The sequence below is a fragment of the Microtus oregoni genome, unplaced genomic scaffold (genome assembly GCF_018167655.1).
Source record: "Microtus oregoni isolate MIOR12 unplaced genomic scaffold, Mior012 000005F_ref0000423, whole genome shotgun sequence".
NCBI lineage: Eukaryota > Metazoa > Chordata > Mammalia > Rodentia > Cricetidae > Microtus > Microtus oregoni.
The window spans coordinates 35,924,882-36,042,269 of NW_024543064.1; the positions used below are offsets into that span (position 1 = coordinate 35,924,882).

The 117,388-nt window shown below is 42.5% G+C and overlaps 3 protein-coding genes and 1 pseudogene across 6 annotated transcripts; 1 reads left to right on the forward strand and 3 right to left on the reverse strand.

Annotated features, from left to right (window-relative positions):
* The first annotated feature begins 19,926 nt into the window (after nucleotides 1–19,926).
* Nucleotides 19,927–39,224, forward strand: LOC121448340 (cytochrome P450 4B1). The gene is made up of 12 exons (XM_041652282.1): nucleotides 19,927–20,162; nucleotides 26,654–26,795; nucleotides 26,980–27,024; nucleotides 28,163–28,290; nucleotides 31,669–31,793; nucleotides 32,028–32,179; nucleotides 32,314–32,420; nucleotides 33,628–33,818; nucleotides 35,491–35,624; nucleotides 36,748–36,812; nucleotides 36,911–36,993; nucleotides 37,351–39,224. The coding sequence occupies exons 1-12, from the start codon at nucleotides 19,983–19,985 to the stop codon at nucleotides 37,526–37,528; spliced, it is 1,530 nt and encodes a 509-aa protein (XP_041508216.1). The 5' UTR covers nucleotides 19,927–19,982; the 3' UTR covers nucleotides 37,529–39,224.
* A 15,125-nt stretch (nucleotides 39,225–54,349) lies between these two features.
* Nucleotides 54,350–57,180, reverse strand: LOC121447861 (annotated as a pseudogene).
* A 4,526-nt stretch (nucleotides 57,181–61,706) lies between these two features.
* On the reverse strand, nucleotides 61,707–76,257 carry LOC121448117 (cytochrome P450 4A10). Of its 4 annotated transcripts, XM_041651845.1 has the most exons (14): nucleotides 76,025–76,257; nucleotides 74,729–74,873; nucleotides 74,205–74,249; nucleotides 73,711–73,838; nucleotides 72,306–72,430; nucleotides 71,780–71,934; nucleotides 71,280–71,386; nucleotides 71,005–71,195; nucleotides 70,776–70,909; nucleotides 68,952–69,016; nucleotides 68,729–68,805; nucleotides 65,680–65,853; nucleotides 62,427–62,469; nucleotides 61,707–61,915 (listed from the first exon to the last, which is right to left on the reverse strand). In XM_041651845.1, the coding sequence occupies exons 1-12, from the start codon at nucleotides 76,211–76,213 to the stop codon at nucleotides 65,685–65,687; spliced, it is 1,530 nt and encodes a 509-aa protein (XP_041507779.1). In that variant the 5' UTR covers nucleotides 76,214–76,257; the 3' UTR covers nucleotides 61,707–61,915; nucleotides 62,427–62,469; nucleotides 65,680–65,684. The 4 variants fall into 4 exon arrangements, with proteins under 4 accessions (XP_041507779.1, XP_041507778.1, XP_041507780.1 ...); XM_041651844.1 differs by lacking the exon at nucleotides 62,427–62,469 and having other exon boundaries at nucleotides 61,708–61,915; XM_041651846.1 differs by lacking the exons at nucleotides 61,707–61,915; nucleotides 62,427–62,469 and adding an exon at nucleotides 64,345–64,382.
* Nucleotides 76,258–95,284: 19,027 nt separating this feature from the next.
* LOC121448279 (cytochrome P450 4A10-like) lies at nucleotides 95,285–105,605 on the reverse strand. Its single transcript, XM_041652166.1, has 12 exons — nucleotides 105,331–105,605; nucleotides 104,073–104,217; nucleotides 103,365–103,409; nucleotides 102,757–102,884; nucleotides 101,703–101,827; nucleotides 101,182–101,336; nucleotides 100,670–100,776; nucleotides 100,395–100,585; nucleotides 100,166–100,299; nucleotides 98,198–98,262; nucleotides 97,980–98,056; nucleotides 95,285–95,667 (listed from the first exon to the last, which is right to left on the reverse strand). Exons 1-12 carry the CDS (start codon nucleotides 105,517–105,519, stop codon nucleotides 95,499–95,501), a joined length of 1,530 nt encoding a protein of 509 aa, XP_041508100.1. The 5' UTR covers nucleotides 105,520–105,605; the 3' UTR covers nucleotides 95,285–95,498.
* Nucleotides 105,606–117,388: the final 11,783 nt, after the last annotated feature.

Here is a 117,388-nt window from a genome sequence, read left to right on the forward strand (position 1 = left end):
GTAACTAAGGCAAGTTCTCAGGTCTGTTATTGGGATACTTCTGAGGATGACAAAGGTCCATTGAGAGAATGGAAGGTAGATGATTTTTATTCTCAGTGGAATTCAGAAGAACTCCATGATAGCAAGCTATGAACTAAAGATAGGGTGTCTTTCAAAATTTGGGTGTTTCAAATATGTTGGTATTCAAAAACATTAGGAGTTGGAGGTAGGATAGGGAATGATGCTGATGTAATTTATGAGTCTGTTTCACTACCTACTGTGTTAGTGAGGCACATATTTTTCTTTCTTTTTTTCTAATAATTTTTTATTACTTTATTATAAATAATACCATTCAAAATTTCCACTTCCTCCCCTCCTCCCATTTCTCTTCCACTCCCCCACCTACCCTCCCCCACTCCCTCCAGTCCTAAGAGAGGGCAGGGTACCCTGCCCTGTGGGAAGTCCGAAGTCTTCCCTACTCCATCCAGGCTTAGGAAGGTATGCATCCAAATAGAATAGGATCCCCAAAAGCCAGTACATGCAGTAGAGACAAGTCCCAGTGCCATTATCATTGGCTTCTCAGTCTGCGTCAATTTTAAGTCACATTCAGAGTTTAATCCCATACTCGTTCAGTCCCAGTTCAGCTGGATTTGGTGAGCTCCCATTAGCTCAGGCACACTGTCCCAGTGGGTGGACCGACTTCTTATGGTCCTGACTTCCTTGCTCATATTCTCCCTCCTTCTGCTCTTCCACTGGACCTTGGGAGCTCAGTTCAGTGCTCTGATGTGGGTTTCTGTTTCTATCTCCATCTGTCACCAGATGAAGGTTCTATCGTGATATTCAAGATAGTCATCAGTCTGACTATGGGGCAAGGTCAGTTCAGGCATCCTATCCTCCACTGCCAAAGGACCTAGCTGGGGACATCCCCGTGGACACCTGGGAACCCCTCTAGAGTCAAGCCTCTTGACAACCCCAAAATGACTCCCTTAATTAAGATATCTTCTTCCCTACTCCCATATCCGTCTTTCCTCCATCTCAACCATCCCACTCCCCCAAGCTCTTCCCAACCCTCCCCTTCTCCCTTCTCTCTCCCCGCCTCCCCTTCTCTCCACCCCCAACCCCATGCTCCCAACTTTTGCCTGACTATCTTGTCTGCTGCCAATTTCCAGGAGGATCTATGTATGTTTTTCTTTGAGTTCATCTTATTACTTAGCTTCTTTAGGATTACGAACTATGGGCTCAATGTCCTTTGTTTATGGCTAGAATCCACTAATGAGTAAGTATAGACCATATTTACATTTTTGCTGGTAAGGATGTGGAGTAGGCGGAACACTCATTTTTTGCTTGTGGGAATGCAAACTTGTACAGTCACTGTGGAAATTAGCATGGCAGTGCCTCATAAAGATCGGAATCTGTCAACAGCAAAATCCAGCTATACCTCTTGATCAACATGATATTCTCAACCCAAGCTCCATGCAGTTTGGGTGGGTGGTGTTCCTATTGAGGAGATAACTAGAAAGAGCAAGAAGGAGGAGCTGCAGGAGCTTCTGGAAGGGTCCACGGGGCTTGGATCCCCTACCACATGAATATTTAGTTTCCAAGATACCTAGAGCAGAAGCTCACAGGAGTCTATATGGGAGTAAGCAAATGAACACAAGTAGAGACGCCGTTGCTGCTGTCACTGAGCCAGGTTGCAGGCTCAGAGTTGAGGCAAGCTGTAGAGGTGAGGTGTGGAGGAGGCTGAAGGTGTGAAAGGCAGGTGAACAAATAACACTCTCTCAAACATATCTTTCGTAAGTGTGACTAACTTGATTTCTAAAGCTTAGATAGAAGGAAGTTAACTTGATCTTATAGGAACAATACAACCTGAAAATTTAAATTATATGTTATAGAAAATTAGCCATAAACTGGCAATGAATGACAAGGGAACTAATGACAACTCTACTCCTTTTTAGATTTCTGCTTTTTGTTTTTGTCTCAAAATCTCTATCTTTTTGCCTAATTTCTGGTGTAAGTTGTTGATTTTCTTGTCACAACTTTCACATGTTTATTTGGATACACATTGATGTTATCAATTATTTTAACATAGGCCTTTTACTTCCCTGTCTAGAATTCCAATCATTTTAATGTCTCTATATTTAGCTAGTAGAGAGTTATGAACTTTTGGAGGATCTATGTCTCCTTGCTTTTTTACATTTCTTACAATTTTTTAAAGTTTTTTTGAGATATAGTTTTACAATATAGCTAAGGCTGGCTCCAAACTTGTGATTTGCCTACCTTAGCCTCCTTAATGCTGGGATTACAGGCAAATGCTACCAGTCCAGGCTTTTTCTTATTTCTATGTTGCAATTTGCACACCTATTGGAATGTAAATCTATTCTATTTTATACAGCTTATTTCTAGTTTTCAGCCTACCCTTCAGAGCTCAATACCCAATACTTCTTAAAAAGTAGAAAACTAAGCCGCATGATGGTGGCATATACCTTTAATCCCAGCAGCACTGGGGAGGCGGAAGCAGGTGGATCTCTGTGAGTTTGAGATTAGCCTGGTCTACATATTGAGTTCCAAGACAGGTTCCATAGCTACACACAGAAATTTCGTCTCAAAAAACCAAAAAGAGAGAAAACTACCATAACAGCAACAACATAAAAAAATTACCTATAGAAACACAGTTAAAATTAATTAAAGACAACTTCCATACTACTAATAACAATGAAAAAAGTGATTATAACATAAACCATGAAGTTAAAAATTAACAATGGTAAAAGTAGCAGTAAAAAGTGAAGTAAACTGTGAGTTGGAGAAAAGAAGAAATATGGCTAAATAAAAGAAACAAGAAAAGGAAAACAATATGAGGAAGAAGTATAACAAGAGATAAAAATCTGAGTATGAAATAAAAATATATAAAATTAGATGAAGGTAAGAATAGAAATGAAAAGTCTAGGTGTAAAATATATTAAAATGTCTATAAAACAACAATAAAAATGAAGTAAAGATAAATAAATTAAAAAACCTACCCCAAAGCTTTCTTCTTTGTGCTCCTGCTAAATGATGTGATCTTTCAGCTCAGCTTCTGCCACCGTACATGACACTTGCTGTCATGTCTCCTGCCATGGTGAACTCTTATTCCTCTGGAACTGTAAGACCAAACAAATGACTTCTATACGTTGTTTTGGACAGGGTGTCTTATCATGGGAATAAAAATAAAAAAACAAAAATGAAACAAAACCAATGCAAAAGTTAGTAACAGAATGTGGTCCCTTGCTGTGAAGAAACTGACTATGTCATTCCTTTGTGGAATTTGGGGATCTTTGGAACTCTGGACTAGAAAAATAGATGAATACTGTATGCAGAACTCAAGAGGCTGTTCCAGTAGACTTTGGGTCTCACTAAATTTGCTGCACAATGTTTTCTCTTTGCAAGGCCTTTACAGCAAAGTTTTAATTATTAAAAAACAGTACTAAAATGCTAAAGACTAGGGGCCTAGTTCATCTAAATTCATTTTGCATTATGACATGGCCATGAGCCTCTGTGATGGTTTGAACAAGAAATGGTCAGGATCTCTGGGGTTGCCCGTGGCTCATGTAACGGAACACAGTGGATTGGTTCTGCCCTTGGTTGAGTGTGAAATAATAAGCACAGCCAGGCAATGAAAGAATGGAGAAAAGTTCATTACCTGCCGCAGATAACGCCATCATCTCCCAGACCATGTGTTCCTTGATGAAAGAGATACAGGAATTTTACACAGAGAACCAAAACGTGTTTACCCAGAAAAGAACTTGGGGTGGGTCCATTCTCAAACATACTCATTTTGCCCAGCATTCTCAGGTTACAATCACAGCTCGAAGGAAGGATGATGAACACAGTCCTGTGTATCTGTAGCTCAAGGTCCTGGTGCATATGTTTGAAAGGTGAAGATGGTGAACAGGGACACTTTTGAACATGCTTAGATTGTATCATGAAAACTGCAGAAAGAAGTATTTTGGGGAACACTTAGCTTGTTTTGAAAAGATAGCTGTCAGGGAAATATCTGGGCTTGTTCAGCTTCTTTAGCCAAAGAAGTTTTAGATGAAATCAAAGGAATTAAAGAAAATGTGCATTAATATAAGAGTTTGCCTCAAAGGGTGCTTGCCTCATTTAACTGCTGACGTTGGGACTCCTAGTCTGTTTCCCTCAGGACTGCGGCCCTGTTCGGTTCACCTTGTGGTTGTAGCTTCAGGAGTTGCTGACCCCAAGGAAACTGCAGTGGGGGCTGCAGTTGTAGCTTTGGGTTGCTGACCCTGAGGAAACCGCAGTAGGGGCTGCAGACTGTCTCCTCCGTTCCTCCTCACTGTGTTCTGTTTCTTTGTAGAGGTCCTGTCATTTCTTTCTGACTCCTGATGTCCTTCTCTTTCTTTCCTCAGACTATGAACTCTCCTTGTCAATCCTGACTTCTCATTCAGGGAGCCGCATGCAGGAACCTTCTAATCAGCCACCTCACCCCAGGGTGATGGGTAGACTTTCTTAAGTGATGCGAATACTGCTAATATTGAAAGTTTTGGTGAAACTATAAATGATGATGATATTATGTCCGGTCATTACAAGTTTCAAACTTTTATTCTTTGGCAAATCATGTGTGTATACAGTGTATCTCGATTATATATATTTCCTTCCCCAGACCTCCCAATGTCTCCCTTTCATTTTCATATTCTCTTCTTTCTTATAACCCATGGGTACAATTAGTGATACCCACATGCACATGGGTGTGGGACCATTGGATGGAGCATGGACTACCTATCAGTAGCCACATCCCTGAAGAAAATTGACTTCCTCCAGCAGCCTGTCAGGAGCTCCTCACCCAAGGGTGGGACCTCATAAGCTCCTATATCATCTATTTTGAAATCTTGACTGCTTGCACTGTGATGGTATAGCATGGTTAACAAAGCTGTTGTGAGTTTGTGAGTATAAGGGCTGGACCATGTCCAGAAAGCAGCATTTTGTCTTGTCACAGGCCTGCAAGCTTTGGTGCTCTGCCTTCTGAGGAGAAGGAAAAAAGAGGTCTCTGCTTTCTCCCTCTCCAAGGACCTCTTCCCTGGAGGACAGGGACAGGATGTGGAGCACTCGTGCGTGCATGTAACATTTTTGCTCTGTGAATTGTTTTCCTGTGTCTGTGGCTGATGGCCATGTGGTGAGGGAGAGTAGCACTAGCTTTAACTCCCTCCGGAGCACAGGATTCCTTCTTGTCTCCATCACCACTACTGTTTTGTCAGAGTCGGAGAGACTTCTGAAAGGGAGGGGAACAGAGTGGCTTGGCGTGGCTAGGCCTTCGTGTCCCTGGATAAAATGGAAGCTCCTGGCACTTCCCTTAAAACACATGGGTCCATAGGCAATTGCTTTTCTGTGTGGAATCACTATACGATGCTGGAATAGTAAGTCAGGATTAACAATTTGAAAAGTTGTTTTATATTTACTTAGTTATATTTTATGTGTGTGTGTAAGTGAGTGTGTTTGTGTGTGTGTGTGTATGTGTGTGCGCGCGTGTGCGCATCACATGTTTGAAGGAGTCTGTAGAGGTCAGAGACTGGCAGATCTCCTGTATTTGAAGTTATAGGTGGTTGTTGCCATGTGGGTTTTGGAAACCCAACCTGGCTCCTCTACAAGGACAGTAAGTGCTCTTAACTGCTGAGCCATCTCTCCAGACTCAGAATTAACTAATTTTTAGCAAGTTGTTAACTAAGGGACTCAAATGCCTGCCAACACAGAGGACCACAGATCTATCTGATCCCATTCCCACTGTGTTCAGGTGGAACAAATGTCATGAAGGGCCTTCTCCTTCCTAGTTCCTTCTTGTGCTCCTGAAGCAACACTTGTTGAAGTCACCTTCCCATCGGTCACAGCTTGTCAACACCCAGATGTTCATGTTCTGGTAGGAATCTGCGCTTCCCTATGACTTGGTCCTGTGTTGCCTTGAATTTGTGTGAGCCTCTCAGGGCTAACCATTTCCTTGGTGTTAGCTCCCTTGGTGTCTGGTTAGTATAGGAAGCACATGACTGGGAAAACTGTAAGTCCCTTAGAGCCCAGTAGACAGAGCATATAAAATAGTGCCTTAAAACCAAAAGAGCTCGTTATGGAGGTCCAATATATCTCCTTAACCAAATATAGGAAATGCATCGAGCACATGGCAATAGAGATATTCAGAAAATATTGAACAAGGGTAGCCTTTCATTTTGGATAAAGGGCATTGAGTTAGGTTAGCATGGGTCTAGCAAGATACATCAGTACACATGAAGAGAAGACGAAGTGACCTAAGATATGTAGGTCTGAAATAGAAAATAAGAAGAAGGAATACCTTGGTCTCAACTCAAGGAGAGTGGAGTCCATATGTCTCCCCACCAATTGTAACAGAACATACAAAAAGATATCATTCAAATATCCTTTTGATATTTCTTCAATTCCTAGGTACAAACTATCAGTGGGAAAAGAGGCCCATGGAAGACAGAATAAGTGAAGAAGTGTTCTCATGGCCATAGGTAGACACTGAGGTGGATAAAAAATCTTGTTACAGGATTTCTAAGAGAGATAATTAATATCTTACATTAGAAAATGGTACATTATTAAAATATACTTTTGTTAAATTCTCAGAAAAATTATAGACATTTTTTTCTATTAGGCTAACTTAAAACACAAAAATAAAGATTTTAATTTTAGGATTAGCCTGTGTGTAGAGATATTGATACATGATTTCTGGACTTTTCTTCTCCTGGAATTTTGTATATACATGTACATATATATGTATGTAATTAATGTTGAGATTTTATAATTATGCTAGTGAGAAAATAAAATTGTCACTGAACATGAATTTATTCCTAATAGATAATGGATCATGTTATAAATGATATTATATAACTGGATGTTTTAATATCTACTTTGGTGCCTATGTACATTATAAAATTATCAAGATCAGCCATCTGGTGCCATGAGGTCCAGGCGTATGGAGGACAGCTATAGCTCTACTCCAGGACACTTGGCCTGGCCTGGCAGAAAACAACCACAAGTCACCTGCTGCTTTTAGGCCTGGGTGGGCATGAAGAGAACAGCTTCAGCTCCATCTCAGTTCACTTGGCCTGGGCTGGCAGAAAATAACCACGAGCCTGTCTGCTGTGGCACTGGTTAGTCGGTACTATTATGGTAAACAAGTATAGGGTGGGAATATGGGAGAGAGTGAGAGCCAGAACGGTTCATGTACTGGGGAGAGGGCGGATCTGAAGAGTTGAGGGCAGTGAGGAACTAACTGGCTGACGTGTGTAGTCTGTTTGCCTCCTAGAGCCTGGGTGAAGTCTGGGCCTGGGCTTCTGCCAAGGCTCATGTCTGGGTCCATGGCCCTGCTACAGCTGGGCTTTGTGTTGATGTCAGTAGTTCCTGTTGCCACTGAGGGCCTTGCCTGTAGTCTGGGCCAACACCTCAGGCCACGGGTGTTCAAGGGTCATGCTGCTTCCAGGGTCACACAGATCTGTATGGTTTGGACTGCTGTCTGGAGCCATGGTGATGTCCATACATAAACTATGGCTGAGGGCCATGTCTGGGTTTGTGGCCCTACACAGCTAGGGTTTGCATTGATGTCCATAGCTCCTGCTACCATCGAAGGCTGATCAGATGCCCAGGGGCTGGGCTGCCACTTGGGGCTATGTTGGTACTCAAATGCTATGCTGCCACTGGGGCCATGTCATTCTAGGTGACCTGTGATGCCAGCTAGGGCCATGATGACATTCAGGCCTGGGATGCTGCTAGGGACCATGTCTGGGTTTGTGGTACTACTGCAGCCTGGGTCTATGTTGATGTCCATGGCTCATGTTGCCACTAAAGGCCACACAGGATGCCCAGAATCTGGACCACCACCTATGGCAAGATTGGTATCTGAGGGCTGTGTACTGCCAGAGCCATACAGATCTGAGCAGCCTGCACTGCCACCCAAGGCCATGGTGTCATTTGAGCCAGGGCTGCTGCCAAGGGCCATGTTTGGGTCCATGGCCCTGCCTCTGTTTGTGTTGATGTCTGTGGTTCCTGTTACCACGGAAGACAGTGAGGATAGGGCTGCACAGAGTTGACCCTGCCCCTCACTGGCTGCAGTACTGGGGAGAACTGGTCCTGTCCCCCAACAGCTGTGGTACTTGGGAGAGTGGGTCCTGCACTTTGCCTGGGCAGCACAATAGAGCGGATCCTATTGGTGGAGGTGAGCCAGCCCTGAACACATGGGAGTGGGAGAGCCAGCCCCACTATCTGTCATGTGGTGACTTGGGTGAAGGAGAGATGCCAACTATTGCAGGCAGGAAAGCTGGTCCTGGTGTCATAAGAGTGGGAGAATTGACCTTGTCCCTCACCAGCTGCAGCACTTTGTGCTGTAGGAATTTCTATAGTCAGTAGCCTTTACCTGCCCACTTGGCCTCTTCTACTATTTATGCCCATGTAAAGCACGCATCTGGCCTCTTTTCCGGCTGCGGGATTCAGTTGCTGTTCTCTGTTCCGGGAGAGGATTGTGACTTGCGAGTCTACCCTAAATAAATAACCCTCTGTTATTCTCAATTCTGAGCTAGTGTGGGATTTCTTTTAAGCATCCTTCTTCATCTGGTGCCCCACGTGGATTCAGACGCCACACCTACCGGGTGGATGGCCTGAGGACCTAACCAGTCCACAGCCCAGAGAGTCTCTCAACCCTGCCTTCTTGGCTTGCTTTTACCTAAGCGGTTTTTTTGTAGAACCCCCACCACAGCAGCAACTTGGAAATTTCCCAAGCACATGCATGCCCCTGCCTCCACTGCTGCATTTTCTGGTTCCCTGTTGCTTGGTTACTTGTGCAGCTTCCGGTTTGAGCTCCGTGCCGTGAGTTCTGGGCTTCTTGCTCCGTGTATGGAATTGATTTAATTGCTTTTAATTTGTCTAGCAAAGCATATTTCTCAGTATTTAACCAGCACCAAGGCGGGAAAGTAAAGTGGCTCAGGACTGTTCATGTTGCCTCGCTGCTAGTCGTGACTCTGCAACCTCGACACCTGCTAGACATTAAAGATTATTATACCTAAAACAATTTACCTCAGATCTCAAAACAGGTAATTAATAAATCAATATGGCAGACTATATTAACATTGAAACTTTTAGTAACTTTTTTTGCTAATACTATGGATTGTATTCTGTTGGCCTTGGGGGCATGAGAGTGGGAGAGCTGGACCTCACCAACTGCAGCACTCAGGAGAGTGGGCCGGCCCTGAATTCACCTGTGTGAAACAGTAGAGCTGACCCTGGTGTTACAGCTGCAGGTGAGCTGGCCCTTCTCCTTGCTGCCCGTTGCAGTGGATAAGTTAGCTGGGGCAATGCCTGAGAGCTCACCCTGGTGATGTTGATGAGAGAAAGCTGGCAGGCTGACCAACCCAACTACCACCCAGACCCAGAACCGGGGCTATGAAATGGCTCACCCCAATATCCACCCCATCTGCTGGGCATGTGAAGGGGCCAGACCTGTCGATCCAAAGCTTCAGGATCTCTATGACACAAGACAACAACAGGATATCCAATAGGAGCCCCAGTAAGGGCCCAGTTTTGACAGGATAGCAGAAGCCAGAGGCCTCAAATCAGACCAAGGACTCATTGCAATGAACATTTACAAGTAAAGATTTATGGACTAAATGGTTTATTGTGCGTCTCACCGGGTCATACTACAGAGTCCATGCCAAGAATTTTCTGTTCTTTGTTTTTGTTCTTCATTTGTTTGTGTTGTTGGAGGCTGGTGGTTCATTTCCCAGCTGCTCTGACCAGAAATAATCACTCATAAACTTTATTAATTAAGTCACTGTTTGGCCAATCACTTAAGCATATTGCTAGCTAGCTCTTATATGTTAAATTAACCCATTCCTATTATTTTATATTTTACCACGAGGCTCGTGGCCTACTGGCAAGGTTCCAGCTGGCAGCTCGTATCTTTCTCCTCTGGAAGCTCCATTGTTTTGGTCTGACTCTGCCTACTTTCTCTATATGTCTTTTCCAGCCTGGCTATATTCTGTTAAGGCACTGGCTGAAAGAAGCTTCTCTATTAACCAATGGTAATGAAACATATTCACAACATACAGAGGGAAATCCCACATCATGTTTGTTTTTGTTTTTCTGGCTTTTCTTTTACATTTTATTTTATTTTTGTGGGGGGAGAGGTTGCAAGGGTAGAGGATGAATTTGAAGGGACAGGGAGAAGAATGGGATCAGGGTACATGGTGTAAAACCAACAGAGAATCAGAAAAGGAAAAAAAAGTCTAAAGAACTATCAAGATTTTATGTCTTACTAAGATAATTGCTTATGTTTAGGTGCTTTTGACTACTTATGACCCTATCTTAACAATGTCAAAGTTCATTTCAGTTTATGTTAAATTCTTTTAAATGACAACTTTATAAGAAACCATTTAAAGCTATTTTAGCACATTTAATACCCTTTGTACCCATACAGAAAGATGTATGGTTGTGTGTCTGAACTTTGTGTAGTATGCAAAAGCTTGCAGTTAAAGACACATAATTCTGATACATGTAAAATGGACAACATATGCTGTTTTATTGATTGTATCTTGACTCTTTACATCTATCTAAAATGGCTGTTGAATTTTTTTTGGCCTTTCTTCTATTTTAATCTGTACCACTCAGTCAAAAACAAACAAACAAACAAACAAACAAGCAAATAAACAGACAGACAAAAATAAATAAAGGAAATAAATAACCATCTGTCACTTATGTGGCCTGTGTAAATAGAGACTGTTTGTTTGTTTCCTAGCTGCCCAGCCCAAATAATCACACAGAAACTATATTAATTATAATACTGTTTGGCCTATTAGCTCAGGCTTCTTTTTTGTTTGTTTGTTTGTTTTCTTGAGATGGTTTCGCTGTAGCTTTGGAGTCTGTTGTGGAAACTAGTTCTTGTAGATCAGGCTGGCGTCAAACTCACAGAGATCCGCCTGCTTCTGCCTCCCAAGTACTAGGAAGAAAGCTGTGAACCACCATCACCTGGTGTAGCTCAGGATTCTTATTAGCTAACTCTTACATCTTAAATTAACCCATTTCAATTAATCTGTATATCTCCACGAGGCTGTGGCCTATCATTAATGTTCCAGCGAGTCCTTCTCTGTTGGCAGCTACATGGTGTCTCTCTGACTTTGCCTATTCTCTCTCTCTATATCTCTTCCAGCCTAGCTATATTCTGCACTGCCATAGGTCAAAGCAGCTTTATTCATTAACCAATAAAAGCAACACATAGACAGAAAAACATCCCACATCAGCCCTGCTATCTAAAACTGTCATCTATATAATTTTTCCTTGAGAAAATTAATATTTTGTTATTGTATATATGAGATACACTTGTATATCAGAAAATAAGTCAGTTTGTGGTTTCTTGTATTGTTGTAGGGAGGCTGTTTGTCTGTTTCCTGGCTGCCCAGACTCCTGAAATAACCCCACAGAAAATGTATTAATTAAATCACTGCTTGGCCAATTACTTAAGAATATTGTTATCTAACCCTTATATCTAGAATTAACCCATCTCCATTATTCGTATTTTACTATGAGGTTTGTGGCCTACCAGCAAGGTTTCATTGTACCTGTCTCTGGCGGTGGCTCCATGGCTTCACCCTGACTCTGCCTCCTTCCTCCTAGCATTCAGTTTAGTTTTCCCTGCCTAGCTCTACTCTTTTGCCCTATCATAGGCCCAGACAGTTCTTTATTAACCAACGGTATTCACAGCATACAGAGGGTAATCCTAAATCATTGTACTATTCCTTGTAAGAAGTCCAAACTCATGATTGTGTTAGTGTGTAGATATGTAATAGCAACCCATTCTGCCCATCACACGTACAAACCAGAAGTTGAAACTTTAAGTGGTATTTTACCCAGATAGCCAGGAATCTGAGAAGATAGTGGGTTATGGTCTGAAAGATCTGTCTCCCATGTCAACTTTAGCCAGCAAATTTTAGAGGAAGGGGAAGCAGAAGCAGTTAATTAATCATTCCAGAGTTTGGCCACCTCTGTGGTCAGGTGCTTAGTCTTATTTCTGAGATCTGTGTTGATGTTTTTCCTTAACATCTCCCCAGAGCAAAGGTTCACAAAGGTTCACAAGGCTATTGACACTTGAATTCTTCTCACGTCAGTCATTTGGATGTCATCTAGATTAAAGGTTAAGGTAGAGCAAACAAACCACTGACTGTGTGTCCACATAGATCTCTTTTTATTGAATAAAGTACAAACATGTTCTTGTGTAATTTGCTGTGCCCTTATCATTGTGTTCCCATCAGAGCTGTTATCCTATTGAAATGAAAGTAGAAGCTGAGGATTGGAGAGATGGCTTGGTTGTTAAGTGTGCTTGCTGCTCTTCCAGAGTACCTGGTTTTGGTTCCCAGCACCTACTTTGGACAGCTTACAGATGTTTGTGACTCTAGCTACAGAGAATCTAGTGTCCGTTTTTGGCCTCCATGGGCACCTTCACACATATAGCCTGTACACACACACACACACACGCACGTGCACACGTACACACATACACATACATACACGTATATACACAATCTTTAAGAAGTAGAAGCTGAGTTTATTGTTGTTATATTTGTGTGTACGTGTGTGTATGTGTGCACAGATGTGTCAGGGTACATGTGGATAGTCTGTGGAGTTGGTCCTCTCCTGCCACCCTTACCTGGGTTCTGGGGATAGAACCTAGGTCAACAGGCTTGTGCAGCAAATCCCTTTACTTGTTACTTAGTAGGCTTCTGTGCTGTTCTGTCCAATGATGCTCATTATTGCCTTTTAAAATTTGTGTTCATTCCTTTTGTACATAAGCCCCCTAAGATGCAAAGTTTGCTAGAAGACTTTACCAAGCTGGTGTTAGTGGTGCTAACCCTCCAGGCCCTGAGCTCTGAAGACAACTCCTGTAATAGTAACTTGAGATCTCCAAAGATTTCCTCTCCCATCCCCTCCTCTCCTCCTTTTCCTCTTCCTTCATCCTTTCCACTTCTTGACACTTATTTCTTTGAAGTTCTGGAGGTCAGAATCTGAAATCAAGGTACAGGCAGGACTGAGTCCTTCTAGAAATTTGGAGGAGACAATGGGCTCCATACCCCTCTCTCAGCTTCTAGCAGCCCCAGGAATTCCCTAGCTTGGACTGTATCTCTGCATTTGTTGTGGGTTGACCCTTTTTAAACAAATTGTATGAAAATGACTAAATAATAACAACAACATCTATGATGGGATTATCAGAATTTGTCAAACCCCATAACCAAAGGAACCTCACCAGAAGTGGAGCTACAAGACTGGAAATTTTAGTAAAGCTACATTTGATATAAAGACATTTCTTTAAAAAATTTACTTTAAAAATGGGGCATGTAAAGATAATAATATTTCAGAAAGAGAAAAAAGAAGAGTGAAAATCACTTATAAAAAGAAAATTATGCTTTATAAAAATGGAATAAACAAATAAAAAGTAAAATTAAAAATAAAATAAAAAAGTAAACTTTTTAGGATTTTCTCTCAACTCAAAGATAAAATGTAGCCCACACTAAAATATATTTTAAAATATTTTTATTATTTTAATTATACATGTTTGTGCCTGCCACCAAAATAGTAACATGTGCTAGGTTCTTACATATTACCAAGCTCTGTTGCTGCTCGAAATGCAGCCTTGCTCCCTTCTGGATCACAGCTTCTGTGTGCTGACTCTGAGAAAACACCCCCAGAAGACTCCGCTGTATCTAAGCGGGCTCATGGGTTAGTTGCCCAGAAGGAAGGAGTGAGAGCAGCTGTGACTCCTGAGCCTTTGGCGTTCTGGTACCATGTGTCACCTGCTGGTAAAGGACTGAACAAGCTCTCCAACCTCTCACGTGCTTTTCCCCTGTACTGTGCAAATTCATGTAATCGTCTCTCTGGGAATTTTAAGATATCTTGAGAGACTTGTTCGGAATGTCCTGAAATGTGATTTCATGTGTACATAAGAACGTGCAGTATGACATACTCAGTCTTATCCCTGCTGTGAGGAGGAATACACCACGGTAATCAGAGGTCCAATCCGTTAAGCTTTCAAGGGGCTAAGCACCCTCCAGCCCCTCCTGTGGGGACACTCACCTGCCCAACTGGATACGAACATGTGTCTTCTCCAGTGGTGTCTCACCTACGTGGTGATGGACTTTGCTGCAGGGACGTGACAAAAATCAAGAGCAGTTGGTGATTTTTAGTTCTGTGTTTGTCTTGGTATAAAGGACACTGACTGGGAGAAAAACACACCCCAATTTTCTGCAGTGATACAGGAAAGGAGAGTAAAGGTGATTGCAGTCCCTGTAATATTCTGCAGATTTGTGTAGAAAATATTTAAATTTATGATACTTAAAAATGACAAATTTATAACATCAATTCAGCTACCTTATACAGCCTAATGCAGCTGCTTTATACAGCCTAAACCCACCTGTTTAGTTGGGACACCCACCCACCCCCCCCCCCCCACACACACAGAGAGAGAGAGAGAGAGAGAGAGAGAGAGAGAGGGAGAGAGACTTATGGAATAATAGGTTTTTCTATAAGAATCTTTATTTTTGTTTATTTTATATTTATTTTATTTTTATGGTTTGAATGTTTGACTGCATGTATGTGTGTGCCTGGTTCGCATGGAGGTCAGAGAAGGTATCAGATCTCTAAAAATGGAGTTATAGATGGTTGTGAGCCAACACATGGGTGCTGAGAATCAAACCTGGGTCCTCTGGAAGAGCAACAAGTACTCTTAATTGCTGAGTCATGTTTCCAGACCTGAGCCTATATATATTTCTGGCCCCACCGAGTGCATTTATGCTCTGCATAAAACAAGGGAAAGGCAGGCTTGGTCTCTGGAATGCAGCAGGTTGGAAAGATTTGGAGGCTATAACGCACACTCAAATGGCTGCCAGGGAAAAAGTGCACGCATTTAAAAGGCGCATAGATTAAGGTTTGAGTTGGTGTTTTTGGAGAGAAAGGTGCTGGCGTGAGGCTTCCTGGGAGAGAAAAGCTCCTGGATAAAGGCAGCACCATTCTCTCTCATCTTCTCTTCCACGTGAAAGACCCTCACCCACTGGGTGCAGGCCCAAGAGGGAGAAGCCCCGCGACTCAGTTAACCAGTCCAGCAGATGCAAGAAGCAAGAGGGTTTATTAACGATCACGTGACCGGGTGTCTCTAGTCTCCAAAGAGGCAGAACAAACCCCGAAAAGCAATTCCAGCAGGTTTTTATAGGCAAAACCCACAACATTAGCATAATGGGTATGAGATACAGAATGATTGGATATAATATTTTACATTATATTTTAGCATATTGGGTCAGTTCTAGGCCATAGCTGTTTGTTCTTCTATTTCCCAGAAATACCATAAAAATCCCAAACCCTGTCCTGGAAAGTCCCCAAGCCTTATCATGGGCGCTAGGTGTTTCCTTGCAGGCTGGTGGTGCAGGGTACTGTGGTCAGGGTGCAAGTGGCATTCAGGGCTGTTTTGCAAGTTTTGTACTTTTCCATTGCTGATTATCATCCACCTAGGACATATGCTTAAAGCAATTGCAAGCAGGCTTTTTGAGTTGGGGTCTTTTTTTTTTTTTTTTTGTTTTTTCCAGGCAGGGTTTCTCTGTAGCTTTGGTGCCTGTCCGGGAACTAGCTCTTGTAGACCAGGCTGGCCTCGAACTCCCAGAGATCAGCCTGCCTCTGAGTTGGGGTCTTACACACGTCTATAGCCCTGGTTTTCCTCTGACAACTAACAAGTCTAGATTTTCAAATATTCTTTTTGAGGCTCTAAGAAAGGAGCCTTCCAATCTTGCTACAGTCTTGCGTCATGTGGCCTCTCAGCCAAGTGGCATGGAAGAAGGAATTTAAGCCTGGGATTTGGGCCAATGGCATATTGGAAAATGTTTAACAGCTGGCTTCCCAGGAGAGAAAATCTTGGTAAGTTTCACATTTCGGTGGTGTTAAGGCTCCTGCAATGGTCAACTTCAAGCTGCCTGTGTGATGTGGCTGAACCTAAAGTTGAGAAGAGATGCAAATCTGCTTCTGACCCTAGTTTCAGTCTGTTATAGAACACTCCTGGATTGTGACTTATCTCCAAACCTCTTTTCACACATGTTCTCTATGGTGGCCTTGAGAGGTCGGCCAAGGTCAGTGAATGGGCACTTTAGAAAATTATATATGGCTTCCAAGGATCACTATTCATGTGGTAAAGCGTAGGTGCCTTTCAGGGGAAAACTAGGAATTAACTGTTATTCAGCCTTTGGCTCTGGTCATGTGGCCACTTGTCTTTTGCCTGAGAAGTATGGGTGGTTGTTAGACTTTAGCCAGGGAGTGGTGTAGGTGTTACAGCTCTGTTCGAGTGGGGGACAGTTTTCCCAGAAAAGTGTTATAGTCCTTGCTCTGGGTAAAGTTTTCCTAATGCAAGTGTAACAACTCTGCTCCAGCAGGAGGGAGTTTCCCCAGTGAGTTTGTCACAACTCTGAGCTCTGGTCAGGAGAAACGTTACATCTCTGCTCAGCTTCCACAGAGTGTAACTACACTTTGCTACAGCAAGGGAGGTTTCCCCAGCCAAAGTGTTACAGCTCTGCTCTGCTCCTGCTCCTCTCTGCTCCCAGGAGAGCCATTACAGCTCCACTCTCCTAAGTGACTTTTTCCCCACAGAAAGTAGTGGTTCTACTTCTGCTCAGGTGAAAGTCATTACATTCTCTGTGTCCCCTCTGCTCCAGAGAAAGAAACTCGTTACCACAAACCTTACACAAGAAATTTATTGGGAGGGAGGAATCCAAGAGAGTGACTTGCCTCCTCCAGGGTGGAAAAACGGCAACCCCAAACTGAACAGATACAGGGCTTATTTAGGATTTCTTAGGGGCAGTGCTTTCCATGATGGAGATTTTTCAGGGTGGTGATTGGTAGGATCTCAATTCCTGAGCTTGGGACAAGCTCAGAGATTGGCTGGTTTTCATGCTCAGGGATTGGTTGGATTTCAGTTCCCGAAATGGGAAGGGACAGGGTATATTTCTTTGGCTCTAGTCTCAGGGCCAGGGGTTTCTTTCACTGGCCCTTTTTACCCTACGGTGGGGAATAGGGTTTGTGTGATAGATTCATCATGAGTCATGGACCTTGTTTCTAGCATGAAAAGATAAGTAGAATCTCTGAGGCTACCAGAGATGTCCTCTTTCTATCTTCATCTCCTAGAATGCCAGCCTTAGCTGAACCTCAGGCTCCTCCCAGGAGACCAGTCCAGAATCATGCTTTCTTCTACCTCACTACCCAGACTTGTCATCTCCTAAAAGAAACAGTGCATTGACCATTAATCTCCCCTCTAAGTGTTTAGCAGGCTCTACTTCCTACCTTCCAGAGTCAACACACACACACACACACACACACACACACACACACACTCACAAAGAGAGAGAGAGACAGACAGAGAGAGAGAGAGAGAGAGAGAGAGAGAGAGAGGTGATTTTCCTGGAACCTCCCTCTGACCACCCTTTATTCTGTGCTTTCCTTATGAGAGCTTTCCCTGGGTCAATCTCACAGTCCTCTGTGACCTTCCCTTCAGTGCTGCTCAAAAGAATTTATGTTAATCCCACATGCTCCTTCTTTTTTAAAATTCATTTTACATAACAACCACAGTTCCCTCTCCCTCCTCACTTTCCCCCAACACCCTCATCTACTCCTCAGAAAGTTTAAGGCCTCCCATGGGGAGTCAGTAAGGCCTGGCACATTCAGCAGAGGCAGGACCAAGGCCTCCCCCACATCAAGGCTGAGCAATACTTTCTACCATACAGAATGGGCTTCAAAAAGCCAGATCATGCACCAGGGATAGATCCTGGTCCCACTGCCAGGGGTTCCACAAACAGACCAGGCTACAAATCTGTAACTCACATGCAGAGGGCCTAGTTTGGTCTCATGCAGGCTCCCCAGCTGTCAATCTAGAGTCCATGAGCTCCCACAAGTTCAGATTAACTATCTCTGTGAGCTTTCTGATCATAATCTTGACCCCCTCCTTGTTCATATAATTCCTTCTCTACAAAGAAGCCAAAAATGTACAATGGGGGAAAAAAAGCATCTTCTACAAATGGTGCTGGCATAACTGAATGTCAACATGTAGAAGAATTCAAAATGATCCATATCTATTGTCTTGCACAAAACTCAAGTCCAAGTGAATCAAAGACCTCAACATAAATCCAGGTACACTGAACCTGATAGAAGAAAAAGTGTGAGGTAGCATTGGACACACTGGCACAGGAGACCAGTTTCTTCCTATGATACCAGCAGCACGTCACTTCCTAGGTTAATTTCCTTCCCTGTGCCTCAGGCTAACGCTCTAAATAAGTTTTAGCCCCATTTAACAAGAAAGACCTCTGTCAACTTCCTGAGTTTTCTCAGATATGTTATGTATGATTCCCAAGGTTATAAACAATAGAAAACCTAACCTGAGTTCAAGCAATAAAATAATTTATTGGTTTATATAAGTAAATGGCTAATTCTGTGACCGGGTAAACTGTATTTTCATTGGGATAAAGTGAAACCTGGATATGAATTTTCAGAAGTGAGATAGACCAATAGAGAAGGAACTATTGGGGTTCCTTTCATCTTATTATCTCATGATTCCCCACCTGTGGATAGGTCTGGCTCCCCTATCTCCTTAACAGAGAGGAGACTTGGTGTCCTCTGCCAGAAAGGACAAGAGGCCACACTGCCTACTCACTGTGACTTTCTGAGTCAGAACCTACTGTTGGAGTTCCAAGTCCACCTATGCCCTGGTTTGACCCTGTCACCTCTGCACCACATCTGGTCCTTGTTTTTCTGTCCCTATGGAAGATCTGACTTCTACAGATTGAACCTCCTTTATGCCCTTGCTGTCTCCTGATTTGGTTGACTTTGAGGGGACATTAGTAGGAGGTCGGAAAGTGGAAAAAGAAAGGGTTCGGGGCATAGTTCCCTGTGTCAGCACTATTCCTAGCAAAAGCAGCTCCAGTTGATTTTTGGAGACACCATTCTTGCTCCTTCATGCAAGAGTGTTGATGGGATCGTGTTGCTAATTTGCAGGTGCCATGTCATATCTTGTCTGGGGCTTTACAACCCTATCCACCCCCTGACAGGACCCTAACAGCAATATTGGTGGTGAATTCTGTGTTCTGTGGTTGCCCATAATAATACAGCTCTACACTGGAGGGAAACCAGCAGGCACTCCCTGTCAAGGCAAGGGCTGCAGTTAAGATTGTTGTTCAGCGGAACTCTTGGCTGTGGCATTCAGAGTAGCCATGATCTTTTTTCTGGGAAACTGGGCATTTCTCTACTCATCACCGGGCCTGAGTGGCTGCATCTATTCATGAAGGATTTGATGTTTTATCCTCATCATCTTGAAAGTATGTTCTATATTCCTGTCCAATTGGCACTATGGTTTTGGGAGTAGTAGTTTATAATCCTATGATCCTTCTGGGGCTGTGACATTGTCCCTAATGTGATCTCACAAAGAGGAACTAAAGACGTTATGAAACAGGCAAAAGGATGAATTCCATCATGGCTTCTTGTGAAGGGGACAGTGGAAGCTGCCTAATGAGAAAGCACAGAAGATCTTATCTGGGAAAGAGACACAAAGAACGAGTTCCTATGACCTCTTTGGGTGGGTTAAGTGAGATAGTGTGTATAAAATCTCTTAAACATACAAGGTACTTATAAATAAAAAGCCAGTTGCAATGATCACACAAAGAACTGCCCTCTGTTCTCTTCTTCAAGAAACCAAGGTGGGATGTTCACGGTCTGGTCTCTATTAAGTTGTGTTTTGGTCGCAGTCAGTCAAGTTCGCTCTGTTGCCTGTGAGCTCTGAGGCAGTTATCTCCACCCTATGGCACTCAGCCCAGTTTGGGCTGTTGCGGGCTATTGCTGGCTGTCGGGTAGGGCAAGGGGGTGGGAACTGTCAGGGTGCCGGTGTCCAGAGTATAAGGCAACCCAAAGGCAGCTGGAGGCAGTTGGGGAGCCTGGGCCCTGTGAGTTTAGCCATGGTGCTCAACCTCCTCTCCCCAAACTTGTCCCGCCTGGGCCTGTGGGCTTCAGTAGTGATCCTGATAGTAAGTGTCCTCAAGCTCTTCAGCCTGCTGGTGCGGAGGCAGAAGCTGGCCAGGGCTCTGGACAGCTTCCCAGGGCCCCCTACACACTGGCTCTTTGGTCATGCCCTTGAGGTATGTGGGGATGGGGATGTGGGAGAATCAGGACTAATCCTCTGGAGGCTGGGAAGGGAGGCCATCAATTTGGGCAGGGGGGTAATGCTTGGAACCAACACTCCTAGTCAGCTTTGCTATTCCTGCCTCTCAAGCCGAGTTCAGAAGCAACACAGCTCTTCAGAGTAAGAGCTTAAGAAGGCCTCAGGTGCTTTCCCATTATTCTGAGGCCCACAGTGTAAGTCGGTGTGGAGGCTTGTTGATGGCTCACACAGCGGAGAGACTAAACCCTCAAAGTGCCACCCAACAACTAGGCAGTCATGTTTAGATTTTCTTAAGTGTCCTGCTCTGTGCAGTGTAAAGATTTCCAGGACCAATGAAAAAATTGAAGTAAAGACAGAGAAAAGCTCTGCCTCCCGAGACCTCCCAACATGTCTGAGAGAATGATACCGCAGAGCCAGGAGGTGCCTTCTGTGTCCTCTGCGTGTGGCTGAGCAACGACAGCATTTTTCTAGGCTCAGATCCTGGTTGGTTCTCCTGTGAAAGCAGCCCAGTTGGGATCACCTCAGCATCCAGTATCAGGAACTCCTCCAGTTGTGGGGATCCAGACCTTCTGGGGGGTTTGGAGTCAAGTTGGAGAAGCAGATGCCCCCTCCCATCCCCAGCTCCTGGAGATTCTAATATGTCAGGTTGGAACTAGGAACCTGAGATTAAAAGTCTTTTTTTTTTTTTTTTTTTTTTTAAAGCTGGTTGGTGGTGGCGCATGCCTTTAATTACAGCAATTGGGAGGCAGAGGCAGGTGGATCTTTGTGAGTTCGAGGCCAGCCTGGTCTTCAAGAGCTAGTTCCAGGACAGGTTCCAAAGCTACAGAGAAACCCTGCCTTGAAACCGCCCCCCCCCCCCCCAAAAAAAACCTTCCTGAATGTCTTGAGCTCCAGTTAGGGAGTCCAGGCATGGATACCAGGGATAAAGTCAGAAAAAGGGGTATAATTCTTTCTCCATTCCTATTCCTCTATCTCTCTTTTGGAATTGACACTGTAAATGAACTTGATCTCTATTCTTATTCTTGCCCCATATGGATAACCTGTTGCGGATAGCCTATGAACGTCCCTGTACCACTGAGCATCCAGGTTTAAAAAGGATGGTTTGGGTGAAAGAAAGCAGACATTAGAGCCATCTCTGCTCCCAGGAGTGTGGAGGTGCCTCCCCAGGGCCTCCCTTCTTTTCATCTTAGCATCTTTTATCTTTCCTGCTAGCCTGAGACTTCTGGAGAATGGAGATCTGGTCTGATTTATTTCTGTGTCCTCAAGGCACAGCATGAAACTTGACACAGACCAGACATGGCTGAATGAAAGACTGCAAAAGGCTAGATTATCGGGAGAGTGCCCGCAGAGGACAGAGAGTGGTGGGGAAGGGAAGTGGGGGGTCAGGAGGTTGAGGTCACACTCTGAGGTGATGGAGGAAGGTCGCACCGCTCCTCACTACACTGAGGGACTTTGGGAAGGTCTTCAGCCCTTTCCCTCTGTGCCTATCATTTTGTGCTTACCTGCTTTTTTTCAGAGTTGGGGAGGAGCCCTCAATCAGTGGACTTCCATAGCATATGATCCTTCCTCTCTCAGAACTCCATACCAGAGCTGGCTGCCCCCTTCTTCCCAGGTGTTCCACTCCAGCGAGCCTGGAACATAGCCTAACTTCAGCTTCTTGACGCCAGTACCAGTATCTACCAGTATCTGGAGGGCTTTGGCTTGACACCAGGATGGGCATGCCAAGACTGGAGTGGGGACTGATCTTGAGTACTATACAAGTTCCCTGGGAACCATCGCAGGCACACCACCATGGCATTTCTCCCAGGCCTTGACCTCTGCTGTGGGCTGTATTCACACCTACCTAAACCTGAGAAGCATGAAGGACAGGGTGTGGATTTGTTTCCCTAGTTTAAATCAAGATGAGGAAGTTGAGATTCAAAGGGGACAAGGTGTTCACTTAAGGACATATAATAGTTCAGGATTCAAATCAAGGCTGGAACAGGGATCTCTTGCCTTTTAATCCAGAACACAGTGAACCAAAAGAAGCAAACAAAAATCTAACCAAATAGCCCAGCAAAAAAAAAAAAAAAAAGCAAAGTAACTGAAAATTGATTCTAAGGATGGGTGTGGGAATGAGAGGAAGAGAGCGTATGGGCAAAGGGCCTGGCTGCGCTGTTCCTGCCAGGGTTAGTTTCCCCCTTCTTGACTGCCAGCTACAATCTGCAGATATTGTTACCATCTTCCTCTCATCCTTTTCAGATCTCAGAATGTGTCCTTTTGAGGCGGGAGGTGCCTTTTGAGGCGGGAGGTGTCCTTTTCCTGAGGAGCACAGGGAATGCTTTGTATATAACAGATATTCCCTGTGGGCTTAAGTTTGAGGAGTTACTGGGAGCTGACATATCTAACCTGTGTGCAGTGGTGTGTGTGTGTGTGTGTGTGTGTGTGTGTGTGTAGGGGGAGTTTCCAGCTCAAGGAAAAGCAATCAATCCTCTGTGGCATCAGAGTCCCCATCTCTGACTCTGTTTATTACATTGCACTGAGTACAGAGAACTCTGGTTCACTCTATTCAGTCAACACTGATCATGGACCTTTGCTCTGCCCTATTTGATAAGTCATCTCTCGTCTCTGTGCTTTGCTGTTGATAAAGTGGGGTAGTCATCTTCAGACTGCTGAGTCAGATGAGTATCCATAGGGCAAACTATAAGGACGTAGCAAACAGCTGGGCAGTTAAATGTCAGATGTGGAATTTCTGTAGAGGGTGCTTGATGCAAAATACTTTGCTTCCTTTTTCTTCTTCCCTTCCAAATGCATCTGGTCATTGGTTTCCTTCAGTCCTCCTAACAAAGATGCCTGAACAACTCTCTGCAAGAGGAGACAGAGGGACAGGGATGAGGTGCAGGGCAAGCAGGAGGGAGGCCAGGGTTACTCTAGAGCTGGTGCTTCTTATTTCGGTTGGTTCTTCCTGGAAGGTGCTCCTACTCTCCTGCTTTATTTAAAATCTTTAAAAAATTAAATATTTTTAGTTGGAATGGAATTATACCACTATACCTTTCTATTTTTCCAGCGACTCCCGGTTACCTTCCCCCAAACCTCTCCTGTGTCCCCCTTCAAATTGATAGCCTCTTTTTCTTTATTATTGTTCCATATGAGTGTGTTCACATAGGTGTACACATGTGCATGTGTGCGTGCGCGCGCGCACACACACACACACACACACACTTCCCCTCAGTCTGTTTTTATTGTTGATATGGTTTCAAGACTGATCATTTTGCATTGGAAAAGTCATAAGGGGTTCACCCTCAGAGAGGCTTACTCTCAGCCTCCCAACAGTCTTTAGTTGCTTGTAGCATTTGTTTAGGGGTGAGGCCCTGTGAAAATTTCCCCCTTCATTGTTAACATGCCCCTTGACATTGCCATTGTCCTGGTCTTGTTTACATAGCTATTTCTAGAAGAGATTGTTTCACAGCTGACCTCCTGGTATTCTGTCTCTTATTTAAAATGCCCACAGTGACTTGGAGTCATGCATACTGGGCCCTAATAATCTTATATATGGTAGGAAGAGAACCTAAAGGGTCAAGATTATTGACACTGGACACCCAGGACACCAAGGAATAGCCATCTAGGAGGAGAGCAACTAGGCCGATCCCTACAAGGCTTCTCTGAGTGGCCTCAGAGAGTACAGCAGAGACTCATGGGAAGGGTGTTGGCAGTTGGCATTTAATTCAGGGACTGAGAGAGCCTGTTAAGATCTGGGCAGTCCAATGATGGCTGTTGAGTTAAATTTTTATTCTGGAGATACCTGAGCATTGGGGACCTAGCATGTTGGGGAAGAGGTGTCTCTGACTTCTATCCTCAATTGTTTGTTTTTCTAGACATTCACCTCTGTTTTGCAAGCAGATGAATGTGTGTGTATGTGTGTATGTGTTATGTGTTATGTATGTATGTTCACCTGTGTGTGTGAAGAGCAGAGGCTGATGTTTGGTGTCTCCTTTGGCTCTCCACCTTATTCACTCATTTTTTTTTTGAGAAGATTAAAAAATCTTGCTTCAGTTTATTTTATGTATGTGAGTATTTTGTCTGCATGTATATCTGTGTATCACATGTGTGCCTGGTACTCTTAGAGGTCAGAAGAAGGTGTCAGAGCCCCTGGAACTGTAGTTACAGATGGCTGTGAGCTACCATGTGGATACTGGAAACTGAACCCAGGTTATCTGGAAGAGAAGCCAGTATTCTTAACTGCTGAGCCATTTCTCCATCTCTTTTGAATTTTATTTTTAAGAATTAAAAATTACATAAGTGCATGCCTGCATGTGCGTGTGTGTGTGTGTGTGTGTGTGTGTGTGTGTGTGAGTGTGTGTTTGTGTGCATAGTGTGGGAATGTGTACATGGAAGTGCAGGCGCTGATAGAGTCCGGAAGAGGGTGTCAAATTCCTAGGAGCCGGATTTACAGGAGTTTATGGGCAGTTCCATGTAGGTGCTGGGAACTGAACTTGGATCTTTTTCAAGAGCAGTGAGTCATATCTATTGCCCCATCCATATCAATTTTGAGACAAGATCTCTTATTAAACCTGAACCTCTCCCTATTTTGGAAAGACTGGCAGGTCAGCAAGTCCCTCCCCAGATCTCTGTATCTCACCCTGAGATTACAGATGTCAGCCACCATGTCTGGCTTTTAATTTAGACCCAGGTCTTCATGCATGCGAAGCAAGTGCTTGCCTTACCGAACCATCTCCTCAAACAGATTACTATAGTCCTCAGGCAGTCCCCAAGAGAGCTGTGGCTGCAGCAGGCTGGTGAAGCAGTGTTCCTTGGACACTAAAAAACTGGCCTTTAGGTTCATTAATGAATGGCCTGAGCAGATATATGACAGGAAGAACAGCAGGACAAGCTCAGTCATGATCCCTGGTCTGTTGTGCCATGTGAGACAGTTCTGTTGGCCTTAGAATGCACCGTTCCTATCTGTAAAAAGGTCGTGGTTCAATTAAGCTTCATTAGTGTCCCTTTCTGACTTAATTCTTGGAGTCTAACTTACTCATACTCTTGGAGGGCAAGACCTTCCTATTGTTCGCTGCTTCCGGGGTCAACACCGGTGCAAATGAATGGATAAGGCAGGTTGCTGGAGAGCTGGGTGTAGTGACTTATGTCCATGTCCTGTTTTTCCCCTGCTTCCTTCCTTTGGGAGAAAACAAGCTGTCCTAGATCTGAGGGTGAGTGCCCAGGTTTAGGGCATCTGAGGATAAATCTGAGACATTTGTTGTGCAACTCAGAGACATTTCTCAGCAGCCACATGTCCCCTAGAGGAACAATGTCTCAGCAGCCATTTTGAAGGATTGCAGCTGCAAAAGCAGGAACAGACACTGTAAACTGTTCTCACCGTCACTGGGTTCCTGGGGACAATCAGGGCCCTTAAGAGAAGGCTGTCTCTAGGAGGGTCATGATAATTCATGACTGAGGCGAGGCCTCCTGTCTGTGGTTGGGATGCTACAGAAGGGAGCAGGCATAGCTCCCTGGAGGTGGGGACTACAGGGAACAGGATGTAAGGGAACCCCATGTGGGGGAATTAGTCCACTCAAGAATGATACAGACAACTAATTAAGCCAATCAAGAATATCAGAGTCTTTTCATTCTGGCCAGCAACCAAGAGTGCACTAAGGCCTCAGAGCATCTGGGTGCCGAAGCTTAGGGGTATAGCATTTTTAAAGACAAAAACCACAATAACATCAATGCTAGTTGAGGGTCAGAGGAACCTTGTAACATTTGTTTCAGCAGAACCTAGTAGTTATTTAGACATAACTTAGCAATTATTTTTTTACTTACAAAGTAATGTATTATTTGGGTAATTCATCTGGACCATGGTCCAAATCACAGAAATCCTGAATGTGTTGCCAAGACAGACATGGCTAGTGGGAGGGGAGAGGCTTGAGAATTCTCTAAGTGGACATAACATGGACTCAGGCCAAGGTGGTGTTGCCTTAGTTACGTCAAGGGCAGGCGGGAAAGATGAGAGGCCCAGCAGGATGGAGAAGTCCAGGGATTCACAGCTAGAAAGGGAGGGGCGTCATGAACGTCCCTATACCTACAGGTAAAGATGATCTTTATCACTTCCACTCCTGACACCACACACATTGGGCAACCTTTTGGGTTGCATGCAGTGTTCAGAAAGATGACTCTATAGGGAGATTACACCAGGTTCTGCAATGGAATGGAATTGAGAACTGCAGAGAAGGCACAGATGGTGGTTGGAAATGAAAGGAGGATAATCTCCAGGGTCTTCGAAGAGAGTGGCTTGGTGTGACAAGCCTTCCTGGACTTAGAGCAGCAGCTCTGGGCTGGAGAGGTGAAGTGTGCAGAAGACAGGGATACAGGAGGAGGGGAGGAGCCTCCAGGATCTGCCTGGGCAGCATCCTTTTTTCTTTTTCCAGAAATCTGGGGTCTGCTGGCCACACTGGATTCCTGAGTGGTCCTTGTCTTCTGTTATTGTTTCAGATACAGAAGTTGGGGAGCCTTGACAAGGTGGTGTCCTGGTCCCAAGAGTTCCCCTATGCCCATCCACTCTGGCTTGGACAATTCATTGGTTTTCTGAACATCTATGAGCCTGACTATGCCAAAGCTGTGTACAGCCGTGGAGGTGAGGTGTCTTAGAGAGAAGGTGGGGTTTCCTGGGAATGATGGGCTCAGGGACCAAGTTGGGGAAGGTCAGGGCTTGTGTCTAAAGTCTTGGATGAGAAAGACCAAATCTCTACCTCTTTCATCACTATGCCTCATCTGGGAATATTGTGTTTCTCCTTGACTGACATCCATTTGTTCTGCAGACCCAAAGGCTCCAGATGTTTATGACTTCTTGCTTCAGTGGATCGGTAAGTGAGCATCTATCTTTCTGTACCTTCCTTTTGCTCCATTGTGCTAAGTGACCAGAAGTCTGCCCTGCCATACTCAGCTGGTTATTCCTCCAGTGTACTGCTTGGCTCCTGAATGCCTGTCCTAAGCTTAGCATTTCTGTGGGGAAGCAGGAGAGCCCATTGCAGGAGCTAGACTTGGCCTTGCTGGGTATTCTTCCTCCCTTCCAAGCAGAGGCAAGGCAATGTGTATTTGAAGAAAAGCTTCCTAGAGGAGGCAGGCCTAGAGTTGATCCTGTAGGATACTATAGTGATGTGTTTCCTGGAAGAAGGGTCTGAGAAAAGGTATAATCGTCATAGGATCATGGGGGCTGCAAGCTGTCTGAGTGATTGAAAGGCAGACTTCAATTAGTAGATGAGGCTTGTCAGGGAAGATGGACCAGTGTTGGCTGTCAGTATGTAGACTGATGTTGAAAGTGAAGGGAGCCGCTGGGTCATCTACTTCTTTTAATTAATTAGTTGATTAATGAATTTATTTTGAGAGAGGGTCTCACTATGTTGCCTTAGCAATTCTCTATCAGGTTGGCTTTGAACTCATAGAGATCCACCTGCCTATAACTTCCGAGTGAGTGCTGGGATTAATAGTGTACACTACCATACCTGGCCTTATTCTTATTTTTACTTTTATTTGATCTCTGTGTGTCTTTGTAGATATATGCCACTTGTGTACAGGTACCTATGTTGGATCCCCTAGAAATGGACTTATCTGTGGTTGTGAGCTGTCATGTGTGCTCTGGAAATTGGCCCCAGGTCTTCTGTAAGAGCAGTAAAGGGCCCTTGATCACTGACCCATCTCTCTAGCCTCCACTGACGCTTCTTGATCCAGGGCCACATTCTTCTCCAAAGTTCCTATTATTTATTTATTTACCCTGGAAGCTAAGAAAGGAATGGTTAGTAGGGAGGTAACTACCAAGAGTCTAGACTATTGACTTAGAGGTCCTGAGTATTGGGGGCCAGAGGTCTATACTGGTTCTTGTAAGTGTCTCTCCACAGGCTTTTCCAGGTTTGGGGAGTGGTAACTGCTGTGGTTGATCCCAGCTCTCATGGATAGATCAGGATTGCCTAGACTCCACAGCCTCCATTTCTGTTCCCTTCTCAGGGAAAGGCTTACTGGTTCTCCATGGGCCCAAATGGTTCCAGCACCGCAAGTTGCTCACACCTGGCTTCCACTATGATGTGCTGAAGCCCTACGTGGCCATATTTGCCGAGTCCACACATCTCATGCTGGTGAGTCCCCTCCCTGTGGCAGGCTCCTGGAATTGTGGGCTGCCGAGCTAGGCTTCTCTACCCATCCCATTTTCCTTGGTTGAAGGTGAGTCGTGCTCTCTTCTGGAGACAGGGTCTCTGTCCTCATTGTGCCTGCAACGATTGTGCCAAAGAATTTTAAAGTATATCCTCATGAGTCTACTGATTTCTGTTGTTATGCCCCCTTCATCTCTAATTTTATTAATTTGGATATCTTCTCTCTGCCTTTAGTTAATTTGGATAAGGCAGTGGTTCTCAACCTGTGGGTCATGACCCCTTTGGGAGTCGAATGGCCCTTTCACAGGGGTCACATATCAGATATCCTGCATATCAGATATTTACATTATGATCCATAACAGTAGCAAAATTATATTTATAGAGTAGCAATAAAATAATTTCATGGTTGTGGATCACCAAAACATGAAGAACTGTATTAAATGTCACAGCATTAGGAAGACTGGGAATCAGTGGGATAAGGGTAAGTCAACCTTAATGATTTTTTTCAAAGAAGCAGCTCTTTGCTTCATTGACTTCTTTTATTTTTTTGTTTATTTCTATTTTATTCATTTCAGCCCCAAGTTTGATTATTTCTTGCCTTCTATGCTTTTGGGTGTGATTTCTTCATTTTGTCCTAGAGTTTTCATGTGTGCTGTTCAGTTACTAGTATGAAATCTCCATGACCTCGTGGTGATGCACAGATTAATGGAGATGGGTTCAACTAAAATGTAAGAGTTAGCAAATAAGAAGCTAGAGCTAATGGGCCAACCAGTGATTTAAATAATAATATTAAAAAGAAATCTCTCCATTTTCTTATGTAAGCATTTAGTGCTATGAACTTGCCTTTTACATTATGTGTCCTGTAAGCCTTCATTGTGTCCTGTAAGTGTGGGTATATTCTTTTTAAATTTCTGTCTTGGCTCATTTTTTATTCAGTAATGTGTTGTTCAGTTTCTATGAGTTTGTAAGCTATGAGTTCGTAAGCTTCGTGTTGTTTCTGTTGTTGATATCCAGGTTTAGTCTGTGCTGGTTTGACAGGATGCTGGGTGCTATTTCAGTTTTTCTGTATTTGTTGAGACTTGCTTTGTGTCTGAGTATGTGTTATTTTAGAGAATGTTCTATGAGGTACTGAGAATAAGGACTATTCTTTTGTGATTGGTGAAATGGTCTGTAAATGTGTTGGGTCCATTTGGTTTATAATTTGGTTCATAGATGCTAAGAATTGAAAGGCCCCGTTGTGTATTTTGTCTTTGATGAGCATAGATTGTCCTTCCCTGTCTCTTCTGATTAGTTTTGCTTTGAAGTTTATTTTGTCAGATATTAAAATTGCTACATCAATTTGCTTCTTAGATCCGTTGGCTTGAGATATTTTTTTTCAACCCTTTACCCTGAGGTAATGTCCATCCTCCTTGATGTTGAGGTGTGTTTCTTGGGTGCAGCAGAAGGGCCCTGTTTCCACATCCATTCTGCTAGTGTGTGTGTTTTTCCTGGGAAGTTGAGACCATGAATGTTGGACGATATTGATGAGCATTGCTTTTTGATTCCTGTTATTTTGTTGTTGTTGTTGTTGGTGTGTGTGTGTGTGTGTGTGTGTGTGTGTGTATTTTCTCTCTCTTTAGATTTGCTGGCCTGGGATTATTTATTCCTTGTGTTTTTTTCCAGGTGTGATAAACCACTTTAGATTGAAGTTTTCCTTGTGTACCTACTGTGGGGCTGGATTTATAAATAAATACTGCTTAAATTTGGTTTTATCACACAATGTCTTGTTTTTTTCTATCTAGTGTGATTGAAAGTTTTGTTGGGTGTAGTATTTAGAGGTGGTATCTGTCGTCTCTTAGAGTTTGTAAAACATCTACCCAGGCTTTTCTGACTTTTAGAGTCTTCACTGAGAAGTCAGATGTACTTCTCATAGGTCTACTTTTATATGTTACTTGACCTTTCCCCCTTGCAGCTTCTAACATTCTTTCTTTGTTCTATATATTTAGTGTTTTTATTATTATTATGTGCTTTGATTTTTGGTCCAATCTATTTGGTGTTCTGTATGCTTGTTGTATCTTCATAGGCATCTCCTTCTTAATAGCAGGGAAATTTTCTTCTCTGATTTTGTTGAGAATATTTTCTGTGCCTTTGAGTTGGGATTCTTATTCTTCTTTTATTCCTGTTATTGTTGAGTTTGGTCTTTTCATAGTGTCCCAGATTTCCTGTATGCTTTGTGCCAGGAGTTTTTTTTTTAATATCTTATATTTTATTTGCCTGAGGTATTCCTTTCTTCTATCTTGTCTCAAATGGCTGAGACTCCCTCTTCTGTCTCTTGTGCTCTGTTAGTAAGTCTTGCCTCTGAGGTTCCTTTTCATCTCCAGATTGCCCGTAGTTTAGATTTCCTTTATTTATTCTATTTCCATTTTCAGGACTTGAATGATTTTGTTCATTTCCTTCCACTGTTTATTTTTTGCCTTCATAGATTTCTTTAAGCGGTTTGTTAATTTCCTCTTTAAGGACATCTATCATATTGATAAATGCTATTTTTATGGCTTTTATCTTGTGCTTCAGCTATGGGCCTGCTGTGATAGGATTGCTGGGCTCTAGTGGAGACAAATTGTCCTGGTTGTTATTGTGTTTTCATGCTGGCTTCTAACCATGTGGGTTTGGGAAGACTGCAATTCTAAGTGCTCTTGTCTTTGTTGTGTGGGTGTTTTGTTCCTTAGTTTCTGTTGCCCTTTCTGGTTCTTATGAGGGTGTGGTGGCTGTGTATTGCCTGGTAGAGAATTCTTCTCAGATTCTGACAGGTGTTGCCATGGAGAGGGATCCTGGTAAAATGTGTTTCTATGTATTGGGAGCTTAGGAATGGAGAAGGCGTGGGAGGAATGAGGGAGTCTATAGGAAATCAGGGCGTAACACCAGGATGTGCTTTAGTCCCTTGGGAATAGGGCCAAGAGTGAGGAGAGGCACCTCCTCTGCTGGAAACCTGGGGTTGATGGAGTCTTGGACTTGGAGGAGGTGTGAGAGTGGAGATCCGAAACTCACCTACCTTCTTTGGCTTATGTACTTCTCTGGCAGGCTTGCCTGGCAGGTTCCCAGGAAGTGCCTGATGGAGCTGGGCACTGGAATAAAGCCAAGAGTTGGGGGAAGGGTATTTGGAGGAGACTTATGTGATCAACTGAAGATGCAGGCAAGGGGAGTGGGGGAGGCCACAGCAAGTGGTCTGCTACAGAGCCAGGGATGAGAGTGGGGGAATGTATTTGGAGGAGTTGAGGCAGAAATGAAGATTTGTAGTTAGCCTACCTGCTTCCCTGGCCAGACAGCCCAGTTCTTACACATTTCTTTCTCTCTCTCTCTCTCTCTCTCTCTCTCTCTGAATTCCAGGACAAGTGGGAGAAAAAGGCTAGTGAAAACAAGAGCTTTGACATCTTCTGTGATGTAGGTCACATGGCGCTGGACACCCTCATGAAGTGCACCTTTGGCAAAGGAGACAGCGGCCTAGGACACAGGTCAGAGGCACCTCTACCCAAGGCACTCAGATAAGGAAGGTGTAAGGGCACTTGCTCTCTGGTTGCAGAGGTCCTGCCTTGATTTACCCAGGCCCTATCTGTGGTGGAAGATACGTTGGGTATTAAGTGAGGAGGCTTAAGGAGGCAAGAAGAGGAGCGGGAAGTATTTTAGAGGGGATTCCTAAAAGAAATCTGCTCAGGCCTCTTGTTCTCCCTCTGCCCTCTTTTGTACAGAGACAACAACTACTATACGGCAGTCAGTGAGCTCACACTGCTGGTGCAGCAGCGTATTGAATCCTTCCAGTACCACAATGACTTCATTTACTGGCGCACTCCACATGGCCGCCGCTTCCTGAAAGCCTGCCAGATAGCCCATGACCATACAGGTGGGCCTTTCCTTCAACCTCCTCTCCCCTTGCTGCCTATGCCAACTAGGAAACCTTGGTTCTTCCTCTGGGATCCTTTGCACCCTTCCGGACACATAGCCAATCAGGCAGTGACACCTATGTTCTTCGTTTAGATCAGGTCATCAAGGAGCGGAAGGCAGCCCTGCAGGATGAGAAGGAGCAGAAGAAGATCCAGCAGCGGAGACATCTGGACTTCCTGGACATTCTCCTGGGTGTTCGGGTGAGTGCATGGTGTCCACCCTACCTGACATCTGATCCCAGGGAGGTTTTTAGACTCTCCTTCTAAGGCAGGCTCCTTGCTCAACAAATATAACCTCCTGCTCGCCATGGCCCAAATCAACGAAGGTAAAATGGGCAGCGTAAGTGTGACTGGGCTGTGACAGCAGGGAGCTGACAGCCTGGGTCACATGGTGGCAGCTTGCAGACATTTCTAGACTTCCATGATCCCTAAAAATCTTGGCATTGCAGAACGTTAAGGTTTATATTTTATTTCATTTCCTTCCTTCCTTCCTTCCTTCCTTCCTTCCTTCTTTCCCTCCCCTCCATCCTTTCCTCTGTCCATCTTTTCTTCCCCCTTCTCCTACCCTTCCTTCCTCTATTCCACAAAACTCAGTGCCTATCCTGAATCAATTTCTGTACTAGGATGCAGAGGTAAGAAAGAACTGGCATGGCCATCCATCTGCATATAGTATAGTGACCGGGTGAGGGGAGGCAGTGGGTGGATGTTGACAAAGATGTTTTTCCTGCCAACTAGAAGTGGTGTCCCTGATGAGCAATATTGGGGCTAAGTAAAGTTAAAGGTTATGTGTCCAGAGAGTTCAGGAAGGGTTTCATGAATGGGAGACATCTAGGTTAGGATTGGAAGGGACAGAGAAAACTGGAGGAAGACTCCAAGTCTACCAACAAGCGTTTATATGCTTCTTCAGATCTATATCTGTAATATGAAGGGGCCGGCTTGTTTGTTTGCTGGAGTTTCTGTCCTGCCCAGTACCCCACAACTGTTTAGCCCCAAAGAAAATCACATATGGGTCTCCATAAATTATAAGCTGATTGGCCCATTAGCTCTAGCCTCTTACTGGCTAACTCTCACATCTTGATTAACCCATTTTTCTGATCAATTTTAGCCATGTGGCTTAGTACCTTTTTTTCAGTGGGGCAGATCACATCCTGTTGCTTCAGTGATCTGGGCAGGAGTGGGAGGAATCAACTTTCTCCTTCCCAGAATTTTCTTGTTCTCATTACATCATTTCTACTTCCTGTCTGGTTTTCCCGCCTATATTTCCTGCCTGGTCAATCAGCGTTTATTTATAACATGATTGACAGAATACAGACAATTCTCCCGCACCATATATCTGACAGCTACTCTTGGGCATTCTTTTTAACCCTTATTCAAAGGCCTTGAGCTGTCCCATTGTGCCTTCTCTCAGAATGAAAGTGGGCTCGAGATGTCAGATGCCGATCTCAGGGCCGAAGTGGATACATTCATGTTTGAAGGCCACGATACCACCACTAGCGGTATCTCTTGGTTTCTCTACTGCATGGCCCTTTATCCTGAGCACCAGCAGCGATGTAGGGAGGAGGTCCGTGAGATCCTAGGAGACAAGGACTCTTTCCAGTGGTGAGTAGACCTGAAAGTGAGTTCAGCTCCTCTTGCTCAGTCTAGGGAGGGGTTGTGCCTATCCTGCTAGTGCCTGCCAGAGACAACCCATACCTGTTCTGGAAACGAGGTGAAGTGGGCAGCAATTGTTCCCTTTCTTTGGTTCAGTAGCTTTCTTGGTGGGGAGGTGAACAATAGAGCACCACCCCTCAGACCAATCTCCCCAAATGGAGGCTTTTCAGCGTCACATAAAGTTGTCAACAAAGGCTGAATTTCATAATGACAGAATATGAATCTCTACTGGGCTTCTGGATAGAGTAGAGGGGCCTGAGAAAGAGGAGGAAGTGGGAGATGACAGAGAAAGAACAGCTGGGAAAAAGTCATTGCCTTGTCACTTGCCACCTGCCCTCAGATGGCAGCACATAGGCCCCAGACTCCACATCTTCCATCACAGCGAAGGAGGCAGATCCTCAACGCCACCACTTAAAAACTTCTGTGTCCATCCTCGTTTCTCAGCTCAAGTCTGAAATCCTGAATGTGACACCAGCTGAACCAATTTCTCTTTCAGAGTGGTCTCTGAGAGTCCCACCCAGATCTCTTCTGTTGCTTCCTCCTCTGAGGCCTTTGTAGCCTACCCCATCCTACTGAGTTCCTAGTCTGCCTCCTGCATGGAGCAGGGCACACAGCAGGGTTAGAGGAAATGGCCCATCAGTGTCTGCAGTCCTCTTCTCCTAAGGGGGAACTGATCACTAATTCCAGTGTCAGAGATGGGAAGGATGGAGTCTCCATAGCTAATGTGTACTTGGTGGATGTTGGAAACCTTCCAATGGGTCCAGCCATGGGCTCGGTGCTCCCTGGAGTGCGTTGTAAGCGTGAAGAGGAGAGGAGGAGACAATTCGCTGCTCCTGGGGAGTTTTCAGAAAGTCAGACTCACATGACTGAAATCCAAAGAAGGCTGCAGGATGGAGTAACACTGAGTGATGAGGATGTTGAGGGCAGAGGGTGAGGAGGGAAGGACGCGAATGGACTTTATAAAGAAGGTTAAAACTCAGGAGAAGAGAGCTGAGCTCTCTAGTTAGATCTTCATGGACATGTCTGAGGCAGGGAATTAAATACTTAGTTATTTTCACTTAGTTTTATCCAGAATTTGAAGCGACTTAGAGGATCCTTATTTAATAAAAAGTAGATGAAACGAAAAATCATATTAGGGGGAGAGTGACTTGGAGTTTGGGGGTCTGTAAGAAGGTATTATATAGTTCTGATGATTGAACCTCACATTTGGGCCTGAGCTTCCCAGTGGCCAAAGACGGTATTTATGCGAGTTTATTAGTATTCAGCCATGAACATTGGTTCACTCACCTAACACTATCAGACCACCTTTTCCATTCCAGCCCCATAAAGAATGCCACTTGTGGGACTTTTGGTAAGGCCCCAAATGACACAAAAGTGGCCTTGTCTTTGGGGGTTGGTTGCCCATATGTCTCTTGGATCCCGTGCCTTCTCTTCCCAGATAGCTAGGTTTCTATGGCCACCCAGTGTTATGTGATACTTAGACACTTGAAACCCTCTTGACTCCTCTGTTGGAAGTGTGGTGGGGGCAGAGAGTGAAAATTATGGGGAAGTAGGAAATGCGGCCTACCTTCTCCTGGGATACCACTGTTCCCAGTTCCCAAGTGTCCCGTGTTGCTGGCAGGGATGATCTGGCCAAGATGACCTACCTGACTATGTGTATGAAGGAGTGCTTCCGCCTTTACCCACCTGTGCCCCAGGTATACCGCCAGCTCAACAAGCCAGTCACCTTTGTGGATGGCCGCTCTCTGCCTGCAGGTGGGTTGGGGAAACCGTTGGGATGGAATGAAAGTCCTCTCTATTCTCTGATATTGCCAGCGCCATTGGACAATCTTGACATTAGGCTTTGTGTGTGGAGTCCTGGGCCCAAGCACCAGCCTCACTGAGAAAACTTGTCTCTGCCCCAAACCTCCATTTCCTCTTCTGTAAAATATGACTGAGGGTATAAATATAAATGTTCCTTTTCCCCTAGGTTTCAGGGTTGTTATGTGGATCCATCTTTCTGTAGATTGATGTAGCAAGAACTATTTTTTTTTGTCTTCCAAAAGATTCTGACATGAATTATTTCTTTGAGGCAGTAACTGTGGAGGTTGGTTTTTGACATTGCTGCAGTAGGACCCAGGCATGGCTAATCACTGGGTACAGTTGCTGCATTGTTCTCGGGAGGAGAGGAGTTCTCCTAACCTGAAATTTTTCTCTTTTTCTTCTGTTTAAAACTATATAAAATCACTCTACTATGGTGCTACTGAACAAGAAGATTGTAATGATATAAATAAAATAAAACAAAAATTAAAATAGAGGGTAGGAGGGTAGGCTAGAATATGTTTTTCATAGTTGACTGAATTAAAAAGAGAGAATGATCATCAGGGTTTTCATACATCCTGTGCCTACTCTGACTGCACCCTGGACAACTCCAGGAGATGATTCACGTAGACTATGATGCAGCGCATTACAGCGTGTCCACTCTGTGTTGTGGCTTCATAAAAATGTTCAGACCTGAGCCTGACATGTAGTAGGCATCAAGTGAAGGTTATCTCATTATTACTCATAGCATAATAAATTCCTGAGAGCTAGTCAATTAACAGTCAAAAGGCTACAATAAGTAGCTGCTGCCTAGCTGCTTCGTGGTGGCCTGGGTTCACTGTTCTTGTTTCCGTTCCACAGATGTCTGGGTCAAACATTGTTCTCAGTACCTGGCTACTGGAGCTGTTGATTATGGTGATTAAAATACTTTGAATGTGATCAAGAGCTCAGTATCACTGTCAGTACACAGACAGAGGCTAGTGTCCCAGATAGGGGACATCAGGGGATTCAGGCCTAATGTGGAGGTGAGCGTGGCTGTCTCATGACCCCTTGTCATCAGCCTCTTTTCTGCTTACAGGCAGCCTGATCTCTCTGCACATCTATGCCCTCCACAGGAACAGTGCTGTGTGGCCTGACCCAGAGGTACTGCCTCTCTGGGCTTGGAGGGCAGAAAGGGTGTGGGCTGTGGGGTTACCTCTGCCAGGATTTGGTGAGTATTTAAGAAATATCCTATCTCGCAGGTCTTTGACCCATTGCGCTTTTCTCCTGAGAATGTGTCAGGACGCCACCCCTTTGCCTACATGCCTTTTTCTGCAGGACCCAGGTAGGAAGAGGAACAGCATTCTCAGGCCCTCAAGACTGGGAGTGAAAAACTAAAGGCCATCATTGGGGAGGCATCATTATGGAGCATGCTATGACAAAGGGGGGGGGCTTTTGTTAATTTTCCCTGTTCCTGGGAAATGAGTGGAGTAGATGTTTCCTTTCTGTGGGGGACTCCCAGAACTCCCAGTGGGATGATACCCAGTGGGGCCCTTTACCATGCTCCTAAGATTTACCTTTTAAGCCCATACCAACAAATCAATCAATCATTATGCATCCACAAATAGTTACTGCTTTTTTGTGGGTCTCTAAGAACACTTGGTAGCCAACAGCTTGATGCCTCATTTGCTCCTTGCTGCAGGAACTGCATTGGGCAGCAGTTTGCCATGAGCGAGATGAAGGTGGTCACAGCCCTGTGTTTGCTGCGCTTTGAATTCTCTCTGGATCCCTCAAAGCTGCCCATCAAACTTCCCCAGCTGGTCCTGCGCTCCAAAAATGGCATCCACCTCCACCTCAAGTCACTGGGCTCTGGGAAATAGGTCTTTGGAGATCACGGCTTAGACAGCACAGGCTGTGGCTTTTCCTGGGACGTTGCTCTCCTAGATTGAATGTGGAGTCATCATGGATCCCAGATTTGGGGGGCCTAAAGATGTGAAAGCATTGGGACTGACAGTCTCATGGAAGGCAGTCCCTTGTAAACACGTGTGTCTAATGACTTAATGCCTGGACTCTGGATTTTATTTCTTCACTCGACAAACATTTGTTGAACATCTGGCTGTCACAAGAAGCTTCATTTCTTTCTCGTAACTGTATGTCTTTCTAAAACAAACAAACAAAAAATCAGAATCATACATCCCAAGCCTTGAAAAATCTTAGTGAAGACAATGGCAATTGTCTTGATATCTGTGGAGGAGGGATGTGAAGGAGGGATGGCTGGATAGAATATGGCTCTTCATTGATGTATATGTCTTTATCTGCTGTGTGTGTTTGGAATATAATGGAAAAAAGAAAAGTTGATTCAACTAAATCTGTACAAAATAAAAAATGATTATAAAATCAAACTCCCACCACCAAAGTGACAGAACAGGAACGGTGTCTTTGCTGCTTTGACGTCTTCCTTGGGACGTCTCTGTGGGACCTTTGTCCTTCCTAACAGTGGTGTCTCATAGTCACACAGTGCTCTGGCCTTCACAGTATTTCTAGGGAAGGTGCTTCAGTAGCATTAAGGTGGAATCCTGGGAAAAAGGGAACTCCTTTCCATAAGGCATGACTGTGCAAAGAACTTTTGGAGTGGAGGCCAAGGTGAGGCCCACGTGATGATTGAATGTTTTTCCCTGGCAGTCCCTACAGCAGCATCTTGATGGCTATTGGAACCTATATTTCTAGGGTTTAAGGTCTAAGGTCAGTAGGGGGTTCCTCTCCAGGAATTAGCTTCATAGGGAAGGAAGGACACTAAAATCTAGGATCATAGGCAGGAGCTAAGAATTTTGTCCCTGATACTTGGTGAAGTCTCTAGGACAACAGTATTCAATGGGTGTGGAGGGTTTCTAATGACACTTTTAATTGCTTGGCTAAGAGCATTGGAAAACATAGATGTTCACATTATGATTCATAACAATAGCAAAATGACAGTTTATGGTTGGGGGTCACCACAACATGAAGAACTCTATTAAAGGGTTGTAGCATTAGGAAGATTGAGAACCACTGCTTTAGGGTGTCCTGGGTTATGTGCCATACACTTTCTTACTATCAATTCTTTCCCACTTGAAAGAAGGCTACATCTTGTCAATCTGCCCCGGGACACTTGCTAACTCCTATCAAGCCACATCAAGACATGGATCTAAGATGAGATGCAAAGGTTCTTGTGTACTGTGCCTGTTGGCTATAAGCCTTAAGCAGCTAACTTGCTGTTTTCTCCTAGCACCAGATAGACCTCTCTGTACAAATGTAGTAAGGATTCAGAAGTTATCACTCAGTGCCGATTCTGCAGTCATAACCATCATGTGCCTCTGGGTGGCACCTGAATCTAAACTTTATCATTTTAGATTTTCAGATCTAAAATCTAGGAGGAACTTGAGCTGAAGCTTCCTGACTCTGATATCTTTTGTTCAAAGCTCCATCATTAATGTCTGTTCTTCTTTAGTATAGGTATCAATCGAAATAAATTTTCATCATTAATACCATTTCTTTTTGAGTATGTGTATCAGTGGGAATAAAGCCAAGATCTCTGACTCAGATGTTTGCGTGTGATCTCTTGAACACTAGAGTATGTACTTGTTTGTGTGTGTGTATTGGGACCTCCTGTGTGAGGTGAGTGGACACTGGAATGGGTAGCCATTACAGATGACCACAGATTCATCTTTCTGACTTTTCAAACACACCCTGAGGGTGCCCTGTTCTTGGGCATGCAATGTCCATGTGTGGATGGAATGTGCTGTGGGTGTGCAGAGAGTGCTGGCATGAATGGCACTTTGCATGCGTCATGTAGGGGAATGCTCAGGACTGTGAACTCAGCCAGTCTTGCTCATTGCTTCCAGGCAGTAGAATCGCTTTCTGGTCACACATTTCATCCCATTTGGAATCCTGTGATTAGAGTGTGTGTCCTCGGCTGGGTACCCAGCATTCTGTTCTGTGCTCTCACTTTCCTTTGTTCTCAGCATGGCCAGCATGAGATTTTCTGTACTGCTTGAACATTCTGAGTATGACGATTTGGGCTCATGTTCCTGCCCAGCTCTCCCCTTGGTCAGGTACTGAGTATCTAGTCTAGCCTCTCCTGTCCTTCTTCAGAACCAACCTGCACTAGCCCAGCTAACTAGAAGCTTAGGAACTAGGAAGGATGTCCTGGTTGCAGACAGTGGCTTCAAGAAAAGTCATTCTAAGAATCAGGCCATGGCATACCAGGGAAATCTGTCCATGGCATCATGGATCCTGATCCAGGAGCAGTTTGAATGTGGGAACACGACAAACACTGTGTGTGACACTGGGAACTTTATTGTCCAGAAGAGGAAAGATGAAGAAACTTGTGTGAAGGACAGTCAGATAGAGAGAGACTATACAGAAAAAGCTATGGCACTTAAGGGTTCTGAAACTTAAAAAGCTGGATGCTGAAGTTAAATTCAAAACATAAAAAAACCAACTTACAGTCCTGCTCTATCATATGAGAGCATGTGCAAGTCTATGGCATCCACAGACAGAAATTTGGCTGGCCAATGGGAGGAGCAATGGGTCAAGGTCTTCACTGTGTCTCCTGCAATGCTATCTTACTTTTGTGCACAGACACATCCCCAAGAAGCTTTTCCCCCATACCTACCAATAGAATATATCTAAAGATGTCATGTATGCATTAGGTCAAAAACATCAAAGTACTCTGCAATTATATCTTAGTGTATTTTGTCAATATATACAGGATGTCTCACCTTGCTGCTCACAAGAAGGGCAGGAGTGAATGGCTGTGTCAGTGAGAATATGGTGCAAACCTGGAAGAGTCAAACACCTGCAGGGACATTACACCTTTGTTAGAACAGGTAGAGGTTAAAGCGCTGCTTAAACCTACCAGGGGACAAGGTGCTAGAACTGGGGACTGCAGGGTTTGTCTGGAGGAATCTCCCCCCACCCACCTGTGGAGCCTCCTACCTCTGGGTTTGGCCACACCTTTGGGTTGTGGTGCAGTGCGTAAATGGAGAGCATGACTGGGATACTTGTCGGGCAGAAAGGAATAGGGGAGATGGTGGGTTATACCCAGGATGTGAACCTTGGTTCCCGAGACAGTGGGGACATGCCTTCACAAAAGGTCTTACTAATAAACATCATCACTGTGGGTAGATGTAGGTGACTTGGAAATGAACTTGAGGCACAAATTCAGAGTATAAAAATGGAATTAAAGAAAGAGAAGCAAGAAAGATACAAACCTGAATTTTGAGGAAGAGGCCTATTCAATATTTGGGTTAAAAATTAGGGCTACTAATTTCAATACGTAAATTTCTCTGTAACTGATTATGTAAGTATGTTGTGTTTTCAGCAATAAGGTCTTACCATCACCAGCTTATGGAGAGCAAACAATAGCCTTGGCAAGAGCCTGCAGTCACTTTGTTTTTTTACTGGTTTATATATAAATAGAAGTTCTTTATACAAAAAAATTCTACAAATGGAAAAGGGAGGAGGCAGGAAGTAGAAATCTCATGCTCAGAGGGCATGAGTATGGACCCTCTGAGGGAGTAGCCCTGAACCAGAACCTCTGTGGGTGTGGGCACACCTGAGTCTGGAATCTCTGAGGGAGTAGATAAGAGCCAGAGACCTTTACAGGACCAACCCCAAGCCAGGGAGCTCTGCAAGAATGGATCCAGACCAGGGACATTTACAGAAACTGGTCTGATATAACAACCTAGGCTAGAGAGGCCTGAGACAGCAAACTCCAAAGGAGTGGAGAAAAGCCTGGGGGCACTAAGTGACCTCCAGGAACAGAGAGCGACCAACAGGGTAACTAAAACTGTGGCACTGATTGTACCAATAGGAACAGCTATCTGAGCCTTGGAGTCACTGGCACTTAGAAGATTAATAACAAAAATCACAGTCAGCCCCAACCACATCAATTAGAGAAAAAGATGAGTAGACAAGGTAAGAACACATGCAACACTACAAAGAACAACATCACACTAGTAAAATCTAGAGACCCTACAACAGCAAGACTTGAACAACCAAATATATATGAAGCAGAAGAAGATGACCTAAAAAAGAACTTCAGGAGATTGTTTGAATCTCTTAAAGAGGATATGAGAAATTCCTTTAAAGAAATGGAGGAAAAGGCAAACAAAAATTGGAAGACACCAGCAAATCTCTTAAAGAAAACCAAGAAAAAGCAATCAAACATATGAAAGAAACTATTCAAGACTTGAAAACTGAAATAGAGACAATAAAGAAAACACAAGCTGTGAAAATTATAGAACAAAAATCAAGGAGAAAATGATCAGGAACCACAAACACAAGCATAAACAGCAGAATACAAGAGATGGAAAAGAGAATCTCAAGTGCTGAAGATACAATAGAGGAAATAGACTCATCAGTCAAAGAAAACATTAAATCTAACAAAAGCTTAACCCAAAATAGCTAAGAAATATGGGACACCATGCAAAGACCAAAACTAAGAATAATAAGTGCAGAAGAAGGAACAGAAGTTCAACTGAAAAGCAGAGAAACTATGTTTAACAAAATGATAGAAGAAAACCTTCCCAAACTAAGGAAATATATGCCTATGAAGATATAAGAAGCTTAGAGAACACCAAACAGACTAGATAAAAGAAGTCCCCTCGCCTCGTAATAATCAAAACACTAAACATACAGAATAAAGAAAGAATATTAAGAGCTGCAAAGGAAAAAGGCCAAGTAACATATAAAGGCAGATGTATCAGAATTAAACCTGACTTCTCGTTGAAGACAATGAAAGTCAGAAGGTCATGGTCAAGCATTATGCAGACATTAAGATACCATTGATACCAGCCCAGACTATTATACCCAGCAAGACTTTCAATCACTATAGACAGACAAAACAAGATAGTCCATGACATAACCAGATTTAATCAACACCTAGCCACAAACCCAGCCATACACAAAATACTGTAAGAAAAACTCCAACCCAAGAAGTCGGCTACATAAAGAAAAAAAAAAAACCACATACAATTGATGGTTCCAAGGCAGCAAATTCCAAAGGAGGGAAAAACACACAAATTGACATCACCACCAACAAAAACTAAATTAACAGGAGATAACAATCACTGTTCATTAATATCCCTTAATACAAATGGTCTTGACTCACCTATGAAAAGACACAGTCTAACAGATTAGATATGAAAATAGTATCCATGCTTCTTCTTCATTCAAGAACCACATCTCAACCTCAAAGACAGGCATCGCCTCAGAGTAAAGGGATGGGAAAAAATTTTCCAATCAAATGGACCTAAGAACCAAGCTGGTGTAGCTATCCTAATATTTAACAAAATAAACTTCAAACTAAAATCAATCAAAAGAGACAAAGAAGGACATTTCATATTAGTCACAGGAAGAATGCATCAAGAAGAAATCTCAATACTGAACATCTATGCCCCAAATACAAGGGCATCCTCATATATAAAGTAAACACGTCTAAAGCTTAAATCATACATTAAACCCCACACACTAATAATGAGAGATTTCAACACTCCACTCTCAACACTGGACAGGTCAGTAAGACAAAAAATGAACAGGGAAATAAGGGAACTAACAGATGCTATGACTCATTTGGACTTAACAGACATCTATAGAATATTCCACTCAAACATAAAATAATATACCTTCTTCTCAGCACCTAATGGAACCTTCTCAAAAATTGACCACATACTCAGTAACAAAACAAACCTCAACAAATACAAAAAAAATTGGAATAACCCCACGAATCTTATGAGATCATCATGGATTTTAATTAGAATCCAACAGCATTATCAATTCCAGAAAGCCCACAAACACATGAAAATTGAATAATGCTCATGTGAACCATTAATGGGACAAGTAAAAAATAGTGGGAGAAATTAAAGACTTCTTAAAATTCAATGAAAATGACCACACAACATACCCAATTTATGGGAAACAATAAAAACAGTGTTAAGAGGAAAGTTCATAGTACTAAATGCCTACATAAAGAAGCTGAAAAAAAATCTCACACTAGTGAATTAACAGAACATTTGAAAAGTTTAAGAACAAAAAGAAGGAAACCGACCCAAGAGAACTAGACAGCAGGAAATAATCAAATTGAGAACTGAAATCAACAAAATAGAAACAAAGAAAACAATACAAAGAATCAATGAGACTAAGAGTTGGTTCTTAGAAATATCAACAACGGTGGTGGCGCACGCCTTTAATCCCAGCACTTGGGAGGCAGAGGCAGGCGGATCTCTGTGAGTTCGAGACCAGCCTGGTCTACAAGAGCTAGTTCCAGGACAGGCTCCAAAACCACAGAGAAACCCTGTCTCGAAAAACCAAAAAAAAAAAAAAAAAAAAAAAAAAGAAATATCAACAAAGTAGACAAACCTTTATCCAAACTAACCAAAAGGCAGAGAAAGAATATCCAAATTAACAAAATCAGAAATGAAACGGGGACATAACAACAGAAACGGAGGAAATACAGAGAATCATCAGGTCATATTTCTAAAACCTGTACTCCAAAAATTGGAAAACTTAAAGGAAATGGACAACTTTCTGGACAAACATTACTTCCCCAAATTAAATCAAGATCAGATAAGCAAATTAAGCTGATCTATAACTGGTGAAGAAATAGAAACAGTCACCAATAGTTTCCTAACCAAAAAAAAAAAAAAAAAAAAAAAAGAAAAGAAAAAAAAAGCCCAGGACCAGATGGTTTCAGCTCAGAATTCTATAAGAATTTTATAGAAGAACTAATACCAATACTCCTTAAATTGTTCCACACAATAGAAACAGAAGAAACATTACCAAACTCTTTTTATGAGGCTACAATTACCCTGATAACCAATCCACATAAAGACATTACTAAGAAAGAGAAGTATAGACCAATCTCATTCATGAGTATTGATGCAAAAATACTAAATAAAATACTGGCAAATCGAATCCAAGAACACATCAGAAATATACGCTATGATCAAGTTGGCTTCATCCCAGAGATGCAGAGATGGTTCAATGAATGAAAATCTGTCAATGTAATCCACATACCAACCAACTGAAAAATAAATATCACATGAGCATCTCATTAGATGTCAAAAAAGCTTTCAACAAAATACAACATCCCTTCATGATAAAGGTCTTGGAGAGAGCAGGGGTACGAGGAACATACCTAAAGAAAATAATGGCAATATAGAGCAAGATAACAGTCAACATCAAACTAAATGGAAAGAAACTCACAATGATCTCACTAAAATTAGGAACAAGACAAGGTTATCCACTCTCTCCATGTCTATTCAATATAGTTCTTGGGGTCCTAGCTAGAGCAATAATAAGCCAAAAGGAGATCAAGGGGATACAAATCTGAAAAGAAGAAGTCTATCTCTCACTATTTGCTGATGATATGATAGTTTACATAAGTGACCCAAAAATTCTACCAAAGAACTTCTACAACTCATAAACACTTTCAGTAATGTAGCAGGATACAAGATTAATGAAAAAAATCAGTAGCCTTCCTGTACACAGGTGATAAATGGGCTGAGAAAGAAATTAGAGAAACATCACCCTTCAAAATAGCAACAATTCACATAAAATATTTTGGAGTAACTCTAACCAAACATATGGAAGACTTGTATGACAAGAACTTCAAATCTTTGAAGAAAGAAATTGAAGAAGACACCAGAAAGTAGAAAAATTTCCCATGCTCTTAGGTAGGTAGAATTAATATAGTAAAAATGACAATCTCACTGAAAGCAATCTACAGATTCAATGTAATGCCCATCAAAATCCCAACAAAATTCTTTCTATACCTCAAAAGAATGGCACTCAAGGAGCACATTCTGCTCCTTCAGCCAATAGTATTTAAGATACTAGCCCACTTGGGCATGGTCTCTCATACTGTAAATGCAACTGTAAAGCGTGAGCTCTCTCTCTTACTTCTGGCTCTCACTTATAGCTGCTAGACTCTGTTCATGCTTCCCGTTCATGCAGAGGACTGTTATCTAGGACAGTGATCTGTAAGTTTTCCCCAAATAACTAACATTTATTATTTATAATTCTGAACTAGTGTGGGATTATTTTGTGATTACTGCCTTCATCTGGCGCCCAACCATTTGGTTTCACTCATAATTGGTTTCTAGCCATAAATAAGGGTCACGGAGTCTACAATAGGTGACTCTAAAGAAGCTAAGTAAGAAGGGGAACCCAAGGAAAAACATATAGTTATCCTCTTGGCTAAGGGAAGTAGACCAAATTGCCGGGGAGAAAATTGGGATCTTGGGGGTGGGGTGGGATGGGGGTAAGGGGAGATGGGGAGAGAAAAGTTAGAAGGGAAGGAGGGGGGGCCTTGGGGAAACAGGAGGATTGAGATAAAGGAAGGTTGGACAGGGGAGCACGGAACCACAATTCTTAGTTAAGGGAGCCACTTTAGGGTTGGCAAGAGACCTGAACCTAGAGGGGCTCCCAGGTGCCCAAGCCGAGGTCCCCAGTTAGTTCCTTGGGCAGTTGAGGATAGGGAACCTGAAATGACCCTATCCTAGAGCAATACTGACGAATATCTTGCATATCATCATAGAACCTTCATCTGGTGATGGATGGAGATAGAGACAGAGACCCACACTGGAGCACTGGACTGAGCTCCCAAGGTCCCAATGAGGAGCAGAAGGAGGGAGAACATGAGCAAAGAAGTCGGGACCACGAGGGGTGCACCCACCCACTGAGACAGTGGAGCTGATCTATTGGGAGCTCACCAAGGCCAGCTGGACTGTGACTGAAAAAGCATGGGATAAAACTGGACTCTCTGAACATGGCGAACAATGAGGGCTGATGAGACGCCAAGGACAATGGCACGGGGTTTTGATCCTGCTTAATGTGCTGGCTTTGTGGGAGCATAGCCAGTTTGGATGTTCATCTTCCTAGATATGGACGGAGGGGGGAGGACCTAGGACTTACCACAGGGCAGAAAACCCTGACTGCTCTTTGGACTGGAGAGGGAGGGGGAAAGGAGTGGGGAGGGGGAGGGAAATGGGAGGCTGGGAGGAGGTGGAAACTTGTTTTTTTTTTTTTTTTTTTTACTCCTTTTCTCAATAAAAAAAAAAGAAAATGAAAAGAATCCCCATTTCTGAGTGCTTGTGTGTCCTCCGCTGAGCTTGGAGCCTGCCCAGCTCGGTGCTAGTCTGCCCTCAGCCTGCCTTAGCTGTGGCCTGTGTATGGAGCCAGCAACTCATTTGGATATAGAATTCTCATACAGCAGCTTTTCTTGCTACGGGCCGACCACAGTTCTTTTTATTTTCTCATTATATGCCTCAGGGTGGCTTCAAGTCCCAGTGCACCCCACAGTTTGTCTCCCGTCAGCATGCACCACTGAAACTAGGTGAGACACAGGCTTTCCTAATCTGAGCCAGCTGTTCCACAGCTTCTAACAATTTGTCTACATTTGCTATTCCACTGCTCTAGAGACATCCACAGAGCACACAGTCTGAGATTTGTATTACATAACTATCCTTAATCTGAGCCTATCTTTGAGCATTTCACTCTAAAATCAGATTCAGACCAGCCATGCGACTACAAGTGTGTCAGCTGGGTTTGTTTTGTAGGTATTCTGTGACATCTACTGGCAGGTAATGGTTATTGTACCTACTTCAGCTCAAAATCAACCATAGGTAAGATTCATAATTTGGATTATATATTATAAATTCATAATTTAAAAGGCAATATGTCAGACAACCTAACCATCCAGAATTTCAATAGCCTCTTTACTTATACCATGTACAAGGTTCTACAAGACTTATATGATCTCCCTCCTACGTCACTATTTTTGATTCTGGGGCTTAGTCTTGTCCTCAATATTTTTTTCTTAAAAATATGGTTTGATAATAGGGCTAAGAGTGAGGCACTTTTAGAAATGGCACAGTCTTTCCAGACTGATAACAAGCTTCTCAAAGAAGAGTTCGGAACTCTCAAGAAGGGTACAAACAATTTAACTAACAAAACTCAGTCAATTGAGGCACTTTTAGAAATGGCACAGTCTTTCCAGACTGATAACAAGCTTCTCAAAGAAGAGTTCGGAACTCTCAAGAAGGGTACAAACAATTTAACTAACAAAACTCAGTCAATTGAGGTACTTTTAGAAATGGCACAGTCTTTCCAGACTGATAACAAGCTTCTCAAAAAAGAGTTCGGAACTCTCAAGAAGGGTACAAACAATTTAACTAACAAAACTCAGTCAATTGAGGTACTTTTAGAAATGGCACAGTCTTTCCAGACTGATAACAAGCTTCTCAAAAAAGAGTTCGGAACTCTCAAGAAGGGTACAAACAATTTAACTAACAAAACTCAGTCAATTGAGGTACTTTTAGAAATGGTACAGACTGATAGTGATTTATTAAAAGGAAGATTCATCACTTTGGGGAAGGATACAGCTGATTTGGCACAAAAAACCCAGTCAATGACAGTGGGTGCTGAAACATTATTTGAGAGAATTCATACTTTTGAATGTATTAATTGAACTCTGTTGAAGGGGTATGACAGCTTGACTGATAGAATGTCTCTCCAGGAAGGGAATATGCATGCTATGAAGATTATGTCCAAGGATGAGACATTATCTCTCATGGACAGACTTCTTACCTTGGAATCCTCAATGAGGGCATTAGAACAGAACACTGGACAGGAGATCCAGACTTTTCAAAAGACAGTGGTAAATAGATTAGAAAAGAATGAGTTTCCCCAAGTTCCCCCCATCCTCCCCTTCTCATTTTTCTCTCCCCATCTTTCCTTACCCCCACCCACCCCACCCCCAAGATCCCAATTTTTCCCCCGGCAATTTTGTCTACTTCCAATAGCCAGGAGGATAACTATATGTTTTTCTTTGGGTTCACCTTCTTATTTAGTTTCTTTAGGATCACCCATTATAGACTCCGTGACCTTTATTTATGGCTAGAAACCAATTATGAGTGAGTACAGCCCATGTTCATCTTTTTGGGTCTGGCTTACCTCACTCAAGATAGTGTTTTCTATTTCCATCCATTTGCATGCAAAATTCGAGAAGTCATTGTTTTTCACCACAGCGTAGTACTCTAATGTGTATATATTCCACACTTTCTTCATCCATTCTTCCATTGAATGACATCTAGGTTGTTTCCAGGTTCTGGCTATTACAAATAATACTGCTATGAACATAGTTGAACAAATGCTTTTGTCATATGATAGGGCATCTCTTGGGTATATTCCCAAGAGTGGTATTGCTGGGTCCAGGGGTAGGTTGATCCTGAATTTCCTGAGAAACCACCACACTGATTTCCAAAGTGGTTGCACAAGTTTGCATTCCCACCAGCAATGGATGAGGGTACCCCTTCCTCCACAACCTCTCCAGCAAAGGCTATCATTGGTGTTTTTGATTTTAGCCATTCTGACAGGTGTAAGATGATATCTCAAAGTTGTTTTGATTTGCATTTCCCTGATTGCTAAGGAGGTTGAGCATGACCTTAAGTGTCTTTTGGCCATTTGAACTTCTTCTGTTGAGAATTCTCTGTTCAATTCAGTGCCCCATTTTTTAATTGGGTTAATTAGCATTTTAAAGTCTAGTTTCTTGAGTTCTCTATATATTTTGGAGATCAGACCTTTGTCTGTTGCGGGGTTGGTGAAGATCTTCTCCCAGTCAGTAGGATGATTTGGGATAAAGGAAGGTTGGATAGGGGAGCAGGGAAGCACAAATCTTAGTTAAGGGAGCTTAAGAGACTTGAACCTAGAGTGGCTCCCAGGAGCCCAAGACGATGTCCCCAGTTAGTTCCTTGGGCAGCTGAGGATAGGGAACCTGAGATGACCCTATCCTATAGCAATAACTGACGAATATCTTGCATATCACCATAGAACCTTCATCTGGTGATGGATGGAGATAGAGACAGAGACCCACACTGGAGCAGCGGACTGAGCTCCCAAGGTCCCAATGAGGAGCAGAAGGAGGGCACGAAGGGTGCACCCATCCACTGAGACAGTGGGGCTGATCTATTGGGAGCTCACCAAGGCCAGCTGGACTGTGACTGAAAAAGCATGGGATAAAACCCGTCTCTCTGAACATGGCGAACAATGAGGGCTGATGAGAAGCCAAGGACAATGGCACGGGGTTTTGATCCTATTTCATGTTCTGGCTTTGTGGGAGCCTAGCCAGTTTGGATGTTCACCTTCCTAGACATGGACGGTGGGGGGAGGACCTTGGACTTTCCACAGTGCAGGGAACCCTGACTGCTCTTTGGACTGGAGAGGGAGGGGGAGAGGAGTGGGGGGAGGGGGAGAAGGGTGGGAGGAGGGGGAGAAGGGTGGGAGGAGGGGGAGGGAAATGGGAGGCTGGGAGGAGGCGGAAACTTTTTTTTTCTTTTTCTCAATAAAAAATTTAAAAAAAAACATGGAATTACATAGAAAGAATGAGTAACTTATCAAATGTGATGACCAGGGACAAAAGGTACAAAGACAAAATTTAACCTCATCAGTACGTAAAAACTTCCTGGATAGCTTCCACAGAGTTCTGCCTGCTTTTCTGGTGATAATGTCAGAAAGAATATCTGGCCCCAAACACCCTAAAGTTGTCTAAGAATATTCATGGGAGCCCATACATATGACTGATCTAAAAGAAATTAAATAAGCAATTGTAGTTTATGGATTACGTTCATCCTTTGTTAGGGAAATCATCAAAATGTGGTCTTCCAGTAACAAAGCAATGCCACAAGACTAGACTCAGCTAATCTCAGCAGTCCTAGAAAATGGACTATAGTTGCTTTAAATGTGTTATTTTAAAGGAGAAGCTAAAATGTTAGAGTAAAAGGAGAAAGCAAAAGGACTTGAGATTTCCCTAGATCAAATTCTAGGTGAGAAACTTTACTCAGGTCCTCAGGATAAAACCCTTTATGATGATCATACCTTGTCTCTATGTAGTGCAACAGCTTTAAAGTCTTGGGAAGGATTCAGGAACTAGGAAAGAGAGTTGAATAATATCTTAGGGTTAAACAGGGTCAGAGAGAACCTTATAGTGTCTATTAACAAAGACTAACTCCTGTTGTATAAATAGGGGTAACTGACCCAGGAGCTCGGTATATAATAATTGAATCTTTGGCTTATCAGAATGCCAACTTAGAATACAAAAGGATCCTTTGGCCTTTAAAGATCAGATCAGCACCCATGGATGAATGGGTCTTGCATACAATGAGTGTCTCGAGACTCTTGACTATGGTACTGAAGCTTGGGTAGGAGAAGCAATTTCCAATGGTAAGAGAAGACATCAAAATACCAAATGTTTTAATTGTGGTAGAATGGGACATCTGAGAAGGGATTGTAGACAAGGGATTCCTAGGAATAATGTCTCCTGTGGGAATGGCAGGAATAGGAGGTCTCAACCTTCAGGTATATGTAGGAGGTGTGACAAAGGCCAACATTGAACCAATGATTGTAGGTCAATGAAAGAAAGACAAGGCAACCCAATACCATTGAGAAACACTGTGGGGATCGTCTTGTAGGCCCCATGATAAACGTGATCCAGTCATTCCCAGTTACTGTGGAGAACATCTCTCACCGGGAAAATTGAAAAATCCAGTGCCTACTGCAAACAAACAAATAAACAATACTGATCTGAATGATGGAATAAATGTGGAGGATGAGTCAAAAACTCCAGTAGGACATACCAAATATATATTCTGGCAGACTTCTATAAATGATTGAAGACCAAAGCTAAGAGTGCATATAAATGGCATTTTTTTATTGAAGGCTTACAAGACACAGGTGTGGATGTAATTATCATTACTCCAGAATCTTGACATCCAAATTGACCTCTTCAAGAGATAGATGTTCAGTTCCTAAGAATTGGAACCCTATCTCAGGTAAAACAAAGCCTGAGAGGGCCTGAAGGACAGAGACAAAGACTGAAGCCACATAGAGCTAAGATTGCAGTGAATTTGTGGCGTTGTGATCTATTGCAGCAATGGAATACCCACATTAACATTCCTGCATCCCCAAAAACTCATGTTTCTGGGGAAAATATTAGAAGATATTATAGATGATTACATGGGTGACATTTTGTTATCTGATTCAAATATGGATACTTAGAAAGGATGTCATTGAAGCAGTACAGAAAGTTTTGCCTAAATGGGGATTATAAATTGTTTCTGAGTTAAACTAAGATGTAAGAGTAGCCAATAAGAAGTTAGAGCTAATGGGCCAACCAGTGATTCAATTAAAAAAAATAAATTGCTCCTGAAAAGATTCAAAGAGGAATTCTTTTTTAAATTATTTATTTATTAAAGATTTCTGTCTCCTTCCTGCCACTGCCTCCCATTTCCCTCCCCCAATCAACTCCCCCTCCCTCTCCAGTCCAAAGAGCAGTCAGGGTTCCCTGCCCTGTGGGAAGTCCAAGGACCTCCCACCTCAAAGAGGAATTCTGTTAATTTCCTAAGTTACAGAATAGGTTTGCAGATTAGAACACAAATGGCATAAATAAGGAGAGACTGGTTTTGGAATCTTAATGACTTTCAAGGAGTATTGGGAGATATCTCTAGTCTATGACTGGCTGTTGTGATAACACCTGACCTAACAGTTTATTTGAATAAAACTTTAGATGTTGATAAGGACTTAAATAGTCCCAGAGAATTAACAGCTAAAGTGGAAAAGTAATTGACAATTGTTGAGGAGAAATTACAGAAGACACACGTGCATAGGGTGAATTCAATTCTTTTTTTTTTCAGTTTGGTGATGGAGTATTTTTTTTTATTGAGAAAAGGAGAAAAAAAAACAAGTTTCCACCTCCTCCCAGCCTCCCATTTCCCTCCCCCTCCTCCCACCCTACGCCCCCTCCTCCCACCCTTTTCCCCTTCCCCCACTCCTTTCCCCCTCCCTCTCCAGTCCAAAGAGCAGTCAGGGTTTTCTGCTCTGTGGTAAGACCTAGGACCTCCCCCCTCTGTCCATATCTAGGAAGGTGAACATCCAAACTGGCTAGGCTCCCACAAAGCCATCACATTATAGGATCAAAACCCCGTGCCATTGTCCTTGGCTTCTCATCAGCCCTCATTGTTCGCCATGTTCAGAGAGTCCAGTTTTATCCCATGCTTTTTCAGTCATTTCTAGCCATAAATAAGGGTCACAGAGTCTACAATAGGTGAATCTAAAGAAGCTAAGTAAGAAGGGGAACCCAAGGTAAAACATATAGTTATCCTCTTGGCTAAGGGAAGTAGACAAAATTGCCGGGGAGAAAATTGGGATCTTGGGGGTGGGGTGGGATGGGGGTAAGGGGAGATGGGGAGAGAAAAGTTAGAAGGGAAGGAGGTCGGGCCTTGGGAAAACAGGAGGATTGGGATAAAGGAAGGTTGGACAGGGGAGCACGGAACCACAATTCTTAGTTAAGGGAGCCACTTTAGGGTTGGCAAGAGACCTGAACCTAGAGGGGCTCCCAGGTGCCCAAGACGATGTCCCCAGTTAGTTCCTTGGGCAGTTGAGGATAGGGAACCTGAAATGACCCTATCCTAGAGCAATACTGATGAATATCTTGCATATCATCATAGAACCTTCATCTGGTGATGGATGGAGATAGAGACAGAGACCCACACTGGAGCACTGGACTGAGCTCCCAAGGTCCCAATGAGGAGCAGAAGGAGGGAGAACATGAGCAAAGAAGTCGGGACCACGAGGGATGCACCCACCCACTGAGACAGTGGAGCTGATCTATTGGGAGCTCACCAAGACCAGCTGGACTGTGACTGAAAAAGCATGGGATAAAAAAGTGAATTCAATTCTTAATTGTAATCTAGTCATATTGCCTTCCAGAATTTCTCCTACAGGAATTTTAATGCAGAGAGATGATATTATCTTAGAATGGATCTTTTTACTACATAAACCAAGTAAAAAAATTAAAACCTTATGTGGGAAAAGTCTCTGAATTAATTATAAAAGCTAAATTAAGATTTCATCAATTAGCAGGTGTAGACCCAGCAGAGATTATAGTGCCTTTTACTGCAGATGCAATAAAAAAAGTTATGGGGAGACAATGAACCCTGTCAAAAGGCTTGTCTAATTTTTTTTGGAGAAATTAATAGCAATTATTCCAAAACAATAGACTTAACCTTCTAAAGAGAACTTCTTGGATTCTTTCCTGAATTGTACATAATACATCAGTAACTAGAGCCCGTACATTTAGTACTGATGTAAATAAATCAGGGAAGGCAGGTTATAAATCAGAAGAATTAAGTAAGGTGGAACAAAAGCCCTTATAATTCTGTCCAAAAGGCAGAATTATATGCTATTCTTATGGTACTAAGGGATTTTAAAGAACCTCTCAATATAGTTACTGATTCACAATATGCAGAAAGAGTTATCTTGTCTATTGAAACTGCTGAATTTATACAAGATGATACAGAATTGACTTTATTATTCATCCATGTGCAAGACATAATCAGGAATAGGCTTTGTCCTATATACATAACACACATCCAATCCCATACTGGTCTGTCAGGTCCTCTAGCACAAGGTAATGCAAAAATTGATCAGTTATTGATTGGGAGCATTTTGCAGGCCTCTGAATTTCATAAAAACATCATGCCAACAGCAAAGGTTTAAAGAAAGACTTTTCTATTACATGTCAACAAGCTAAGCAGATTATAAAGAGATGTCTTACTTGCTCTTTCTATAACCAAACTCCATTTCCTAATGGAGAAAGGACAACAGAGCTAAGGGGAGTAGAAGAGAAGAAAATCAAATGAACTCATGAGCATCAACCGGACAGAGTCGGCCATGGTTTTCACGTAGGGCTTCAGAATGTCATAGTGGAAGGCTGGGGTCAGCATGTGCCGGTGCTGGAACTACGGCTGTCCATTCAGCAAGAGCAAACCGAAGCCTGGGCAGGAGATGGGTGTACGTATGTGTGAGATGGAATCAGAGAGCCCGTTAGATAAACTGTGTGTGTATTGGGGATAGAGGGCTGTGTGGAGTGGAACTGATGATGAGAGCTAAGAATGGTAGAGTCCAGAACCAGAAATCCCTTGCTTGTAGGACTGGCATACGGTCTGTGATGATTACATCTGTGAGATAAAAATTGCAAAAGAATTTGTGTGTGTGTGTGTGTGTGTGTGTGTGTGTGTGTGTGTGTGTGTGTAGGGATGGCATGAAGATCAACCAGGGACATACACAATGGTTAGCTAGGACCGTTCGGAGCAGTGAAGGGTCAGAAACCTGGCTTCTACTTCATTGGGGCCAGGGAGAGGAGGGCTAGATCAAGGCAATGGTAGCCTGTCACATTTTGTTCTCTGTGAAACAGAGTCACAGATCTTGGATGCTCTAACTGGGGCCAGACCACATTCTCCATGCAGACACACATACCAATCCAAGGAGCCAGCAATCTGTAGGCTCCATGTGCCTTTGGATCTGAAACAGAAACAAGAAATGGGATAAGTAAGGCTACTCTGAAGCAGCTGTGGTGGAAGCCACAGGCTTCTGGGATCTTTTAAGAGCTGTCTGTTGGCAGACTGTCCTGTGTCACTGTCCATTTCGTCTCTCTCCTTCTAGCTTTGTCCTGACAGTCAGGCTTAGGAAGGCAGGATTCATGTAGCAGTAGCTGAACTCCTCCGGAGCACGGATGGTGAATTGGTGAGAAGCAGGCCATGTGCCCATGCTCAAAGAATAGAACAAGTGTGCGTATGTTTCTCTCTCTCTCTCTCTCTCTCTCTCTCTCTCTCTCTCTCTCTCTCTCTGCATGTGTGTGTGTTTGTGTGTATTACTGTGGATCCTGTCTTAGTTTAGTTATTGTATGATATCAACAGTCAGGTAACAATTAGAGATTTCAAACCTCAAAATAATAAGCATTTGAAGTGTGCCTCAGACCTGGAACAATTTACATTACTTATCTTAATTTGATTAAATAGCATAGAAAAATAAAGACTTTTGGTTAAAGGTTTGAAATTTCAAAACTGAGTGCTGCTGGCTATGTTCTGGGTTTTTGTCTGGGAGAATCATTGTTAGGGTGTGTAGGGCAATGGCCTGGTACTACAGTCTTCAGGAATTCAACAGCCTTGGTCCAGTTACAAAGACAACAGCACAAATCTTTTTCAAAATGATATACACTCACCTGATCACTCTAGAATCACCTTCATGTAGTCAGGGTCATAGACAGTAAGATAAGCTTGGCTCCCCCAGAACCAGCTTGGAAAGGCGCTTGGGAAATTCTTCACAACCTTCATAATCAGCTGTAGCTCTTGATCACCCTGCAACTGCTGTTGAGGGAAAGATGAAGCATTGGACTCTAGTTTAGTTTTTTTTGGGGGGGGGGCTGGAGACAAGTCACGAACAAGCATAGGAACATAGTTCTAGACTTTTCAGAAGTATTAAGGATTTATAGTAGATTCACGGACTATCTGTGCTATCACTTAGAGCTTTGCTACACCGGGGACACAGGGGATTGGTCCTGTGCTGGAACTGACAGTGCTGCTGGGTGAATCCTCAGCTCTGCACACAAGTACCGCATCCCCTTGTCCTTCTAAGACTATTCATTGCACAATCCTTTGTTAAATGCTTCCTCATGTATCCTCCTACTTGAATCTGGTCCTTATTTCCTGGGTGACAGTGCAAGGGGTCAATACCTTCCATTCCTAATATACGGGGTGCTGCACCATCTCCTTCCTGGGAGATCTCAGACATGTGTGTCTGGATTTTGAACTGAGCACTGTGGTGTAGGAAAGTGATGGTGTGTTTATGAAAATTGCTTAGAGTATGGGTTGTGAAGGAGCATAGAGAACTAAACAGACCCTGAGGAAATTCTGACATCGGTGCCCTCATGTGAGGCCACTACACAGCCTTATTCTTTTCTGTGCCATGATTTCAGGGTTTTAGTCATAATCTTTCCATCCTGATAATATCCTTGCAATGAGTGGAAATCATCTGGGCCAGCTACCCACTCATCCCAGTAGTGTGAACTCTTCCTGTGCCTGACAGCTCCTGAGATGTGTACCATTGCCACACCAAGAACCCCACAGGGCCGGGCTTCCATCTCACTGACTTCTGTGTTCCCAGCAAGCCCTGTGCTGGGAGAGAATAACCGTGAGTGACTATGCAAGGAACCTCCTAGAATGTGTTTGAGAACAGCAGAGGCTGGTGAAGGTGCTCAGCCTGCAGAAGAGGAGACAAAGTAGCCTTCAAGTGTAGGCTATCAGTACAGAGCTGGCTACAGCCAGACCGGTTGAGCCACCCTAATGCTGGATTGTGTCACAACCTAAGCTCGGTGGCTTTTATTCTTATACTTCTTTGTCCTGTCAACTTGATGGCCAGTCTCGGACACCTCCATCCTCCCTGATCTCCCTCCCACCCTTACCTTTCCATACCTGTGTCCAAAGAACCAGTGAAAGGGTGGAGATGGGAACTGCTGGAAAGCCTTGAGTAGCCATTGCCTCTGCAGGTAGAACTGGACTGCTTTGAGCAGCAGCAAAAGCAAGCTGAGCATGGAGACCACTTGCAGGAAGCCAGAGATGCTGCCTGTGAGTCTGGTGGGGCTCAGAGCAGAGACACTCATGGTGCAGCCACTCCTGGGTCACAGACTGCCCTCACTGTCATAAATCCTTTCTACCACCTGTATAAATCCTTTATGAACTGCCTGTCTATCAGTGGGAGGGAGAAAGGTTAAGGCAGACACAGCTTGCTCTCACAGTGCAGTTGGTCAGTTAAGGTGAATGATTTTCCTTTGAGAGACAGGGAAATGATTTGTCAGCTGCCAGTGGCCAAGGGCCATACCTACAGCCACTTTTCTCTCTTTGTGTTATTCAAAAACATTTATATATTTGCTATTTTATTTTTCTTTTCACTATATCTTTCTGTATACATTTATATGGTAGTATGATATTTCAAAATATGGATACTGCGCATATTAGGTAGGCACAATAATTATCATTTCCTTCATTATTCACCCATTCACTTTTTTATCCAAAGTTTTATTTATTGTTTTTAAAAATCAAGCAAGGTTGTGTGATGTGGGAATCCCCTTTGTATGCTGTGAATATGATTAGTTAATAAAGAAAGCTGGCTTGAGCCCATGGCAGGGCAGAGTAGAGGTAGGCGTGGAAGATGGACCTGAATGGGGTGAATGAAGGGAGGAGTAGAGAGAAGCCATGGAGCCACGACTGGAGACAGAGGTGCTGAAACATATTGTAACTTTTACTTGATAACTGTTTTGTTATATGTAATTTTGCTATGTTAAAGTTAAAGCCTTTCTTTTTTTTTGTTTAAACAGAAAAAGGGGAAGTGATGTGGGAGTGTCATATATCAATCTGTTGATTTCATTGGTTAAGCAATAAAGAAACTGCTTGGCCCTCATAGGTTAAAACATAGGTGGGTGGAGTAAACAGAACAGAATGCTGGGAGGAAGAGGAAGTGAGCTCAGACTTGACAGCTCTGCTCTCTAGAGCAGAGACGCCATGCTCCTCTCTCCGGGGCAGACACACGTGATGAAGCTCCGACCCAAGACGGAAGTAGGCTAGAATCTTCCCTGTAGGCTAGAATCTTCCCCGTAAGACCGGTGCTACACAGATGATTAGAAATGGGCTAAATTAATATGTGAGAATTACTCTAGAAGAGGCTAGATAGTAATGGGCCAAGCAGTGTTTAAATGAATACAATTTGTGTGTTGTTATTTCGGGGCATAAGCTAGCCAGGCGGCCGGGGTGCTTTGGATGCAGCCCCACTGCTCTTATTACTACAGGCCATGACCTTGTGGTGATGCACAGATTAGTAGAGATGAGTTCAATTAAGATGCAAATTAAGTATTCAAATAAGAATCTAGAGCTAATGAGACAAGCAGTGATTTAATTAATACAGTTTCTATGTGATTATTTCAGGGCTGAGCGGCTGGAACCAACAAGCGGCCTTCCTTCAACAGTTGTCATATAAATATAACCATCTTGCTGAAGCAGTTTATGACATGGGGTTACCATACCCTGGCTCTTTCCCCAGGCTTCATGTCTTAATTCTGTGTCTTTACTTGCTGCTCTTGAGGGTTCCTTCACTTCCCACAGCAAACCCAGCACCTACATAGCTTCTTCTGAATTGTCCATGTTAGGTGGATTGTGAGTGGTTGCTGGTTCAGACTACAGAGCACCTAGGCTCTGCTGCCCTTCTCTCTCTAGGCCTCATTAGCAGTCTACGCCTTGTGATGCCAAAGGTTCTGGTGAATGTCTAGCATCATTTCTGGTCCATTCATTTGCTACCTGATAGGTACTGAGCATCCTAAATGGATTTTGAGACATCTTCCTGCTCCAGTTTCTTTTGCCGGATAAATCTGAACATTATTTCAGGGGATTTTCCGTGAACATGTCAACACACAAATGCATGCATGCATACATGCATGTACACACACATAGTTTTTTTTGCTATATTAAACTTTATGTCTTCCAGGGTCATCATTGATATTTATGATTCCATTATTTCTACTGCTTCAGTTAGGTCTGGGATCATTTCTGTAGAGTAATAGATGGAATAATCCTGGTTTTCCTTGACATCATTTTTTTTTCTGATTGTGGACTCTTTTTGACAAAATTTCTCTCATTGATGACCCAGGGAACCAGGCTAGGCAGGATCATGGGTGTCCTTTCAGCACCATGGACTTCAGATCTTCCTTCCTCATCCCTGTCTTGTTTTGTTTTTATGGATCCAGTGGGTTTCTTTCCATTCTTGCACACCATCTTATGAGATTTTGTGGACAGCATATAGTTGAATTTGACTTTTAAAATCTATTCAGCCAACATAATTCTTTTAATTGGAAAGTTAATCTTTTCCTGAGAAGTTTCTGTTCTAGACTCTAACGCAAGTTTACTATGGCCTAGCTTGTATGTATTTCTCAATATTTGGAAGGCTTTAAGCTATTATTTAACTAGATTTATTTATTTATTTATTTATATGTGTGTTGCACATGAATATCATCATGTGTGTGGAGGTCAGAGCACAACTGATAGGGTCAGTTCTCTGGAGCTCTCCAGGGATGGAACTCATGGCATCAACTTGGAAGCAGGAATCTCTAACCACTAAGCACCTCACCAGTCCTCACAAAGTAGGTTTCTTTTCATTCTGTAACTCCTACAACACACACATCTTTATTTATAGAGTCTTGTTCGCCTTATATATTTTATTCTTTGTCTTTTCCTATATCTTTCTCTTTGTTTTGTATAGTTCAGTTATTTTAAAAGCCTGTGTCCAGCTCTGAATTCATCCTTCTTCATGATGCGATCTGTTATGGAAACCCTCAGTGCTATTTTTATTTCATTTATTGAGTTCTGTGTGGTGTCTGCTTGAGTTTTTTCCTCTTATTTTCCATTTAAAAATTGGTCTTTTATTTTATGTCCCATCCACAATTCCCCCCTTCTCCCATTGCCCAACCTGTCTCTCATTCTATCCTCATCCACTCCTCAGAGGGGGTAAGGCCTCTCTTGGGGAGACAAGACCAAGCCCCCCCCCCATGTCCAGGCTCTTTTATTCTTTTTATGATATGTAATTTTTTATTATTTTAAATTTATTTTTTTTACTGAAAACAAACTTTATTTTTTCATTATACATAACCAATCCAAGTTTCCACTCTCTCTCCTCCTCCCATTCCCTCCACTTAACAACCCCCTCGCCCGCAAAATCCTATCCACTCCTGAGAGAGGGTAAGGCACATTGCTTTGGGGAAAGTCCAAGGCCCTCCCTACTATATCTAGACAGAGAAAGGTATCCAGCCAAAAAGAATAGGTTTCCCAAAGCCAGAATAAGCAGTAGGGATAAATTCTGGTGCTCATTCCAGTGGCCCACAGTCTGCCTCAGTCATTCAACAGTCAGCCACGTTCAGAGGGACTAGTTTGGCCCTATGCTTGTTCCTTCCCAGTCCAGCTGATGTTGGTGAGCTCAGGTCAACTATTTCAGTGGGTGAAACCATCATGGTCTTGACCTCTTTGCTCATTTTCTCACTCTACCCACTCTTCAACTGGACTTTAGGAGCTCAGACCCATACTCCAATGTGGGTCTCTGCCTCTGTTTAAATCAGTTGCTAGATGAAAGTTCTATGGTGATATTTAAGATATTCATCAGTCTGACTCCAGGGCAAGACCAGTTTGGGCACCCTCTCCTCTATTGCTTAGGGTTGTAGCTGTGGTCATGCTTGTAGATTCCTGAGAATTTCTCTAGAGCCAGGTTTCTTGCTAACTCCACAATGGCTCCCTCAATCAAGATATCTTTTTCCTTGCTCTCATTTCTGTTCTTTCTCCTTCTCGACTTTTGCTTTCTCTCAAGTTTTCCTCGCTTCTCCCCTTCTCTCCTCCTTTCCACCTTCTCTCCTCCCTTTTCCCTCTACCCCCATGTTCCCAATTTTGTCAGGTGATCTTGTCTATTTCAACTTTCCATGTGTATCTATATATGTTTTTATTTAGGGCTCACTTTGTTTAGTTTATCTAGGATCATGAACTATAGGCTCAGTATCCTTTGTTTATAGATAATATCCACTTATGATTGGGTACATACCATATTAATATTTTTGCATCTGGGTTACCTCACTCTGGATGGTGTTTTCTAGCTTCACCCATTTGCATGCAAAATTCAAGATGTCATTTTTTTTTTTTTACCTTTGAGTAGTACTCTAATGTGTAAATGTGCCACATTTTCTTTATCCATTTTCGGTTGAGGGTCATCTAGGTTGTTTCCAGATTCTGGCTATTAAAAATAATGCTGCTACAATCATAGTTGAACATATATCTTTGTAGTATGATTGAGCATATTTATTTATTTATTTGTTTGTTTGTTTGTTTGTTTTTCGAGACAGGGTTTCTCTGTGGCTTTGGAGCCTGTCCTGGAACTAGCTCTTGTAGACCAGGCTGGTCTCGAACTCCCAGAGATCCGCCTGTCTCTGCCTCCCGAGTGCTGGGATTATAAAGGCGTGCGCCACCATCGCCCGGCTATTTATTTATTTTTATAGTTTCTCAAGTGATGGATTTTTTGTTTGTTTTAAATAAAGTCTGTATTCTTCCACATTTTTCAAGTTTCCTTAGAATCATTTTTATTGATTTCTTTTGTAACACTTACTTGAAAGATATTCTTTATTATGCTAGTTGTTTCTTTATTCTTATTGCAGTGTGTGTGGCCGATCATTTGCCTCTGTTGCCTTCGTAGGATAGTTTTTTTCTTCTTTTTTCTTTTTTGTCAAGAGACTTTCTTCTGGAGATGTTCCCAAGGTGTCATTAGGGTTCATTTGTTTCAGTTCAAGCATTGTAGTCTCCAAAAAACTTCTTCACCTACAATATCAACATTGATGATACCTGTGTATGTGTGTGTTTCAGTGGCCTAGCTCACAAGTATTTGTGTTTTTGTTTTTCCTGACAGGTCCCCTTAGGAAGTTAGGCTCTCTATAGCTGTGAGGAGAACGCATGCTTTTGTGACTCTGGGTGGGTAGGTCACATTTTAGTTTCTGTTGTTTACACCAGGTAGGGCAGATTTGATGAACCCAAGAAAGTAAGGCATGAATGACACAGCCCTGAAAGTGAGGATGCTAGTTTGTTTCTGAGAGCCTCAAGGGACGAGGCTGCTGCAAGATTACAAAGGCACATCATTGAATGCATAGTAGTGGAAAAGGCCATGTATCAGTGTCTGGGGGCTGTGTGCACCGGGACCCTCCGGAGGTTTTTCAAGACAGTGTTTCTCTGTGTAGTCCTTGATGTTCTGGAGCTCTCTTTGTAGACCAGGCTGGTCTCATGTAGATCCACTTGCCTGTGCCTCCCAAGTGCTGGCAGTCAAGGTTTATATTACCTTGTCCAATCTCTGTAAGTTCTGATCAGATAACGTAGCAAACCTGGAAGCAGGAATGTTGTACTCCTCAGTGTTTGTGCTGCCCCCGCATGGCTCCAGGGACAGACCTAACCGGGGTGTTGAGGAAATGAAGAAATGATGAAAACATACATAGAGACACAGACACACGGGTATAGCTGGGATTAAGTGGACTGGGGTCTCTGGTGGAGAAGCTAAAGTTCCCTTCACAAGCTCAGTGTGTTTGTTTATATGGTTGAACAGAGAGGCAGGGTTTTTCACAAAACTCATTCAAGGGGGCAGGTTTAATTAATCACGGTAGTCAAAGATTCTTTAGGTGAGCTTTCTTCATGCTCTCCAGTGGAGGAAGACATGATGGATGTTTTCTGCACACACTACCAATATCTACACACTGACCAGTGTTCCTCTGAGCCTCCCCTCAGGAAAGTGAAGCTTTGCCATTTTCCTACAGGCTTGAGGCTAGGCTCCTTGACATGGCCATGCCCGTGTCAACAACACACATTCACTCAAGGCTTCATCTCTTTGGGGTTCTTTCCATTCCCCACAATTGTATGAGGATCAGGCAGGGGCTAAGGTATAATAGCATACTCGACTGGCGACCAATTAATGTTCATTGGCTGCAAAGTGTTTCTTCATGGGGACATTACTCACTGAATTGATCAGGGCTGGCTTCCCAGGTACTCCTAGGGATACTGGTGGGAAGAAAGGGCTTCTAAGCTGTTTTGTATGGCCTTGGTAAAGCAGGCTGCTTTGTGGTAATTCAGAAAGTTGATTGGTGCTGATTGGCTACATTGTGGGATTCTGTGGGAAAAAGTGGAGCTCAAAATGTTGTCCTGCAGGAGAAGTCTGAATGGTGGCTGTGCCTGAGTTAATGCTGTAGTGTGAGATTACCTGACAGTGCTACAAACTAGGCTCTGGCTTCTCTAAGAGCAAGTGTTTTAGATGCCTGTGTGTTGGACAGGAACTGCTTGATGCATTCACATTGGCGTGAAGTTTGGGTTTGATCTTCTGTGAGGAACTCTAACAGTAGATGTTGTGTCCTCCTTTACTAGGAGATTGTGTCACTCTTACAAGGACCTCTTGGGACGTGGGCTCTGTGTGATGTTTCTTTCTACCTTCATGCACCATCTGATGTAGATGGGTCATCTGTCTATATGTTGCTTTCATTGGTTAATTAATAAAGAAACTGCTTGGCCTGATAGGACAGAAAATTAGGTGGGTGGATTAGACAGAGAAGAACGGTGGGAAGAAGGGAAGTGAGGCAGACACCATAGCTCTCCTCTCTGAGATGGATGCATGGAGCCAGCTGCCAGGTCAGACATGCTGAATCTTCCTGGTTAGCCACCATCTCGTGGTGCTACACAGATTATTAGAAATGGATTAAGCAAGATATGAGAGTTAGCCAAGAAGAGGCCAGATATAATGGGCCAGGCAGTGTTTATAAGAATACAATTTGTGTGTTGTTATTTTGGGGCATAAGCTAGCCAGGCGGCCGTGAGCCGGGCAGCAGGAATGCAGCCCACTGCTCCTTCTACACACCATCCAGTGGATAGAGCTTGGTTTACTTGGCTTTGGCCTTGTTAAGAGCATGGCAAATACATCTACTGAGATATTTTGCTGTTTTGCTGGTGACTTTCCCCTGAACTCTTAACTGTGTGCCAGTCAGGGTGGTGGGAAGTGCACACATAACAAGAAAAAGAAACACCAACCTGGCTTAAAAGACCTCAGTCTAGTTTATCAGATGTTGAGTAAGTATTGTTAGTTTACTCTTGTCCTTATTTTACTGATGAAAAACTGATAACAGAGAGGCAACATGCTACTGTAAAAAGGAAATCAATCATTGAGAGTCTATGGTGAGGTCAGCTTCTTTATTGGACTACAAGACTCCTTCCCCAGAAGCTGATTTCATGCTTCCAAATGTTTTCTCCTCGGCCTTTCCTAATAACAAGGGATATATTTTTCAACTCTCAGGACCAAAGGTCCTTTCTTTCTGTCCTAAATTATGTCCTCTGTCCAAAACTAGAGCCAAGGGGAATGCAACAATTTACCTTCCCATCTCGCTGAACTTTATTCTAGTTTCATGACTACTCTTGGTATTTACATTGTACTCTTCCCCTCTACCTTGAACACTTGGATGGTGACCATTTCCCACTTTTGCCCCAGAACCTATCCTTTTTATCCCTAAAATGAGGGAATAGATGAAAGAGTTTTAGAGTTTGAACTTGACTCTCATTACAGTTATGTCTTTTTTCTTTAAAATTATATATGAGTCTTTGAGAATTTTATATAATGTGATTTGATCATATTCATCCCCTCTCCCAGTTCTTCCCAGTTCTGTGCCCCACTTCCTTAATACTCCTCTCTGTGTCTCCTTCTCCCACCCCAAACCTGTCAAGTTCAATTTGTGCTGCCCGTATACTCCTGGTTGTGTGTCCATTCACTGCAGCATGGTTGATCTTCCAGTGTTTGACTCTTTTCTCTACATCTTTGCCAGAATTTGTTTTTTTGGTCTTAGCCATTTTGTCTGGCATTATATGAGTCTCAAAGTTTGCATTTCCCTAATTGTTTGGAATGTTGAAGACTCTTAAAAGAGATTTTTATAGAAGTTTTATTTCTTCTTTTGAAAACTTAGTTTTGAGATCCATAGCCTATTTCTAAATTATTTTTTAGAGTATAATTACATCATTTCCCCCTTTCTTTCCTTTTCTTTGTCCTTTCCATAAATCCCCATCTCTCTTTCTAATTCATTTCTTCTTTTCCTTCATTTGTTTTTACACACACATACATACTACATTTATATGTATATGCATGTGTGTATGCTCCTAAATACACAAATCACACCTGATCAGTCTATATAATGTCACTTGTATGAATGTTTAGGGGCTGACTATTTGGTTTGTTCTAGAGTTTTCAGGTGTTCTGTTAACTCACTAGTGTGGGATTTTTCCAGCTCCTTTATGTAGGCATTTAGTGCTATGAATTTTCCTCTTAACTTTGCTTTCATTGTGTCCCATAAATTTGGGTATGTTGTGTGGTCATTTTCATTGAATTTTAGGAAGTATTTGGTTCCTTTCTTTATTTCTTCCTTGACCCATTGATGATTCAAGTGAGCATTGTTTAATTTCCATTTGTTTGTGGGCTTTCTGAAATTAGTGTTGCTGTTGAATTCTAATTTTAAGCCATGGTGATCCAATAAAATACATGGTGTTATTCATCGAGTCTGCTTTGTCCCTACCAGAATTAGTGGATCTTCTTGAGATGCAGGTAGATCCCATTCTTGGATTTCAACACAAGTCGTGGTAACGGGATGGGCACCCTGGTGCGATCTGGCAGCAGCTCAAAGCGGAGTAGGGTCAGGGCCACAACCACCTTCAGCTCATTCATAGCAAATTGTTTCCCAATGCAGTTCCTGTGTCAGAAAGGGACAATGAAACTCAATGACCTCTGACCTGAGCAGGGAGAGGCCCCTGAAATAGCCCAGAACAGCATTCAGGGACTACCTTCACAGATCCTGTCTTACCTCTGTCATAACAGGTCATGCCCACGTCTTCCCTAGGTTATGGCTCTCCTGACTTTTGACTAATCCTCTATATATTTCAAGGCTACTTTGACCCTAGTTCTGAAGTTATGAGTTATGAAGTCTGTTAGGCCAGTATTATAAGCACTAGAGCTCAAACTTGTGGATTATTTATGAAGTTAATCATTGCTTACTTTATTCCATCCAGGTGGATCTCAGGAATGGCTTCCAAGGAGTGGAGTCAGATTTCAGTAGCAAAGTTTTTAAGGAGGATTGTGTTGTGAATCTTCAATTTTTTTTCCCCCTCTGGCTCCTACTTAGGGTACCTCTGCCTCCTTATTCATCATCAGTAACCATCTAACTGTAATTCAGAAATGTCCCTTGTTCCTGCTTCAGTTTTCTTTCCTGGACTTCCCTGGTCTCCCTGACTCCACCTCCGCAATGATCCTCTGTACCTCCATCAGGCAGGACTATATTCAGATGCCTAGCTGCAGCCACACCCTTGACTGGCTGGTGCCCTCATCTATTTTCTGCCACCTTACTTCCTACTTCAGATCAAGTTGCTGATGTGTTGACAAAGTCTCCTCTCCCTCAGTCTGCATAGTACCAAAGCTCAGGCCAATGAGCAGCTGCCTCTCATTTCTTTGTGAGTCTTCGTGTACTTCTGGGGCATCCATGGCCCCATCAGTGTTATGTTTAATGACATGCCACAGTCAGGGCATGGGATGATGTTAGAAACACCACATTTCTCAAACTGCTCAATGAATGAATGAAAGAATTGAGGAAGAACTTATTTTGACAACAGATATATTTCTTTGTGGAATAACGTTTTGAGTTGGAGGAAGGGGTAGGAGAATATCATTCATTCTCATGTTTTATCTAATATAGAACCTGGCACATAAGAATGCTTTAGTAGTTTATTTTAAATTTAAAATAGTCATTTTTACTTGGCTATAGAATGTAATTCACTTGAATTTAAGGTATAAAAATGGAATTAAATGCAATGGAAATTACAAAGATTATGACCAAAGCAACGTGTAGTGGCATGTACTTTTTGAGGCTGGGGGATCATGAACACCCGGCAAGCCTAAGAATGTCTCAAAAAAATGCCAGCAGCAGCATGTTTCATTACAATTTAAGCTGAGTTACCCAAGACTCTTTCTGTCTTCTATATCAGTGACATGATTTGCTGTGAGTTGCTGGGAGGAGCATTCAACCTCAAGTACATCAATGCTAGACAGCCTATGTTGGAAGAACAATGGGCTTGTAGCCTGCTATGTGAAATCTGATTTGCCACCTGAGGAATTTATGAATTCTGAGCCTCTGAAGTACAGGCTCAGAAAAACTTGCTTCTGCTTTGTCTTTAAAGCTAACATGGGAAGTAGAAAAAGACAAGATCTCCTGAGTAAATTGGGAGCATGGAAACCTTGGGGTAAGGTTGAAGGGGAGGGGAGAGGCAGGGAGGGGAGCAGAGAAAAATGTGGAGCTCAATAAAAATCAATAAAAAATAAGAAATTAAAAAAAGCTAACAGTGAGTCAGATCCTGGTGCCGGAGAATTTTCTGTATTCTGTCAATCATATTTTAAATAAATGCTGATTGGCCAGCAGGAGGTATAGGCAGACCAACCAGCCAGGAAGTAGAGGCAGGGCGATAAGAACAGGAGAATTTGGGGAAGGAGAAACCCATTCCTCCCATTCCTACCCAGACCACTGAGAAGCAAGATGTAACCTGCCCGGCTGAGAAAGGTACTGAGCCATGTGGCTACATAGTTAAGGATAATGATGTAATATAAGTTATAAGAGCTAATACAAAGCATGAACTAATGGGCCAATCAGTTTATAACCTAATGTAGACTCTCTGTGTGATTTTCTTTGGGACTTTCCGCCAGTCGGAACAGGGCAGGACAGAAACCCCACGAGAAGCCCTTCTTCATGTTACAGATCCCATGGAAGACTTGAGGATTTTACTAGAAGCCATTGGAAAACCTTCAACTGGTTCAGTTCAAGAGTGTTTTATATTTCACTTACCAGTAACCTTAATAAATGCTATGTGTTTTATAAAGAACAGAGGATTTTCTCAGAAACATTTTATTCTCCTCCACTTAAATGCTTTTTGTCTGAAGACAGACCATACAGCCTCTACGTGTAATATCAAGGAATATATATTATCTGTCAAGGTTTGGCCTTGGGCAGTTACAAGAGGAATGTGCACATTGGCACTGATTCTCTGATTGAGTGGGAGAGACTGCACAGGTGGAGTCCATGGATTTGGAATAAACTTTTCCTTTAAAAGATTTTCTGTAACACCTCGAGTCTCTGGCTGGACAGTTGTCCAGGGCTGACATCCAAGCAAACTTATCACTTTCCACAGTGATTCTCAGGAAGGGTGCTTGGCCTGACTGAGGTATGGAAAAAGGCATGACACATAAGAACCCTGAAACATGAAAAGCTGGACACCCGAAGTTAAAATCACAGGAAAAAAGATCAACTTAGTCCTGCCCCTAGCATATGAGAACATGTGCATGTCTGTAGCATACACTGACAGAGAAATTTGGCTGGCCAGTGGGAGAAGAATTGAGTCAAAGTCTTCACAGTGTCTCCTGCAATGCTATCCTCCTTATGCGTACAGACACATTCCCAAGGAGCTTTTCCCCCATATCCACCAATAGAATACACCTGGAGATGTCATGTATGCATGAGGTTAAAAACATCCAGGTAAGCTGCAACTTTCCCCACAGTATACATCAGTGTACACAGGATGTCTCACCTTGCTCCTCCTGAGAAGGGCAGGAATGAATGGCTGTGTCGGGGAGAATCTGGTGCAAACCTGGAAGGGTCAAACACCTGCAGGGACATGACACCTTTGTCAGGACAGGCAGAGGTAATATGCTATGGCTGCTTTCATCCCACCAGGGGACAAGGTGCTGGAGGTGGGGACAGCAGGGTTTGTCTGGAAGGATCTCCCCCTGCCCTCCTGTGGAACATCCTACCTCTGGGTTTAGCCACACCTTCGGGTTGTGGTGGAGAGCATAAAAGGAGAGTGTGACTGAGATACCTGTGGGGCAGAAAGGAATAGGGGAGATGGTGGGTTATACCCAGCATGTGAACCTTGGTTCCCAAAGCAGTACGGGACACGCCTGCACAAAAGGTCTTGCTAATAAACATCACTATTTGTAGATGTGGGTTACTTGGAAATGAACTTGAGGTACAAATTAGGAGTATAAAAATATGTTAAAGAAAGAGAAACAAGAAAGACATAAACCCAAGTTTTGGGAGTGAATCAGCTTAGAACTTAGGACTTCTGCAAAGATGCCCAAGAATTCAGTCCCCAATATCGTCCCCCTGTTGTTTTAGTATGGTGTTTCAGGTGAGTTAATATTATTTCAGAGAGGAGTTATAGCTCTTCAGCAAAGTAGTATGTGGCCTAAGTAGGATTGTGAGAGAATGAGGTGTGAGACAAAGGGTGATCTCTTGATATTGCAAAGGGTCGGTCTAGTATATGGTCATCAGTTCATCTCTGCCGTCAGCCTGAGCATTTATCAGGGACTTGACCATATGTGACTCATAACATGGGATTTATTGATCTCCTTTATTTGATTTGACCCAGGAACAAAACATATCTCCCTAGCCTCTATATGATTTTTTTTTATCTATTGGGTATATCCCAGCAAATAACTTTGAGAGATAAAGTCAGAATACCATATTTCAATGTTTCTTTGTGAAGAATTTCCCAAGGATTGAGTAATTATGTGTGTTTGTTTGTTTGTTTGTTCTGTGCATGTATAATGCAAAACAATCAGTGAAAGAAGATTGAAGGTAAACCTTATTCAATATTTGGTTTAAGAATTATAGTTGCTAGTTGGGCGCCAGGTCATTTTCTCTGTGCTTGATGGCATAAGTAGGTTGTGTGTTCAGCAATATGGTCTTACCACTAGGTGATGGAGAGCAACCAATTGCCTTAAAAGAGTCTGTAGCCACACTGTATACTGATTTATACATAAATATTTATATAAATATATAAATGGCAGTTCTTCACAGATAAAAATTTTGCAAATTGTATCATTTATACAAGATGATAAAAAGATGTGTATTTGGGATAGAGAGTCAGATAAACTGGAAAAGTGTAAAAAAAAGTGTAAAAAAAACTGGAAAAGTGTTTGTTGTACAAGCATGGGGACCTATATTTGATTTGCAAAACCATATGAAAAGCTTTGTGTAGTGGTGCATATTTGTCCTTGACCCACTGGACATCCAGCCTAGCCTAATAAGTGAGTTATAGATCAGGGCGAAACCTCCTGACCTCAAAAATATCAAGGTGAATGGTCTGTGAGAAATGAAACAAAGGACCTTTGGCTTCCACTTGTATGTGTAAACATGCATGTATGTTCCTAGCTGCAACACGAAAACACACATGTGACAGTGAAGACATATGTGGGATAAGCCTGGCTATGAAATTACATAGTGTTGTCATCTGGAATAAGTCTAGAGTTTAAGAATCAAAGAATATCAGTGTTCCCAAACTGGAATGGATGCATCATGATGAGGACATGGATTCAAAAGGAGTGATATCTGATAAATAAGCAAAGCTTACAATTATTCATGCAACACAGTAGGATTGGAGATCACTTAACTTTATAGGAGATCATTTATGCTTATGTCCCACATTAGAAAATATACTTTATGAGTAAGAGGAACTTATCTAATGCAAAGAAAATGGGCACCAAGCAGAATTCAGGAATGTTGAAGCACACAGATTGCTGATCCTCCCTTATCTCTGGAATGAGTTTAGGTGAACAGACCTTGGAAACTCATACCTTTGGGTAGAGAGCGCCCATCAGGGAAGGTGACAGGTGTGCTGAGCTCTCTGACAACACCTGGTACAGGTGGGTAGAGCCTCATGGCCTCCTTGATGCACATGGTGGTGTAGGGCATCTGGTCCAGGTGGTCCCTGAAACAAGGTCCATCCTGATGTTCAGGTAGCCTGGAGACCAGTGGCTCCTCCCTACCCAAAGAATAGGGTTCTTCCACCTTTTGAACTCTTACCAAGTAATGGAGGATCCATCCCCCAGGAGGCTCTGAACTTCCTCCCTGCATCTCTGTTGGTGTTCAGGGTGTGTGGCCAGAGCATAGAAGATCCAGGAGAGTCCACTGGCTGTGGTGTCATGGCCCTCGAACATGAATGTGTCCACCTCAGCACGGATGTCCTTGTCAGACAAGCTATCCCCATTCTCCGTCTGAGGGAGGCAACAGGTGTCATCAGAGTTGTGCTTGTTCCTTGCTGTGTGCTCCCAGGCCGACTCTCTGTGATACACACTCACTCTGGCAAACAAGAGGATGTCCAGAAAATCCAAACGTCTCTTCTTCTTGACCTTCTCCAGCTCCCCCTCATCCTTCAGCTGATCCTTTCTCAGCTTGATCACTCCATCTGTTCCAGAACATGGGTTATCACATAGATCCTAGAGCTACAGTAAGCCCATGTAGCACCATGTGTCTCCTTGCCTAAAGCTATGTGCTACATGGATCAGCAAGACCAGTATAATCTGATACAGGTCAGACCTCCTCTCAGGACCATAGGTCAAGGGAGCTCTGCTTGAGATGCTGTGTCTGATCTCACTAAATGTTACCAATATGCTGATACACACACAACCCCTGGAATTCTAACATTCCAACTCAAATATTTGTAGTTTAAGAATATCTACATGTTTGTTACCCTGGCACTATAGGGGCACAGAAGGACCTAGATCTGCCTCAGAAGTCATCAACAGCCCCTTTGAGCTAGTCCTGGGAATGGAGGGGAGATGTGAGCTACAGACAGAACCTGTATGATCGTGGGCAAGTTGACAGGCACGATCGGCCAAGCGGCCATTGGAGGACAGGCTGTAGATGGTGTCATTCTGATGAAAGATGTTTCTCACGCGGTAATGAAATAAATTGTTCAGGTCCCCAATGGCCTGGATGTAGGTCTTGTAATTTCTGAGGAAGAAGATACAGAATAGATTAGACTTTGGAGAGGTCAGACCTGCAGCTAGATGGACTCTGGGAAGAGATTTTCTGTATGGTTGAGAAAGACAGCATTGGTGCACACATTAATTCTGTCTTATAACCCTGTAATTTTCAAGACTGCAGAAGGTGGCATGAACATATCGTCATCCACCTCAAGTAGGGATCAGTAGTCTGTGGTTGGGTCAGGGTTAGATTGTGTCAGGAATTGATCTGTAATGGAGTCAGACTCTTGATTTTTTTTGTGGAGGCAAGTATACATGTTGCCTCACCTCCTGCATGCCAGATGAGACCATCTCAGTAGGTGAGACCAAAGGCCTTGAAGTTTGATGGTTTTAACTCACCCGTCCACCTGGACACTACCCTTGTGGCTGAAGGCACACTTCATGACAGTGTCAAGGGTCATCAAGGAGATGTGTTGAAAGATCTCTATAGAGGAATCCTGTGCAGCCAGCTGTTCCCATTTGTCCTGCAGTGGGAGGGGAACATTGACCTAATATCCCCAGAAGACTTGTGCTCACTCTATTGTACCATGGGACAGTGATCTTGTACCATGTAAAGATTAGTTACTTGTAATGTTTTAATAAAACACAGATTGGCCAGTAGCCAGGCAGGAAGTATTGTCAGGGCCACCAGAAGAGGAAAGACTCAGTCTGTAGTAGTACCCAGACAGAGAGGAATTAAAAATAAGAATACCTCACTAATAAAAGTGGCTATCAAAGACAATAATTATGTGTTAATATAAGATGTAAGAATTAATTAATTAGAAACTTGAGCTAATTGGCCAACTCGTTTATAATTAATGTAGGCCTCTGTGTCTTCTTTGGGTTTCAATGGCTGCTGGACTGGGAGGGGCAGAAACCTCTGTCACCAGTACTGTATTATTTCTGTATATTATCAGATACCATGTTCTATGCCTTTCAATTTAGATAATAGGATCTACAGATTTCAAAACAAAGCTTTGCAAAGGATACTTATGCTCTTGTAAATTACTTGCAAAATTAAATTCAGAGACCCATAACTTAGGAAACAAGTTTCAAATGTTTGCAGTGAGTTAAGATGTTTTATCGGACAAACAATGCTGTTTTAGGGAGTAAAGAAGATGATATATCAGCATTTGCAGAGCTGAGCCCAACCCGAGACAATGGTAGGACTTCCATGTATTGAGCATAAGAAATCCCAAGTAGCGACTATGTGCACTTCTGACGGGGCCACCAGTGACTTCATTTTCAATGTATTCATCAAAAGCTTGTGGAGAACAACTGAGTCAGAATCCAGATTCTGGTTGGAAGTTTGTGGTATGGCGAGTTTGGCTATGACAGTGTGAGTCTGGAGTCCATTTCCCTGAGATGTCACTCAAGTCCATGCAGAGGCACTGAGACACGGAGAAACACTGGCTCGGTATCATTCTAGAAAGTTCCTCTGAAGTTGAGGACGTGAAGAGGTAACTGGAGTCTCTATCTACCATGATACTCTTTGCCTTGGGCAATGAACAAGTATGGCCATATTCTGGTACCTGGACTGCTTCTGTTCTACCTATGTTGGAAGAACCTGTATTCATACTAGAACACACATGTGGAGCTTGTTGGAGTACACTCTGAGTAGGTGAAGAGAGACTGAGAGAAAGAAGAGAGAGGGGGAGTATGAGGAATAAGAGTAGGAAGAGGAAGAGAAGAAGCAGCAGCAGCTGCTGATGTAGAAAGGCTATCAGGGCTGAGGGGAGTAGAGAAGAATGTCAAATGAACTCACGAGCATCAACCGGGCAGAGTCAGCCATGGTTTTCACATAGGGCTTCAGAATGTCATAGTGGAAGGCTGGGGTCAGCATGCGCCGGTGCTGGAACCACGGCTGTCCATTCAGCAAGAGCAAACCATAGCCTGGGCAGGAATGGGTGTATGTGTGTGAGAGAGATGGAATCAGAGAGCCCATTAGATAAACTGTGTGTGTGTTTGGGGTAGGGGGCTCTATGAATTCCCTAGCTTGTGTGACTGACATACACTCTGCGATGATTACATCTGTGAGATAAAAATTGCAAAGGAGTTGGGATGTGGTAGACCAACAAAACATACTGTTTGGAACAGTGAAGGGTCAGAAACCTGGCTTCTACTTCTTTGGGGCCAGGGAGAGGAAGGCTAGATCAAGACACCTGTAGCCTTTCACATTTTGTTCTCTGTGAAACAGAGTCACAGGTCTTGGATGCTCTAACTGGGGCCAGACCACATTCTCCATGCAGACACACATACCAATCCAAGGAGCCAGCAATCTGTATGCTCCATGTGCCTTTGGATCTGAAACAGAAACAAGAAATGGGATAAGTAAGGCAGCTCCGAGGCAGCTCTCTCTCTCTCTCTCTCTCTCTCTCTCTCTCTCTCTCTCTCTCTCCCTCTCTCTCTCTCTCTCTGTGTGTATGTGTCTGTATATTACTGTGGATCATGTCTTATTTATCCTACAATACCAGAAGTCAGGTAACAATTAGAGATTTCAAAGCTCAAACCAATAAGCATTTGAAGTGTGCTTTTCAGACCTGGAACAATTTACATTACTTATCTTAATTTGATTAAATAACAAAGAAATATAATGACTTTTGGCTAAAGGTTTGAAATTTCAATACTGAGTGCTGCTGGCTATGTTCTGGGTTTTTGTCTGGGAGAATCATTGTTAGGGTGTGTAGGGCAATGGCCTGGTACTACAGTCTTCAGGAATTCAACAGCCTTGGTCTAGTTACAAAGACAACAGCACAAATCTTTTCAGAATGATATACTCTTACCTGATCGCCCTAGAATCACCTTCATGTAGTCAGGGTCATAGACAATAAGATAAGCTTGGCTCCCCCAGAACCAGCGAGGAAAGGCGCTTGGGAAGTTCTCCACAACCTTCATAACCAGCTGTAGCTCCTGATCACCCCGCAACTGCTGTTGAGGGAAAGATGAAGCATTGGACTCTAGTTTAGTTTTTTTTTGGGGGGGGGGCTGGAGACAAGTCACGAACAAGCATAGGAACATAGTTCTAGACTTTTCAGAAGTATTAAGGATTTATAGTAGATTCACGGACTATCTGTGCTATCACTTAGAGCTTTGCTACACGGGGCACACAGGGGATTGGTCCTGTGCTGGAACTGACAGTGCTGCTGGGTGAATCCTCAGCTCTGCACACAAGTACCGCATCTCTGTGTCCTTCTAAGAGCATTCATTGCACAATCCTTTGTTGAATGCTTCCTCATGTCTCCTCCTACTTGACTCTGGTCCTTATTTCCTGGGTGACAGTGCAAGGAGTCAATACCTTCCATTCCTAATATACGGGGTGCTGCACCATCTCCTTCCTGGGAGATCTCAGACATGTGTGTCTGGTTTTTGAACTGAGCACTGTGGTGTAGGAAAGTGATGGTGTGTTTATGAAAATTGCTTAGAGTATGGGTTGTGAAGGAACATAGAGAACTAAACAGACCCTGAGGAAATTCTGACATCAGTGCCCTCATGTGAGGCCACTACACAGCCTTATTCCTTTCTGTGCCATGATTTCAGGGTTTTAGTTGTAATCTTTCCATCCTGAAAATTCTCTTGCAATGAGGGGAAATCATCTGGATCAGCTACCCACTCATCCCAGCAGTGTGAACTCTTCCTGTGCCTGACAGCTCCTGAGATGTGTACCATTGCCACACCAAGAACCCCACAGGGCCAGGCTTCCATCTCACTGACTTCTGTGTTCCCAGCAAGCCCTGAGCTGGGAGAGAATAACCGTGAACGACTATGCAAGGAACCTCCTAGAATGTGTTTGAGAACAGCAGAGGCTGGTGAAGAAGAGGAGACTAGGTAGGCTCAAACACAGCCTTCATGTGCAGGGCTCTCAGTACAGAGATGGCTAGAGCCAGACAGGTTGAGCCACAGTAACGCTGGAATGAGTCTCAACCTGAGCTCCGTGTCTCACGAAGTACTTGGACTTCCTATACTTCTTTGTCCTGTGAACTTGATGTCCAGTCTCTGAGATCTCCATCCTCCCTGCACCTCCATCTTCTCTGCACCTCCATTCTCCTTGCCCTTCCTCCCACCCTTCCCTTTCCTCATACCTTGTGTCCAAAGAACCAGTGGAAGGGTGGGGATGGGAACTGCTGGAAAGCCTTGAGTAGCCATTGCCTGCGCAGGTAGAACTGGACCGCTTTGAGCAGCAGCAGAAACAAGCCAAGCACGGAGGCCACTTGCAGGAAGCCAGAGATGCTGCCTGTGAGTCTGGTGGGGCTCAGAGCAGAGACACTCATGGTGCATCCACTCCTGGGTCACAGACTGCCCTCAGTCTCGTGAATCCTCCTACCTCCTTTATAAATCCTTTAGGATTGCCTGTCTCTCAGTGGGAGGGAGAAAGGCGAAGGCAGACAGAGTTTACTCTCACAGTGCAGTTGGCCAATTAAGGTGAATGATTTACTTTGAGAGGCAGAGAAATGATTTGTCAGCTGCCAGTGGTCAAGGGCCAGACTTGCAGCCACCCTTATTTCTTTGTGTTAGTCAAAAACATTTATATATTTGCTATTTTATTTTTCTTTTCACCATATATTTCTGTATACATTTATAGTGTAATGTGTGATATTTCAACATATGGATACTGTACATATTAGGTAGGCATAGTAATTATCATTTCTTTCAATATTCATCCATTCATTTTTTATCCACAATTTTATTTATAGTTTTTAAAATTCAAACAATATCATCATATAAATTAACCACCTTGCTGAAGTGGTGTATGTTATGGGGTCACTATAGTCTGGGTCTTTCCCCAGGCTTCATGTCTTAATTCTTGTTGCTCTTGGGAGTTCCTTGAGTTCACACAGCAAACCCAGCACCTACATAGCTTCTTCTGAATTGTCCATGTTAGGTGGATTGTGAGTGGTTGCTGGTTCAGACTGCAGAGCATCTAGGTACTGCTGCCCTTCTCTCTCTAGGCCTCATGGTCAGTTCACACCTTTTGATGCCAAAGGCTCTGGTGAATGTCTTCCATCATTTCTGGACCATTCATCTGCTGCGTGAAAGGGGTTGAGCCTCCTAAATGGATGCTGAGCACATCTTCTAGCTTCAGTTTCTTTTGACTGGATAAATATGAGCATTACCTCAAGGGATTTCCCCTGAACATGTTAACAAACAAATACACACACACACACACACACACATACACACACAATTTTTTTGCTATGTTAACCTTTATGTCATCCAGTGTCTTCCACACCATCTTATGAAGTTTTGTGGACAGCATATAGTTGAATTTGACTTTTAAAATCTATTCAGCCAACATAATTCTTTGAATTGGATAATCTTTTTCTGAAAATTTTTTGTTCTAGACTCTAACGCTAGTCTACTACAGCCTTGCTTGTATGTGACTTGTCTTATGTCTTTTGTTTTTAGAATTTCTTTCCTTGGACTTTTAAGAGCTTGAAAATAGCTTAACTTTGACAAGACTATATCAGTTTAATCTAAACAGAGTCCTTTGAATTTATTGCACTTAGAAACTCATGCATTTCTCAATATTTGGTAGACTTTTAGATATTATTTAACTAGACTTATTTATTTGTATGTGTGTTGCACATGAATGTCATCGTGTGTTTGTAGGTCAGTGCAAAACTTACAGGAGTCAGGTCTCTCCTTCTATCAGGTGAGTTCCAGGGATAGGACTCATGGCACTAACTTGAAAACAGGAACCACTAAGCCACATTACCAGCGCTCACGCAATAGGTTTCTTTTAATTCTGTAACTTCTACACTGTCTATATTTTTCCTTAGAGTGTCTTGTTCACCTTTTATACTTTATTCATTGCCTTTTCCTATTCTTTCTCTTTGTTTTGTCTAGTTCAGTTATTTGTCTAGTCTGTGTTTAAGCCCTGAATTCATCCTTCTGCATGATGCAATCTGGTATTGCAACTCTCAGTGGCATTTTTATTTCATTTATTGAGTTCTCTGTGGTATCTCTTTGATTCTTTTCTTTTCTTTTTAGGTTTTTCAAGACAGGGTTTTTCTGTAGCTTTGGTGCCTGTCCTGGAACTAGCTCTTGTAGACCAGGCTGGCCTCGAACTCACAGAGATCTGCCTACCTCTGCCTCCTGTGTGTTGGGATTAAAGGTGTGCGCCACGACCACTTGGCATCTTTTTTCTTCTTCCATTTAAAAAAATGTTTTTTATTTTACATATGAACCACAGTTCCCCTCCCTTCCCTTCTCCTACTGCCCAACTTGCCTCTCATTCTACCCTCATCCACTTCTCAGAGGGGGTAAGGCCTCCCTTGGGGAGTCAAGAAGTCTGGCATACCAAGTTGAGTCTGGACCAAGTTCCTCACCCGGTATCCAGGGTGTTTTGTTCTTTTTATGATATGTTATCTCTTTTTTTAATTTTAATTTTTTAAAAAAGAAAACAAACTATTCTTTTTCATTATACATACCCAATCCAAGTTCCCACTCCATACCCTCCTCCCATACCCTCCACTTTCCCTCACAGGCCCCCATCCACTCCTTAAAGTGGGTAAGGATCATTGCTTTGGGGAACACCCAAGGTCCTCCCTACTGTATCTAGACTGAGCAAGGTATCCTCCCAAAGAGAATAGGTTCCCAAAAAGCCAGTACAAACAGTAGGGATAAATTCTGGTATCAATTCCAGTAGCCCTGCAGTCTGCCCCAGCCATTCAATTATTGTCGGACACATTCAGAGGGACTAGTTTGGCCCTTTGCTTGTTCCTTCCCAGTCCCAGCTGATGTTGATGAGCTCCCATTAGCTCAGGTCGACTGCTTCAGTGGGTGTACCCATCATGGTCTTGACCTCCCTGCTCATATTCTCATTTCTTCCACTCTTCAAATGGACTTTGGGAGCTCAGGCCAGTGCTCCAATGTGGGTCTCTGCCTCTGTTTACATCAGTTGCTAGATGAATGTTCTATGGTGATATTTAAGATATTCATCAGTCTGACTCCAGGGCAAGGCCAGTTTGGGCACCCTCTCCTCTATTGCTTAGGGTCTTAGCTGTGGTCATCCTTGTGGATTCCTGGGAATTCCTCTAGAGTCAGGTTTCTTGCTAACCCCACAATGGCTCCCTCAATCAAAATATTTCTTTCCTTGCTCTCATCTCTGTCCTTTCTCCTTCTCGACTATCTCATTTCCTCAAATTCTCCTAGGCCCTCTGCTTCTCCCCTCCTATCCCCCTTCTTCCCTGTCTTCTCTCTCCACCCCTATGTTCCCAATTGTATAAGGTGATCTTGTCTTTTTCGATTTTTAGGTGGATCTATGTATTTTTTTTCCTAGGGCTCACTTTGTTACTTGGCTTATCTAGGATCATGAACTAAAGGCTCAGTATCCTTTGTTTATAGCTAATACCAACTTATGAGTGAGTACATACTATATTCATCTTTTTGCATCTGGGTTACCTCACTCTGGATGGTGTTTCCTAGTTTCATCCATTTGCATGCAAAATTTAAGATGTCATTTTTTTTCCTACTGAGTAGTACTCTAATGTGTAAATGTGCCACATTTTCTTTATCCATTCTTCTGTTGAGGGGCATCTAGGTTGTTTCCAGGGTCTGGCTATTAAAAATAATGCTGATAGGAACATAGTTGAACAAATATCTTTATAGTATAATTGAGCATCTTTATTTCTTTTTATATTTTCTCAAGTGATGGATTTTTGTTTGGTTTTAATAAAGTCTGTATTCTTTCACATCTTTTCAAGTTTCCTTAGAATCATCATTTTATGTTTTTTTAAATTTATTTATTTATTTATTAAAGATTTCTGCTTCCTCCCCGCCACTGCCTCCCATTTCCCTCCCCTTCCCCCAATCAAGTCTCCCTCCCTCGTCAGCCCAAAGAGCAATCAGGGTTCCCTGCCCTGTGGGAAGTTCAAGGACCACCCACCTCCATCCAGGCCTAGTAAGGTGAGCATCCAAACTGCCTAGGCTCCCACAAAGCCAGTACGTGGAGTAGGATCAAAACCCAGTGCCATTGTTCTTGAGTTCTCAGTAGTCCTCATTGTCCGCTATGTTTAGCGAGTCTGGTTTTATCCCCTGCTTTTTCAGACCCAGGCCAGCTGGCCTTGGTGAGTTTCCGATAGAACATCCCCATTGTCTCAGTGTGTGGGTGCACCCTTCTAGGTCCTGAGTTCCTTGCTCATGCTCTGTCTCCTTCTGCTCCTGATTTGGACCTTGGGATTTCAGTCTGGTGCTCCAATGTGGGTCTCTGTCTCCTTTCATCACCTGATGAAGGGGAATATCCAGGAGGATGCCTATATGTTTTTCTTTGGGTTCACCTTCTTATTTAGCTTCTCTAGGATCATGAATTATAGGCTCAATGTCCTTTATTTATGGCTAGAAACCAAATATGAGTGAGTACATCCCATGTTCCTCTTTTTGGGTCTGGCTTACCTCACTCAGGATAGTGTTTTCTATTTCTGTCCATTTGCATGCAAAGTTCAAGAAGTCATTGTTTTTTTACTACTGAGTAGTACTCTAATATGTATATATTCCATACTTTCTTCATCCATTCTTCCATTGAGGGGCATCTAGGTTGTTTCCAGGTCCTGGCTATTACAAACAATGCTGCTATGAACATAGTTGAGCATATACTTTTGTTGTATGACAGGGCATCTCTTGGGTATATTCCCAAGAGTGGTATTGCTGGGTCCAGGGTTTGTGAAACCACTTTGGAAAGCAGTGTGGCGGTTTCTCAGGAAATTCGGGATCATTTTATGTTTTTTCTTAGGCATTTCATTGATTTTTTTCATAACACTTACTGGAAAGATATTTTTTTATTATGCTTACTGTGTCTTCATTCTTATTGTTTTGTGTTTGGTTGATTACTTGCCTCTGTTTCTTTTGTAGGATAGTTTTCTTCTTTTTTCTTTTTCTTCAAGAGTCTTTCTTCTGGAGATGTACCGAGGATGTCAGTATGGTAGTAACACTGGTTTTAGTGCAAACATTGTAGTCTCCAAGAAGCTTCCTCACCTACAATTTCAACATTAATGATAACTGTGTATGAGCGTGTTTCAGTGGTCTAACGCTCAAGTATTTGTGTTTTTATTTTTTTCCTGACTGGTCCCCTTCGAAAGTTAGCCTCTCCATTGCTTTGAGGACAATGCCTGCTTTTGTGACTCAGGGTGGGAAGGTCACATTTTAGTTTCTGTTGTTCACTCCAGGTAGGGCTGATTTGATGAACCGAGGAAAGCAAGGCATGAATACACAGCACTGGAAAGGAGGGTGCTAGTCCATTTCTGAGAGCCTCAAGGGACCAGGCCGCTGAAAGATCACAAAGGCACATCATGGGGTGCATAGTAGTGAAAAAGACTATGTATAAGTGTCTGGGGGCTGTGTGCAGCAGGACCCTCTGGAGATTTTTCAGGACAGGGTTTCTCTGTGTAGTCCTTGATGTTCTGGATCCCTCTTTGTAGACCAGGCTGGTCTCATGTAGATCCACTTGCCTGTGCCTCCCGAGTGCTGGCAGTCAAGGTTTACATTACCTTGTCCAATCTCTGTAAGTTCTGATCAGACAACACAGCAAGCCTGGCAGCAGGAATGTGGTACTCTTCATTGTCTGTGCTGTCCCTGCATGGCTCCAGGGACAGACCCGACGTGGTGTTGAGGGAATAAAGAAATGACAAAGACATACACAGAGACACAGACACACAGGCATAGCTGGGATTCAGTGAACTGGGGTCTCGGGTGGAGAAGCTGAAGTTCCCTTCACAAGCTCAGTGTGTTTGTTTATATGAACAGAGAGGCAGGGTTTTTCACACAATCAAGGGGTCAGGTTTAATTAATCACGGTAGTCAAAGATTCTTTAGGTGAGGTTTTTTCATGCTCTCCAGGGGGAGAAAGACATGATGGATGCTTTCTGCATACACTACCAATATCTGTACATGGACCAGAGGAGGCTTTGCTGTTCCTCTGAGATTCACCTCAGGAAAGTGAAGCTTTGCCATTTTCCTACAGGTTTGAGGGTAGGCTCCTTGAAATGGCCATGCCCATGTCAACAACACACATTCATCTAAGGCTTTATCTATTCAGGGCCTTTTCCACTCCCCACAATCATCTGAGGACCACGCAGGGGCTAAGGTATAATAGCAGGCTCATCTAAGAGACCAGTTAATGGTCATTGGCTGTACACTCTTTCTTCATGGGGACATCACTCACTGAATTGATCAGGGCTGGCTGCCCAGGTACTCCTAGGGATTCTCGTGGGAAGAAAGGGCCTCTGTGCTTTTTCCTATGGCCTTGGTAGGGCAGACTGTTTTGTGGAAATTTAGGAAATTGATTGGTGCTGATTGGCTACATTGTGGGAATCTGGAGAAAGGGTGGAACTCAAGATGGTGTCCTGCAGGAGAGGGCTGAGTGATGGCTGTGTCCTAGTTAATGCTGTAGTGTGAGATTACCTGAGAGCGCTGCAAACTGGGCTCTGGCTTCTCTAAGAGCAAGTGTTTTAGATGCTTGTGTGTTGGACAGGAACTGCTCAATGCATTCACTTTGGTGTGAAGCTTAGGCTTGATCTCATGTAGATATTGTGTCCTCCTGTGTCCTCCATCATTTCCCTATTTTTTTCTTTTTGGTCTTTCAAGAAAGGGTTTGGAGGCTGTCCTGAAACTAGCTCTTGTAGACCAGGCTGACCTTGAACTCACAGAGATCCGCCTGACTCTGCCTCTGAGTGCCGGGATTAAAGGCATTCACCACCACCACTCTGCTCCATTTCCTTCATTACAAAGACATCTTGGGTCTCTGGGCTCTGCGATGTTTGTTTCTACCTTCATGCTCTATTCCAGTGGAATAGAGCTTGATTTACTTGGCTTTGGCCTTGTTAAAAGCATGGCAAATACATCTACTCAGATGCTTTGCTGTTTTGCTGGTGACTTTCCCCTGAACTCTTAACTGTGTGCCAGTCAGGGTGGTGGGAAGTGCACACATAACAAGAAAAAGAGACACCAACCTTGGCTTAAAAGACCTCAGTCTAGTTTATCAGATGTTTAGTAAGTATGGGTTGTTCACCCTTGTCCTTATTTTAATGATGAGAAACTGATAGCAGAGAGGCAACATGCTACTGTAAAAAGGAAATTAATCACTGAGAGTCTATGGTGAGGTCACCTTCCCTATTGGACTACAAGACTCCCTCCCCAGATGCTCCTGACATGCTCCCAAATTTTTTCTCCTCTGTCTTTTCTAATATCAAGGGGTGTATTTCTCAATCCACAGGGCTGAAGGTCCTTTCTTTCTGTCCTAAATCCTATGCTCTGTTAAAAACTAGAGCAAAGGGGAATGCAACAATTTACCCTCCCATCTCACTGAACTTTATCCTAGTTTCATGACTGCTCTTGGTATCTACATGGTGCTCTTCCCCTCTGACCTCGGACTGTTGGATGGTGACCTTTTCACTGTTTTGCCCCAGAACCTATTTTTTTTACCCCTAAAATGAGGCAATAGATGAAAGAGTTTTGGAGTTTGAACTTGACTCTCGTTACAGTTGTTTCTTTTTTCTTTAAAATTATTTATGAGTCTTTGAGAATTTTATATAATGTGATTTGGTCATATTTATCCCCTCTACCAATTCCTCCCAGTCCTGTGCCCCACTTCCCTAATACTCCTCTCTGTGTCTTCTTCTCCCACCCCAAACCTGTCAAGTTCAGTTTGTGCTGTCCATGTGCTCCTGGGTGCGAGTCCATTCATTGCGGCATGGTCGATCTACCAGGGTTTGACTCTTTTCTCTACATCTTTGCAAGAATTTGTTGTCAATTGTTTTCTTGATCTTAATCATTCTGTTTGGCATTATATGAGTCTCAAAATTTGCACTTCCCTAATTGTTTAGAATATTGAATACTCTTAAAAGAGATTTCCTAGAAGTTTCTTTTGTTTTTAATTTTTTATTGAGAAAAAGAAAAACAGAAAAAGTTTCCGCCTCCTCCCAGCCTCCCATTTCCCTCCCCCTCCTCCCACCCTTCTCCCCCTCCCCCCACTCCTCTCCCCCTCCCTCTCCAGTCCAAAGAGCAGTCAGGGTTCCCTGCCCTGTGGTAATTCCAAGGTCCTCCCCACTCCGTCCATGTCTAGGAAGGTGAACATCCAAACTGGCTAGGCTCCCACAAAGCCAGAACCTGAAATAGGATCAAAACCCTGTGCCATTGTCCTTGGCTTCTCATCAGCCCTCACTGTTCGCCATGTTCAGAGAGACGGGTTTTATCCCATGCTTTTTCAGTCACAGTCCAGCTGGCCTTGGTGAGCTCCCAATAGATCAGCCCTACTGTCTCAGTGGGTGGGTGCACCCCTCGTTGTCCTGACTTCCTTCCTCATGTTCTCCCTCCTTCTGCTCCTCATTGGGACCTTGGGAGCTCAGTCCGCTGCTCCAGTGTGGGTCTCTGTCTCTATCTCCATCCATCACCAAATGAAAGTTCTATGATGATATGCAAGATATTCGTTAGTATTGCTATAGGATAGGGTCATTTCAGGTTCCCTATCCTCAGCTGCCCAAGGAACTAACTGGGGACATACCCCTGGGCTCCTGGGAGCCACTCTAGGTTCAAGTCTCTTGCTGACCCTAAGGTGGCTCCCTTAACTAAGATTTGTGCTTCCGTGCTCCCCTATCCAACCTTCCTTTATCCCAATCATCCTGTTTCCCCAAGTTTTATTTCTTCTTTTGAGAACTCACCTTTGAGATCCATAGTCTATTTTGGAATTATTTTTTTAGAGTATAATTACACCATTTTCCTCCTTTCTTTCCTTTTTTGTCCTTTTCAATGGTCCCCTTTCTCTCTTTCAAATTCATTTTTTCTTTTCCTTCATATGCTTATACACATATACATACTACATTTATATGTATATGCATGCATGTGTGAGATCCTAAATACATAAATCACATCTGATCAGTCTATTTAATGTCACTTGTATGAATGTTCAGGGGCTGACTGCTTGGCATTGGATACTTTGTTGTGCTCTTCCCTGTTCTCAGATTCTATAGCTGCCTGTAGTTCTGTATATAGTGTTGAGTTCTCATAGCTTCTCCCTTCCATTTTAAGCAACTCGTTTATGATCCTTGGAGGAAAACTTACTACTTTCAATTTTCTAAATCAATGTAATTTCTAACTGTATTGCAAATACTTATAGCCATAGACAAATTTCACTTCATCTTTATTAAACTTCTTCCCTTTTCTCTTCCTATTCCTTCTCTTTCTTTTGTTTTTCTCTTTCATTCTTTTCTCCTCCTCATCCTATTGTTTTTCTTTCTCTCCTCCTTGTCGTCTTCTTCTCCAACAGACAGATACTCTGCTAAAATATTGATTAAAGTAATTGTGGGGTTCTTAGCCCCCATTAGTACATATACAACTAACCTACAAACCTAAGTCTTAGGGAACATCACAGAAGTGGTCTTGGAGAAAACAGTGTAAGAGTCAGAAGACCAGATGCCTGCTGTTAGAGCGTGTCTTCTAGATATGTCAGAAAAGTTGTATCTATGAAATCTCAACAATACAGTTACCTAAACACGATCTGCAAAATCACACCACCTGTCTATATGTCAACATGGATGTGGAAAATGTACAAGAATTCATCACTAGCTGAAAAGCTTGAGGCTTTGTGTGCAGACCCCTGGGCCCAAGAACCAGTCTCACGGAGTATGAGTAAACCTTCCTCTGGTGCAGGAGAATTGTCTGTATTTTGTCAATCAAATTTTAAATATATGCTGATTGGCCAGGCAGGAAGTATAGGAGGGTCAACCAAACAGGAATTAGAGGTGGGGTGATGAGAACAGGAGAATGCTGGGAAGGAGGAAGCCCATTCCTCCCCACTCCTGCCCAGACCATGGAAGAAGCAGGATGTGATCTACCCCGCTGAAAAAGGTACTGAGCCATGTGGCTGACATAGATAAGAATAATGGGTTAATATAAATTATAAGAGTTAACAAGAAGCCTGAGCTAAGAGGCCAATCAGTTTATAATCTTATGTAGACTCTGTGTGATTTTCTTTGGGGCTTACCAGCTGTGGGAAATGGGCAGGACAGAAACCCCAAAAAGCAGGCCTTCATATTAAATTCCTCTGTGCCCACACCTCCACTTTCTCTTTTATAAAGTAGGGCCAGTTGTGTAAAGAGAGTACAAAGTTTATTTTTCTAGATTTCAGGATGGTTTTATTATTTAATCTTTCTGTGGATTGAAGTAGTAAGAACTATTATTCTGTCTTCCAAAAGAATACACCATGGGATTCCTTTGAAGCAGCGATTTTGATAGTTGGGCTTTCTTTTTGACCATTAGTGCAGTAGGACCCAGGCACAGCAAATCACAGATGCTGTATTGTTCTCAGGGAAGGGGTTCTTTTAACTTGAAATTTTTCTTTTTCTTCTGTTAAGTCCATATCAAATTGGCCGGGTGGTAGTGGTGCATGCCTTTAAGCTTTTAATCCCAGGAGGCAGAGGCAAACAGATCTCTGTGAGTTTGAGGCCAGCCTGATCTACAAGAGCTAGTTCCAGGACAGGCTCCAAAAGCTACAGAGAAACCCTGTCTAAAAAACCCCAAAACCAAACCAAAACAACAACAAAAACAACCATATCAAATCATTCTACTGTGGTGTTAATTAACAAGTACATTTTAACTATGTGCATAAAAATGAAAACAGAGTGGGGAAGATGTTTTTCATAGTTGTTAGAATTAAAAAGAGTGAACAATTGTCAGGGTTTTCATACATCCTGTGCCTACTCTGACTGCACCCTGGACAACTCCAGGAGATGATTCACAAAGACTAGGATGCAGCACATGTGCACTCTGTGCTGAGGCTTCATAAAAATGGTCAGACCTGAGCCTGACATGCAGTAGTCATCAAATGAAGATTATCTCATTATTATTCCTAGCAGAATAACTTCCTGAGAGCTAGTCGATTGGGAGTCAAAAGGCTACAATAAACAGCTGCTGCCTATGTGACTTCATGGTGTCCTGGGTTCACTGTTCTTCTTTCTATTCCACAGATGTCTGAGTTAGACACTATTCTCAGTACCTGGTTACTGGAGCTGTTGATCATTATGTTTAAAATATGTGAATGTGACCAAGATCTCAGTGTCACTGTTAGTGTACAGACAGAAGCTAATGTTCCAGATGGGGGACATCAGAATATTCAGGCCTAATGTGGAGGTGAGCCTGGCTGCCTCATGACCTCTTGTCATCAGCCTCTTCTGCTCACAGGCAGCCTGATCTCCATGCACATTTATGCCCTCCACAGTGCTGTGTGGCCTGATCCAGAGGTACTACCTCTCTGGGCTTGGAGGGTAGACAGGGTGTGGGCCAGGATTTGCTGATTGTAGACAGTCTGTTCATTTGTTTGTTGGCTTCCCAGAACCGAATAATAACACAGAAACTATATTAATTACAACACTGTTTGGCCAATAGCTTAGGCTTCTTGCTAACTAACTCTTACATCTTAAATTAACCTTTTTCTTTTAATCGGTGTATTGTCATGAGGCTATGGCCTACCTAAGGTTCTGGCTGGTGCTGGCATCTTTCTCCTTCTGCAGCTACATGGCATCACTTTGACTCCACCTACTTTCTCTCTGTATCTCTGTTTAGAATGCCTGGCTGGCTTTCTATTAAGCCATTGCTTGAAACAACTTCTTTAATAACCAATGATAATAAAACATATTCATAGCATTCAGAGGGGCATCCCACATCATCACCCCTTTTCTGTGTAAAATAAAAAGGAAGGTTTTAACTTTAACACAGTAAAATTACATTTTTTTGATTGTTTCTCTCAGTGTCTGTGCTACTGGGGTTATATTTAGGAAGTGGTCTCCTGTCACAATGCGTTCAAGTGTACGTCCTACTTTCTCTTCTATGAAGTTCAGTGTGGTTGGTTTTAGGTTGAAGTCTTTGACCCATTTAGACTTGAATTTTGTGCATGACAGTAGAAATGGATCTATTTTCATTCTTCTTCATGTTGATATCTGGTTATGCCAATAGCATTTGTTTTATATGCTTTCTTTCTTCATTTTATTTTATTTTTTTTACTTCTTTGTCAAAAATAAGGTGTTCGTAGGTTTGTAGATTGATGATTGGGTCTTTGATTTAGTTCTGTTGGTACTCCTGTCTGTTTTTATGCCAACACCAGGCTGTTTTCAGTACTGTAGCTCTAGAGCAGAGTTTGAAATCAGGGATTATGATGCCTCCAGAAATTCCTTTTTTTTTAAAATTTATTTATTTATTTATTTATTAAGGATTTCTGCCTCCTCCCCGCCACCGCCTCCCATTTCTCTCCCCCTCCCCCGATCAAGTCCCTCTCCCTCATCAGCTCGAAGAACAATCAGGGTTCCCTGACCTGTGGGAAGTCCAAGGACTGCCCACCTCCATCCAGGTCTAGTAAGGTGAGCATCCAAACTGCCTAGGCTCCCCCAAAGCCAGTACGTGCAGTAGGATCAAAAACCCATTGCCATTGTTCTTGAGTTCTCAGCAGTCCTCATTGTCCGCTATGTTCAGCAAGTCCGGTTTTATCCCATGCTTTTTCAGACCCAGGCCAGCTGGGTACAGAAATTCTGTTTTAAAAAAAATATTTATTTATTTATTTATTATGTATACAGTATTCTATCTATGTGTATGCCTGCAGGCCAGAAGAGGGCACCAGACCTCATTACAGATGGTTGTGAGCCACCATGTGGTTGCTGGGAATTGAACTCAGGACCTTTGGAAGAGCAGGCAATGTTCTTAACCATCTCTCCAGCCCAGAAATTCTTTTATTGTATAGAATTGTTTTGGCTATCCTGGTTTTTTTCCATATGAAGTTGAGTATTGTTCTTTCAAGGTCTGTGAAGAATTTTGCTAGGATTTTAATGGGTATAGCATTGAATTGGTAGATTACTTTTGGTAAGATTTCCATTTTTACTATGTTAATTCTACCTACCCAAGAGCATGGGAGATCTTTCTATTTTCTGGTGTCTTTTTCAAGTCCTTTCTTCAAAGATTTAAAGTTCTTGTCATACAGGTCTTTCACTTGTTTGTTTAGAGTCACTCCAAGATATTTTATGTTATTTTTAGCTATTGTGAAGGGTTATTTTTCCTGCATTCTTTCTCAGCATATTTTTCATCTGTGTACAGAAGGACTACTGATTTTTTTTGAGTCAATCCTGTATTCTGATACTTTAGTGAAGGTGTTTATGAATTGTAGAAGTTCCTTGATAGGTATTTTAGGGTCCTTTATGTAAACAATCATATCATCAGCAAATAGTGAGAGTTTTTTTTTTTCTTTTCTGATTTGTATCCCCTTGATCTCCTCTTGTTGTCTTTTGGCTCTAGCTAGAAGCTCAGTGCTATATTGAATAGACATGGAGAGAATGAACAACCTTGTCTTTTTTCTGATTTCAGTGGGATCATTTGAGTTTCTCTACATTTAGTTTGATGTTGGTTGCTGGCTTGTTGTATATTGCCCTTATTATGTTTAGGTATGTTCCTTGTATCCCTGCTCTCTCCAAGACCTTTATCATGAAGGGATATTGTATGTTTTTGAAGTATTTTTCAGCATCTAATGAGCTGATCATGTGGGTTTTTTCCCTTTGTTTATAAGGTGGATTACATTGACATAATAATATGTTGAACCATCCCTCCATGTCTGAGATGAAGCTGACTGGATTTTTCATTGGATAATTTTTTGGGGGTGTTCTTGGATTTGATTCATAAGGGAGATTGGTCTGTAATTCTCTTTCTTAGTAATGTCTTTATGTGCGGTTTGGGTATCAGAGTGACTGTGGCCTCATAAAAATAGTTAGGCAATGTTCCTTCTGTTTCTATTATGTGGAACAATTTGAGGAATATTGGTATTAAATCTTCTTTGAAAATCTTGTAGAATTCTGAGCTGAAACCATCTGGCCCTGAGCTTTTTTTTTGCTTGGGAGACTTTTGTTGACTGTTTCTATCTCTTAACAGTTGTAGGTCTATTTAATTTGCTCATCTGGTCTTGATTTAATTTTGGTGAGTGACATTCATCCAGAAAACTGTCCATTTCCATCACGCTTTGCAATTCTGTGGAGTGCAGGTTCTTGAACCTAGTGATTCTCTGGATTTCTCCCATGTCTGTTGTTATGTCCCCCTTTGCATTTCTGATTTTGCTAATTTGGATATTCTCTCTCTGCCTTTTGGTTAGTTTGGATAAAGGTTTGTCTATTTTGTTGATTTTCTCAAAGAATCAACTCTTTGCCCATTGATTCTTTGTATTGTCCTCTTTGTTTCTATTTTGTTAATTTCAGCTTTCAATTTGATTTCCTGTCATCTAGTCCCCCTGGGTGAGTTTGTTTCTTTTTGTTCTAGAGTTTTCAGGTATTCTGTTAATTCACTAGTGTGGGATTTTTCCAGCTCCTTTATGTAGGCATTTAGTGCTATGAATTTTCCTCTTAACCTTGCTTTCATTGTGTTCCATAAATTTGGGTATGTTGTGTAGTCATTTTCATTGAATTTTAGGAAGTATTTGGTTTCTTTCTTCCTTGACCCATTGATGATTCAAGTGAGCATTGTTTAATTTCCGTTTGTGGGCTTTCTGAAATTAGTGTTGCTGTTGAATTCTAATTGCAAGCCATGGTGATCCAATAAAATACATGAGGTTATTCCAATATTTTTGCATCTGTTGAGGTTTTTTTTCCTAGTATGTGGTCAATTTATGAGAAGGTTCCATGAGGTGCTGAGAAGAAGGTATATTCTTTTATGTTTGGGTGGTATGTTCTATAGATGTTTGTTAAGTCTATTTGAGTTGCAACTTCTGCCAGTTCCCTTATTTATCTCTTAATTTTCTGTTTGGCAGACTTGTCCAGTGGTGAGAATGGGGTGTTGAAGTCTCCTACTATTAGTGTGTGCTGCTTAATGTGTGATTTATACTTTAATAGTGTATCTTTTACATATGAAGGTGCCCTTGTATTTGGGGCATAGATGTTCAGTATTGAGATTTCCTTTTTATGGATTTTTTGTGACTAATATGAAATGTCTTTCTTTGTCTCTTTTGATTGATTTCAGTTTGAAGTCTATTTTGTTAGATATTAAGATAGCTACACTAGCTTATCTCTTTGGTCCATTTGATTGGAAATTTTTTTCCCACCCTTTTACTCTGAGACAATGTCTGTCTTTGATGTTAATGTGTATTTCTTGTATGCAGTAGAAGGATGGATTCTGTTTTACGTATCCAATCTCTAGACCTGGGTCTTTATAGGTGAATTGAGTCCAATTATGTTAAGAGATATTAATGACCAGCGATTGCTAGTTCCTCTTATTTTAGTTTTTTGTTGTTGGTGATGTTGTTTGTGTTTTTCCCCCTTCTTTGGGATTTGTCGCTGTGAGTCATCTATTGCCTGTGTTTCTGTGGATGTAGCTAACAGCTTCTTTCATAACCAATGATAATAAAACATATTCATAGCACATAGAGAAGAATCCCACATCAGTGAGTGGGATTTAAGAAAGTCCTATCTCGTAGGTTTTTGACCCATTGTGCTTTTCTCCTGAGAATGTGAGAGGATGCTACTCCTTTGCCTACATCCCTTTTTCTGCAGATCTCAGGTAGAGGGACAACATTTTCAGACCCTCAAGACTGGGAGTGAAAATTGAGGGAGGCATCATTATGGAGCACTGTGTGACAAGGGGACCTTTGGCTGTTTTTTCCTTTTCCTGAGAAATGGAGTAGATATTTCCTTCTGTGGGAGACTGCATGCCAGACCTCCCAGTGGGATGATACCCAGTGGATTTGCCTTTTAAGCCCACATCAAAAAAACCAATCAATCATTAAGCATCCACAAATAGTTACTGGGTTTTTTTTTTTTTGTGGGACTCCAAGAACACTGGGTAGCCAACAGCTTGATGCCCCTTTATGCTGCTTGCTCCAGGATCTACACTGGGCAGCAGTTTGCCTTGGGCAAGATGAAGGTGGTCACAGCCCTGTGTTTGCTGCGCTTTGAATTCTCTCTGGATCCCTCAGAGCTGTCCATCAATATTCCCCAGCTGGTCCTCTGCTCCAAAAGGGGCATCCACCTCCACCTCAAGACACTGGGCTCTGGGAAATAGGTCATTGGAGAACACCGCTTGGACAACACAGGCTGTGGCTTTTCCTGGGACGTTGCTCTCCTAGATTGAATGTGGAGTCATCATAGATCCCAGCTTTGGGGGGCTTAAAGATGTGAAAGTATTGGGACTGACAGTCTCATTGAGGGCAGTCCCTTGTAAACACGTGTGTCTAATGACTCAGTGCCTGGACTCTGGAGCTCATTTCTTCACTCCACAAACATTTGTTGAACATCTGGCTGTCACAAGACGCTTCATTTATTTCTCATAACTCTATGTCTTTCTAAAAGAAACAAACAAAAAATTAGAACCATATATTCCAGGCCTTGAAAAACCTTAATGAAGACAATGGCAATGTTGCCTTGAGATCTGTGGAGGAGGGATGTGAAGGAGGGGTGGCTGGATAGAATGTGGTCCTTCATTGTTGTGCATGTCTTTAACTGCCTTTGTGTGTATTTGGAATATAATGGAAAATAAGAAAAGTTGATTCAACTAAATCTGTACAAAATAAAGAATAATTATAAAAGCAAACTCCCACCACCAATGTAACAGAACATGAGCGTTGTCTCTACTGGTGTGACGACTTCCTTGGGACGTCTCTGTGGGATTCTTGTCCTTCCTAACAGTGGTGTCTCATAGTCACACAGTGCTCTGGCCTTCACAGTATTTCTGGGGAAGGTGCTGCAGAAGCATTAAGGTGGAATCCTTGGAAAAAGGGAACTCATTTCTATAAGGCATGACTGTGCAAAGAAGGATTTTTGGTGGAGGTCAGGGTGGTGTCCACATGATAACTGAGTGTATTTTCTTTCCAGTCCCTGCAGCAGCAGCTTGATGTCTATGGGAACCTATATATCTAGGGTTTAAGGTCTAAGGTCAGTACGGGGTTCCAATCCAGGAATTAGCCACATAGGGAAGGAAGGACACTAAAATCTAGGATCACAGGCAGGAGCTAGGAATTATTTGAAACTTGGTAAAGGGTCTAGGGCAGCTGTACTCCATGGGTGTAGAAGGTTTCAAATGACCCTTTTACATTGGTTGGCTAAGACTACCAGAAAACACAGATGTTTGCATTATGGTTCATAAAAATAGTAAAATGACAGTTTATGGTTGGGGCTCACCACAATATGAAGAACTGTATTAAAGAGTAACAGGATTAGGAATATTGAGAACCATTGCTCTAGGGTGTCCTGGATTATGTGCTATATACTTTCTTATTATCAATTCTTTTATACTTGAAAGATGCTACATCTTGGCAAATCTTCTCCAGGACACTTGCTAACTCCCATCAAGCCACATCAAGACACGGATCTCCTTGTAAACTCGAAGATGAGATGCAAAGGTTCCGGTATAGTGTGCCTGTTGGCTATAAGCCTTAAGCAGCTAACTTGCCTTTTTGTCCTAGCACCAGGTAGACCTCTCTGAACAAATGTAGTAAGGATTCAGAAGTTATCACTCAGTGCCGATTCTGCAGTCATAACCATCATGTGCCTCTGGGTGGCACCTGAATCTAAACTTTATTATTTTAGATCTTCAGAACCTTGGCCATTGTGAGGTCAGGACAGGATGGAGGCATGCCTTCTCTGGTAGGAGAAAGCTGTGACTATATTTTAATACTGAGGAAAGGATCTAACATTAATCTAGACATTAATCTAGGAGGAACTTGAATGGAGGCTTCCTGACTCTGATGTCTTTTGTTCAAAACTCCATCATTACTACCAGTTCTTTTTGAGCATGTGTATCAGTGGGAATAAAGCCAAGATCTCTGACTCAGATGTTTGGGTGTGATCTCTTGAACACTAGAGGATGTACTTGTTTATGTGTGTGTGTGTTGGGACCTCCTGGTGAGGTAGAGTGGACACTGGAACTGGTGGCCATCACAGATGACCACAGATTCATCTTTTTTGACTTTTCATACACACCCTGAGGCTCCCTTGTTCTTGGGCATGCAATGTCCACCATGTGTGGATGGAATGTGCTGTGGGTGTGCAGAGAGTGCTGGCCTGAATGTCACTTTGCATGCATCATGCAGGGGAATGCTCGGGACTGTGAACTCAGCCAGTCTTGCTCATTGCTTCCAGGCAGTAGAATCGCTTTCTGGTCACACATTTCATCCCGTTTGGAATCCTGTGGTTAGAGTGTGTGTCCTCGGCTGGGTACCCAGCATTCTGTTCTGAGCTTTCAGTTTCAAAGGAAAAGTCCTCTCAGCATGGCCAAATGAGACTTTCTGGATCACTTGAACATTCTTTGCATGACAATTTGGGGTCTTGTTCCTGCCCAGATCTCCCCTTGGTCAGGTACTGAGTATTCAGTCTGGTCTCTCCTGCCCTTCCTCAGAACCACTCTGTGCTAGCCCAGGTAAGTAGAAGGACTAGGAAGGACGTCCTGGTTGCAGACAGTGGATTCCAGAGAAGCCATTCTAGGAAGCAGGCCATGGCATACCAGGGAAATCTGTCCATGGCATCATGGATCCTGATCCAGGAGCAGTTTCAAGCAACGTGGAATCATGACAAACACTGTGTGTGACTCTGGAAACTTTATTGTTCAAAAGAGGAAAGGTGAAGAAACTTGTGTGAAGGACAGTCAGGTGTAGGATATACAGGAGAGATGTAGACAAACCAACCAGGTGACAGTGATGTAAAGACTATGCCAGGCTCCACAATGATATCGCAATCATGTTCAAGCCCTAAGTTTGGAACCCATGCATGTTGCATTGAGAAATACATATTAATCTGGGGAAATTACCTTGGAGTTTTAGTGGGCTTGATGATGTCACAAGAGTCTTTACAAATGGGGAAGAAATGAGAAGATACGGGTTCAGTGGAGGCTGGCTTCAAAACAGGGTGGCTGGCTTCAAAACAGGGTGGCAGTTCAGTGCCAAGGAACGATGATTGAAAATGAAAATGCAGAAGGACAACTATCTAGAGAACTCTCCAGAAACTAGGTTTTCTGCCATTTCAGACTTCTGAGATCCAGAACTGTAAGATAATGACATTCAGTTATTTCAGACCACCTAGGTTGTGACAGTTTATTATTGGTGTAATGAAGAATCAAGTAGCAAAAATAAGACGACAGAAAGGTAAAAGGCAAGGAGAGGAGGCTGGAGGACAGAGAAGACCTGGGATCAGATGCGGGTAGTAAGAGACAGAAAGACAAATAGAAAATCTAGAATAAGCAAAAAGAGAGAAAGAGAGCGGAAGAAAGAGAGAAAGGGGGAGCTGGAAAGAGAGAAACACACAGAGAGAGAGGGAACGAGAGAGAGAGAGAGAGAGAGAGAGAGAGAGAGAAAGAGAGAGAGAGCGAGGGAGTGAGGGAGGGAGGGAGGGGGAGGAAGAGAGAGAGAGAGACAGGGAAGGAGGGAGGGAGGGAGGGAGGGAGGGAGAGAGAGAGAGAGAGAGAGAGAGAGAGAGAGAGAGAGGAGGCCAGGAGGCATGGGAGCAAAGGAGTGAGGAAAGACAATCAGATAGAAAGTCAGATGTTGACAGGAACAGATGACACGAAGACAGGATGTCAGGCAGCATGCTCATAGAGTCTGCCCTTGTCCCTCCCAGAATTAGCGAATCTTCTTGAGATGCAGGTAGATCCCATTCTTGGATTTCAACACAAGTCGTGGTAAAGGGACTGGGACCCTGGTGCGATCTGGTAGCAGCTCAAAGCGGAGTAGGGTCAGGGCAACAACCACCTTCAGCTCATTCATAGCAAATTGTTTCCCAATGCAGTTCCTGGGTCAGAAAGGGACAATGAAACTCAATGACTTTTGACCTGAGCAGAGAGGGGTCCCTGAAATAGCCTAGAACAGCATTCAGGGGCTACCTTCACAGGTTCAGTCTAACCTCTGTCATTACAGGCCATGCCCACTTCTTCCCCAGGCTGTGGCTCTCCGGACTTTGATTCAGCCCCTGTGTATTTCAAGACTACTTTGACTCTAGTTCTTTTAAGGTTATGAAGTCTGTTAGGCCAGCATTCTAAGCATTAGAGCTCACACTTATGAATTATTTACAAAGTTAATCATTGCTTAGTTTACTTCACCCGGAGAGATCTAGGGTGTGGCTTTCATGGAGTGGAGTCAGATTTCAGCAGGAAAGTTCCTAAGGGGGACTCTGTTGGGGATCCTCAATTGGCGGTCCCATCTTCCTCCTAATTAGGGTATCTTTAGCTCCTCAATCAGCATGTTTTGCCTTCTAATTGCACTTCAGAAATGTTCCTTGTTCCTGCTTCAGTTTTCTTTTCAGACTTCCCTGATCTCCCCGAGTTTCTGCCTACAAAGATCCTCTCTGTACCTCTATCAGGTAGGGCTATATTCAGATGCCTAGCTGCAGCCAACCTTCTACTGGCTGGGTCTTATCACCTCTTTTCTGCCCATCTCACTTCCTAGTTCAGATCAAGTTGTTGATGTGTTGACAATGTCTCCTCTCCCTCAGACTATATATTCCCTAAACTCAGGCCAACGAGCAGCTGCCTCTCATTTCTTTGCTGATTTTCCCTTTCTTCCAGGGCACCCACAGAATCATCAGTGTGATATTTAATAATAAGCCACAATCAGGGCATGTGATAATGTCAGGAACATGGAACATTTAGAAAACTGTTCAATGAATGAGGGCAAGAATGGAGGAAGACGATATTTTGACTTCAGATATATTTGTCTTTGTGGAATACAGTTTTGAGTTGGAGGCAAGAGTAGGAGAGTATCCTTCATTTCTTTTTTTTTTAATCCAGCATCACACCTGACACACAGGAACTCCTTAATAATTCAAATAAACATTTTTATTTGGCTCTAAATTGTAACTCACTTAAATTTAAGGAATAAATAATGGAACGTAATACAATGGAAATTAAAAAAAAAAGCTTCTGAGCAAAGCAAGGTGTGGTGGTCTCTATGTGGATCTCAGAACTTGGAAAGTTGAGGCAGAGGGATCATGAACTCCAGGCAAGCCTGAGCCTGATTCAGAAAACTCCAGCAGCAATATGCTTCATTCCAACTTACGCTGAGTTACTCAATACTCTGCTGTCTTCTCACTAGAAGTCATGATTCTCAGTGTGTGGATAGGGGAGCATTCAACCTGAAGTACATCAAATGCTAGACAGCCTGTGTCTGGAAGAACAAGTGACTTGAATCCTGCTCTGTGAAATCTCATTTGCCACTTGAGTAATTCATTAAGTATAGGATCAGATGAACCTTCTGTGCTCCTCCTTTTAAGCTAACAGTAAGTTGGGTTTCACGGGAGCCTTGAGGATTTCCCTAGAAGCCATTGAAAAGCCTTCAACTTGCTCAGTAGCTATTTCAGGATGGTTTTATACTTCACTCACCAAGAACCTTAACAAATGCTATAACTTTAACAGAGGGTTTTCTCAAAAAACAGTTTATTCTCCTATTCTTTAATGCTTTTTTTCTGAAGACAGTCTAAGTGTAATGTCAACGATATATATATTATTTGTCAAGGTTTGGCCTTGGGCAGTTACAAGAGGGATGTGCACATCGGCACCGAGTCTCTGATTGTGCTGGGTGGAGTCCATGGATGTGGAATAAATGTTCCCTTAAAAAACTTTCTGTAATACCATGAGTGTCTGATGGACAGTTGTCCAGGGCTGACACCCAAGAAAAATTATCACTTTCCACAGTAACTCTAAAATTTGAGAAGTACCCAGGAAAGATACTTGGCCTGGCTTAAGTGCAGAAAAAGGCATGGTACCTAAGAGTCCTGAAACTTGAAAAGCTGGACGATGAAGTTAAATTCACAGGATAAAAAGATCAACTTACAGTCCTTCCCCCAATATATCAGAGCATTTGCAAGTCTGTGGCATCCACTGATATATACATTTTTCTGGCCAATGGGAAGTGCAGTGGGTCAAGGTCTTCACAGTGTCTCCTGCAATGCTACTCTCCTTATGTGTACAGACACATTCCCAAGAAGCTTTCCCCCCATATCTACCAATAGAATATATCTAAAGATATCATATATGCATGAGGTCAAATACATCATGGTATGCTGAAAATATTCCCACAGTATACATCAATGTACACAGGATGTCTCACCTTGCTCCTCCTGAGAAGGGCAGGAATGAATGGCTGTGTCGGGGAGAATCTGGTGCAAACCTGGAAGGGTCAAACACCTGCAGGGACATGACACCTTTGTCAGGACAGGCAGGTGTTAAACTGCTGCTTTCATCCCAGCAGGGGACAAGTTGCTAGAACTGGGGACAGCAGGGTTTGTCTGGAAGGATCTCCCCCTGCCCTCCTGTGGAGCCTCCTACCTCTGGGTTTGGCCACACCTTCGGGTTGTGGTGCAGTGTGTAAATGGAGAGCATGACTGGGATACCTGTGGGGCAGAAAGGAATAGGGGAGATGGTGGGTTATACCCAGCATGTGAACCTTGGTTCCTGAGACAGTGGGGACATGCCTGCACAAAAGGACATGCTTGCTAATAAACATCATCACTATGGGTAGATGTGGGTGACTTGGAAATGAATTTGGGGTATAAATGAGGAGTATAAAAATAATGTTAAAAGCCAGGTGGTGGTGGCACACGCCTTTAATCCCAGCACTTGGGAGGCAGAGGCAGGCGGATCTTTGTGAGTTCGAGGCCAGCCTGGTCTACAAGAGCTAGTTCCAGGACAGGCTCCAAAACCACAGAGAAACCCTGTCTTGAAAAACCAAAAAAAAAAAAAATGTTAAAGAAAGAGAAGCAAGAAAGACATAAACCCGAGTTTTGGGAGTGAATCAGCTTAGAACTTAGGTTTCATGAAGGATTTCTGCAACGATGCCAAAGAATTCAGTCCCCAATATGGTCCCCTCCCTGTTGTTTTAGTGTGGCTTTTAAGGTGAGTTAATATTATTTCAGAAAGGGATTTTAGAACATCACTAAAGTAGTAATTTACAAAAGGAGTTTAACAGAATAAGGTGTGAGACAAAAAGTGATCTCTTGACATTGCAAGGGTCGATCTAGCATCTGGTCACCAGTTCATCTCTGCCATCAACCTGAGTGCTTCTCAGGGACTGGACCATATATGACTCATTACATGGGATTTATTGATCTCCTTCATTTGCTTTGATCCATGAAAGAAACATGCTTCCCTAGAATCTCTGATTTTTTATCTATTGGGTACATCTTATCAAATAGCATTTGAGAGTTAAAGTCATAATACCATATTTAATAATTTCTTATATGTAATTTTTCAAAGATTGAGTCATGATATATATATATATATGTATATATGTATGTAAAAATGTCAAATTATCAGTTAAACAAGCTTGAAGAAAAGGCCTATTCAGTATTTGGGTTAAATTTAGGGCTCTAATTGGGCAACAGGTAATTTTCTCTGTGTTTGATGACATAGGTAAATTGTGTCTTCAGCAATAGGTTCTTACCGTCATCAGCTTATGGAGACTAAAGAATAACCTTGACAAGAGCTTGCAGTCATTTTGTTTTTACTGATTTATATAAAAATACAAGTTCTTTATGGGTAAAATTTGTACAAATTATATCAAGGGTAGAGGATGACAAAAGATGTGACCATTAGAGTTGGGGAGACAGATGAACTGGTGAAGACACGTAGAAGCTTAAAAACCTATGCTTGGTTTGCAGAACTCATATGAAAAGCTGTTTTAGTGGCGCATATTGTCCTTGAATGCTGGTGAGGTGGGAACCGGCACCCACTGGACATCCAGCCTAGCCTAATAGGTGACTTACAGATCAGTGAGAGACCTCCTGACCTCAAAATTATCAAGGTGGATGGTATCTGAGGAATGAAACTAATGTTGACCTTTGGCTTCCACTTGTATGTGCAAATGTGCAAGTGCTACAACATGAAAACATACTTATGTGACAGTGAGAACATATGAAGGATAAGAATGGCTATGAAATTACATAGTGTTATCATCTGGATTGAGTCTAGAGTATAAGAATCAAAGAATGTCAGTGTTCCCAAACTGAATGGATGCATCATGAGAAGGATGCAGATTTAATAGGAGTGTTATCTAGTGAGGGAGAGATATACTTAAAATTATTCATGCAAACTATCAGAATTGGAGATCCTTTTACTTTATAGAGGACAATTTAAGCTTATGTACCACTTTGGGAAATGTATTTATGAGATAGAGTAATCTATTGCTAAAAAGGAAATGGGCACCAAGCAGAATTCAGGACTGTTGAAGCACACAGATTGCTGATCCTCCCTTATTTCTGGAATGAGTTTAGGTGAACAGACCTTGGAAACTCATACCTTTGGGTAGAGAGCGCCCATCAGGGAAGGTGACAGGTGTGCTGAGCTCTCTGACAACACCTGGGACAGGTGGGTAGATCCTCATGGCCTCCTTGATGCACATGGTGGTGTAGGGCATTTGGTCCAGGTGGTCCCTGAAACAAGGTCCATCCTGATGTTCAGGTAGCCTGGAGACCAGTGGCTCCTCCCTACCCAAAGAATAGGGTTCTTCCACCTTTTGAACTCTTACCAAGTAATGGAGGATCCATCCCCCAGGACGCTCTGAACTTCCTCCCTGCATCTCTGTTGGTGTTCAGGGTGTGCGGCCAGAGCATAGAAGATCCAGGAGAGTCCACTGGCTGTGGTGTCATGGCCCTCGAACATGAATGTGTCCACCTCAGCACGGATGTCCTTGTCAGACAAGCTATCCCCATTCTCCGTCTGAGGGAGGCAACAGGTGTCATCAGAGTTGTGCTTGTTCCTTGCTGTGTGCTCCCAGGCAGACTCTCTGTGATACACACTCACTCTGGCAAACAAGAGGATGTCCAGAAAATCCAAACGTCTCTTCTTCTTGACCTTCTCCAGCTCCCCCTCATCCTTCAGCTGATCCTTTCTCAGCTTGATCACTCCATCTGTTCCAGAACATGGGTTATCACATAGACCCTAGAGCTACAGTAAGCCCATGTAGTGCCATGTGTCTCCTTGCCTAAAGCTATGTGCTATGCATGGATCAGCAAGTAAGGAGTGGGCAGGTTTAGAAGACCAGTACAGTCTGATGTAGACAAGGGCCACGGGCCAAGGAACCTCTGCTTGAGATGCTGGGTCATATCTCACTAAAATTAACCAATATGATGACACCTATACAGTCCCTAAAATTCTGACATCCCAACTCAAACATTTGCAGTTTGAGAATATCTCCATGTGTGTGACCCAGGCACTATAGGGCACTGAAGGGCCTAGATCGGCCTCAGAAGTCATCAACAGCCCCTTTGAGCTAACCCTGGGAAGGGAGGGGAGATGTGAGCTACAGACAGAACCTGTATGATCGTGGGCAAGTTGACAGGCATGATCGGCCAAGCGGCCATTGGAGGATAGACTGTAGATGGTGTCATTCTGATGAAAGATGTTTCTCACGCGGTAATGAAATAAATTGTTCAGGTCCCCAATGGCCTGGATGTAGGTCTTATAATTTCTGAGGAAGAAGATACAGAACAGATTAGACTATGGAGAGATCTGACCTCCAGATAAATGAACTCTTGGATTTTCTGTATCATAGAGACTGAGAGCATTGAGGCACACCTTAATTCTGTTTTATAACCCTTGTAATTTTCAAGACTACAGAAGGTGACATGAATATGTAAGCATCCACCTTAGGTAAGGATCACTGGTCTGTGGTTGGGTCAGGGTTGGATTGTGTAAGTAAATGATCTGTAATGGGTTCAGAGTCTTGACTTTTTTGTGGAGGCAAGTATCCATGGTGCCTCACCTCCTGCATGTCAGATGAGACCATCCCAGTAGGTGAGACCAAAGGCCCTGAAGTTGAAAGGTTGACACTTACCCATCCACCTGGACACTACCCTTGTGGCTGAAGGCACACTTCATGACAGTGTCAAGGGTCATCAAGGAGATGTGTTGAAAGATCTCTATAGAGGAGCCCTGTGCAGCCAGCTGTTCCCATTTGTCCTGCAGTGGGAGGGGAACATTGACCTAATATCCCCAGAAGACTTGTGCTCATATACTGTACTGTTTCTGTATATTTTCAGATATGTGTTCTCTGTCCTTCAATTTAGATAATATATTATACAGATTGCAAATCAAATCTTGTAAATTATTTCAAAATTAAATTTAGAAACCTATAAGACAGGAAACAAGTTGTGTGCAACTAGTTAAGGTGTTTTATCTGACAAATGATGCTGTTTTCAGGGTAAAGAAGACGATGTGTCAGTATAGGAGAGCTGAGCCCGACCTGAGACAATGGCAGGACTCCATGTATAGAGCATAAGAAAGCCCAGGAAGCCACTATCTGCACTTCAATCAGAACTACCAGTGACTTCAGTTACTATGTATTCATCAAAAGCTTGTGGAGAACAATTGAGTCACAGTTCAGAGTTCTGTTGATAGTTTGTGGTATGGGGAGCTTGGCTATGACAGTGTGGATTTTGTGTCTGTTTATCTGTGAAATCAGTCAAGTCCATGCAGAGGCACTAAGACACAGACAAACACTGACTCGGTATTGTCCTAGGAAGTTCCTCTGAAATTGAGGATGTGAATAGGTAATTGGAGTCTCTATCTATCAAGATGCTTTTGCCTTGGGCAATGAGCAAGTATGATCATATTTCATACCTGGAATATTTCTGTTCTGCCTATGTTGGAAGAACCTGTATTCATACTAGAATACACATGTGGAGATTGTTGGTGCACACTCTGTGTAGGAGAAGTTAGAGAGAGCAAAAGAAGAGTGAGGGGAGTGTGAGGAGTAAGATGAGAAGGAAGAAGAAGAGGATGATGATGGTGAAACTGTGGTAGTCCTAGCAGGATTAGAAGCAGCCAGTGATGTAGAAAGGACAGCAGAACTGAGGGGAGTAGAGGAAAAGAAAATCAAATGAACTCACAAGCATCAACAGGACAGAGTCGGCCATGGTTTTCACGTAGGGCTTCAGAATGTCATAGTGGAAGGCTGGGGTCAGCATGCGCCGGTGCTGGAACCATGGCTGTCCATTCAGCAAGAGCAAACCATAGCCTGGGCCAGTGATGGGTGTGTGTGTGAGAGTTGGAATTAGAGAGCCCATTAGGTAATCTATGTGTATATGTGAGTGTGTGAGTGTGTGTGTGTATGTGTATGCACACATGCGTTTGGTAGGGGAGGGGGCTCTATGGAGTGGAACTGAGGATGAGGACAAAGAATGGTAGAGTTCAGAACATGAATTCCCTTGCTTGCAGGACTGGCATACAGTTTGTGATGATTACAACTGGGAGATAAATATTGCAAAAGAATTGGGAATGGCATGTAGATCAATGAAGGACATACACAATGGTTAGCTAGGACTGTTTGGAGCAGTGAAGGGTCAGAAACCTAGTTTCTACTTTTTGGGGGCCAGGGAGAGGAGGGCTAGATCAAGGCTATGGTCGCCTGTCACATTTTGTTCTCTGTGAAACAGAGTCACAGATCTTGGATGCTCTAACTGGGGCCAGACCACATTCTCCATGCAGACACACATACCAATCCAAGGAGCCAGCAATCTGTAGGCTCCATGTGCCTTTGGATCTGAAACAGAAACAAGAAATGGGATAAGTCAGGCAGCTCTGAGGCAGCTGTGGTGGAAGGCACGGATCTGTGATCTTTTAAGAGCTGTCTGTTGGCAGACTGTCCTGTGTCACTGTCCATTTCCTCTCTCTCCTTCTAGCTTTGTCCTGACAGTCAGGCTTAGGAAGGCAGGATTCATCTAGAAGTAACTGAACTCCTCCGAAGCACAGATGGTGAATTGGTGAGGAACAGGCCATGTGACCATACTCAAAGAAAAGAACAGGTGTGACTGTGTTTGTGTGTGTGTGTATGTGCACATGCTCACGTGTGCATGTGTTTATTACAGTAGATCATGAGTTAGTTATCCAGTGATTCTAGGCAGATAACAATTGAGATTTCAAACTCAAACCAAAATCCATTTGAGGTGCTCTTTTCAGACCTGGAACAATTTACAGGAATTACCAACTTAATTTGATTAAAGAGCAAAGAAAGATAAAGACTTTTGACTAAAAACTTGAAATTTCAGTACTGAGAGGTGTTGATCATATTCTGGCCTGTCTCCTGGGAGAATGGTTGGTAGGGTATTTATGGAAATGTTCTAGTACTATAGTGTTCTTCAATTTGACAGCCTCGCTCTAGATACAAAGATGACAGCACGAATATTTCTGAATGATATAGGCTCACCTGATCGCCCTAGAATCAACTTCATATAGTCTGGGTCATAGACAGTAAAGTAAGCTTGGCTCCCCCATACCCAGCGAGGGAAGGCACTTGGGAAATTCTCCACAGCCTTCTTAATCAGCTGTAGCTCCTGATCACCGTCAAACTCCTGTTGAGGGAAAAATAAAGAGGTGGGACTCTAGTTTAGTTTTTTTTTTTTTTTGGCCTGAAGACAAGAGCACAACAAGCACGGGAACATAGTTCTCCAGATGCAGCCAGGGTTTGTAACTTTTTGATGGACCATCTGTGCTATCACTCAGAGCTTTGCTACACCAGGGATTGGTCCTGAGCTGGAATTGACAGTGCTGTTGGGTGGATCCTCAGCTCTGCACCAAGTACCACATCCCCATGTCCTTCTAAGAGCATTAATTGAAAATCCTTTGTTAATGCTGCTTCATGTATCCTACTTCTTGGTTCTGGTCCTTATTTCCTGTGTGACAGTGCAAGGGGTCAATACCTTCCATTCCTAATATACGGGGTGCTGCACCATCTCCTTCCTGGGAGATCTCAGACACGTGTGCCTGTTTCTTGAACTGAGCACTGTGATGTAGGGAAGTGATGGTGTGTTTACAAAAATTGCTTAGAGTATGGGTTGTGAAGTAGAATAGAGAACTAAACAGACCCTGAGGAAATTCTCACATTGGTTCCCTCATGTGAGGACACTACACAGCTTTATTCCTTTCTGTGCCATGATTTCAGGATTTTAGTTGTTATCCACCCATCCTGAATATTCATCTGGGGTAGGGAATCATCTGGGCCAGGTAACCGCTCATTCCTGCAGGTTAAATATTCCTGTGCTTGACAGCTCCTGAGATGTGTACCACTGCCACACCAAGAACCCCATGGGACCAGGCTTCCTTCTCACCAATGTCTGTGTTCCCAGCAAGCCCTGAGCTGGGAGAGAATAACCGTGAACGACTATGCAAGGAACCTCCTAGAAGCTGTTTGAGAACAGCAGAGGCTGTTGAAGAAGAGGAGACTACGTAGGCTCAAACACAGCCTTCATGTGCATAGTTTCTCAGTACAGAGATGGCTACAGCCAGACAAGTTGAGCCACAGTAACGCTGGAATGAGTCTCAACCTGAGCTCCGTGTCTCACGAAGTATGTGGACTTCTTATACAGTGAGCTTTGTCCTGTGAACTTGATGGTCAGTCTCTGCACCTCCATCCTCCCTGCACCTCCATCCTCTCTGATCTCCCTCCCACCCTTTTCTTTCCATACCTTGTGTCCAAAGAACCAGTGAAAGGGTGGGGATGGGAACTGCTGGAAAGCCTTGAGTAGCCATTGCCTCTGCAGGTAGAACTGGACCGCTTTGAACAGCAGCAGAAGCAAGCCGAGCACGGAGGCCACTTGCAGGAAGCCAGAGATGCTGCCTGTGAGTCTGGTGGGGCTCAGAGCAGAGACACTCATGGTTCAGCCACTCCTGGGTCACAGGCTCTCCTCACTCTCATGAATCCTTCTACCTGCTGTATAAATCCTTTAGTGACTGCCTGCCTCTCAGTGGGAGGGAGAAAGGTTAAAGCAGACAGAGCTTGCTCTCACAGTGCAGATGTTCAGTTAAGGTGAATGATTTACCTTGAGAGGCAGAGAAATGATTTGTCATCTTCAGTGGCCAAGGGCCAGGCATGCACCCACTTTCCTGACTTTGTGTTAGTCGAAAACGTTTATTTATTTGCTATTTATTTTTCTCTTCACCATATTTTTCTGTATACATTTAAAGTGTACAGTGTGGTATTTTAACATATGAATACTGCACATATTAGGTAGGCACAGTAATTATCATTTCCTTCATTATTCATCTATTCATTTTTTTATCCAAAGTTTTATTTATTGTTTTTAAAAATCAAACAGTGTTGTCTGATGTAGGATTTACCTCTGTATGTTGTGAATATGATTGTTTAATAAAGAAAGCTGGCTTGAGCCTATGGCAGGTCATTGCAGAAATAAGCAGGGAAGATGGAACTGATTGCTGGGAGAAAGAAGGGAGTGTAGAGAGAAGCCATGGAGCCACTGCCAGAGACAGACGTACTTAAACTGTGCTTTTTAGGTCATGACCTCGTGGTGATTCACAGATTAATGGAGATGGGTTAAATTAAGATGCAAGAGTTAGCAAATAATAACCTAAGGCTAATGGGCCAAGCAGTGATTTAATCAATATAGTTTCTCTGTGATTATTTGGGGCTGAGCAGCTGGAACCAACAAACATCCTTCCTTCAATAAATTGGCACCCACATGGCCAACTGAAATCCACATAAAACCTGAGAAAGCTTTAAAGTAATTCTAGACGCAAAAATACAGAGTTTAAGGCAGCTTCTTGCTGTTTGCTGGTGGCACGCCACAGTTCCTTTGAGAGCGGTTTTCCTGATTCAGTGATAGCAGGAAACGTTGCAGTTTTGAAATGCCAGCTTTATGTGCCTTGCTGCCAGTGCAACTCTAAGTCTTTCTCAAAGGTCCAGCTATGGAGCATTTAAATGGGGTTTGTAAGCAGTGCCTTACAAACTGCTTAATGGCTTGACATAGAGCTGCTGATACTTAGAACCGAGGTAGGTGATGTATGTGGTTCAAAGGTAATGAACAGACCTCCTCCATCATATTGGACTGGGCTGAGAAAGCTGGAAGTACTGTATTTGACCTACTAATTCTGCAGCTTAAGTTTTTAAGAAGCACTTAGCATTTTAAGCAGTGCCCCTGTACAGTAAAGAATTACAGATACACAATAGGACAGATTCAGACATAAAAGAACTCTCAATAAGTCACAGTGTCTAAAGAATGTACATAGGCTTGGGAGAGAGAAGAAAAAGAGTAAAGGGATAGTCAATGTAATATAAATAGATTAAAGGAGTAAAGATAATAAAATAAATATTAATAAGTGAAAAGTAATAGAGTAAGAAAAGTAAGAAAAAGGATCTTCTTTTGTTTCAACAAAGGAGGAGATCCTGTGGAATCATTAGAGACTAATGTGGTTTTATGGACCAAGAGCCCCTGAAATGTTGCCATGAACACCCCCCAGAAATTACTTCACCCAACTGCTGAGTTTGATGAACCTTGCACACAGGATATACCATGAAAGACTTGATACAGTTCCCCAGTCAATATGAAGTAGTCTAGAGAACTATGCCCAAATTTCCAAATATTGTTTAAAATCATTTCTTTATATTTAAATGGGGATATGCTGTAAAGATTTGCATGGATATGGATCTTGGTTTATTGATACAAATTTAAGGTCAATTTTGTTATACTGTCTATATATATTTTTCTGCTCTTGATTAAGGTATTGTGATTATGAAGTTCATTAAAAAATATAATGTATAATTAAGAAATATAGGTAAATAGAGAGTAATCTATAATAGTCAAGCTTGTAATCATGTTATCTAGGTTTCCTAGACATATAGAGATATAATTAAACTAGATAGGTGATTTTCAAACTTTTCAAAGACCTACAGAATATGGCATTTAAATGTTTTAAGAACTTAGGACTTTTCATGACAATGAGACACATATGCTCCTGGCAGCACCAATCTTCTTCAAGAGGAAGATGAATGGGCATTGGAGAGGCTCCTTATGGAGTTGATTAGCCATTTGGGGAAGAAACTGCTCTTTCCTGGACTGCTTGATGGTATGCTATGTGAACTGGACCCACAGAGAAATGACTGCTGAACTTGTCTAAAGGTGAGATGGTCCTTTGGGGTTCCTGCTACATGAAAGAGTCTGCCAGACATTCTGCAGAACACAGAAGAAAGTAACTGACAAACTGCCAATATAGGCAGAACTGTCTTTGAAATTTTCTGCTTCATGGAAATGTCTGCTGGATACTATGGGTCCGTAGGCTGAAGACAGATGCCCCAATGGTACAGAAGAACTTTGGGTGACTATCCAGGCAGTGAAATGTCTCTGGCAATTCTAGAGTTTTGGAAGTTGCTTACAATGCACTTCCTGTTAATGTAGGTAATATTATATCCTTGTGGAGTCTTTGATGGAGTTGAACTATTGATAGTTATGGTTTTCCTTAGTAGTGATAAAAGATAAAGAAGATATAAATATTGTAAGTGTAATTCATGCTTGATACCCGTTTTATTATATGTAATTTTACTATGTTAAAGTTAAAACCTTACTTTTTATTTAAACAGAAAAGGGGAGGTGATATGGGATTTTATTCTGTATGCTGTGAATATGATTTGTTAATAAAAAATCTGGCTTGAGTTTACAGCAGGGCAGAACAGAGGTAGGCAGAGAAGACAGAACTGAATGCTGGGAGAAAGAAGGGCAGAGTAGAAAGCAGTCATGGAGCTGCTGCTGGAGACAGAAGTGCTGAACACACCATGAAGGCCACAACTTCATGGTGATCCACAGATTAATGGAGGTGAGTTAACTTAAGATATAAGATTAAGCCAATAAGAAGCTAGAGTTAATGGGGTAAGCAGTGATTTAATTAATACAGCTTCTGTGTGATTATTTTGGGGCTGAGAGGCTGGAAGCAACAAGCGGCCTTCCTCTAACAGTTGTCATATAGATATAACCATCATGTTGAAATAGTGTATGATGTGGAGGCTCTATCCCCCAGGCTTCATGTCTCAATTCTGTGTCTTTACTTGTTGCTCTTGTGAGTTCTTTTACTTCCCACAGCAAACCCAGCACCTACATAGTTGCTGCTGAATTGTCCATGTTAGGTGGATTGTGAGTGGTTGCTAATTCAGACTGCAGAGCATCTAGGCTCTGCTGCCCTTCTCCCTCTAGGCGTCATGGGCAGTGCAAGCTTGTGATGCCAAAGGCTCTGGTGAATGTCTTGCATCATTCCTGGGCCATTCATCTGCTGCCTGAAAGTGGTTGAGCCTCCTAAATGGATGCTGAGCGCATCTTCTAGCTCCAGTTTCTTTGGACTGGATAAATCTGAGCATTACTTTGGGACATTTTTCCACAAACATGTCAACACACAAATGTCCACACTCACACATGCATGCACACACATATACATTTTTTTTGCTATGTTGACCTTTATGTCTTCCATGGTCATCATTGGTGTTTATGATTCTATTATTTCTGCTGCCTCAGTTCAGTCTGGGTTCTATTTCTGTAGGGTAATAGATGGAATGAACTTGTTTCTCCTTAACATCATTTTTTTCTGATTGTGGACTCTTTCTGACAAAATTTTTGTCATTGATGACCCTGGGAGCCAGGCTAGTCAGGGTCATGATTGTCCTTTCTACAACATGAACTACAGATCTTCCTTCCTCATCCCTGTCTTGTTTTGCTTTTCTGAAACCAGTAGGTTTCCTTCCATTCTTCCACACTGTCTTATGAGGTTTTGTAGATAGCATATAGTTGAATTTTACTTTTAACATCTATTCAGCCAATTAACTCTTTTAATTGGAAAGTTTAATCTTTTTCTGAAAAGTTTCTGTTTTAGACTCGAATGCTAGTTTCCTAGGGCCTTGCTTGTTTGTGACTTGGCTTATGTCTCTTGTTTTAAGAATTTTTTGGCTTGGACTTTTTTTTATTGATTATTATTGAGCTCTACATTTTTCTCTGCTCCCATCCTTGCCTCTCCCTTTCCCCCTTAAAACCTCCCCCATGGTCCCCATGCTCCCAATTTACTCAGGAGATCTTGTCTTTTTATACTTCTTATGTAGATTAGAGCTATATAAGTCTCTCTTAATTACTTCATTGTTGTCTGTGTTCTCTGGGTTCGTGGTTTGTAAGCTGACTTTCTTTGCTATATGTTTAAAAACCAGCTATGAGTGAGTACATGTGATAACTGTCTTTATGTGTCTGGGTTACCTCACTCAAAATAATGTTTTCTAGCTCCATCAATTTTCCTGCAAAATTCAAGATGTCATTATTTTTTTTTTTGCTGTGTAGTACTCCATTGTGTAAATGTACAATATTTTCTTTATCAATTTTTTGGTCGAGGGGCATTTAGGTTGTTTCCAGGTTCTGGATATGACAAACAAAGCTGCTATGAACATAGCTGAGCACATATCCTTGTGGCATGATTGAGCCTCCTTTGGATATATACCCCAAAGAAAGATTACCGGGTCTTGAGGAAGGCTGTTTCCTAATTTTCTGAGAAATCACCACATTGATATCCAAAGGGGTTGTAACAGATGGCATTCCCTCCAGCAAATGCAGAAGTTACTCCCCTGTCCCTGTTTGGGTGGAGTTTGCCAATTCTGGATAAGGTCACTGGATCAGTCCTGATCCATTCATGTACCAGGCCTGGGTTGACTCCTGTCACTTGATTTGCTCCTGGCTTCTACTCCTGGTGGACCTTGCTTCCTCAGGCCCTCTCTGTCCTAGGTAGTTGGTTCAGTCCCTTGCCTTGAACTTTTAAGAGCTTAAATATAGCTTATGTTTGACAAGACCATATTAGTTTAATCTAAACAGAGTTCTTTTAATTTATTGCACTTAGATTCTCAGGTATTTCTCAATGTTTGGAAGGCTTTAAAATATTATTTAACTATACTTATTTGCATGTGCGTTGCACATGCATATCATCATGTGTGTGGAGATTGGAGCACAACTTATGTTCTCTCCTTCTATCAGGTGGGTTCCAAGGATGGAACTCATAACATCTACTTGGAAGCAGGAACCGCTAACCACTAAGCTGCCTCATCAACCCCTATGGAGTAAGTTTCTTTTCATTCTGTAACTCCTACAATGCACAAATTTTTATTTCTAGATCTTGTTCTCCTTATATACTTTATTCTTTGTTGTTTTCCTATTTCTTTGTCTTTGTTTGGTGTAGTTTGGTATTTTAAAAGCCTGTGTTCAAGCTATGAATCCATTCTTCTGCATGATGCAATCTGTCATGGAAACTCTCATTGACATTTTTCATTTCATTTATTGAGTTCTGTGTCATGTTTGTTTGATTTTTTCTTTTTCCATTAAAAATTGTTTTTTATTTTACATACCAACCAAAGTTACCCTCCCTCCCTTTCTCTCACAGCCCATCCTGCCTCTCATTCTACCTTCATTCACTCCTCAGAAGGTGTAAGGCATCTCTTGGAGAGTCAAGAAGTCAAGCATATCAAGTTGAGCCTGGATCAGTCCGCTCACCCTGTATCCAGGCTATTTGGTTCTTTACATAATCTCTATTTTTTATTTTTAATTTTTTTTTAAAAAAACTATATTTTATTACTATCCATACCCAATCCAAGTTCCCACTCCCTCCACCCCTCCCATTTCCCCCACTTACACCCCAACCCCACATCCACTCCTCAGACAGGGTAAGGCACATTGCTTTGGGGAAGGTCCAAGGCCCTCCCTTCTATATCTAGACTGAGCAAGGTATCCACCTAAAGATAATAGGTTCCCAAAAGCCAGTACAAGTAGTAGGGATAAATTCTGGTGCCCATTCTAGTGGTCCCGCAGTCTGCCCCAGCCATTCAATTATTGTCAGACACATTCAGAGGGACTAGTTTGGCCCTATGCTTTTTCCTTCCTAGTCTGGCTGATGTTGGTGAGCTCCTGTTAGCTCAGGTAGACTTTTTTAGTGGGAATACCCATCATGGTCTTGAGCTCTTTGCTAATATTCTTGCTCCTCCCACTCTTCAACTTGACTTTGGGAGCTCAGTCCTGTGCTCCAATGTGGGTCTCTGCCTCTGTTTACATCAGTTGCTATATGAATGTTCTATGGTGATATTTAAGATATTCAACAGTCTGACTCCAGGGCAAGGCCAGTTTGGGCACCCTCTCCTCTATTGCTTAGGGTCTTAGCTGTGGTTGGTCATCCTTGTGGATTCCTGAGAATTTCTCTAGAGTCGGTTTTCTTGCTAACCCCACAATGGCTCCCTCAATCAAGATATCTCTTTCCTTGCTCTCATATCTGTCCTTCCTCCATCTCTACTATCTTATTCCCTCAAGTTCTCGTCAACCCTTCCCTTCTTCCCTCCTTAACCACTTCTTGCTTTCTTTTTTCCTCCACTCCTATGTTCCCTCTTTTGTCAGGTGATCTTCTCTATTTAGACTTTCCATGTGGAACTATCTATGTTTTTCTTAGGGCTCACTTTGTTACTTGGCTTATCTAGGATCATAAACTACAGGCTCTGTATCCTTTGTTTATAGCTAATATTCACTTATGAGTGAGTACATACCATATTCATCTTTTTGCATCTGGGTTACCTCACTCCAGATGGTGTTTTCTAGTTTCATCCATTTGCATGAAAATTTAAGATGTCATTTTTTTTTAACCACTGAGTAGTACTCTAATGTGTAAATTGCCACATTTTCTTTATCCATTCTTCAGTTGAGGGACATCTAGGTTGTTCCCAGGTGTAGCGGCGTAAACGAATGCAGACAGATTGTAAAAATATATATAGTTTTAATGTAGAAATAGACTTACAGAACCACCGTTCCCGCGGAGACCAGGAAAGCAGAAGAGAGAGCTCGGAGCACGCTAGCCAAATTTATAGGCAGACATTACTCCGAGGCGAACACGCCCCTTAAGGGGCGGGACTTATCCCTACATCTCCCCTTTTTGTCTAAATAAGACAGAACTAAACCAAATACAACTACATACAATAACAACAAATAATAAATATAACAAACAATATTGAGAACAAAAGCTTTGCTAGACATTCTATCTCAAGGAGTCCAAATAATGTAAAGAGTAACTACAATTATATAATCTTCAACTCAGTCAAAGATCTGAGAAGGGAATAAACACTACTCAACAAACGAGATATATCCAAAATGTGCAACAATTGACAGAGACAACTGACTACCTGGGCAATCACCCAAAGTCTCGTTTGCAATGTTGAGTCAACCAATTTTGGCTAAGGCCTACCTAACATAACTGACATACCATTATTAAAGGCAAGGAACTTTTCAAAACTATCTTACCCTGTCTTGGCAGGATATGACAGTCCTCTTTTATCCATTGATGCACGCTCTGTATCTGTGTCAGTGGTTGAGGTATGGGCATTTCTTTGCCCAAAGGCCAGTTCTGCCAAATAGAAAGGCTCCAGGTGGAGTGTCTTTGGTGCTCAACATTCTCTCGGGAATAGAGCGGTGTTGCCAGGAGCAATTGTGTCTCACTATCACGAAACTCTGAGTTAGATTAAAGGCCATTTTCTACAGCTCTTTGAAGAAGTTGAAGATTATCTATCTATACTGAGTATAATCTCTATATATCTAAAGAACCTGATTAGTCTGATTATAAATGACAAACTTAGATGACTATTTGTCTATATAATTCTCAATATCTATCTAACTTAAAGACTAAGACAATAAACAACTGTGTAACAAATGAGGATAATGACCTCCAAATATAAACACTGTACAAATATACATTGCAATATGGCAAATATATATCAATACACAAACATTATATAAGTATCTTAATCAGAGGTAGAAATGTACATTGCAATATGGTAAATATATACAATATATATATCAATACAATATATGTCAATACATAAAAATGTTTTAAACAGACATAGAAACATGCATGCATACAATAGTCAATATAATTTAACTTTGTATCAATATACAAGAATCTATACCAATATATTTGTCTAAAAGCAGTAACTCACAATTATAAATCTATTATCCCATCATTCCCTCTTTTTTTTCCCAAAATGATCCCTGAGCTTATAAAATACCTCCCCAAACCTCCCAACCCCTAAATGATGTCCCTAAACCCAGGGGTAAATTTTACTGGGAGAGGGGACGTCGTCCTCTAGAATTACTTCCAGCTGTCATGGGGGCGACGTTCTTTCTGGGGGATCCTGTGAAAGTAAAATGATGGTTAAATTTCAAGATCAATGTCTTTTAAAATTGCAAATAGTCTCTGAGTATTTTGTGGAGGTCTGGCCAGAATGTTGTACAAGATGTGCACCATTTCAGCTAACCAAGTTGGGATCGTCTTGTGCAGCTGGTATCCAAAACAGGTCTTGTAGTAGCGCTATCAGTATCATGACGTCATATCAACCAGGTAGAGTTGTTGTTGTGGGTCCCCATCTTCTTCCTGGAAACTTCAAATGTCACTTCAGGAAAAACTCATTGTTCATTGTGAAAAACTTAAACATTAATCATATAGACATATATAGACTTACATATATATGTGCAATGAAAGGCATGATAGATATATTCAATGAAAAGTATGATAAATATGAAGAAAAGCAAAGATGTTTTCTAAACTCATATTTCTTTCTGTCCCATATCATGGCTCTTGACATGAGACAGAAACTCCAGAAACTCTGGGTTTTTCTCTTACTAACAGGCTTGGAATTGGAGAGGGACTGAGCCAGAGTCCAACTTCAAAACCAGCTCTACATATTTATAAAGAAATGTTTAATAAGACATATAAATAAAAATTAATACTTACAAAATGTGTCCATCCATCAGTAATTAAATATTCAGGGTCTCTCGATTTCTTTGAAGATGAGTATTTTCCTGTGGAGATAAGAAAAGAACCCTGCCCCCAACCTATCTGTATTTCTTACCATCAGTATGTTCGCCATCCTTATGCAAGAATTGTTATTTATCTTTTCCAAGTGGCTTCTCTTCTTCAAACCGAACCTTTATTAATTTTGATGGTATCCACAATTTTTCCTCACCTGTGGAGATAAGAGCAAAATCCCTTCCCCAACGTAGCACATCCCCTGGCTTCCATTGTGAGGTCAGCACATCCTTGAAATAAACTGGTTGATTTAGTTCAGTAGACTTTTCCATTATCCAATGTCTTTCTGCAGCCGTTGTTCCCTTCTCATTAGCGTTGAGAAAATTCAAGGTTAACAAAGCATTATGTAGCCTATTTCTGGGGGTGTTTTCCACCCCTTTCTGTTTGTTCAACATATCTTTTATAGTTCGATTTGATCTTTCTATGACTGCTTGACCTGTAGGATTGTATGGTATACCTGTAACATGCTTGATATTGTAATATTCAAAAAACCGTTTCATTTTCCTAGAAACATAAGCAGGAACATTGTCCGTTTTTATTTGTGTAGGTATACCCATGATAGCCATGACTTCTAATAAATGAGTGATTACTGAATCAGCTTTTTCTGAACTTAAAGCAGTTGCCCACTGAAAGCCTGAATAAGTGTCAATGGTGTGATGAACATATTTTAATTTGCCAAATTCTGCAAAGTGGAACACATCCATCTGCCAGATTTCATTCCTATGGGTGCCCTTTGGATTAGCCCCTGCTGGCAGTGGCGTTTGGTTATAGAAAGAGCAAGTAGGGCATTTCTTTACAATCTCCTTAGCTTGTTGCCATGTAATTGAAAACTCTTTCTTCAAACCTTTGCTATTAACATGATGTTTTTTATGAAATTTCGAGGCTTGTAGCACACTACCAATCAATAATTGATCAATTTCTGCATTACCTTGTGCTAGAGGACCTGGCAGACCCGTATGGGATCGGATGTGTGTTATGTACATAGGGCAAAGCCTGTTCCTGATCAAATCTTGAACCTGGAGAAACAATGAGGTTAGTTCTGTATAATCAGGTATAAATTCAGCAGTTTCAATATGTAAAATAACTCTTTCTGCGTATTGTGAATCAGTGACTATATTAATAGGTTCTTTAAAATCCCTTAGCACCATAAGAATGGCATATAATTCCGCCTTCTGGACAGAATTATACGGACTTTGTTCCACCTTACCCAAGTCTTCTGATTTGTAACCTGCCTTCCCTGATTTATTGGCATCAGTATAGAATGTACGGGCTCCAGTTATTGGAGCATCACGGACGATTCGAGGAAGAATCCAAGAAGTTCTCTTTATGAAGTTAAGCCTCTTGCTTTTTGGATAGTTGTTATTAATGTCTCCCAAAAAATTAGCACAAGCTCTTTTCCATGGTTCATTATCTTCCCATAATTTCTTTAGTTCATCAGCAGTGAAAGGCACTATAATTTCTGCTGGGTCTATGCCTGCTAGTTGACGAAGTCTCAGCTTGCCTTTTATAATTAACTCAGAGACTTTTTCCACATAAGTTTTCAGTTTCTTACTTGGTTTATGTGGTAAAAAGATCCATTCCAAAATAATATCATCTCTCTGCATTAAAATTCCTGTAGGAGAAATTTTTGATGGTAGTATGACGAGAATACAATCGAGCTCTGGATTCACCCTGTCCACATGTGCCTGTTGTAATTTTTCCTCAATCATTGTCAGTTCCTTTTCTGCTTCAGCTGTTAATTCTCTAGGACTGTTTAAATCTTTATCATAATCCAAGGTTTTGTTCAAATGAATTATTAAATCAGGTGTTATTCAAATAGCTGGTCGTAGACTGGAAATGTCTCCTAACAGTCTTTGAAAGTCATTAAGAGTCCGTAGGCGATCTCTCCTAATTTGTGCTTTTTGTGTCTTAATTTTTTGCAAACCTATTCTATAACCTAAATAATTAACAGAATCTCCCTTCTGAATCTTTTCAGGAGCTAATTGCAATCCCCATTTAGGTAAAAGTATCTTTATTTCTCCAAACAGTTGTTCAAGGTATCCATGTTTGAATTGGATAACAAGATGTCGTCCATGTAATGGTATACTATAGATTTGGGAAATTTCTTGCGTATTATTTGCAATGGTTGGTTCACAAAATATTGGCACAGGGAGGGGCTATTTAACATACCCTGGGGGAGAACGGTCCAGTGGTACCTCCTCGAAGGTTGAGAATTGTTATAAGTAGGCACTGTGAAGGCAAATTTTTCTCTATCTTCTTTTTGCAAAGGTATAGTGAAAAAACAATCCTTTAAATCAATAACTATGAGAGGCCATCCTTTTGGTAATAAAGAGGGCAAAGGAATTCCAGATTGCAGAGGGCCCATAGGTTGAATAACCTTGTTGATGGCCCTGAGATCTGTCACCATTCTCCATTTACCTGATTTTTTCTTAACCACAAATACAGGAGAATTCCAAGGGCTGGTAGATTCTTCTATATGTCCAGCATCTAATTGTTCTTGTACCAGCTGTTCTAAAGCCTGTAACTTTTCCTCAGCTAAAGGCCATTGCTTTGTCCATATTGGTTTCTCAGTCAACCATTTTAGAGGCAAGGCTGTTGGTATCTCTGAAGGGACATCAATTGCTTGTTCTTTTACAGCCTGAATGGCCGGTTTTCTCAGTTTGTAATATCTTTTAATATTATTCTCAGAAATAGGCTCTAGATTTAGCAGGAATGTTAATTTCAGTGTCCCATTGTTGTAATAGGTCTTGACCCCATAAATTCATTGCGATATTGGCTACATATGGCTTTAATTTTCCTATTTGTCCCTCTGGCCCTATACATTCAACCCATCTCGTGCTCTGCCTTACTCAAGATAGGGTTCCAATTCCCAGGAGCTGA

What these genes read in the sequence shown, in the direction of transcription:
- LOC121448340 (XM_041652282.1), top strand. Translation starts at nt 19,983, where the DNA reads ATGGTGCTCAACCTCCTCTCCCCAAACTTGTCCCGCCTGGGCCTGTGG. An exon ending in ACATTCTCCTGGGTGTTCGG is followed by an intron (nt 32,421 to 33,627) that starts GTGAGTGCATGG and finishes GCCTTCTCTCAG; the next exon opens with AATGAAAGTGGGCTCGAGAT. An exon ending in GACAAGGACTCTTTCCAGTG is followed by an intron (nt 33,819 to 35,490) that starts GTGAGTAGACCT and finishes TGTTGCTGGCAG; the next exon opens with GGATGATCTGGCCAAGATGA.
- LOC121448117 (XM_041651845.1), bottom strand. Translation starts at nt 76,213, where the DNA reads ATGAGTGTCTCTGCTCTGAGCCCCACCAGACTCACAGGCAGCATCTCT. An exon ending in ATTGCTGGCTCCTTGGATTG is followed by an intron (nt 73,839 to 74,204) that starts GTATGTGTGTCT and finishes ATTCCTGCCCAG; the next exon opens with GCTATGGTTTGCTCTTGCTG. An exon ending in TGGGCGCTCTCTACCCAAAG is followed by an intron (nt 69,017 to 70,775) that starts GTATGAGTTTCC and finishes TCTGCCCCACAG; the next exon opens with GTATCTCAGTCACACTCTCC.
- LOC121448279 (XM_041652166.1), bottom strand. Translation starts at nt 105,519, where the DNA reads ATGAGTGTCTCTGCTCTGAGCCCCACCAGACTCACAGGCAGCATCTCT. An exon ending in GATGGATCCTCCATTACTTG is followed by an intron (nt 100,300 to 100,394) that starts GTAAGAGTTCAA and finishes ACCTTGTTTCAG; the next exon opens with GGACCACCTGGACCAAATGC. An exon ending in TGGGCGCTCTCTACCCAAAG is followed by an intron (nt 98,263 to 100,165) that starts GTATGAGTTTCC and finishes TCTGCCCCACAG; the next exon opens with GTATCCCAGTCATGCTCTCC.